Source organism: Podarcis cretensis, assembly GCF_951804945.1.
Source record: "Podarcis cretensis genome assembly, chromosome: 7".
NCBI classification, from domain to species: domain Eukaryota; kingdom Metazoa; phylum Chordata; class Lepidosauria; order Squamata; family Lacertidae; genus Podarcis; species Podarcis cretensis.
In genome coordinates this window covers 55,492,018-55,636,196 of record NC_137176.1, presented here as the reverse complement: position 1 = coordinate 55,636,196, position 144,179 = coordinate 55,492,018, and the positions used below count along the sequence as shown (strand labels likewise).

The 144,179-nt window shown below is 41.0% G+C and overlaps 6 protein-coding genes and 1 long non-coding RNA gene across 31 annotated transcripts; 5 read left to right on the top strand and 2 right to left on the bottom strand.

The window, feature by feature from the left end:
* Window positions 1-1,781: 1,781 nt before the first annotated feature.
* Window positions 1,782-13,195, top strand: PENK (proenkephalin). Its single transcript, XM_079982595.1, has 4 exons — window positions 1,782-1,938; window positions 2,049-2,177; window positions 3,241-3,381; window positions 9,080-13,195. The coding sequence occupies exons 3-4, from the start codon at window positions 3,244-3,246 to the stop codon at window positions 9,740-9,742; spliced, it is 801 nt and encodes a 266-aa protein (XP_079838721.1). The 5' UTR covers window positions 1,782-1,938; window positions 2,049-2,177; window positions 3,241-3,243; the 3' UTR covers window positions 9,743-13,195.
* A 5,577-nt stretch (window positions 13,196-18,772) lies between these two features.
* SDR16C5 (short chain dehydrogenase/reductase family 16C member 5) lies at window positions 18,773-56,203 on the top strand. Of its 3 annotated transcripts, none has more exons than XM_079984671.1 (7): window positions 18,773-18,856; window positions 41,856-42,204; window positions 44,020-44,151; window positions 48,265-48,364; window positions 49,831-49,975; window positions 51,743-51,868; window positions 55,712-56,203. In XM_079984671.1, exons 2-7 carry the CDS (start codon window positions 41,884-41,886, stop codon window positions 55,821-55,823), a joined length of 936 nt encoding a protein of 311 aa, XP_079840797.1. In that variant the 5' UTR covers window positions 18,773-18,856; window positions 41,856-41,883; the 3' UTR covers window positions 55,824-56,203. The 3 variants fall into 3 exon arrangements, with proteins under 3 accessions (XP_079840797.1, XP_079840796.1, XP_079840798.1); XM_079984670.1 differs by lacking the exon at window positions 18,773-18,856 and adding an exon at window positions 39,454-39,588; XM_079984672.1 differs by lacking the exon at window positions 18,773-18,856 and adding an exon at window positions 39,909-40,063.
* On the bottom strand, window positions 27,789-33,313 carry LOC307220687. The gene is made up of 3 exons (XR_013841046.1): window positions 32,702-33,313; window positions 32,072-32,143; window positions 27,789-27,971 (listed from the first exon to the last, which is right to left on the bottom strand). It is a non-coding gene; the product is annotated as an uncharacterized lncRNA (long non-coding RNA).
* An 18,657-nt stretch (window positions 56,204-74,860) lies between the features above and the next one.
* Window positions 74,861-99,511, bottom strand: CHCHD7 (coiled-coil-helix-coiled-coil-helix domain containing 7). Of its 2 annotated transcripts, XM_079984686.1 has the most exons (6): window positions 99,316-99,511; window positions 98,712-98,833; window positions 84,844-84,897; window positions 77,680-77,771; window positions 76,292-76,390; window positions 74,861-75,233 (listed from the first exon to the last, which is right to left on the bottom strand). In XM_079984686.1, exons 4-6 carry the CDS (start codon window positions 77,731-77,733, stop codon window positions 75,129-75,131), a joined length of 258 nt encoding a protein of 85 aa, XP_079840812.1. In that variant the 5' UTR covers window positions 77,734-77,771; window positions 84,844-84,897; window positions 98,712-98,833; window positions 99,316-99,511; the 3' UTR covers window positions 74,861-75,128. The 2 variants fall into 2 exon arrangements, with proteins under 2 accessions (XP_079840812.1, XP_079840811.1); XM_079984685.1 differs by lacking the exons at window positions 84,844-84,897; window positions 98,712-98,833; window positions 99,316-99,511 and adding an exon at window positions 82,774-82,927.
* On the top strand, window positions 83,115-117,822 carry PLAG1 (PLAG1 zinc finger). 22 transcript variants are annotated; one of them, XM_079984647.1, is made up of 10 exons: window positions 83,115-83,331; window positions 90,891-91,025; window positions 92,184-92,259; window positions 92,794-93,420; window positions 95,592-95,668; window positions 96,280-96,528; window positions 102,154-102,263; window positions 106,024-106,127; window positions 110,460-110,818; window positions 111,349-117,822. In XM_079984647.1, exons 9-10 carry the CDS (start codon window positions 110,577-110,579, stop codon window positions 112,610-112,612), a joined length of 1,506 nt encoding a protein of 501 aa, XP_079840773.1. In that variant the 5' UTR covers window positions 83,115-83,331; window positions 90,891-91,025; window positions 92,184-92,259; window positions 92,794-93,420; window positions 95,592-95,668; window positions 96,280-96,528; window positions 102,154-102,263; window positions 106,024-106,127; window positions 110,460-110,576; the 3' UTR covers window positions 112,613-117,822. The 22 variants fall into 22 exon arrangements, with proteins under 22 accessions (XP_079840773.1, XP_079840756.1, XP_079840770.1 ...); XM_079984630.1 differs by lacking the exon at window positions 92,794-93,420; XM_079984644.1 differs by lacking the exon at window positions 96,280-96,528 and having other exon boundaries at window positions 93,298-93,420.
* Window positions 117,823-125,260: 7,438 nt separating this feature from the next.
* Window positions 125,261-126,384, top strand: MOS (MOS proto-oncogene, serine/threonine kinase). The gene has a single exon (XM_079984666.1). It carries the CDS (start codon window positions 125,309-125,311, stop codon window positions 126,332-126,334), a length of 1,026 nt encoding a protein of 341 aa, XP_079840792.1. The 5' UTR covers window positions 125,261-125,308; the 3' UTR covers window positions 126,335-126,384.
* A 13,107-nt stretch (window positions 126,385-139,491) lies between these two features.
* Window positions 139,492-143,958, top strand: RPS20 (ribosomal protein S20). Its single transcript, XM_079984684.1, has 4 exons — window positions 139,492-139,650; window positions 141,058-141,157; window positions 142,341-142,414; window positions 143,734-143,958. The coding sequence occupies exons 1-4, from the start codon at window positions 139,648-139,650 to the stop codon at window positions 143,914-143,916; spliced, it is 360 nt and encodes a 119-aa protein (XP_079840810.1). The 5' UTR covers window positions 139,492-139,647; the 3' UTR covers window positions 143,917-143,958.
* Window positions 143,959-144,179: the final 221 nt, after the last annotated feature.

The following is a 144,179-nucleotide window of genomic DNA, read 5'->3' as shown; positions in this document are numbered from 1 at the left end:
AAGGCTGTGTAAAAACCATACCTTTTACAGCACGTTTAAAGCATGCACACCCCTCCCACAGAATCCTGGGTACTCTAGTTTGCCCCTCACAGAGCTACAATTCCCAGCACCCTTAACAAACTACAGTTCCCGTGTTTCTTGGAGGTGCAGTAAATGTATGGATGGGGCTCACATAGGGAACTGGGCATCCTCCTCACCCATACACACACCTAGTGCAGGCATATTGAGCATCATGCTATGCATACTTTCACAAAGAAGACTGTCTGCATGTCTTTGTTTACCTGAAAATGTAACAATTATACACACAGCTCTGGCATAAAATGGGTGCCTGGCATAAGCATTTATGCTAGAACTGAAGGGGATGCAAAGCTGTGGCTACAGGGAAGCAAACTAGATGGTTTTAGTGTCCATGCACCATTCAAGAAGCAGCTGTGAAATTGGGATGGTCCCCACCATGGCTCTTTTGACACCAGAGTGCTAAATCAGAAGCAGGGTAGGATAGTTCTCAAGTGTTTGCCTGTGACAGACAGCCTTTTGGACAAGTGCCTCTGCTGTCGTTTGGACTAACTTGGATCCACACAGGGGTTGTTCTAGTTCTCAAGTACATTGTGAGTGACAGGCATGTTCAAAAGCTCTGACTTTGGGAGGCAAAGCCCAAATCACTCTCCTTCCCATGCCAAGGGAAAGAGGGGTGGATATGTATGGGGAGGGCATGCCACATAGGTGGCAGCAGCTGGGAAACAATGCTGAAAGCCTTAGGCTACCCAGCCTCTTCTCCCACAGCACAGGTGGCAAGATGCAGGGTGGAGTCACTCACAGAACCTTGAGGACAGGTGGTGGAGCAGGAAATATATGTCGGATACAAGCTTTTTAGCGGGGTCTTTTTCAGAGTGGCACCTCAGCTATGTAGTGGTCTCCCCATACAGACTCAACTTGCACCCCAAATCCTATATCACCCAGGATTTAAAATTGTGTTTTAAATTCAGGCTGTATATTGTTTTATGCTTTTATGCAAATTGTTTTATGTTGTCTCTGTAGGTGGTTTTTTGGTGGATTGTGCTCCTGTCTTTTACTGTTCCTTGTTGGTTTCAATCCCTGTGTGTTGTATTTTTAATATTGCTTCCTCTGTAAGCTTCGTTTTGCTTTCTAAGCTTAACCCAGGGAATATTTATTCATAGCTATTGATGAGCAGCTGTATAACTAGGACATAACTGATGAACTAATTGATGGGCAGCTATATAACTTTAATGAACCTATAAATATGGCTTGGCAAACTGTTGAGCACCAGAGTGACGTTCCCAATGGCATCCCTTCACTATGATCTGAGGAACTGATTCACGTCCAACATCCTCCCTCGACGGTGGACGACTCAGGGTCAGAGCCTTCGAAAGCGGGAAGAGATGTATCCTGCCAACATCCACTCCTCACAGCTAGAGGGGAGAAAAATATGACCTCAACACGTGGGGAGGGTGCACCCGTCCCAAGTGGCAGACTGGAAGTACTCGTGTCGTGTCCCTTCCCTGCGCCATCCATTTTTACGGGGGGAAAGCTACCTCGGGGTGAAATGGATCCCGGAGTGGGGTGGGGAGATGGGGGGACTGCCGGTGAGTAGTGCATCTGCCCACCCACGCCGGGGAACAAGAGAGTCGTGCGTCGTCTGTTGGCCTCGGGCAGCGTGCGAGAGCCCCCTTCCTCCCCCTCCCCAGAGTGCCAGGAGCTCCTACTGGATGTCGTCGGTGCTGCGTCACATGGCGGCTGGAAGCGATTGGGGAAGGCTCGGCGTTTCTCTTTTTTGACTAATTATAAAGTCGCTCGCTCCACTTCCCCGGGTGCTGACTTTGCTGGAGAGCTCCCGAGCCCACGAAACAGACCAGCCTCGGGAAAGGGAAAGGAGGCAAACAAGGAGCGGCTCGTCCTCGAAGTTCGCTTCTCGACCATGTAAGCTCTGCTGGAGCCGGCCAGCCTCGAGGGAGCTGTCCGCCGCGCGGCGTTGAACTCTCGTCCACGCCTTGACTCGCTTGTGTTTTATTCTCTTTTTCTCTCCGCAGATCCTCGACAGCCGCACCTGCGCTCTTCTTTTAAAAGAAGAAGGAAAAACCACCGAGCGAGCTTCTCTAAACTTCAACGGAGCAGCTGCTCCCTTCGGAAGAACGGCCAGGAACCCTCGAGGAGAAGAGGTAAGGGGACGGAGGGAGATGGGCGTCGAGGGACGGGAGGGGATTCCTCCTCAGCCTCTTTCCAGCAGCCCAATGTTCACTCTCGTTTCTACTTAGTGCAGAGGTTCGAAGGTCTCAGGTTTCCACCCCCGGTGTCTCCAGGTAGGGCTGGAAAGGGCTCCTGCCTGAAATCCTGGCTAGCTTCTGCCAGCCAGGTTGGCAACACTGAGCTGGATGGAACAGTATGAGGCAGCTTCCTATGTAAATCCATGGGAATGGGTTGCATGCTTTTGCTGGTGCTGCAAGCTTTGCCATGAAGGTGGATCAAACGCTGTTCTGTCACCAGTGATGTGCTCCCTTTCTTTATGGGACTAACACCGCCATCTTCTTGCCTTCTCTTGACCTGGTGGCCAAGACCAATGCTAGTCAATATCTGTTCTTCCAAACTCCTAGACAAGGTGTCTCAATTTAGATACCTATTTAATAAACCCGTCTTACTTGTGCTCTTGTGATATAGCCATCAGTGTGATTAAAGAGTAGCAGAGAGGATCCACATTTCCCCTCCCGCCCAAAGTATGTCAAATGTCATTCTAAACAGCATTAGGAACCATGTATACAGAACCAATGAGTGGTAATTATTCCAGGTTAATTAATTTTTGGAGGAAGGCAGAAATCAAGGGATTTAACTCATAGTTCTTTTAAATGCTTCTTCATCTGTTGATAACTTTCAGGACCCTACATGCTCAAATGAAGCAGCACAATTATAAATCAGGAATGTGGTCTCTGGACTAAGGAATGAGAGATAGGCACTCTAACTTTCTGATGTGCAACATTAACACATTAGGTTTAAAAGAGCTTGGATAGATTTTAATGCTTTGGTCTTCAGTGTTCTTTCTTGGAAGCATCTGCTTGATTATGAGCAAATTTGTTCAAATCCATGGTCGTAGAGGGTGTCATTGGTGTATGATGGTTAGTGCTCTTTCACCAAACTTCCTTGTGCATATCAATTTGGAACACAATGTATGTGCCTTGAACAGGGAAGCAAGTGATTAAGTTCAATTATTATTATTTTTTCTTTTTGCAGACCATGACATTTCTTCTGAGATGTTATTTCTTGCTCTTCGCTCTTAGCACATGCCTCATCCTTACAGTTCAGGCAGAATGCAGCAAAGACTGTGCATCTTGCACCCACCGATTGGCATATCATGCAGACATCAACCCCCTGGTAAGCAGAATTTAGGCTTGTTTCTGAAGAACCCAATTAATTTATTAGCCATTTAAGAAGCCTATTATTACTCACATTCCATCTCTATCTATCGCAAGGTGGTATACAATAATGTACAATATATAATAAATAACAACAACTTTAAAATATTTTAAAACAACACAAAAAAACAGAATATGAATTTTGAAAAACCAATATAAAATAGAAATGATGAATTACCATGAAAAGCTCTGCTAGTGCAATCAGATTTCAAAACTCAAAATTGTGTGTATCTCTAACACAGATTAGCCACCCCCTAATGCACTTTAGCCATTCTTGAAGGGCTGTTAAATAATATTGCAATGTCGTTTTTTACATATGTTTGTGTGTAATGTGTTGCTTCCAATATGTATAAATGAACCTGAGTACAGCTTCAGAGAGAATGAGTTATTCTGGATTAACAATGCACAATACAAGCATGTAATTGTATATGCCCTCAGAGACATATACCTTTCCTCCAAGGAGCTTAAATATGCGCTTCTTCACCCACTAGCAGAAGATTGCCTGAAACCTGATCTTAGTGTAACTGAAGATCATATTGAATACTTAATATTTAGAGTTAAATTATCTATGCTTCTTTGATAAATTAATAATAAATAATCACAAAACCTGTCATATTGGTTTATGCTGCACTTCTGTACTTCACTACCAGCTAGTTCAGCTAGTTCAGCACCTTGGAGAACTCCCACATTTCTCACTGTTCAAATACTAGATCTAGCTTGGTTATGTAATCATGGAACTGATGAGCATAGAAAATGAGGCAGAAGGAATAGGATTATTTTTGCTTACGTAAATTATGTAAATTGGGCATTTGCATCCCTAAAATTATATGTGGAATCTATTGTTTTTAAGACCAGCATGAACACTGAAGACTTCAATTCCATTGTTCATTATTGTCTCCCTGTACAATACTTATCCTAGAGTTATGGTGGTGGCATAATTAATACCATTCTTGGGTTTTGTAGCCTCTTCCTGGAGCAGGTTATTTTTATCTGCTGTAAGTCCTTAGGCACCATCAATGAACTAATTTGCCAGGGTGCATATAAACATGATTAAGGAAAGGAAAGCAGGCACAGTTCAAAAATGGGTGGTTTCCTTTTTGAGCCCATTTCAACTTTGCCTTTGATTTTGCTGGAGAATGTATGCCTTCTCTATCAAATATTGCTTGCCTGAATATCCGAAGGTTTATGCGTTGTCTGCTTGAGATCCTCAGTGGTACAGATGTTTGGCGTAATCAGTCTGCATGGGTTCATGTGAACTATTATTGGCATTTGGCTTTTCCAACTCTAATGCTCAGATCCATAATAATGCACAACTAGTTCCATTTGCTCATGAGGCATTTGAATTTTGGTGGCTCAAACTGAAATCCATGCCAAATGGCAAGCCAGTTTTGACATGTATTATTTAATTAGGTATTAAATGTACACACCACCTTTTCTCCAAGGAGCCTAAGGTGGCATGCATGGCTTTTTCATCCCATCTCAATTTTACCCCACAACAGCCCTGGGGGTTGGGTTGGGTTAGGTTAGGTTAAGATAGGTTAGGTAGTACAGGGTCATTGAGTGAATTGCATGACTGATTGAAAATGTGAACCTGGTTTCCAAGCCTTGTGACAGCCCAAAATGAGATGAGCTTCAAAGAGAGCTTTTGATGTGGAATGTTTCACAGGTTCTGGTCTTCAAAAGTAATATTTTTAGAAGTCCCATGGGGTGCCCAAAAGTCCTTCAACTCCCCTAAGTGAACTCTTTGATTTCTAGCCAAATCTGCTAGATGGAAACCTGCGGGAGAGCCACAGAGGGAAACATGCTTCTGCCTCTGCACTCGGTCTTGCTGGCATTTGCAAGCCTGGGGCAAAAGAATAGCAGACATTTGTTTATAATACCCATATTCCACACCTGTCCAAAATTTCCTTCACCATCTTTTTGCTGAGGGTGCTAGAGACAGTGGAGATGCAGAACTGTTTTTGAATGTGGAAATTAGGCATCACCAGGGAACTGACGTTTAACAACCCCATGAGGGAAAAATATGAAGTACCATGTTGCTTCATCTCCATGTACATCAAAGGGAATGGAGGTAGTTCAAATTTTCAGTCAGACATGCAATTCAAGAGGTTCAAGAGGGTTCCTGTAATTTTCTTAGGCTTTTATTGTTGTGCTTTATTATTTTCTTCATAACTGCATATATTGCAGGATCGTAACAAGGATCCAGAAACATAGGAACTTGCAACTAAAAGCATTATTTAAGTTCAGGACTCTCGTTATTTTGACCATATAAAGTTGAAATCCTGTACCCCTGGGAATAAGTCCCATTGCATAGAGTGCGATTTACTTCTGACTGAGTAAATATGCATACTAGAACATTAAAGATCCATGTAAAAAAGGTATGGTCACATCAGATCACTTGTTTTAGTACTCACTGGCAACTCTTAACAATGTTTCAGAGCACATTATCTATAAACTGGTGGGCTGTACTGCAAATTAAATACGCCATGTTCTAAATTTGTTTCCATTTTAAGCTGTTAACAGATGACATATTTTGACAAAATGTTTGAGCTGGCATTAAATGAAGTACTTTGTACATGAATAGAATTGGTTTTAACATTTCTTTCTGCTATAGTGTTTGATACCATCACCCTTATTATATAATCCACTATAAATCACCTTCATTAAGACCAGACTAAGGAAATAGAAACATTAATATGGAATGGTATATTCCTTGTGTTTAATTTTCACGTTGAAATTAATGGGATGTGCTTGAATTTGGGAGGAAGTCAAGTGGCTATTTATTTTAGTTCTGTGTGTATTTGAACCTATGTTGTTTATAACCATTGTATAACTGTTCTGTCTTGCCTGAAAGAAAAAAAAGGGGGGGGACCCAAGGAAGTTAGACAGCGTAAGGTAAAAAGGTACCTAGAATTACAACATATAAAGATGTTGTAACTCTTTGAAAAGGAATGGATTTTGAAGTGGCTATATGTTTTCCAGATTGTTCATTTATACATGCAAATGACAGCTCTGTTGGGAACAATAGTAGATGAAGATCATGTTGATAATGATTAACATTTGTATACCATCCTTCATCCATAGATCTCAAGACAGTTCATCACATAAAAATTCCAGTTAAAAAACACAAAATACATAATCAAAACCAAAACAAACCACTAACCTACCCACCCCATCCTCCCACCCACTGAAAGAGATGTTTATGGTCACTGTTAGGACACCTACTTTATTCCAGATATTCCTATTCAAGCATAAACAGCTTCTATTTTGCAGATGGGGAGCAGGCGGCAGCTGAGTATTAACTACCCCTGTATCAGAACTGCGCCACAGGCAACCCTTACACAGTGCCTGCTATAATTTTTTTTGGAAGGGTGTAATAATAATAATAATAATAATAATAATAATAATAATAATAATAATTTATTATTTGTACCCCGCCCATCTGGCTGGGTTTCCCCAGCCACTCTGGGCGGCTTCCATAAAAACCAAAAATACACTAAAATATCACAGATTAAAAACTTCCCTGAATAGGACTGCCTTAAGATGACCTGTAAAACCTCAGTCTGGGGTCCTCCTTTCCTCTAGATTCCATTTTCAATCCAACCAACAATTTTAATCAGAACCCTCTGAGATATTCATTACCAGCACACACTATTCGAATTGTAATACTATAGACAATACATTGGATAATTTACACCACAAGCATATATTGACTAACATTTCAAACAACATTTTGCAAACCACTGCTGTCACTTCTCAAGCAATGAGCTAGGTGTTCAAACCGTCATGTTAGATATACTAAATGGGGATTCTGAAATTTGTTATCAGTATTAGACATTTTTGTTGCTGTTTAACTTTAATATGGATATGCTGCCATGATTTTTAAGAAGACTTTTTGGTGCATTGGGCTATTTATATTTGTGCTACAGAGATTTTATTTCTTTCTATGAAGTATCCCTGTTTTAAATTTTGGAAAGCCTTCTGTGAGGAAGTTATACTAAACAGTGTGGTCTAAATATGCAAAATAAAACAAAAAACAATCCTTTGTTTGAATGAATAATGTATGGTTCTGTTGAAAAGATGCTTGCTTCCAATACGGTTGTATTAACTGGCTGGTGTAGCAACCCTGTGATCCCCATCCTATGTGAGTACACAGCCAGAATTGCCCAGGGAGGGCCATGCATGCCGGCACGATGATGCGTGTATTTACAGCAACTTAAATTTCAGCAAATGAAGTGGTGTAGAGCCGCTGTGTGGAAGTGCTGCTTCAAAAGCCAATCCCTTCACATCAGTGCCTTGTGCCAGCCACATGCTCAGCAGCCCCCGCCCCCAAGGTCATGTGTTATCTGCTTTGTTGTTGGCAGATGTTGGCTGCCTGTGGACTGTCTCGCCAGAGTGGTGCATGCTCTAATTATCTGCTGCTTAGACTACTGCAATGCACTCTATGTGGGGCTACCTTTGAAGGTGACCCGGAAACTGCAATTAATCCAGAATGCAGCGGCTAGACTGGTGACTGGGAGTGGCCACCAGGACCATATAACACCGGGCCTGAGAGATCTGCATTGGCTCCCAGTATGTTTCCAAGCACAATTCAAAGTGTTGATGCTGACCTTTAAAGCCCTAAACCGCCTCAGTCCTGTATACCTGTAGGAGTGTCTCCACCCCCATCATTCAGCCCGGACACTGAGATCCAGCGCTGAGGGCCTTCTGGCAGTTCCCTCATTGCAGGAAGTGAGGTTACAGGGAACCAGACAGAGGGCCTTCTCAGCAGTGGCATCCGCCCTGTGGAACACCCTCCCATCAGATGTCAAGGAAATAAGCAACCATCTTATTTTTAAAAGACATCTGAAGGCAGCCCTGTTTAGGGAAGTTTTTAATATTGAATGCTGTCTTGTTTTTAATATTCGATTGGGAGCCGCCCAGAGTGGCTGGAGAAACTCAGCCAGATGGGCAGGGTATAAATTAATTATTATTATTAATTGTGTTAAATATTTTTTAAAAGATGCTCCTGGTCCTAATGTGACTTCTTCATCTAAAGAAATTCAGAGTTGGCCACACAATAAAAGGCATGGCACCCACCCCACCTCATGCTGCTTTGGTGGACAAATGTTTCACCTCTGCACTGAACATGCAAGTACACATTTGACCCTACATTAAGATGCAGATAGCCAGTCTCAATGTGTGCAGCCCACAGACAGCTGTAGTTCCATCAACAAATGTAAGAAAAGGGTTAAGGACTTAAACTGCATGTAGCCCACTCACATTTGCTATCTGCTCCCATTAGGTTTGCCGGGCTTCCCTTCTTGTAACAACATTACATATTGCCACGCAATCTCTGGCTCTGTGCCGTGTAATACATTTCATCTTTAATAAATAAATGCATTTTTGGGAAAATGTGATGATGCATCTCTTCTTGTCAATGTAAATCCCACCACAAATCTCAAAGCAATGCTAAGCCAACCCAGGTTAATGGTTCCCAGTGAGCTAAGTATTTCAGAGAAAGATAAAAATAGATAGTTGTGACATCCCCCCCCCCGCCCCATTATAAAGAACTTGGTTTTATATTCTAACATATGGATTTCTAGTATTGCTGCTTTTAACAAGGCAAAAAGAGGTCACAAATATGTTCTTACTTTGTAAATCAAACTATTTTTCAGGCATGTACACTAGAATGTGAAGGAAAGTTGCCCTCTGCCAAGGCCTGGGAAACCTGCAAAGACCTTCTGCAACTGAGTAAACTGGATCTTTCCCAGGAAGGCATTGGTGCCCTAGGGGACAACCCAAAAGAACAGGATGAGAGTCATTTGCTAGCCAAAAAATATGGTGGCTTCATGAAAAGATATGGTGGCTTCATGAAGAAGATGGATGAGCTCTATCATATAGAGCCAGAGGAGGAACCTAATGGAGGAGAAATCCTTGCTAAAAGGTATGGAGGCTTTATGAAGAAGGATGCTGAAGATGATGCCTTGGCTAATTCTTCTGATCTGCTGAAGGAGCTTCTTGGAACAGGGGAAAATGCTGAAACTGGGCATTATCGGGATCTGAATGATGGTGAAATCATCAAGAGGTATGGTGGCTTCATGAGGAGCATCAAGCGCAGTCCTGAATCGGAAGATGACGCCAAAGAGCTGCAAAAGAGATATGGTGGCTTCATGAGAAGAGTGGGGAGGCCAGAGTGGTGGCTGGACTACCAGAAACGATATGGTGGATTTCTTAAGCGTTTTGCCGATTCTCTCCTTCCTTCAGATGAAGATGGAGAAAGTTATTCCAAAGAGGTTCCAGAGATGGAAAAAAGATATGGCGGATTTATGAGATTTTAATTATCTTCCATTTGTCCTTTTTGTCCCAAATCAAAGACTGCCTCATTGATCATAATTTATTGTCATGTGTTGCTTGTACTGTACAGTTTTTTACTGTCCTAGTTTATAATGCAACCTGCTGTCTGTTATTTCAAGTTCTGTGCTCTTTTAAGTCAACAAATAACTTCTGTAATGACTTCTAATTTGTCTGTTGTACTTTTCATGCTAAATCTATTTTAATTACCACATCCATTTCTTTAAAACAGCGCAATTGCTTAGTTGTATATACAATAAATTGTTCATCCTAACTGCATACTATATCCTGAAGTATTTTTTCCCCAACAATCACTACAATTCATTTCTTTCTGCACATGTGAAATTGAATTTATTCCCCTCTTCTCTCTCTTTCATTTTAATTTTTCAAATTTATTTTAGGAAACTTGAAGTGAATAGTCACTACAACAGGCATAGGCAACCTTTGGCCCTCCAGATGTTTTGGACTACAATTCCCATCATCCCTGACCACTGGTCCTGTTAGCTAGGGATCATGGGAGTTGTAGGCCAAAACATCTGGAGGGTTGAAGGTTGTCTATGCCTGCACTACAACCATCTATGCCACACATACACATTTAAACTCTAGAGGATGGTCAGTATATAATAATTTGTACACCTTGTTTGCAAACTGAATTAACAGTACACATCCCCATTTTAAGAAAGAAATTACAGTCTCAGAATTTCTGACGACTTGCTATTTCTCAAATTTAACAACTTTTAACAGAATTCCAAATCTGTATAAATCAGTAGGGTTTGAATTAAGAAAAATGACACCAAACTGCATTAGTTTGGGATCTTCCCGTATTGTATGTGTACAGAAATGGCTTTGCTGGATCTTGAACTCAGGTTGCAGCTGATTACTATTACTATTTATTAAATTTGTATACTGCCCTTCATCCATAGATATCAGGGCAGTTCAAAGCATAAAAATACAAGATAAAAACACAAAACACATAATAAAAACAAGACCAGGAACAAAACTAACCAATACCCCCTCTCTCCCACCTGCTCTCACAAACATTTAAAAGGGTATAGGATGTTAATCAGCTTGAGACCTGGTTAAAGAGGAACATTATATCACCTTCTTGGAACTGAATTAGCCTTTTGTCAGAATTATAGGTACTCATAGGAAGCTCAATATCTCTCAAGAACAATCCCAAAATGGATCTGACCTTGTACTGATCTCTACACTTTGCATTGGCATTTCAAGATTTGCTATTCTTTGGTTTTCTAACTACTTTCTCCATACATGTTCACCTCATATATGAATATCTGTGAGTCTATCTCACAGGCTTATGTTGCTTCAAACAATGGACTAAATTCCATAAGGATGAAGGTCAAGCTAACCTGGTTACTGACTAAAGGACTGTCATTGTTGCCATCCTAATTTTGTTTCATACACCCGCATGGCAATCAAATAGCAGTAAAACATATTAGAATTTATTTCGGAAAGTAGTAGTTCAGGGTCTCTGTAGTGCACAGCAAATGGTGTAATTTACACTATGATTCCTTATGAGATTGGCCCAAGCACAAGGATTAATGTTAAATTTTTAAAAGACAAGACTGTGTAGCTACCCCTAATTTTATCCTCACAATCGGGTCAGGTAGACTTGACTGAGAGACTGTGATGAGTGGAGAATCACTGGGTGAGCCTCATTGATGAAAGAACTTGAACCTGGGTCTTCCCAGCCTAAGCCCAACCCTCAGATCATTCCACTACATAGGCTCCATTCACTTTCAGCAGGGATGAGGATCCTGTGACCCTGCAGGTGTTGTTGGGCTCCAACTCCCATCAGCCTCAGCTACCATCAGCCAAAAGCCATGGATGATGGGAGCTGCAACCTAGGAAAATCTGGATTCCTCTTGCCTGGCTTACAGCATCCCAAGCTCCCTCTTTTCCTACACAGTGAAGACTTCTCTTGCTTAGTTGTTTTCCTCCAGTTTCTTTTCAAGCTTTTCTCCAGATGCAGGGCATCTGCTGCATAAACTTTTCGTGCATCTCTCTTTTCCCTAACCAGCCCTTTTGAACTGTCAGATCTTATCTCATTTCCTCCTTTCACAAAGGGCAAAAATCACAGCTTTTTCCATATGTTTGACAATACGGTTTATAATGTTTTAAGGGGAACATCTTGTAATAGTGGATTACCAATGAATGTGTCAGACAAAAGGAGGCATCTCTGAGTGAATGTGGCAGCAGTTGTGGAAAGGTTGCATGTAGTCTATAGTCATTTGAAGACATTAGGAAAAATATTAAAAGTGTATAAATCATAGTTATTTTAGGGAAGCTTTTAATATTTGATGAATTATTGTATTTTAATATTTTGCTGGAAGCCACCCAGAGTGGCTGGGGAAACCCACCCAGATGGGTGGGGTATAAATATATTATTATTATTATTATTATTATTATTATTATTATTATTAGTTAGAAAATCAATCATTTTTTCCTCTCCTCATATTTTTAACTTTTTTTAAAAAAATGCATCTTTGTTTTAGAAGAAAACTCAAGGTAGCTAACATTACAGAATTAAACACAGCACAAAAGCATCAGTAGAACAATAATATCCACACTGAAACAGCAGTCAATAAAACCTCCACATCTGCTGGAACAAGGTCGCTGATTATGGATGGGTTGCTGATTATCAGAATATAATCAGCAACCCATCACTCAGCAAACCACATCTTTGCCAAATAGCATACAAATAAGATGATCGTGATCATGATGATAACATTGGCAGTTACGATTCTAATGAAGGGCTAGGGAACTTGTGGCCCTCTGGAATTGTTGGGCTTCAACTATCAACAGCTACAGCCAGCATGGCAAAGGCCAGTGGTGGTGAGAATCATTCCAGTCCAGCAACACCTGGAGGGCTGCATGTTCCCCACCCCCTTTTCTAAACTGAAGGTGTCCTTTCTCCCAAAGACCTCTGCTCTCAATCAGAATGCATGGGAGGGAATTATGAGACAACCTTGCTGTGAGTTCTGCAAGACTTGGTCCCGGTTCTGCTCATTTTCACCTGGCCTGAAAGGGAAGGATTCTGACTGCTCCTGCTGCTCACAGTGCCTAGAGAGCAATCAGGGTGGTGTCTTGTTTAAGGGTTATTCCTGGAAGCAACTTTTAGTTGTGGAGGAAATGTATTGTTTTTGCTCCTGTTTGGATTCTCTTCTTGTATTTCTATGGTTAGGCCTCCGTATGAATTACTAGTGAATTGTTTGATTGTAGCGTATATTTGTTAATATGAGGTGTGAGTAGCCTTTAAATAATTAGTATGAGAATTTCCGTTTTTGCTATGTCTTGTATTTGTTAGTGAATTATCTGGAAGCGTTGCTATTTAATGTAAACTTTTCTGATATTGTGAGCCGTTTGCAGCATGGCTTATCATGGAAAAACGGCATACAAATAAACAGATGATAATGATTTAATGAGCACTTCCTGTTGTTTCCTCCAAGGATAAAATGAAACCAAAATCACACTTAAATTTAAGCCAGTGCCCAGCATTCCATCCCATGCTAGCAGCACTACAATGGATTTGTATGTAGTTACTGGGACAGTAGTATAATATCCCCACTCTTGGTGGTATTCTTGAATGTTTCCCTTGCAGACAATTGGAGGAACATTCAGTTACCTGAGCAACTCCCATTCTATAAAGACAGGGCCAGCCTAACCATGAGGCAGACTGAGACAGCCGCCCTAGGCAGTGGAATCCAAGGGGCTGTGGTAGATTCCTGGTTCTACCGAGATCTCACAAGAGGGAGCCTGCAGAACCCCAGTAAGTGAGGCTTTAGCAAGAGGGCAAGGAGGTGGAAACCTTGCACACAGAGCAGCATCTTCCCACTTCACCTCAGAAGGCAAAACAGGATGGGCCATCCTTGTATAAAGGCTTTCTAAGCAAGAAAAAAAATATTAGAAAAATGCACAAATGTGTGGCAGCTCTGTGCTTTTGGGTTGTGAATTAGGATCACATACCACTGGAAAGTTCTAAATTTCCATTTTAAAAAGGCTGCATACAGATACAACTATAATGGCAAGCAGGCGGTTTAGTTATTGTAGTAACATGTTTCTGGTCACTACAACTGTAAAAAAGAAAAGAAAAAAAGCTGCTGTGTACCATTCTCGTCTATATAAACTGTGTTTTCCTATACTCATATACTCCTGAAAAGACTTCAGTCCATTTTACATTAGACGACTTGCAGTGACTATGAGGATGTCAAAGAAGAGTTTGAAGAGAGTAGTTGTGGAAAATCAGAGCATTCTCTTTAGGAAACTTAGATACAAAAAAGTCTACTTTGTTTGGAACAAATTTTAATATGGTTAGGCTGCAATCCTATGGGAGTAAGCCCAACAGACCCCGGTGGGACTTACTTTTGAATAGACATGTGTAGGATGACATTGTAAGGATTCTACATATGACACTCCAGACTGTGTACATATGACACTCCAGACTCACCATGACTAGACCAGTTGAAATGAATGAACCTAACTTTAATGGATCTACTCTGAGTAGGACTAGCGCCCAAGTGCGTTGGCAAATATACTAAGTCTTCTTTTTTGTGGTAGGTTTGTGGCTCCATTCCTTCCTGGAGGAGTATGTGATTTTTTCATAAGTCACTCTGAGTTACCTTTTCTTTAAAAACAAACCAACCCACAAATGACTAATGAATTCAATAAATAATAGTAATAAATGAAGGGGATACAATTTGTATGAAACATTAGTTTAGTCTTAATGGATATGTTTATTGAATTCTTTTACCAAACACCAGAAATCAACAGACATGGCCTGTTACTCAGCTCCAGAACAAAGAACAAAACAACTCACCTGAAGAGAGTTTGTGTCGTTGCTCTTCCAATCGAGCAGTTTGATGACTTCTCCATAGATGGGGGAAATTATATGTATAATAACTAGAAATAAGTAACTTTATAAAAGACATTTTCGTGCTGCGATTTTGGAATACAGCCCCCACAAGGTACACAATGTGAATTCTTCAAATCCCCAGAACAAAGAGAAATACAGCTCATCAAAAACTCGTGTGTAGGGAGTGCAGAATGGAGCGGAATCGTGTTTCTTTCCCTTTCTCTTTTTAACATTCTTTCTTGCCATCAGAGTGGGGCTCATCAGATCTTCCAGGAATTGGACACAAATAGCATTTTAAGAGGGACGCAGGTGGCGCTGTGGGTTAAAGCCTCAGCGCCTAGGGCTTGCCGATCGAAAGGTCGCGGTTCGAATCCCTGCGGCGGGGTGCGCTCCCGCTGCTCGGTCCCAGCGCCTGCCAACCTAGCAGTTCGAAAGCACCTCCGGGTGCAAGTAGATAAATAGGGACCGCTTACCAGCGGGAAGGTAAACGGCGTTTCCGTGTGCGGCTCTGGCTCTGGCTCTGGCTCTGGCCAGAGCAGCGATGTCACGCTGGCCACGTGACCCGGAAGTGTCTCCGGACAGCGCTGGCCCCTGGCCTCTTAAGTGAGATGGGCGCACAACCCCAGAGTCTGTCAAGACTGGCCCGTACGGGCAGGGGTACCTTTACCTTTACCTTAGCATTTTAAGCTCTTGGCACATCCTCAGCATTTTGTCATCCGCTGAAATCCTGGTGCAACAAAGTTTACAAAATCTGGGCGAGTTTCTAAACTCATTCAGTGGAAGGTGTTTAAAAGTTTCCTTCAGGCATTCTAAGCTCTCAATAGTAGGGTGTGCCTGTGTATTCCTCCTTCATTCCTGTGTAACCTTTAAGCCCCAACGCAGCTGGCATCTAGTCACACAATTAATTTAGTTTCACCTCCAATATTGCATCACCTTCCTTAGAGAATCATGAATTTCCCAAGGCTGCCAGACAGAAGTCAAACACACGAGCTCCTAGGCCTGCTCATGTATACAGGTTCTGGGCAATCGTGGCTTATGCTCAGCCTGGTGCCCTGCTCATCTACTGGATTCACGTCAGATGACTGCTGGCAAAGTGCAGTGGGACCCAATGCTAAGATGGACCTAAAAGCCTGAGTCTATTCCAAAATCATGACTTTAGTGAGGCACGAGTAGGGCTTCTCTATAGGAAGTGAAGTCCAGTACACAAGCATCCCCTTGTGAGCCATGGCTGCATGTGTTTCTGTCACCTTGGCCCTATTCACACCTTACTCACCTGTGAAGCATACCCACACATGCAAGGCAGAGCTTCACTTTTAGGCCACCCCCACTCATCTTTTTGCAATAGCAGAGAAATAGTAACAAGGACTGCCTCTTTCCATATGAACCTACCCAGACCTTGAAATCATCTTCTGATGCCCTCATTCATGTGCCCCCTCCTTGAGAGGTTTGGAGGGTGGCAACACGAGAACGGGCCTTCTCTGTAGTGGCTCCCTGTTTGTGGGGAGTTCACCTGGCGCCGTCATTATACACCTTTTTAACGTTCCTTTTTAACCAGGCCTTTGATGGATCCAATTTACATCCTATGCTCTTTTAAAATGGGGGGTGTTGAGGGGACTACTGGGTTGTTGTTTTTATTTTTATTAGGTATTTTATGGTTTTATATCTTGATTTTAGTCTGTGAACCACCCTGAGACCACTGGGTATAGTGCGGTATAATAATAATAATAATAATAATAATAATAATAATAATAATAATAATCTGCTCACATTTAGAGGCTCTGCACGATAAGAACAGCTGCTCAGCCAAATTCATAAATATATCCTGGAATAGAATCATAGACTCATATTCTCTTTTTCTTATACAAAGAAAAGTTCTACAATTCAATACTTCTGGAAATACGAAGTTTGTGCAATGCACCCAACAGAAGCTGAAATGGAATTCTGCCCCCCTCCTTTTTTCTATTTTTCTTTTCAAATTCTAATGACTTTCCACAGATCATTTCAACAGCTTAGTTTGAAGGTGGTCTATTAAATTTCATTTGTGAAATCCCCCCTTTTCTCAAAGTTACTCACCCCTATGAGGTAGACTAGACTGAGAGATGCTGACTTGGTTGAGGCCATCCAGTGAGTTTTTTTTGACTGCGTGGAGATCTGAATCCTAGTCTCCTAGGTCCTAATCCAGCACTCTGGCCACTGCACCACACTATAATAAGCAGTACTTGATCAAGCTTAAACAACCACTAAAGCAGCGCCAGTGTGATGGTCTGGGATTCGGGCTCGGACTCGGAACCGGAGGAGTCTCGGTCTGCACCGGATCCTCTGCCTCAGGCGGCATCTGAACTGAGTATGGGGCCTGATTCTGAAGAGCCCCAGTCTGCACAGGTTCCCCTGCAACAAGCACCAGCTGAGCCGAGTCAGAGGCCTGAGCCGGACCAGGCTCCAGATGTGGGGATTACCTCGTTGCCCTCTGCTGGGCAATCACAGGCAGCTGCTCCATTACCAGTTGGGTCAGGAGAGGCTGAGGCGGCCTCTGGGCCCAGCACAGCGAGATACATTTATAGTGTTTCAAGATAATTTATTTATTGCATGTTAACACAATTTGGGGACGCAGGTGGCGCTGTGGGTAAAAAGCCTCAGCGCCTAGGGCTTGCCGATCGAAAGGTCGGCGGTTCGAATCCCTGCGGCGGGGTGCGCTCCCGTTGCTCGGTCCAAGCGCCTGCCAACCTAGCAGTTCGAAAGCACCCCTGGGTGCAAGTAGATAAATAGGGACCGCTTACTGTCGGGAAGGTAAACGGCGTTTCCATGTGCTGCGCTGGCTCGCCAGATGCAGCTTTGTCACGCTGGCCACGCGACCCAGAAGTGTCTCCGGACAGCGCTGGCCCCCGGCCTCTTGAGTGAGATGGGCGCACAACCCCAGAGTCTGTCAAGACTGGCCCGTACGGGCAGGGGTACCTTTACCTTTACCTTTAACACAATTTACTGTTTCTACCTCTGCTTGAGTTAAACATCTGCTACGCCACACAACTGGCTTCTTGCCATTTTAAGGATCAGTTTAATTTCTGCTGATTATTCTTAACATGTCAGAGCTGGCAACCAAGTAAAGCCGCTTTATCTTATTACACATAACACCAAGTTAATATATATAACAGCAAATAATTGCCTACTCATCATAATTGTTAACATGTCAGAGCTGGCAACCAAGTAAATCCGCTTTATCTTATTATACATAACACCAAATTAATATATGTAACAGCAAATAATTACACACTCATAATGCATAGGGTCCCCATATAAACCAGAAAATTCTCTTGACGCCCGGGGGCGGTAGCTATCGTGGCCACCTGGGGGGATTTTCTAAATTATGTCTGGGATTCTTTTATGTTCCCTTACGGAAGCGGAAGCACTGTGGAGAGGTCGCTTTGTTGTTGCCTCCCAGAAGACCCGCCTGCCACCCTGCCGTCCACTGCTGCCGGTTGCCCACAAAAAGCTCAACAACTTTGGATCGCTCAACTTTGGAAAGCTCAATTCAGTGGTACCTTGGGTTATTTTTTTCTGCCTGTTGTAGCAGTTGTAATGTGCAATGCAAGATGTTGCATGATTTTAAACCACATTTTTTGTGTATTTTACAGTGGTACCTCGGGTTAAGTACTTAATTCGTTCCGGAGGTCTGTTCTTAACTTGAAACTGTTCTTAACCTGAAGCACCACTTTAGCTAATGGGGCCTCCTGTTGCCGCCGCGCCGCCAGAGCCCAATTTCTGTTCTTATCCTGAAGCAAAGTTCTTAACCTGAAGCACTATTTCTGGGTTAGCGGAGTGTGTAACCTGAAGCATATGTAACCTGAAGCGCATGTAACCCGAGGTACCACTGTAACTTTTTGGATGGTCGCCCCAAGAAAGCTCAGCAACTGTGTCTGGATTTTTACCTCTTGAAATATGGCAACTCTAAGTTAGGGAGACTATGGTACATGACTCCACTTAAGACTGTCAAATACCTAGAGAAATTGTAATGATCATTCCTGGAAGTGTGGAAAGAGAAGGCCGGGTCGCACGCCTTGCCAAGCCACACCCCCAGGCTACATTCCGAGGCTACATTCCACAATGGCGCTGCCCTGCCCTCTCTTTGTCTGCTGTGTCCTGGCTGGGATGAGTCCTTAATCACTGATTGTGCCTCTTGCTTTCTTAGAACCAGAGAGGTGTGTGTTTGAAAACTTCTTACTCTGACTGTCAAAAGGTAAGTGTCCCACCTGCTGCTCCATCCACTTTTGCTTCTGGGCCTGCCCAGCCCAGACATATGGCTCCCCATTAAGGTTGCCCATGAAGATATGCAACCCTAGAGCTGAAAACTCCTGCTTTAAATCCCAAAAGTTATTTATTAACTTATTTAAAAGATGCAGCATTGGGGGGGGGGAGAGAAATAATTATTTTGTTATATAGTGCCATTTTTGCTTTTTGATATATATATATATATATATATATAATATATATATATATATATATATATATATATATATATATATATATTGATATTTTATTAGGTTTTCACAATAAAACAATAAATAAAAAAACACAAGAAAAAATACAGTAAAACACAAAAATACAAAAATAAAGACAATTAACATAGAAAAAGGACAAAAGAGAAAAAAAAAGAAAAAAGAAAAACAAAAAATCCTTCTTTTTTAGTTTCTCTTCTTTAGTTAACTTATTTTCCTGACTTCCTCATGCCTCCCTTTTTTGTGTTCCACTTAAAAATTGGTTCAGCAAGTTCATCTATTAATTTATCCATAATTATTTTTCCTCACATATTTTAAGTTCAAATTTTTATCTAGTATCCATCCATTCTTGCCTAATCTTTAACCTTATTACTAGAACCCCTTCATTTTGTTTCAATGTCATCAACATTCAAAAATTTTACAATGTTTCTGTAAGTAGATTTTAAATTTCCTCCAATCTTCTTCCACCAACTCTTCTCCCTGGTCTCTTCTCCCTGGATTCTGCCAGTCATTTCCGCCATTTCCATGTATTCCATTACTTGCATCTGCCATTCTTCCAAGGTGGGTAGATCTTGTGTCTTCCAATGCTTTGCGATAAGTATTCTTGCTGCTGTTGTTGCATACATAAAGAAAGTTCTATCCTTCTTTGGCACCAATTGGCCGACCATGCCCAGGAGGAATGCTTTTTGATATATATAAATGGGAAAGAAAATAAACCCCTTGCTTTAAATAGTGGCTCATTAAATTATGGGAACTGGAAGTCCTAAGTGATGTACTATTGACTCAGTGGAAGGAAAGCAACAATGAGAGTAGGAATGGAAGCCATTAGGGAGTTATTGGAATACAAGGCAAGGAATGCTATGGTGCAACATCTCCCACTCCTTATTGGTGTCAAGCTTGGAGAGTCCTCCCCTTCCTTTGATAACTTCACAGATAAGAATTAACAAGCAGTCAGTGAATTTATAATCCTTTTATTACAGCTTCATGTTGCGATCATAAAATCCACAGCTCCTGGCAAGGAGGGCAGTTGCCTACTCTAACCCCTACTTCCAACTTCCACAGCAAGAAACGCACCAATAGGAAGTTCCTCCCCCCCCCCACCTCCTTTGCTCTCTGATACGTTCAGACCTCGGAGTCTGGGGAGAAGGGGAGGTCCCCCATACTCTCGATTGACATCTCTCCTAGCTGCCCCCTCCCTTCTGGTTCCCGTGTCATTACCTTGTAGCTTGGTAGCTCCTCTCTAATCTGTTCGGCTTCTGTGTCTGCCTGTCTCTCTGCTTCTGAAAATGCTGGAGGCTGGGGGGGCAGCGGCAAATACTTCCCCCACCCCTCTTCTGAGAGAAGCTAATCTGCCTGCAACTGCATTCCCCCATCTTCAGATCCAGACCATTCCCTGATATCTGGTTTATCTCAGGGCTTCTCGAACTGTGGTACGCAGATGAGCTTTAGTCATGTGGTCTGCAGTGTCTGTGGGTTCATGGTTGAAGACAGGAGACGGTACATCCCTCCCATTAAATATTCATACTGATTTCTAATTATATTTCATTTATTACCGTATATACTCATGTATAAGCTGACTTTTTCAGCACATTTTTTATGCTGAAAAAGCCCCCCTCAGCTTATACTCAAGTGAGGGTCCTCTTTGCCACTGTCGGTGATGGCAGAGGAGGAACGAGCAGCCCAAACACAGCCCTTTCGGGCTGCTTGTTCTTCCTCCACCACTGCCACCATCAGCCTCTGTCTCTTGGCAGCACCCTAGGTAGGCAGGGGGACGGGAAGGGCTGAGGGGGAGAGAGAAGCCCCCTTTGCCATGTGCGCATGCATGCACACACACACTCTGGCCCACCAGGAGGTTTATGGTGTGGTGAACCGGCTTATACTCGAGTATATACAGTATATTGTATTACAATTTCTATGCACAACAATATACAGTGGTACCTCGGGTAGTAGCTCAACCTTTTTTATTCGACCGTCAGTCAGAAAAAAAAAATACAAATACATTTGTCAATACACAGTTAAAACATCCAGAAAGCTTTTAGAGCTTAGCCAATACTAAAAAGGGCTAAACAGATAGCCCCATATCAATACAGTCAATTATGGTCTTGCGACGCTTAAAGGCTAAAAAAAGAAATTTGGCCACCAAGAAAGGTATAGCTCTAGTAACATTATTCAGCAAGTGTAAAACCTGGTTTTCTCTGGGTAGGAAGCTAAGTTGACATAGGAGTGGGTCTATAAAATTTTGTCTAAGCTCTGCATAAGAAGGGCAAGTCAAGAGAATGTGTTCGGTGGACTCAACCACACCGATAGCACAATGACAGGTTCTCTGGGCGTATGGTACTCCCCTGTACCTTCCCCACAATATCGCAGAGTCAAGGACATTTAATCTAGCCGCTGTAAGAAGTCTGCGGTATTCCACATAGTAGATTTCTGCAAGGTAGGGGGCTGGTATGGTCCGATAAATCTGGTTCCCTAGGAACATCCCTGGTTTTACCTGGGCTATGTCCTCTTGTCTGGCAATATCACTCAGTCTCCGGGAGATCACATCTCTAGCTTGATTGTACGTCATAGACTCAAAGTAAAGGTGAGACAATCCGCAGGATTGAACCTCGTTAATGACCTCCCTTTCCCATGATGATTGGAAATCATCCCTCAATATCAAGGGGGCAATACCCACTGGTTTAAAACAGAACTTGAGTCATAGCCAGAGCTTCGTCTTCAAGGCCACGTACCGTAGAGCTTGCCAGCCGACCTCTAAACTCATGACCGCACCCGCTACCGAGGGGTGAATCCTAAGGATGGCTCTAAGGAATCGCGTTTGAATAGAATCCAGTTTCAAAAAATCCCTACAGGAGCCTAAAGAGATGCCCACCAAAAGAAGGGGGAGGATTTTCATTTGGAACAGTCTCAAAGCTAACTTCACTGATTGAGCCTGATTCTTAGCATATAGAGATCTAATCTGGATGGCTGCTTTAGATGCATTAGTTGTTATATAGTCTCTATGGGCCAGAAAAGACCTATTTGACCGTATTACTTGTCCCAGATATTTAAAGCAGTTAACCTGCTCTAGGGGAATCCCGTTCATTGACCATCAATGGAGTCTCGGTCGGGCAGAGAAGACCATGATCTTGGTCTTAGCATAGTTGGGTTGGAGCTCATGCTGAACACAGTATTCCTGTAGAGCTTGCAACATTCTCCTCAGTCCAATAGGGGATCTGGCAAGAAGTGCGGCATCATCCGCGTACAGAAGAACATTCAGAGATCGGCCTGCTAATTTGGGGGGGTGGAATGCATCATTGGCCATGTGAGTCACCAGAGAGTTAATATAAAAACTAAACAATGCTGGGGCCAGTAGACAACCCTGTCTTACCCCTCTAGTGGTGGTAACAGGGTTGGAGACTAGGCCTTTGTTGTCTAGCCTGATTCTCAAAGAGGTGTTTGTATGGAGGCTGATAATCAGATGAAGGAGACGACGATCGATCTTTGTAGCAGCCAATTTTGTCCATAGCTGCTTTCTAGAGATTCGATCAAATGCCTGCTTAAGATCAATAAAAGCCACGTGAAGGACCTTTGGGGCTTTGCCAGCATACTTTTCCGCCAGGTGGTTCAAGGTTAATATTTGGTCTGTGGTAGATCTCCCAGGGCGAAAGCCCGCCTGTTCATCGGCAATGATATTGTCGTCCTCCATCCATTTCGATATTTTGTTTAACAGGTACCGCGAGTAAATCTTCCCAATGACATTTAGCAAGCTGATTGGCATAAAGTTGCTCGGCTCTGTACGTGGGCCTTTCTTATGTATTAATACAATCAACGCAGAGCTCCAGCTTGAGGGAAATTTTGCTGTTTTGTTTATATACGTATAAAGTGCTGCTAGAAGTGGGATCCACCAATCTTTATTTGCTTTGATGGCGTCAATGGATATAAGGTCATCACCGGGGGCCTTGCCTGCTTTGAATCAGTCTATGAGAGTTTCAACTTCAGGGCATGTAACTGGGTCCCAATCGGGCAGTGCTTCCGGCTCCACCATATCTCCGCAGGCAGCGTGGGCTGCATACAGATCGGCGAAGTATCTTTCCCAAGTGTCCGCTGAGATGTGGGGTTCTATTCTTGCAAGCGGCCTACCCAGGTATCTGGAAATTAACTGCCAAAAGGAGGCTGGATTTCTATTCTCTGCAGCTATCAAAATGTTGTTCCAATTATTTCTTTCTGCCTCGAGCTTCTTTTCCTTTAATAGGGCTTTATAACTTCTCTTGAGGGTGATAAGACAGTTATTTGGCATGGGGTCATTTGATGCTCTGTACCTCGGGTTACATACACTTCAGGTTACATACGCTTCAGGTTACAGACTCGGCTAACCCAGAAATAGTACCTCGGGTTAAGAACTTTGCTTCAGGATGAGAACAGAAATTGTGCTCCAGTGGTGTGCAGCAGCAAGAGGCCCCATTAGCTAAAGTGGTACCTCAGGTTAAGAACAGTTTCAGGTTAAGAACGGACCTCCGGAACGAATTAAGTACTTAACCCGAGGTACCACTGTAAAATACACAAGAAATGTGGTTTAAAATCACGCAACATCTTGCATAGCACATTACAACTGCTACAACAGGCAGGGAAAAAAATATTTAATTGGTCTGCCAATTTTCATATGGTCAGGGGGCAGGGAGTTGGAAAACCACTGATTTTTATATTGTTTTTTGTGTGTGTGTTTTTTCTATCATCCCTGGTTTGGAAAGGTATCATAGAGAAAGAGGAAGAGGGTATTGTTTAATTGGCAATGTTATTTTGATGTGTCTCGTTTTGAGGTCCCTTCCCTTTTTGTTGTTGCAATTGTCTTTTTCCTCTTCTTTTTCCTCCTCTTTAATGATTATCCAGCAGTGGAAAATGTAGAAGTCCTAAAAAAATTAAAAATTGTAATTCCTTTAGTGCATTAAAATGTTTATATAATGGGGGTGGGTGTTCACATGTAGCGTTTGGTAATTAGTACTTTGCAATATTTTATTCTTAATATCCTTAGTAATTACAATAAATATATTTCCTGGTTCTAAAAAAAAGAACATGGGCAACACAATAAATGTGCTGCTGCAACCTAATATATATATATATATATATATATATATATATATATATATATATATATAAACTTCTTTTTAACCTGCATTCCAAGCCAGCCTACTACATAATCAGAGGCATTGTTCACTCCCTGGGTAAGAAAACAAGTTCCCATTTATGTCTGCCAACATTTTATACCTGTTGTAAATTCTTGATTTCAAAATGCCCATAATTATTTCAATCCTGGTTGTGTATAATAAGCTTCTTATGACAGGTCACTACTTTCTTATAAATATGATTATTTCTAACATGCAAAAGCTAAACACATGCACAGCAGAAATGCCAACAGCTTACTAATGTATAAACTGGAGGTGGAGCTTCTCCAGTTATACTGCCTATCATTTATCTCATAGTAGCAGCTAATTATGGAAGGACAGATTGTGAAGCTGAGGCTCCAGTACTTTGGCCACCTCATGAGAAGAGAAGACTCCCTGGAGAAGACCCTGATGTTGGGAAAGATGGAGGGCACAAGGAGAAGGGGGCGACAGAGGACAAGATGGTTGGATAGTGTTCTCGAAGCTACCAGCATGAGTCTGACCAAGCTGCGGGGGGCAGTGGAGGACAGGAGTGCCTGGCGTTCTCTGGTCCATGGGGTCACGAAGAGTCAGACACGACTAAACGACTAAACAACAACAACAAGCAGCTAATTAATTGCTACTTATACACTATATATCTCAGTAAAACTGATTTCTTTACAAAAAGAATCAAGCCACAGAATTTCCATAGAATCCTTCGGGATTCCTTCAGGCTACCCAGTACCTCTTGGCTGACAGTATATAGTCTGCAGCCTTTGGTTAGTCAACCCTTATCCAACCCATGAGAGTGGATAGATAAATCTAGTTTATGTTAATTTCACATTTTCATTTATAAGTCCATTCTGTCCCATTTCTACATCAATCTGCTTTTTAAAAAAACTATGCAAAATTTCATATTGAAATAGGTTTTGTCACAAATACATATTTTATCACAATGCATACATGTATTTTTCTTTTTGTGTAGACGTTTTTAAAAATACACATTTTAATGCATTTTGGTACCTTTTTATTTTTTAAAAAAAACACACACCAAGCACTCTAGGAACACCAGGAAGTGATGTCAAAGTTTCTTTCTTATGTCAGTTTTCTGACATATTAACTGGGCTGAGGATTGGGCTGCCTGGCAGGAAACGGTCGTTGCCTATTGGCAACAGCAGTATTCACTTCTGGAAACACAGTTCCATCTTTACAAATGTATTCAGATACTCTTATGAATTATATTTATTTTACTTTCTGTAATTGGAATCATGCTGTTGCTAAATGCTTATCTCTTCAACCTATCACCTTGGTACCTACACATACTTTCAACCCTTATTGTGTGATCAATTCTCCTTTGGTCTGTAAATTGGTTTAAATTTATGTAAATTATAACTAAGTTGAGGAGAATGGACATATTGACTATACTATATTGTATTGTCTATACCAGCCTTTCTCAGCCTTGGGTCCCCAGTGGTCAGATGATGGGAAGTTGTAGCTCAACAACATCTGGGGAGCCACGGTTAAGAAAGGCTAGGCTATAATGATTGGTAGTGGCTTCTTCAGGGTTTCAGGAAAGTTGGTCTCCAGCCCTGCCTAGAGATTCTGGGGATTGAACCTGGGCTCTTCAGCATGAAGGCAGCTGCTCTGCCACTGAGCTACAGCCCATTTGTCGCTATATAGCACAGAGCACCTTTTTCTATACCATACTTGACAAGGAAGCATAGAAACCTATGACGGATTACTAAATTACAGGTCATTGTTTCTTCTAATCCAGGTGGAGCACATTTACAAAAATGAACATCTTCTCATTATCTTGTGAGTGCCTGGAGGGGGTTGGAGGATGGATGATGGCTAACAGATTGAGGTTGAATCCTGACAAGACAGAAGTACTGTTCTGGGGGGACAGGAGGCGGGCAGGTGTGGAGGACTCCCTGGTCCTGAATGGAGTAACTGTGCCCCTGAAGGACCAGGTGTGCGGCCTGGGAGTCATTTTGGACTCGCAGCTGTCCATGGAGGCGCAGGTCAATTCTGTGTCCAGGGCAGGTGTTTACTAGCTCCATCTGGTACGCAGGCTGGGAACCTATCTGCCCATGGACTGTCTCGCCAGAGTGGTGCATGCTCTAGTTATCTCTCACTTGGACTACTGCAATGCCCTCTATGTGGGGCTACCTTTGAAGGTGACCTGGAAACTACAACTAATCCAGAATGCAGCAACTAGACTGGTGACTGGGAGTGGCCGTCAAGTCCACATAACACTGGTCTTGAAAGACCTACTTTGGCTCCCAGTATGTTTCCGAGCACAATTCAAGGTGTTGGTGCTGACCTTGAAAGCCTAAAACAGCCTTGGTCCAGTATACCTGAAGGAGCGTCTCCACCCCCATCATTCTGCCCGGACACTGAGGTCCAGCGCCGAGGGCCTTCTGGCGGTTCTCTCGCTGTGAGAAGCCAAGTTACTGGAAACCAGGCAGAGGGCCTTCTCAGTAGTGGCACCCACCCTGTGGAATGCCCTCCTACCAGATGTCAAAGAGAAAAACAACTACCAGACTTTTAGAAGACCTCTGAAGGCAGCTCTGTTTATTGAAGCTTTTAATGTTTGACAGACTATTGTATTTTAATATTTTATTGGAAGCTGCCCAGTGTGACTGGGGAAACCCAGCAACTGGGCATGTTGCCAGGCAACTATGTGTTTATGTGCATATCAGAAAAAAAAATTCATCCCATGTACAAGGCTCATATTCTTGTTGGCTATCTGGAACTAATATCTGTAAAACACCTCTGTGGTATGAAGCATATTGGACAGGCTATAATGATACACTTTTAAACAGATTAAGCTTTTCAAACGAGGGCATAGTTGCATGCCTCTTTTTAATACTATACTGTATAATGCTGAAAGCAGTCCAGCTACAATCTTTGGACTCCTTATGGTGACCTGTTTATTACGCATTTATCCTGTTTAGCTTGTGCAAAGCTTATGCAGAAGTTGAATTAAATCTGGTCTTTATTAGGCTTTGTTTACAGGGCAGTTACACAACAAGCATTCCTCCTGATTTGGTCTACCCATTAATCAACTGATTATCCCACACTTCTCTGTGCATTTCATCATCACTTTCCTAACCACAAAAGACCCGCCTTACAAAATTACTTTACTCCAATTTAATTCCACATATAATTGCAACCTACATTTCCAGCATGCGACTGAATTACACCTGCAAAATACTGGCAGGCCAGAGGTGACTACAATCATGTCTATGTAGAAGTACATTCCTATTGAAATAAATGAAACCTGTCAAGTAATACACTCAGAAACAAGGGGAAAGTGCCACAGAGTTCAAAATGTAGTCGGTTCAAAACTCCAGAGACCCAGAATTTCACAGTGCATGAACTGTGATAAAAATTGGTTTGGACAAAACTGGCTTTCTGCTTCTGCTTCAGTCATTTATACTCTGGCTAGACATATGTGTAAACTAGTGAGTTCAAACTGCTTAACAACAACATTGTGAACAATGTGACTGAAGTTACAGTCAAAAGGCAAGATATTTTTGTCAGCAAACGTTGGTTATAATTATTATTCTTTATTATTTCCGTTCACTGCTGTTTTTAAAAATTCTCAAAGCAGTTCCCAAATTCCAGTTTGTCAAGGTAATATGACGGTCAGGGCAAGGAACGTTTGCAAGCAGAACATCAACTCATGGCTGTCTTTGGCCAACCACACTTCTTATCTTCTTGTCTTCTAATTTGACTAAGGCAGGGGTGAGAAACAGATGTTTGAATTCATCTCCCACAACTGCAGCCATCATAACTGTGAAAAGAAAGTCTTTGGAGATAGATGATAGATAGATAGAGTCAAACCTCAGTTCCCGAATGCCTCCATTATTGTACATTTTGGCTCCTGAATGCCAAAAACCTGAAAGTAAATGCTCCGGTTTTCAAACGTTTTTTGGAACCTGAACGTCCGACATGGCTTCCACTCCACGCCTCAGTTGTCGAACATTTCAGAAGTCAATCGGTCTTCCAGAACAGATTACGTTTGAGAACTGAGGTTTAACTGTAGAGATAGATAGATGAAGATGATAGGTAGATAGATGATAGATAGATGATAGATAGATGATAGATAGATAGATAGATAGATGATAGATAGATAGACACTGTCATATACTACTAAAGATTAACTTAAATATACCCCAGAACAGCAGCAATTATGTTAAAACTTTAAAAATGGCATGTTACATTGTTCCAACCTATTGAATCCTTAGCCTAAACATTTGAAATGGCTATTCAATTACACTCAGACTTGTAAAATGCTTATATGGTGCTTAGACCAAATAATAGTTTACTTTCTCAGGCAGTAGTTAGATTTTCCTCAACAAATAATCTGAAAAATCAAGCACTCATTCCTGAATAACCAGCAGAAACAAAAACTGATATGATAATCAGACAGCAGGGAAATGAAAGACTTCTGAAAAAGAAAGGCTTTCAAACAATGACAGAACACAAAGGGGACAAGCTGGTTTCCCAAGACAGGGAATTCCATATCTTGTGTGTCACTACCGAATGGCTACTAGCCATGGTAGTTCAACCTCCAGTGTCAAAGGCTGCATACAAGTTGCTAGTCATCACATGTATGGAGAGTGATGTTGCACTCAGACTCTGCTTAAAGGCTTCTCATGGGTCTCATCTGGTTGGCCATGGTGATAACAGGATGCTCAACTAGATGGGCCTTTGGCCTGATCCAGCAATGTCCTAGATTACTTCAAAAGTCAAATTAGAAGGGAGAAAACCTATGACTAACATACCATGTCCTACTAGATAATTATTTTAGGTTTACTGCATCAACAGCTTCTTCTTTTTCTTAATTCTTTTGGATCAAGTTTTCTATACCTTTCACTTAATATAGACAAATAATTAGTCATTTAGATATCCCTATTAAAGCAAGCAAATGTTCCTTTGGTCATATTTGTCTTCATTTGTCCAGAGTGCTTAGCATTATTTTTGTTTGTGTGATTATATAGGGGGGGGGTTGTCTGGTACAGGGTTGAAAGTTGTACTATGCCATTTCATAACAACACAATTGTAGGAAACTTTTAAAATTTACATATGTTAGCACCATATGTTAGCAAAATATTCAATATTATTAATTTCGCTTTTTTAATCTCCAGATTGTGATCTAATCCCTATCCCCCGGTAAACAGGAGAGCATCACTAAGCTAACAAAGGAAAGGCCTGGAATATCATTCAAATTCAAATCTTGACCTATGAGTTCTGCTGCCCTGTAAGCCACCTTCAAGAACACAGAATCCTTTAAAGGTCAAAGCTCTTCCAAAGGCATCTGCAAGAGTTGTCCATCTGGCTTCTTCTTTAGCCCAGCTCTCTTTGTTATACTTGGTTGAATTCTTACCTTTTTAGTAATAAAATTAACTTTTCTTCTGCCTTGCTTAACATTTCATTTTCCCCTGTCATGTAGATTTTGGCCAATGGCTTTAGCTATCTATTTCTTTTCAGTTGGGTTTTGTTTTTTCCAGTGTGGAAGTTGTGGCTTTCTTTTGGTTTTGTTACACACACACACACACACACCGAGAGAGAGAGAGAGAGAGAGAGAGAGATGGGCAGTGCTGTGGCCTAAACCATCAAGCCTCTTGAGTTTGTAATGCCAGCAGTTCAAATCCACACAACGAGGTGAGCTCCTGTCGCTTTGTCCCAGCTCCTGCCAACCTAGCAGTTCAAAAGCATACCAGCATGAGTAGATAAATAGGTACCACTGTGGTGGGAAGGTAAACAGCGTTTCCATGCGCTCTGACTTCCATCACGGTGTTCCGTTGTGCCAGAAGCAGTTTGGTCGTGCTGGCCTCATGACCCAGAAAGCTGTCTGTGGACAAACGTCAGCTCCCTCAGCCTGAAACCGGAGATAAGCACCACACCCCATAGTATAATTTGACTGGCCTTAACTGTCCAGGGGTCCTTTACCTTTACCTATATATTAGTACTGGGCTTTTTCACTTTCCTGCCTATAGAAGTTGCTGTTTCCTCTGGCTGAAAAAGTATACTGCAGCTAGCTCAAACGTTCTTAGTTGAGGATTTAGATTGAATAATAATGTTAACTATGTAGAGATTACAATGTTCTCCTTTCTCTTTTGCTCTTAATTATGTGCAGGTCTTTCTAACCAGTGGTCTAGTGGTTAGAACAGTGGTTTTCATCCAGTGTGCCATAGCATCCTGGGGACAACACTGGCCTCTGTGCCTATTCCTTCCCTCTGTCCTCTGATGCCCTCTTCATCTCTGCTTCCCAAAGGCTCTGCAGGCAAGGGGTGACATAACTGGGCTCCTGAGCCCCACAAGGGTGCTGTAGAAAGAATGTGCAGTGATTCATCAAGGGAGCCATGGACTCAAAAAGTTTGAAAACCTCTGGGTTAGAGTGTTGGAATAGGTCCTGGGAGACCAGGGTTCAAGTCCTGACGCAGCCATGAAGCTCACTGGGTGACCCTGGGCCAGTCGCTGTCTCTCAGGCTAACCTAACATGGTTTATTGCAACTATTAATATTGTTCAGTTTGATGTGGCTGGGTACATAAAAACTGAGTCCTTTTGGGATGAAGCATAGTCCAGACCCATTAGATATTATTCAAACTTTTACTTGCAGAACTCTCTTTAAAACATAACCAAAAAAAGTAAATGATACATCTAAACAGTTCCATATTTTGTCCGTATCCAGCACAGGCTCAGCACCTAAGCACCTGGAACCCCTGGAATCTCACACCACTCAGAGATTTGGGGGTGGGGTGGGCCATGCAACAACGTGTTTAGCATCCATCTGGTGTGAAGCTGCTATACTCATGTCCAGGAAAACTGACAATCTCAAGCTAAACTATACCTTTAAAACACATAATTCCCCTCAAATAATAATTTACCCTTCACAGATTTACCATTTCCAGCAACCCTTAACAAACTACAGTACCCAGAATTCTTTGAGGGAAAGAATGCACTTTGAATGTTCTTTAAAAGTAGTGTACATGTAGCCTCAGCCCCTATGTATAAACCCAGATATTTCAGAGCACATTTCAGTAGCTTTTCATCAGACTGGAGTAATTTGATCTCATTTGCCTGAATGCACCAGTTCCAAATGCTCGCTTCTTCACACAAATCTATTATATTAAAATTACCAATCATAGGCAATAGAATGTAACCATAGTGATGAGTGTTACCTGACCTGCCACTGTAGAAACCTCATCCCTATAGTTCATACTACATTTGAAGACACATCTACCCAGGACTTCCATTTTATTCAGCCAACTGAGGGCTTATCCAAACTTACATTTTCCTCTACATTTTCTAGGCATGGTCTGCATTCCATGTCCAAGTGCCTTCTTTCTTTCTTTCTTTCTTTCTTTCTTTCTTTCTTTCTGCTCCAGAGCTTTCCCCACAAAAATTTGCACTTTAAAGCTGAATCGGAGTAAATGGCAATCCACAGAAAACCCCAATTGCCATTTGTTGTGCTTCAGCTTTAAAGAGCAGGTTTTCGCAGGGAAAGCTCCAGACAAAAAAAGAGCGGCTACTCAGACACAGCACTTTAAAGCGGGGATCTGTTCCTGAAAAGAGTGGAGCAAAAGGTAAGTGTGGATAGGCCTGTAGTGCTTTCCTCGTTTCCCTCTTTATGAATGCCTAGGATGGAAACAAGGCAATATTATTGCAACCTACCTTCCCTCTCCGTTTACAGACCTTGTAATACGGGGGGGGGGGGCTATGGCCCTGCAGGTGTACTTAGCACAGTGTTATTTTTCTAGAAAAACTGGTGCCGGAACTCAGCACAAACTTCTCCCTTCTTGTCTTGGAATAGCAATGGCACCCACCTGAGAGAGCTCCTGCTGGGGGGGAAAGCCCTGACTCAGCAGCTATTAATGTCAGGTACTTAGCAGGCAAAACTGTTGAAATAAACATGTATTCATTACACAGTGAAAGACAGCCATAGAGTAAGCCACCCACATCTCACATAGCAAGGTGTCCCACCCTATTAGTTGCCATCAGCCGTGCCTCCACTCTAGATGGGATGCAGACAAAAGTTTCTCTTTCTGATCTTAGAGTTCAGGCAGGTTAGTACAGGAATAGGAGATCTCAGGAATTTCAAAGTTATCGCTAGTACTTTGTATTGTAACCCAAAGCATACAAGTGTAGACTGTTGTGCATGGTCTAAAAGGATGTGGGCAGAGAAATAAGAACTTGTGGACATCCAATGACAATGGATGTTCAAGTTTCAAAGGGACAAAAGAAATTACTAATTCACAAAGTGCATTAAATCACTCCCACAAGTGGCAGTGAAGGCCACTAACTTGGATGACTTTAAAAGAGTATTAGACAAATTCATGGTGGATCAATGGATACTGGCTAAATAATAATGATAATGATAATAGTTTCTATACCACCCTTCATCCAAGGATCACAAGGCAGTTTACAATATAAAGACACAAAAATACCTAACTTACAGGCAATGACCGTTTTGCATGGGGGTTGCATTCCTGATCCCCACACGCATCAGTGTGTGTAAGCCACCTCTGCCCCATTACACCTCTGCTCACACCTTTTCCAGCCAATTAAAATTTGTGGTGATGTGTGTGTGCATGATTGCTATGCTCTGCCTCCCTGATCAAAGGCAGCATGCTTCTGAATAATACCAGTTACTGGAAACCTCAGGAGTGTGTTCAAATCCTGCTTTCTGGCTTTCCATTGGCATAGCGCCCAAATGTATAGAGTGCCAACCACACTTGTAAAGGGATGGTATTTCAAGGAAGTGCCAAAGGCAATACTGTATGTGATAGGTGTAAGGTAGCAATTAGAGGATAGTGAGACAATAGGATCACTAATATGAATGCTGAAATAAACCAGGAATATCAGGTAAGAGCTAGTTGATAGGAGTTGACCGGATGGTATCAGGAAGTGGTGAATGCTTCCTTATGGAAAGGGAAGGTGCTGGTTACCTTGAAAGAGGTGGTGCTTTCTGCACCCAGGGTATAACATATTTTTCCGTGTATAAGACTATAATTTTTCCTAAATTTTTGAAGTTTAAAATAAGGGGTCGTCTTATACACGGATAGTGCATAGTGATTTTTTTTTTTTTTGAGTCCCAAAAAATAGGGATCGTCTTATACATGGGGGCATCTAATACACGGAAGAATATGGTAATTATAATTCCCTCCCAGCCATAAATATTCCTGGCGAAGGTGCATAAGAAGTTACTGTTTAGATTTTCTTGATTAGCCAGGCATTTTAATTATTTTGTATTGTTTTTATGCTTTGTTGTACTTGGTTGCCTTTATGTTTTCAAGGTAGGTGTTGTTGTTAAATGCCAATTAAATGCCTGAAGAGACTCTGTTTTAAATACATTCATCTGTAATGATGATAGAGTAAAACACTTCCTCTGTGTTATTCAGTTCCTGAGGAACACCACCAGGGTGGGTTTTCATTCTATTCAGAAAGCTTGTGAATTTTGCTGTTGCTAATGTTGAAGTAGCTATTTCAAACCAGTTTTGCTACGGCTGATGGTTTAGACTTGTCTTAAAGAATGTTTTCTGGTGGCTTTTCTTTCTTTCTAGCGTATTTCTTGTTTTTGCTGTATACAGTGGTACCTTGGGTTAAGTACTTAATTCGTTCCAGAGGTCTGTTCTTAACCTGAACCTGTTCTTAACCTGAAGCACCACTTTAGCTAATGGGGCCTCCCGCTGCTGCCGCGCCGCCAGAGCACGATTTCTGTTCTCATCCTGAAGCAAAGTTCTTAACCTGAAGCACTATTTCTGGGTTAATGGAGTCTGTAACCTGAAGCATATGTAACCTGAGGTAACTAGTTGTTTAATCATTTATAAGTTGCCTAGAGAGTTTATTATTTGATTATAGCAGGGTCCCTGAAAAATAAAATCTTCACTGCAGGTGAGTTAAAATATTATGGCATGCAACCCAATCTCCAAGTGGTGAAAGACACAAGGAGTGTCTTGTCTAGAGTTTAGTTTCTTTGGAATAAAGGGCAATGGAGAATGTGGCGTCTTTAGGATACTATAGGGTTTCCCCCCCCCCACAAACTTACAACCTGAGCATAGGAATGGCTCACAGCACTAACACCCCAGCAGATCTTGCTTCCCGTTACATTTCCAGGGATGCCACAGCAAAGATCTAGCACAGAGCAAGACATGTCTCTGTGTCTCCAGCTTCCAGCAGTGCTTAACTGGCCAACCAAGGCCATTGGCTTAACAAAGAAAATGGTTTGGCTGATTCAGAAGTCTCTCCTACTATTTTCTAAACAACCCTACAAGGGACCCATGATATAAATCAAGACTGACCGTCACTATCCCCCCCCCCAAAAAAAAAAAATTTCTATGACATTATAAATAAAATGTTTAGTGGTAGTAGTAAATTAAGATCTAGTGCAGTTATTCTGTTCCATGTAGAACAAATGAGAACTGTTTTTTCCAGATGTGTAGAAAAATCTGTACATCCCCTTCCAAAACAACTAAGGTCCAGGAGAGATCATTTACCTTCAGATTGATAAATGAAACCAAAAGAGAGCAGTATCTCCAACAATCAGTGAAATCATGTCTGACCTTACACTTTGAACTTCTTTGAGGTCTCATTTCAACACACACTGTTCTCAGATTTAAGATCTAAACTTAGAATGCAGAAGTACTCAAAGTTTTTTCTAAATTGTTATTCGTTGTTGTTTTACACATTGGAGGTTGTGGGGGTTTTTTTATACATGTATAGGAGTATTCATAGTTTCTGTGAGAAACCTTCTGTGAGAAAGAATTTTTCCAGAATTCCCTACAAACTGTGATACACAGAGACAGAGGAAATAACCAAGGAAGGGAACGAAACTTATTGAAGTGCTATCTCTGTATTAAAACAAAATGTTCTGTGCAGCATGTATCAAAACCCACCTATATTGTTAGTTCTAGAAAGCTCGCTTATAGATTTTTTTTGAAGGGAGGGGGTTGGCAATGCTTTTTTTTTTTTCCTGTAATTTTATTACACCAAGTTGCTGTGAAGATGGAAAAAGATTGTGGCTTATTTCAGCATATTGAAAACTGGGACATCATATACTTACAATAAAAGATTTGATCCTCTAGTGAGGCTTTCCAGTATGAATCTTTGTTAGCAGTTAAAATCATATTCAGAAACATTTAATTGTCCTGAAGATACGAATGATTAACAATTCCATGGTTTATAACCTAATATTATAACTGCAGAAATAGCTAAACAAAAGCATTTTCTATATAAACTGACTTCTAGCACCCTCCAATGGATTATGGCAGTATAATAATTTGTTGAGGCGAAGCATAATTTGTCAAAATGTGTGTGTGTGTTTAAGCATCCTGTTACTAAGGCAGCCTTCACCAACGTGGTGCCATGCAGCTGTTTTGAACTACAATTCCCATCAGCCCCAGCAATGTTGGAAAGCTGTACTAAGGGATTCTGAATCGGAAATGAGCTCTATTTAAATCCTAAACTTTAGAAGAGAATCATTCTTAATATTGGATAGAAAAAGAAATGCAGAATACATACTTCCAATATCTATATAGCCCTGTACCGCAAGACAGCTCCATGTAATCTACATGCACTTCCACACAAACTAATGCAGATACATCCCAAATTCCACCCTTGCAAGGGCTTTTCTGAGAATGACTGAACTGGCTGGATAATCTTTTGATGGGAATCATCCCCCAGTCCCCTGCTGTGATCCAAACAAAATTCATCTCCACACTGCTATTAGCCTTAGCGAAAGGCTCCCATGGCTTTTCTGCTATGGGAGCTTCCTTGCCTGTGGCTAAAAAGGATGTTTTTTTGTTGACATGGTGGCCAGGGGAACAAAATGTAAACCTTCCCATGCACTACAGTCTTGTCAAAAATGGCCCTGTGTCTTTTGGTATTACAGTGGTACATCGGGTTAAGAACTTAATTCGTTCTGGAGGTCTGTTCTTAACCTGAAACTGTTCTTAACCTGAAGCACCACTTTAGCTAATGGGGCCTCCTACTGCCGCTGCACAGGCGGTGCACAATTTCTGTTCTCATCTTGAAGCAAAGTTCTTAACCCGAGGTAATATTTCTGGGTTAGCCGAGTCTGTAACCTGAAGCGTCTGTAACCCGAGGTACCACTGTACTTTCTAAGACGCTGACACAGTTGCTAATGAAACATTATTTGCAACATCTAGGTTGACCCTTACTTAAGTACAGGCCACACACACCCATTTACGCGCATTCAATATGTGCACAACTGCATACATGTGCATCAAACCGAACCTGGCAAGGGCCCCAAAATGTCACAGAACCGTCATAAAAGGGGCAGGTGTGGCAGGGACGGAACAGGGTGTTTGCAGGATTTTCCAATGATATTTCAAATATATGCAATTTTATTGATGCATGTGGTACCTCGGAATATAATCCCAGCATAAATGGGGGATTGCCTGGATAGGAAGCCATTTTCAAACGAATATCCAATAGCAACTTTTCATATGTCATTTGAATGCTTTTTAAAAATTGTTCTGTGAGACCTCCAGGTATAGGCCAGTATATAAATTAAATCAAATCAATAGATAGATAGAAGGGGAAAGTGAGTTCCAATCTAACATCAGAGGACTTGTTTCCTTTTGCTATTTGTGCAAAGATTTTTAATGCAGCTCAATAGTCTTTCAATATTATTTCACAAGATATTTGATTGTAATAAAACCCCAAATCAGTTTGTCATAGGGATATCACATTTTTCAAACAGCCAAACTGCTTTTTCCCCCTAAAAAAATAAATAAATTCCATGTCACATAAGCATATCTATTTATCTATCACTGCCACTGACCTTTCTCTCTTCCACTTATGGTAGGCAATCTCAGGATTGTGTCCACAACTCAAGATCCAAAGGGATGGTCAGGGGTAAATCTACTGGGATTTCTTTTTTCTTTGAACCTGTTTTTGAAACTCTCCTTAATTTCAGAAATGATTCAACACATGGCATGAGAATGTTAAGGAATGTTAATGTTAGTATTAAGGAATGTGAATGGGTTAAGTCCATTGGTAAGGAAAGAGTTGGCTCCTTCTGAGTCATTTCTGAGATGCTCCTGCCGGAATCTCCTGACTTCCTTATCAGTGTTTCCATGTATATCTGTGTATAATTTGGCTCAGATTATGGTGGTGGATCATAGCAGAACTGGGGAGTTATCTGATGCAAAGAGCTTGTCTGAGAAGAAAACTTGCAGACAGGGTGGATTTGATTTAAATCACTAGTCAGTAAGACTTGATTTAAATTACTAGTCAGTAAGACTTGATTTAAATCACTAGTCAGTAAGACTTGATTTAAATCATTTTTTTTACAGAAAGACTCATTCTTGCTGGTATAATCTTAATATTTACAACCAGATGAAGGTTTCATTTTTGGAATGATAAATTTTCAGAGTAGTTTTTACAGTTATATCAAAAATTACTGATTTGATTATACTATTAGAAATACATAGACAGATAATTATGAAATTATTGTGAGGTTTAATAAGTTAACTGTTTATATTTGGACAACTTTTCTGCTATACTTTATTGGAAGGAGAAAAATAATCATTTCCTTAATAACAATTTAAACAATTTATTTAATTAAAACAATAACATTATAGCATATGTATCCATGTTTGTTAACTGATGTGGTTAAATGTTTTTTTAAAAAAAAAACTTAGACTGAGTTTTAGCACACATGAAAAACTTAAAACAAATCTTTATTTCCTGATGAATAGCCTTTGGACTCTAATGTAACTTAAATAGAAAGCTATCTTTAGAAAGATTTTTCCTCCAAAAGCATTTTATTTTAAAAATCCAATTTAAAATTTAAAAATCCAATTTTTAAATTATTATTTTTAAAAATCATTTATTTTTATCCACCTTGCTTGGAGAACTGACAGACTTCAGGACAAGAGAGCTCCAATCTGTTGCAGGGCTCTATGCAAACGGACTTGGAACTTGCATGTGGACTTTGTTCAACAAGGACTTTGGAGTACAGAAAGCCCCTGTGGGACCAAAGAGAGAAAAGCCTTCATGTAACCTGTATTATCATGTGTAAATACAGAGTGTGTGTTTTGTCCATGCCAAGTAAAATAACTCTGCTTAAAAACAATTGTTTCATGTTGGTGATCTTAATTACTTTGCTGACGCTTCTGTTGCGCACACAGATACATATCAGGGAACACATATCATCTTGAGCACATAAAAGCACATGAAACCAGTTGCATTGGCTCCTGGCTATTTTCTTTTCAAATTATGCCCAGCTTTTTCCAGCACTGCAGCTGTCACTGCCATTGTGGCACAGCAGCATCAGCCAATGCATTCTTTGGAGACTAGATCTGCTGCCCCTGTGAATCCTCACTTTGCCTCATGGGTGGGCCAGCCCTGTCCCACAGGCATCTGGGTGGCCACTGTGAGAACAGGATGCTGAACTAGATGGGCAACCAGTCGTGACCAACTCGGGGGTTGCGGCGCTCATCTTGCTTGATTGGCCGAGGGAGCCGACGTACAGCTTCCAGGTCATGTGGCCAGCATGACTAAGCCACTTCTGGAGAACCAGAGCAGCACTCGGAAACGCCATTTACCTTCCTGCTGGAGTGGTACCTATTTATCTACTTTCACGTGCTTTCGAACTGCTAGGTTGGCAGGAGCTGGGACTGAGCAACGGGAGCTCACCCTGTCGTGGGGATTCGAACCGGTGACCTTCTGATCCAAGTCCTAGGCTCTGTGGTTTAATCCACAGCGCCACCCGCGTCCCTTTGGATTCACTTACTTAGCTCAAAATGTAACTTCAAAACTTTGAATACCACCCCAGCAATTTAGCTCTATGAGCGCTGGGCTCAATGCATGCTGGCAAAGCCTCACTCCTGTCAGCAATTGTGCTGCAGCATTACGGCGTTCCAGACTAGCTGCAGCATCCAGACCAAGGGCAAGGGAAGCCCCGCATAGAGCGCATTGCTGCAACCCAGCCGACCCTCTGCTCCTAAGTTTGCATGTGTAGAGTCTGAGGTTTCTTCTTCACAAGTGACAAAATACGGGAGAAGTTGTAGCCAAGGTGTAGGGAGGCGGCACAGTAGCCGCGCCGGCTCACGCGGCCTCCTCGGAGGTAGCTGAGATTAGCCGGTAGCCGACTAAGGAGGGCGGAGGCGGAGGCTGCAACTGCTCACACAGCCCAGGAAATCGCTGCCTCTTTAACAACCGCGGCCCTTGGCCGGAGGGGAGGAGACGGGAGCGGCGGCGGGGGAGTGGGTGGGACCTTCCCGGGGCGCGTGCGCTGGCCAAGTGCTTTATAGCTCGGGACTGCAGCTTGTTGTGGGGCGAGGTCGTCTCCGCAGCCGGAGGAGCGTCGCCTGCGGTAAGGCGAGAGGCTTCAGGCAGGCGCGCGCGCGCGGCTCGGGCGACTGGCTGGCTGGGGGAGAGAGAGAGAACACGGGCAGAACTTGGCCCCTGACGCGTTTGGCCACTAGCGGCACAGGGAGGAGCGCCGCCTCGGGGGTCCTTCTGGCTGACCGGGGCCGCGGAGGGGTGGCTGGGGAAATGCGATGCTTGGACGAAGGTCCCCCTGCTGGGCTTCAGCGCGCGCTGTAGGCCGGGGACTTGGACGGCCCTCGGGCAGCTCTTGGAAGCGCCGGCTCTCTTGACGTCACCGCTTCCTCGTCGCCGAAGCGCAGCTGCGCTCGGCCGAAATGGTGGCAAAACGGGTCCTGGCGTTGCTGCGGTTCCGGAAAGGGTGGCAGCGGGGGAACTCCTCTCCGTAGGATGCAAACCGACTTGCATGACAGCTAGTCGCGAGCACCTCCGTGAGGCCGAATTCTAGAGCAGACGTCAAGGTGGACGTTTCGTAACGTCCCTATCATCTTCTTTCTTCTTCTTTGGCGATCACTCGTAGCTGAGTAAGATTGTCTGTGAGTAGCTGGAAGCTATATCATGTAGTGTCAGTTTCTCAGCTTTTGTCATATTGTAGACAGCAACAATGACCAAAACATTCTTCTAAGATCTCACACCCAAAAAACTGTGTGTACGATTGCACTTGCTCAAGTTTCTTGAGTTGATCAAAAGTGCATAATTTTGACTGGATTGAACCAAGTTGGTCCCTCCAGAAAGCATGAGTAGTAAACCAAATAACACCCATGATTTATACATGGTGGTAGATTGCAAAGATTCAAATGGATTTCTGTAAAACACACCCACGTCTTTGTCACTCTACTGTGTCTCTAAAAGTAGCAGAACTTGAAAAGCCGTTTTGCAGTCTGAGGAAAAGTGAGAAGGTTCTTGTAATAATTGAGACAGCAGGCAGTATATCAGTAAACATTTAGGCAGCTTGGAAGCACTTACTGCTGAAACCCAGGACATTTTAATTTGTGGTTAGTAGATGTATTCAGGGCTACATGAGCACACATTAAATTGAGGCCAAGATGCATGAGCCTCTGGCTGGCCATATCTTGCAAGCTAATCCAAATATAATTAAGTGAAAGAATGAAAGAATATACAGTAGACCCTCTGGATATGGATTTCATTCATTCTGGGGGTCCATGCGCACCCTGCAAAATCTGTAAGCAGAGGCACCGCTTCTGCACACGCGTGCAGCATGCAGAGCACTTCTGCCCATGAGAAAGCAGCAAAACCTGGAAAAAATACTTCCAGGTTTGCCGCTTTCGCAACCCGAAGATTACGTCTCCAGAGAGGTACGTAACCCAAGAGTCCACTGTAATGAAAGAAGACTGGATCAAAAACTAGAGCTGCTGAGTTGCTAATCTGTTCATGGTCAGTTATCAAAAGATATATTAATGGACATAATTCTGTTGACCTTTTGGAGATGCTTTGTGGTGGGAAGTTTAACTTGGATCCATGGGCATAGCCAGGATTTTTGTTGGGAAGGGCAGGGCTTTTGTTTCGGGGGGTGCAGAACAGAAGTGATTGGTAAGTTAGTTAAGTATTTCTATTGTTTTACTTGATCTAGGGGGGCAGCTGCGCCCCCTTGGCTACGCCCATGCTTGAATCCTTTTTGGGTTCTTTGATCTGTGTTGCTCAAATCCTTATGTGGCCCCCTTCAGTCATAAGGGCTAAAAATTTGCTGTTAAAAACTGAAGGCACAGGCTTTCTGCCACTTAGTTTATTAGATCTTGTGTTTGTGCAGTTTGCAATGCAGTTCTTATTAAGAACAGCAGATCACAATCCTCTGTGTTCCTGGAACCTAGGGCTACCACCTCTCTTTTCCCAAGCTTTTAAAAACTGCATGACAGTCAGAAAAACAGCAGCTTCAGCTTTTCTCTACTTTTCTGTGCTGGGAAAAGTATTGGTTGCTGACATTGCTACCTCTTCAAGCAGTATTGCTGTCCATCACACTCTCACTTATGTCCTGCCTTCTGCTGTTCCTGCCAACAACAACTTCTGCTCCTGTGGTTTTGTGTTAGCCTACCGCATTGCACAGTGTGCTGATTTCCTCAGTTTCCTCTCTTTTCCTTAGGTCCCTGTTTTCTTTAGGCACTCTTTTCCTACATTTGTATTCCTGATGATCATGAATGTTTCAATTTACTTCTTTTCCAGCTTTCCTAGACAGCACACACAAAAACTTGACATTTATTCAATTGAATCTAACTCATCTTTTTAATCATTGAACAGCTAGTTTGAAATATATATATTGTCCAAGATGAACTTCTTCCTGGAAACACTCAGAGTCATTGGACTGTCAGTATATTTTACACTGGAGAGTTTCGTCTTATTATTCATCCCTGTGCGGAAGAAGAATGTGACTGGTGAAATAGTGCTTATCACGGGAGCTGGAAGCGGAATCGGAAGGCTGATGGCTCTGAAGTTTGCTCGTCTTGGAGCTACATTGGTACTCTGGGATATCAGTGTAGAAGGCAACAAAGAGACAGCCAGACTGGCAAGGAAAAATGGAGCTGCGAGAGTGCACAACTACACTTGTGACTGTAGCAAAAGGCAGGAGGTCTATCAAGTAGCAGATCAGGTAACTTTGTTTTGCAAGTGGAGTTTTATTTTGCATAACGTTTTATCTAGTCCTCAGTTTCACATATGCTCTTGTGGCATGTTCATGTGTTACAAGATACAACCATAAACACAGCTTCACTGTGCTTAGCTGCATTTGTATGAAGCCACCATATCAACCTGATACTACCAGCTGTTTGGTTTATTCTTCATAGCTGCTCCAACTATTCACTACTTCAGTCCTTTGAAAGAGTTGGAACAGCTTAATAGTGACCCTGAAGGTAAACAGTAATGAGGCAAACCAGAACAAACGTACCTTCATTCAAAATTACATTTGGTTGTTGTTGGTTTTTTAAATATTTAATACATCATAATGCAACCAATGTTTTGATCTCTTGGGTGTAATAATCACCCGTGTGGTATAGGAGTTGCTGCTATTAGACACCTTCTCTCGCCACAGGCAACTCAAGGCTTCTGTTACATTTGTTGTGGATATTCTACATCCATAGGGTGAATTACTGTTTTTCCAATTCCATGACTGCTTCATATTTAGAACTATTAACCACACTGATTAGCATCATTCCATTGGGAGGTCCTTGCCCCATCTGGGGATTACATAGAAACACATAAACAAGCATTTACAGGTGAAGAGAGAGAGAGAGAGAGAGCTCTTCAAGGAATGTGTGGGAGAGATTGGCCTTGTTGCTTTTTCAAGAGTGCTAATGGGATTGTTTTTTATTTCACACACCCTGATGAATAATCAAAAGTGAGAAGTTGCCCACATCAATTTCTCTGCTTTGGATATGTATGCACAGGGCCAGAACGTCTCGTATCCTGGGGTTTAATCTGAGAGCAGCTTTTTAATCTCCAGTAGAAGTATGTTGCTTCATGAGCTACCTGAACCTCTCAGTGGAAGCATCAAGGATAGGCAATTTTACAGTGCAGTTCTATATACATAGGCACAAACTATATGGGGCCCTGTTCCATTTGCCAGTATTTAAAGGGGAGATAAAAATTGTGTTGACTGTTTAGAGTTGAACCTTGTACATGGCCTAGACAAAGGGATTGTGCCCAGGAAGGCAGTCTAGACATTGTGCAATAAATAAATGTGTGGGAACTTCTGCATGCAAAGCCCATGCCCTCCCTAAGGGATGTCTCTTGAAACTGCAGTCATAAAAATGGTTTGCTTTGCTTTGCTTATGTTAACTGTGAAAGAATCCTTATAGATGTAGAATCCATTGTCACTCTGAAAGTCCACCAAAGTGGTTTGAGGGTACAATTTAAAGTGGAGAAATGGTAGCTGCGAATGTGTTTTCAGTGGACCCTTCTTTCCTCTCTCAATCCCCTGCTTTCTCTTTCTTGGGATCTGTGAAGTCAAAGGATGCCCTGCTAGGGGAAAGAGGAAGGGGGTGGGGTTTCAACATCCAGCTCTAGTTCAAACCACTGTCCAATACCAGTTCTTACAGTGACCCAAAATCTAGCTTTATTTTGCAAAATATTTACTTGAAACATGGTAAGACAGTTTTATACCTTAACATAAAGGAGCTATAGTGCTTCTAATTCTGAAGGGGTAGGAGTTTTTAATTGTAAGAAGCATTTCTTTCTGGCTTCTTTTTTTAAACAATATGTTAACTGGCAAAAATGGTTTAGAAAAACCAGCCCGAGAACACTGAGGCTGTTAAAAACTGTTAAACCAAGAGAACAACATCTTGACAATATGAAGAATCATGCAAATCCCTTTATATGCAGAGTCATTTACAGACATTGGTCCTCTCTTTTTAACTATTAAAATTTGTCATAGTTTGAAACATCCTCTGATAAGATGTTGTTGTCCTAGGTAAAAAAAGAAGTCGGTGATGTTAGCATCCTGATTAACAATGCTGGCATTGTGACGGGAAAGAAATTCTTGGACTCTCCAGACGCAATGATACAGAAGTCTATGGAAGTGAACACAATGGCACACTTCTGGGTAATAGCATTTGTGATTTAAAATTTGTGATTTAACTATGAAAGTATATTTGCACTTGGATTGGGCTTTGATTAATAAAACGCAGGCTTGCAGCTGTGTTAACAGATGCTCCATCCAGGTTTATCAGAATGTAAACTGAGCGCTCTCCTACGTAATACAGGCCTGCTAGATCAGGCCAAGGGCCCCTCTAGTCCAGCATCCTTTTCTCAATGGCCAACCAGATGCCTGCAAGCCTGACATGAGCAGTAGGCCATCTAGTTTAACAAGTCACCTGGACTAGAAGTCATTTTCTCTGTAAATGAAATCTGTGAGTTCAGAGGGAGGAAAAGCACCCTGATTAAATCCCATCTCCTTACAAAGGATTGGAGAGTAGCCACATCGATGGGATCCAGGGGATTTGGGAAAGTGCACATCTGACAGCCTAACCTCTGTCCCAAGTAACTGGTAGTCAATATGATTAAAGTTAGTAATGTTTAAACACATCTTACATGAGGGTAAACATGGCCTTGGCAAAGGGAAGTGCTGCCTCACTTTTTTTTAAAAAAGTATAGTTGATTTAGACTTCAAAAAAAAACCAAATGACTAAGTCCCTTGACCAAGGCTCCGGAGTAGATTTAGTCACAGTTTTAATAGAAAGCCCAGTTATGTCAGTTAAATATTCTATTGTTCTTGTCTAGCACTCGTCATGCTCTCCTGGTCACTCAGCACCATAGATATAATCATTTTGGATTGAAAACTGAGTTTAAAGAACAGGTAGCTGAGAATAGGAATAAATGGACAGTTTCTTTTTCTCAGTGGAGGGAGCTAAGCAGTGAGGGCACCTCAAGATATAGAGCAGACCAGTACTATTTAGCTTATTGCTTAATAATCTAGGGGATGAGCAGTAAGGTGGTCAGGCTTACACATGAAACAGTTGTTCACGACAATAAAGAACTAGGTGGAAGGGAAATAAAACATGATCAGGTGTCAGTATAAACTGCAGTTATCCACAGAAGCACTTGAGAAGGATGCCATAGCAACAGCCCCTCTTTGCCCTGGCAAGCATCCACTTCTTCCTCAGACAAGTGGATGAACTGATAAGGCTTGCTTGCATAGGCTTTTAATTATTGGCACAGAGTCTAAAGGTCTGGAGATGCAGGTAGCCAAGCACACTTGGGAGTGTGCAAATCTTTACCAAGCAGGGACTCAGGATCAAAGTGCACGTTCTATAAAAGCATGCTTAATGCTGCCCTGTGTAATTTGAAAGAACTTTGAAGGAAAAGTAGCCAAGTGGACAAGTAGAAATTCCTTAGAAGAGCAGCCAAGGCTGCCTTTTACTTGCTCTCACCCTCTGGGTGGTCCCAGTGGGCTTATCACTATACTGGCCCAAGAAGGGGAAAGGGGACGGGTGGAGCCTTTCAGAGAAAGAAAGCAAGAGAGTGACCAGAGGCAGTGGCGATCATTCACTTCCCTATTCTTTGCAGCTGAGAGAGAAGCAAGGAGTCTCCTCCCCCATCTTCCCACATGCCCCCTTACTGGGCGGTGGAGTGGGGCCCTGTCTGCTATGCTCAGGTGAGCAAGTAAGAGGAGGGTGTGCCTGATCTTTCCAGCGCTGACTCCCTATGCCTTGACACTGAAAGAGGAAGGATTAGAGAGCAGGTGAAGGCAGCTTCTTGTTATTTTTCTCTGGGCAGCACCATGCCCCCCTTCTTCTTTGCATGGCTCCCTCCCTGGAAGTGGCAGAGCTCAGTGGAGATAGGGCTGATGAGGAGGTAGGGTGTTTCAGGGGACACCCCTCCTTCTCCAATTCTTCTGGGAAAAGGAAACAGTGATTTGCTGTTTACTCTTTCTTAGTGTGCCTTTTCCCTCAAAAGTGACAGTTAAATATTCTATTGTTCTTGTCTAGCACTCGTCATGCTCTCCTGGTCACTTTTAAACATTTATTTTGAAATACTGAATAAAGGTATAACCAATGGGGCTGTTGCATATCATTGAGACCTGGGAGCACCTGTAGACCTCAAGCCTGATCAGACAGGGTGACTTTTTAATGTCAGGATGAAGACAGACACACATTCAAAAGTATGGTGGAACTTGCATTCCCTGCACCGTGGGGCATTTGTTTTTCAGGACATAGCATAGCACTAAAGAGATTGTTCCATTTCTGCTTGCTCAACAGTATAATGCCCTCTCTCTGTGTGCTGTTCTGAGGGTTCTCCCAACCCTCTGGAGCAGATATGGGAAGGGATGTGGGGTACACACAAGGGGAGGAGAAGGCCTAGGTTGCTAGCAGAAATCCTTGCACTGGCTCCCTCTAGCACAGCAATTTAGAGAATGTTGTTTTGGTGTTTTATTTTTACTGTAACTTTTAACATCAGTTTTCAAACCATGTACACCATGCTTGGAATGTCTCCCCATTTTCACACTTTGCTTCTGTCTTAACTACAGAAGAAATCAGAAGCTGGAATTTGTTCTGGGGGTATGATGCTATTGATTTTTTACTAGAAACTGGAAGAAGTTCTGATTTCAGTGGTGCAAACAAGTGCTTAAAAGGCCCAGTAGAATTGGTGAGCAATGGAAAATGGATGTAAGATGCATGTAGAGGAGTGATGCACTTCAACATGATGTTGTCTGAAAAGTGTTTTGTGTTTGCAAGTAATAGTAGAAATTAAAAGAGTTCTGTATAAAATCTGTATTTATTTATCCACTTGCTCTAATTAGAAATGGGGCTAGACTGTGGTAAGTTTTTCAGCAGAACAGTCTGTTTGTAAAAAAAATAAAAATCAGGCATCTAGTACTACTAGCAAGTTTTTTTGTTTTGGTTAAATGGTAAGTCTGTAGTTTAGATGTGAAACTTTTGAAGAAGAAAAATTTCTTGCAGTGTGAAATCCATAGACTAAACTAGGTGGTATTTCTGAGCATGAAATAACAAATAAACTTGCAGTATTTAGCTTCTTAGATTAGAAAAAAAGAGAAATAGTTAATCTAATAAAGGTAATGAAACTGAACAGCAGCAAAGACTGTCACTGCCAAAAACTAATGAACTACTAAAACTCCACATTTTAAAGATTGGATTACAAAATGTATGGCATGTTGTTCAAATGTCTACAGGGTTGGCGATAAGGAAGGTAAGCTTCCAATTCTATGGTAGTCTTCTGTTGAGCATTAGAAGAAGAGTTACAGTGTTGAAATAAGATAGTGGGCTTGCCAAGGTTAAGTAAGGGTTATGTTCCAGGGGTGCAAAGCCAAAACCACATAATCAGCAATCTCTGGAACCACCGCCACCACCCCACAAGATGGAGGCCTGATATTGTTGTAGGAGATGTGAGGACTTTGGCAGCATCCTGGAGCCCTCACACCTCATTCTCCGTACACTGGTGCCTCACTTACCCGGCTTTGGGGATGAGGTGTCACACTGCCAGAGCCCTTGTGCTACCTTCTGAAAGCCCAGTAAGCAAGGAAAATCCACTGGGTGGGGGAAATAAATAAGTGGATAGTGGGGAATGGCAAGTTTCCCACGTTCTCCTTTTTTTATTATTATTCCCTACCCTTGCGAAGCTGTGGATATAGGAAAGTAGCATAAGTTTACTGTACGGTGCGGTGCGCAACCCAAAAACGCGCAACGTGAAGCGTCTGTAACCCGAGGTGTGACTGTACTATGAAATGTAAACCACTATGAGGATGAGGAGGATGATGATGATGAAAAGAGTAGAACATCTTGCCTTTTCCCACATAAATGCTATTTCTATAAACATTGACCCTGTACGGCCTACAGGAATAGCCTCTCCTCCAGCATGCAACATGCCTCTCGATAATTTTCAATAAGATGGCTGATAAAAACTCACTGCATGGATAATTTATTGCTTTTGCTACCTGTTTCGTTTGTAATTTGTTGTTAATGTTATCACCCTGGGACTCTTGAGTGAAAAGCTGATTGTAGATGCCTCAAGTAAATAAGACGTAGTACTAACTGATGCTAAAGTAGCAACAGCAGAAGTCCTGTGCCCAAGATCGCCCAGGAAGGTCCTGGCTGGGGTGAAATTGTTAGAGGGAGTTTGTTCACTACGCTAGCACATGGATCCTTGTATATTTATTTGTTATCGTATGATTGGTTATCTTTGTTTGTTTGTTCTCTAGACCGCCAAAGCATTTGTTCCAGCCATGGTAGCTTCTAATCATGGACATGTGGTAACTATTTCAAGTGCAGCTGGCTTAGTTGGCGTTACAGGACTGGCAGGTTAGTACACATCAGATGCACCGATGAACAAACAAAATACACAAACCACAGATCCTTTCATCTCTGTTAGACGTGTGGTCCAGCAGGTGGATAAACAGGGGCTTCTCTGATGTAGAAATAGAAGTCTCACACAGCTATATGGAAGCAATTGGGGATAGCCAAGAATGAGCTGCTCTTGTAGATGACACCAGTAATGATAGATTAGATTGTAGGTGCAGAGAAGTTGGTAGCAGAAGCAGTTTCATTAAACATTCCTGCTAAGGCTAGCATGCCAGGTTATAGGTGCAGATAGGCCTCTGAACACTGAGTCTTCAGATTAATTGTCGTATGTTAGCGTTAAGCTATGATGGGTAGCTTTGGCAGGAATAGAAGTTAACTGGGAGGTGGGAACCAACAAAGGAAATACTTTTCCAAAAAAGGACAAGGAAGAGTGTAACTCAGAGGATGGGGAACATGTTGCTCCCCTGATGTTAACTCCCATCTGCTCCACCCAGCATAGCTAATGGTCAAGAATGATGGGGAGCTGCAGTCCAGCAACGTCTGTCAGACCACAGGTTCCCCTATCCCCTAAATGCGTGCACTGACAAGGCTGCAGTAAATAACTGAGGAATGTGCTTGCAGTCTGAAGAAAGCTAGAAGCTTCTGAATGATGATTGTGGAGAAATGTTAGAACATTACAAATAATCATTGCCAGCACCTGTGCTGTTGCTTGTGCATTGGGCCATAGATGCTTGTGCGGGAAAGGATCTTGCATAGAGAAAATGGTGTACAGTCATACCTCAGGTTACAGGTGCTTCAGGTTGCCTTTTTTCAGGTTACAGACTGCCGAAACCTGGAAGTAGCGGAACAGGTTACTTCCGGGTTTCGGCGGTCACGCATGCGCAGAAGCACCGAATTGTGCTTTGCGCATGCGCAGAAGTGCCAAATTGCAACCCACATGTGCACAGACACGCAGCTGCAGGTTGCGAACGCCGCGGGTTGCGAACATGCATCCCGCACGGATCACGTTCGCAACCCGAGCGTCCACTGTACATGCAAGCGATGAGCCAATCAATGGCACAGGTGGCTTTCAATGTGTTCATAATTTTCAAATTCATTCCCAGTAATCTCTGTGTTTGTCCTAGTTCTGTAGAAAGTTCTGTAGAAAATCAGACTTAAACCAGGGAGCCCTGAGTTCATATCCTTACTTAGCCATGAATCATGTGTCATGTGTCACTGGGCTAGTCAATCTCTGTTGATGTAACCACCCTCATAGAGTTGTTCTGAGTTCATTCGACATTACTCTCTAATCCGTTGTTGTTTTTAAATACCACCTATAATTGCATGAGACTGTTGAAACCATTAAACCAGGATTGCCAACTATTTTGCATGTAGGCCATGTCACAAAAGATCCTGTCTTTAATACCTTGCTTTACTCAGATATTGTCCTGCTGCAATGTTTCTAGATCTTTCCTCTCGTTTCACAGATTACTGTGCAAGTAAATTTGCAGTAGTTGGCTTCGCTGAGTCTCTAGCTATAGAGATGTTGGCAATGGGAAAGACTGGTGTTAAATCCACAATTGTCTGTCCATTTTTCATAAACACGGGAATGTTTGATGGCTGTCAAACCAAGTGAGTTAACTGTTTATATATTTGTGTCCATAAAATGTTAAAATAATTGTATAAGAGAAATGGTGAAGATTGAGTGAAACATAACCTAAGGCCTTGGAGAACCGCTGTCATTTAGAGTAGACAACAAGGGGCCCCAAAAAATAATCTTTCCTATTATAAGGCTGCTTCCTGGGTTCCTGTATGCTCAAATCTGCATGATATACATAAATTAAACAGCAGGTTTGCCATAGTAGCATATATGCGCTGAGAGAAGTGGCACTTCTTGAATTTGTGCCTATTGTGTCACTCTGCATTTGACGGATAACTGTTGAGGATGGCATTTTATTTATTAAGTTTCTATCCAACCCTACCTTCCAGGGCAGTACACAGCAAAACAATAAAATAATATAAACAATATGCAATATAAAAGTATACTACAGTCGTACCTTGAAAGTTGAACGGAATCCATTCCGGAAGTCTGTTCGACTTCCAAAACATTCAGAAACCAAAGTGCGGCTTCTGATTGGCTGCAGGAAGCTCCTGCAGCCAATCGGAAGCCACGGTAGCCCCATCGGACATTCGGCTTCCAAAAATAGTTCGCAAACCAGAATAGGTTTGCAGCGTTAGGGAGCCAAAACGTTCAAGAACTAAACTGTTCAAAAACCAAGGTAGGACTGTATTTAAAACCATTTAAACTATTTAAACTATTAAACAACTTTTAAACATTTAAACAAGAGGGATAGCTCTGTTGATAGAGCATGAGACTCTTAATCTCAGGGTCATGAGTTTGAGCCCCACAGTGGGCAAAAAAAATCCTTCATTGCAGGGGGTTGAATTAGATGACGCTTGTGGTCCCTTCCAACTTTACACTCCTGTGGTTCTATATCTAAAAATGTGCAGCCTAGAAGATCCTCCTGTCTCCGGAGGTGGGCCAATCTAACTGTTCCCCCCTCCTCTACAGTGAGGATCAATCACAGGCAATCCAGACTTCACCACAGAATGATCTGTTCATGACGGCAGCGTGATTATCTCGATCTCTCCCCCCACCCCCCGTCTCTCACACAATCACTAGTTATTTCCCAGTATCCTCTGTAGCAAATACCAGATCTAGGGTATGACCTGCAATGTGTGTCAGCTGTTCAAAGTGTTGACCTGATGGTCATGGCAGCCATGAAGTCCTGAGTGGACCCCAGCATGGATATTGAAGAGACCCAAGACTCGTGTCCTGGGATTCTTTAACACCATACTGTCTCCACCAGCTCGGTCCTGAAGATGGTTGGGCAGTGGGGTGGATGGGAGCACCCACAAGATCCCTGTCCTGCCTCTGTAGCCCAACATCATGTACAAACCCAGATCCCAGATGAACTGGCCTCCTGGCCAAGTTGTGGGTTTTTTTGTGGGCTGACCCGATGTTTCAAAACAATACCATCAGATAGGACAGATCAACTTGGCTACTGGGGAGTGATTAAGAAGGGGCTATATTCATCGAGTCTCCCACTCTCTTCTATGCGGATATGGTTTTTCTCCACCTGTATACAGTCTCAACCCTCACTCCAAATGACAGAGGTCTTCAGATGACAGGTCTTCTCAAATATTTGCCCTGAAAAAAATGCCCTTTGAAAGTAATAAAGGGAAATCATATTGAAGAAAGAATAAATGATTTTCCCCCTGTTCGGAATGGTGCTGTACTAGGCAGCAGTCTTCATATCTGAAACTCATTGGCACAGGTGATAACTGTGGGGAACTCCTGACCATTAAGAAGTTCTCTTACCTGCTTTATCTCTTCAGGTGGCCACGGTTCCTGCCTGTTATGGAGCCAGACTATGCAGCTGAAAGAATTATCTCTGGTATTCTGCGAAATCAGGTGTATGTCTACATCCCGCGTAGCATAACCCTTTTGGTTGCAATGAAAGGGTAAGAATGTCATTTTCCTTTTGCATCTATTTTTCGTACATTTCTTTCTTGCTCTGAAGCCTGGCAGCAGGCAAGAGAACTGTTAGGGCATAAAAATATTTAAAATATTAGCAGATTGAAAAGGGTCTTCACAGTGATGTGGGGAAATCTAAGCACTGTGTTTAGAAGCAAATGAATGCCAGGATCTCCCAGTTCTTTCAGAGAGTTTTTGGTATATTCATTTCTCTATTGTTCCAAATCTCCAATCTCTGGTCACACCTGGGGCAGTAAGTTCTATTGTCTTGTTAAAGGTAAAGGTAAAGGTACCCCTGCCCGTACGGGCCAGTCTTGACAGACTCTGGGGTTGTGCGCCCATCTCACTCAAGAGGCCAGGGGCCAGCGCTGTCCGGAGACACTTCCGGGTCACGTGGCCAGCGTGACATCGCTGCTCTGGCCAGAGCCAGAGCCAGAGCCACACACGGAAACGCCGTTTACCTTCCCGCTGGTAAGCGGTCCCTATTTATCTACTTGCACCCGGAGGTGCTTTTGAACTGCTAGGTTGGCAGGCGCTGGGACCGAGCAGTGGGAGCGCACCCCGCTGCAGGGATTCGAACCACCGACCTTTCGATCGGCAAGCCCTAGGCGCTGAGGCTTTAACCCACAGCGCCACCTGCGTCCCATATTGTCTTGTTAACGACCCACAATGGCTTTCTTAGGTGTTATGTACTAAAGTTCTCACCGTGGGCCAGCAGGGGGATACTGTAGATAGTTCAGGTCCACATATGCAAATAAGGGATCGAAAGTGATGTTCAGTGATTGGATAGTTACAGAAAATGGTTACTGTTGCATTCTAGTGGAGCTCTATATAAGCAGGCTGGCTGAACCCTTCAGTTCAGTCCTGTTCTGGCCTGTGAATAAACAAGAGCTGTTTGAAGAATCGCTGTGTCGTCTGATATGTTCACCCACAACTTAACATTAAGGGCCCTAGTTTGGCCAGGCTACCAAGGAATTCCTTTCACAGTTTAGATTCTCCCCTTGTATTACAAATAACCCAAAATCCTAACGCTTATTAATTTCAGTGTTTAGGGGGAAACCCGCCCTCCCCCAGTTTTGTAACAGTATGATGCAGCTGCTTCGGACAGCAAGGTGACTTGGGACAGATATGGGTGGAAATGACTTACTTTCACAAGAATTTGGTTTCAAAACAGGAGTTTTGAACAAGTGTCAGTAGAAATCTAAAAGAAAGGCAGGTGTTAAAGCAAAAACTTGTCTGGCAATTTATACACTTAAAATCTTGGTGTGACAAACTACCTTCCCTGGCCTTGTCCACAGGCCCCAAAGAAGGCAGGAGGAGTGACTTCAGGACCAAGCTATATAAAAATGATTAGGACTCCAAACACTTTACTCAGTAGATGTGGAAGACGTCAGTTTGCTTGGGAAAGCTGCAGGGACAGTTAACGCAACCCGCATTCCCCATGCTTTGCTAGGTAAAGGGAACCATTAGGTCCAGTTGTGGCCGACTCTAGGGTTGCAGCGCTCATCTTGCTTTATTGGCCGAGGGAGCTGGCGTACAGCTTCCGGGTCATGTGGCCAGCATGACTAAGCCGCTTCTGGCGAACCAAAGCAGCGCAGGGAAATGCCGTTTACCTCCCCGCCGGAGTGGTACCTATTTATCTATTTGCACTTTGACGTGCTTTTGAACTGCTAGATGGGCAGGAGCAGGGACCGAGCAAGGGGAGTTCACCCCGTCACGGGGATTTGAACTGCCAACCTTCTGATCGGCAAGTCCTAGGCTCTGTGGTTTAACCCACAGCGCCACATCAGTCTCTAAATCCTCTGTCTTTCCTAACAATGCTGTGTGACCTTGAAGGGGGTGGGATGATGCATAGGTGTCTGAATCCTTTTTCCCCCTTGTGAGAATGTAAGCAACTTGAGTTGGGGAGGACCTTAAGTTCTAGAAAAGCAGGATGGGGAGAAGCATGCTAGATAGACCACATGGTCTGGCAGCTTCCTGCTGCAAGTGAATACCTCTGGATTGTGAAATGTTGCACTGAATTTATTATCTGGAAAAGATTCAAGTGCCTTTTGTGGGAGGGGAAGAAAATATGCAGGTACTGACATGAGATCAATGTAAGGAATAGAAAAGTATTATTATTATTATTATTATTATTATTATTATTATTATTATTATTGCTGCATTATTTTTACATATGTCTGAATGCCTGTTTCCTGTAGGATTCCTGTCTCTTCAAAATCACACAACTTTTAGAAATGAGCAGGAGAAGCAGCCTTTATTTCTTTTTATATATTTGTTTAGAAGCATTTCTAAACTACTCAGTATTTTAAAATGCCTGAGTGGTACACAAAAATACCAACATAAAAATGATAAGACTCCTAGAAACAGAGCTATGACATAAAAAACAGGATTTCATTAGTAAACAAATACATAAGCAGAGGAAATTATCTGTTGAATAAATATCCTGATACAATTACTTTGCCCTATTAAAATTAACTCACTCTGCAGACAGAATAAATATGCTTCTGTCCTTAATTTTTGACAGTTATGCTTCTCATAATAACTGCTTTATATCCCTGGAAGAGAGAAATAGATGTCTGTATTATTACTTTTCCCACAAGGTGTAACAGGACCTTTCGATCTATGGGCAGGAGCTAGATCAAGGGAGTTGTGTGGAGGTGATGAGCTAAATGCATGGCATTTGAGTAAAATATACTATTTCAGGAACTCTAATCTTCTATGCCACGTGTGTTTTGGTCCTGAGGTGCAAAAAAAGGGAGACATGATAAATAAGGGCTGTATAAAATGAACAGCAGAGGGAGAAGTTAGGTCAGGGGTTAGCAAATTTTTTCAGCAGAGGGCTGGTCCACTGTTCCTCAGACCTTGTGGGGCCAGAGTATATTTTGAAGGGAAAAAATGAATGAATTCCTATGCCCCACAAATAACCCAGAGATGCATTTTAAATAAAAGGACACATTCCACTCATCCTCGGGCCGGATTTAGAAGGCGTTTGGGCTGGATCTGGCCCCTGGGCCTTAGTTTGCCTACCCATAAGCTAGGTAGTTCTTATGGTTTGTGGAGGGTGTGGTTGTGGAAGAGAAATGTGTGACAGGTACAGCTTGCTTTCTTTTTCCTGCTTCTGGACGCCCAGGGCAGCTGTAGCCAAGAAAGCCTTTGGCTCACTCTGGTTGGTGATTTCTCTGCACCTTAGTCTGGGACGATCTTACTTAGCCCCAGTAACATGTGTCTTGGTTACATCAGGATCGGATTAACATGACAGTGATGCCTTTGAAGCATCTCCAGAAAGTGTTGAGAATGCAGCAGCCAGGGTTTTCAGAGCATATTGTTGCCCTTCCTGAACACCTGCACTGATTACTGTTAAGTTTCCAAGGAGCATTCGGATGTGCTGGTTATTAAGCCCTACATGACAGGGGTCCAGGATACTTAAGAGACTGCCATGCCACCCTGCCTGTGCTCTGTTGGGAAAGTTCTTCAGGCCCTGCACAGGCTGGTACACACATGAAAGGCTGAGGGCATGTCTTAGAAGGCCCTCTGCTCCCTCAACTTATTTTGGCTCATCTGGTTCCAGATGGTTTTGTGTTGTTATTATTAACCTGTCCAGGTTATGTATGGATGCTTGCCTTTTTAATCATCTACCTTTTGATTTTCCAGTTCTGTGGCATGTCTGTGTGTTTTTAGTTTGCTTTAATGAACTTTTTGTTGGACACCTTGAGCATTATGTGCAAGTGGAAAGGTGGGAAAGGAAATAAAACAATGGTGCCAAAGCAGAAGAGAATCTCAAAGTTTGACACTCATCATGCCTGTGTTCGTTCTTTCTTTTTCCCCAGTTTAATACCTACAAAACTTGGTATGCTTCTCGGAGACTATATGGGGTATTTCCATTTTATGGAGACATTCACAGGTCGTGCAAATAAGATTGAAGACAATAAATCTCAGTAAACAGCAACAAAAATTCCAACTTTGACTTGCCTCCTGAGTGTCAGACATGTGGAACTCCTATAATGCCAATACTTAATGTATGTGCCTGAAACATCAAAGATAGCATGACTTGTTAGTAAGAAATAAAATTATTTTTGAACTAAATTTCACTGATGGTGGAATATGAATGATTTTTAATTACAACTCTTTTTAGAACTGCTGCTATGTCGTTGTATGTAGCTTGTGAATTAAGTGATTTTTATTGCAATAAAATATTAAATCTTAGAACAAATTTGTATATATTAAGGCTTTTTGAGCTTTACTTTTTCATGTACAAATTAAACAGCAGCAATAATTTTAAAAACTGTTTTTCTTAATAAATGATTTCTCTAACTCCTGAACTCATATTTATCCTGTGTATTTTTGTGTGTCTGGCCTAACACTTTTAATATGGGTGAAATGGGAAGAACAGTAATTTTGGTAACAGAATAGTGTAATATTGATGTACCCATTTGTGTATCGAATTTTGTCTTCCAGCTTTGTGAGGTTCAGTTGGCAGGAGCCACTTAGTGAGCTTCGTGATGAAGAAGAACTTTATCTTGAGCCTTCTGTGAACCAACTCTCCTCTCTGCCCATTACATACAGGCAGAGACCATTTAGCACACGTCCAAGTGACATGTGACCACCAATGTGTGGGTCCTTTTGGACCTCAGAGAGGGCAGAACGGGGGGTGGGGCAAGCTTATGCACACTCCACCAACACGTGCAGGAAAGAGGGACAAAACACAATGACTTGCCTGTTTGACATCATCTGTTCCGCAGCTTAAGGAAAAAAATGATGCAGAATTGTTATTGCAGAGAGTTAAAAACAATGCTGTGAATAATAAGATCACGATCAATAGTAAGTCCTGGAATATAATATAATCCAGATAAAATTATACTTTGCAGAAACTTTAAAGCCTTAATTTTGTCTTTTGACATAAGCTGTGAATGACCACCATGTAGCTGCATAGAATGAGTGAGTTTTGGGGATATTGTGATAAGACCTCCTTAAACAAGGTGTCAAAGGGAAAAGAGTTTGTCCTCCATCCTGGGCAATGGTTAATAGTGTGGCATCAAGCAAATAAATTATATGAGGTTTACAAGTAAGATCATTCTAATTGGCGAAGATGGACAGCAAAGTTGAGGATATGGTTAGACTAGGATATCTACTATATCCTTGATTTCTGTAAAACTTGGTCAGCTAAAAGTATTTTAATACTGAATTGATTACTTCCAAGTAGCAACAGCAGAAATCTGTTAAAAATGTATTCCAAAGATCCTTATTCAGTATAATCATCTGTGGAAAAAGCAAAGTGAAACAGAATGCAGTTACTATACAAAGCATCCTGCCACTCCTCACAATCCAAATGGAAAGTGGTGCAATGTGGAGTACAGAAGATGGGACACACAATTCTTTCAAAGCCGTGCCTTGGTTGCCCTTATTGTAAAAACTGCCTCAATAGTAACTATAGCAAAACTGGGCAGGGAATCAAGAGATCCATCCTGAATGTGTGACACAATGGTACCATTTTTAACCGAGCATCTAAATGTCAGAGGCAGGGCCAGCTGTGCATCCTGTAACAAGATGCTGCTCCATACCCAACCCTGCACTTGGGCAAGGGAGCACTGGATAAGGCATAAGAAGAGCCAGCTGGATCAGGCCAATGACCCATCTAGTCCAGCATCCTGTTCTCACAGTGGCTGGCCAGATGCCTGCAGTGAACCCACAAGCAGGGAGCTCTAGGCCCAAGAGCAATCTCCCCTCCTGTGGTTTCCAGCAACTGGTATTTGTAAACATGACTGCCTCGATCAAAAGGTCAGGATTGTGGGGGTGAGGCCCTGGCAAGTCTCACACCGTTTATGAACTGCACTACGAACTGGAAAACCGTCTCTGAGCGGATGATGTGTTCACATCCCTCTCTGTGGAAAAACAGTACACAGCGCTGACGCTGCCTAGTTCATCTTTATATGAGTTCTTAATAGTAACTGATGGTAGTGTTTGCAAATTGATCTTGTAAACGGGCCAGAGTCTAAATAAAAGTTAGGCTAAACGGTTTATTAAAGGGAGTACATCTTCTATTCCTCCTCCTCCTTTTCTTTCTTTTTTCTTTTTTCTTTTTTTTCCATTCAAGCCCCACCTATGGTTGTGGCAGATGATAGAATCGGTGCAGAAACACCATTGTGCTCTACCTGTGTACAGGGGGTTGGTTTTTTTCTGCTGGGGAACCCATCAATACAAACTTTGATATGCTGCAGATGAGTCACTTTTAAAAGTAATGTATTTTTAAAGTCAGCTTTCTTAAAGAGCAGGTATTCCCAAACTGGTCCACAAGTTTTGTTGAGGTGATCCGTGGCATGTCTGTGACGAACACTTGCACAGAATTCCGATTGTCCTAAAATATAAGAAATGATGATTAAAAAATCATACAGCATCCAGCACAGTGTGTTACAATTGCTGTAACAGGAAGAAGAAAAATCCTAAATTCATGGGGGAGAAGGTTTGGGAAGCAATGTTTTTTGAGCGAAAATCTCAAAGCCCCTTTTTATAGGGTCTTAATATGAGGCGAGCACACAAAAGGTCAGGAGAGGCGAGGTAAACTTCATAGAGTGCTACTAAGGAAGGAATCACTTACAAGGTGCTGATGTATCAAAATCTCACACTGAATTGCCTCATGTGAATGGCAAATGTAGATGGTTAAATCCACACTGAATGTTTGAGTCAAAATCCCAAACCACTTAATCCAAAAACAGCAACTACTGTCAGGCAACTCTAGCAGATGAATGCGTATGTCTGTGTTTCCATATGGAAACCTCAAGCTTTTTTGAGTTACCTCCAATTAGTGTGCTAGGGTGATGATAGCTAGGATAAGAAAATTAAGTTAACTTCACTTGCCTGTAACCAATTTTTTGTGAGGTGTGAAGTATCATTTTACATCTCTCACCTGCATTGGCTATAAAAGGCTCACTAATTTTGCTTAAGCACAAGTAAGATGGTTTAGTAAATGGGCAGCAGCATGCCTGATATTGCCCTTTTCAGTTGGGCTTTCTGTGCTAGTTTAAAAATTTGACCAGTCTGGAGAATATTCTCTCTCTTGGCTTTCTGCAAGGATGGGGAACTAACTCCCATCAGCCTCATTGTGCATGCCCAGTGTCCAGAGATGAAGGGAGCTGTAATTCAAGCACAAGATATTCCCCTAAAAAGCTAAAACCATGAGCACACTTAAATTTAGGCACCGTTAAATTTAAGTGGGACTTGCTTCTAAGTAAGTAAGCATAGGATCTAGTTGCTAAAACGTTGGGCAATATTACATTGGGCTACATCCCATTCTAGTCCCACTTGGAGTAGAGCCATTGAACTCAATACCCATGGATTTTAATGTTTCTACTCTGAGTAGGATTTAGATGGATATGACCCATTATTTTTTCAGTAAAAAAGACAAAACGTGTCTTGTTTTCAAACACATATCATTATGTGATGGCTGTAGCTTGACAGGGAAGTTAGGAATTTTTCTCAGGCTGTTTCTTATGACTGTTGATGTGTTAAAGCAGAGAGAAAGATCCCTAGATCCATGTTGTGTGCCAATGCGCAAGTATGGCTTCCCACTGAGAAACAAGCACCACATGGCGCCCCGTATTATCATATGTGCTGTCTGATGTATACATTTGTTTTATATTTATCCAGAGACTGTGCGAACCTTTCAGCCTCCACCCTCCCGCCCCTGTTTGCCACATATTAGTTACAGAGATTTACTTCCAAAATAGGAGTTGCTTCTTTATTTTCATTGTGGGGAAGTCTGGTTTGTGTTTTATATAAAAGCTGGTCTCTTCATCTTGATATGGTAATATCTGAAGACAGGGCTAAATGTTTAGCAGACGGTGCTGTAGCAAAACCGTCTTTTGAACAGTGTTTTCTATTTTTATCTAAAACAGTTCACCGAAAGACACTACTCCAAGAAACAATGAAAATAGGAAAGTTATCTTTCCGATCAATCCCAGACAGTTAGCAAGGAGATACATTTGAGTTATTTCTTAGTATCGGGTGGCCCCAGATCTTGTTTGACGCTAGACTTGCACATGAACATTGCGTATTTACTTGTCTTGAACATGTGTGGCAAGTTGTGCTTTGTGATATGTTTGCTTCAGCTATGAATCATCTAGCAGAGCAATCCTGGCCCTCTTTGTGCACTCTGTGTGTTGTGTTTTTTTCCAATGTCTGCTGTCTGTCAAGCTATGTCCATCACTCCATTTCTGCGGTGGATTCCCCTTCCACCCACCAAATGTGCAGGGGTGGAAGTCCCATTGGCAGGAAGGTTCAGGATGGGGCTGAGCCAGCCTAGGACCCATTGAATCCCAACTTAGCCCTACTGCCATCGCTTGATGCCATGAGACTCAACTGCTGCACAAACTCCAGGCTGCTGTGTGTGGCAGGGCTGCAAATGGGGTGGTAGCCCTGCCAGGCTGTGTGGGAACTGAGGATTTGCTCCCTAACTTCATGAAAATTCAAGCTGGTTGGTATGCTGCCATGCTGGCCGGGGTGGTGGTGAGAATTGTAGCATCACCTACACTTTGGAAATCCTTGTCTTTCCATATTAGGCAGGCATCCATACTGCACTGCGGGGACCTTTTTGGCTCCATGGGCCAGGTTCTTAGTAGGATTGGCTTTGAAGGCCCAATTTGACAGGTGGGTAGGGGCGCCCTCCAGCCAATCACTTGATGTCACAATAGTGTCAGATATTTTGGTGCTTTGAAGTCTCAAAGTCAAGACTTCAAAGCACCTCACACACAGCAAGGCTCACCATCCATCAGAAAGGAGGCTTGGCTCTCCCACCATCAACCAAGGAGTGGGAGAACACAAGCCTGTTTTCTAACAGGGGGTTTTCTACAAGAGCGTGGAGCAGTTTTTACAGAAACAACCACTAAAACCGGCATTTCTTATTCCATGTTAATGGCAGTTTCAAGGAAAACCTCTACCTGGCAGAAGGCAGACAGTGTGGGCGTGCGTGGTTCTTAGAGGAGCAGTTGAAACACCTGCTAAAATAGAGGGAACACCTTCACTTTAGCAAGGGATTTAATGCAAACCCCCTTTCTGATCACAAAGGGTTTGCACTGAAACCCCAAGCACATCAGCTAGTGTACAGAGGGTTCACTCCTGCTTTCTGCAGGGATTGGCAGCTGCATCTCCCCTTGCTCCACACCTGATGCCACATATAATGCCAGGTAAAGGATGTGGGTGGTGCTATGGTCTAAACCACTGAGCCTCTTGGGCTTGCCGATCAGAAGGTCAGCGGTTCAAATCCCTGCAACGGGATGAGCTCCCATTGCTCAGTCCCAGCTCCTGCCAACCTAGCAGTTCGAAAGCACACCACTGCAAGTAGATAAATAGGTACCGCTCCAGCGTGAAGGTAAATGGTGTTTCCATGCATTGCTCTGGTTTCACCAGAAGCGGCTTAGTCATGCTGGCCACATGACCAGAAAAACTGTCTGCAGACAAACATCAGCTCCCTCGGCTAGTAAAGTGAGATGAGCACCGCAATCCCAGTCTCGATTGGACTTAACTGTCAGGGGTCCTTTACCTTTTTTTATAGGCAGTTATGTGGGGTTTGGGGGAAATGGCCTCATGGGGAAGCCCTGATGGGACAAATTTGTTCTATGAGCTGCAGATTCTCCAGTCCCACTGTTTTAGACTTCTGCTAAAAAAACCTTTTCCCCAGCAAGTGTATATATAAATTAGTCATGTATACTTGTTATGTATATCTTGCTGGTCTTAGCTATGCATTGCTGATCATTATTTTTGGTACACTGCTTATTCTTTTATGTAGTGGATTATAGGGTGTTTTGTCCCTAAATAAATAGTTCAAAAGACACCAGGTTGGCAAAGGCTGGTTGAATTCAATGAGAGGCTTATTTGGAATATAGGCTGCTTCACATTTTGTCAAGATTGAGGTGATGGTGCCAGTCTGGCTGGTAGACTTGTTCTCTTTGACATGCGATGCAGAACTTGTACAGCTCATCTTTCTCTGTGGAGAAGAGTTTTGTGGAGAAGAGCCTCTAGAGGGCACCAGTTTGCTTTCCTAAATAACTCGCTCCGTCCTTCTAAGCAAGCAACATGTCTGCCTGCCAAGCGGCCAGTTTCCTCGGAGCTGCGTCAGTGTCTGTTGCCAGAATCCGTACTTACCACTGGTGGTAAAACGGATGGATGCACAGTGGTGCTGTGTTATGATCGCTCAGGTAAGCCAGAGCCCTCTAGAGATTTCGCATGGAACATATACAAGATTTACAAGCTCCAAAAGGTGGAAAAAGCTTACACTTTAAACTTCAAGTTTCAAATCAGATATTACAAATACCCAAAAAAAGGCAAGTGTGCTTCCTGCATACTTGCATGTCCTGGATCCAAAGCCACTCTTTACTGGTGTGACCCATGAGCTTCCATTGCAGGAAGAGAAAATTTTGTTCGGTTTGCATTTCAAAGCATTCCTGAAACCAAAGCTACCCTTTGACATTTACACTTCTCTGAATTTTGCAATGCAGTTCTCCAGCCAAGTAATGTGTAAAGTGTAAAAAAATGCACATAAGTGTGCATATAAATGCATATATTAAAGAAAGTACAATACAAAAAAAATACAATATATTAGGGAGGAATGCTTTGCAACTATGTGTATATTTGGGTGAATTGCATAGAACAATGTGCATCTTAGGAAAACCTGTACAGTGGTACCTCGGGTTAAGAGCTTAATTTGTTCTGGAGGTCCATTCTTAACCTGAAACTGTTCTTAACCTGAGGTACCACTTTAGCTAATGGGGCTTCCCGCTGTGGCTGGGCCACCAGAGCACGATTTCTGTTCTCATCCTGAAGCAAATTTCTTAACCCGAGGTACTATTTCTGGGTTAGCAGAGTCTGTAACCTGAAGCATCTGTAACCTAAAGCGTCTGTAACCCAAGGTACCACTGTACACTGGTACCTTGGTTTAAGAACAGCCCTGTTTATAAACTATGCGGTATACGAACTCCACAAAACCGGAAGTAGTGTTAGCGAACTTTACCTCGGTCTACGAACAGAAGCCGAATGATGGAAGGGCACCGGTGGCGGGAGGCCTCATTAGGGAAAACACACCTCAGTTTAAGAACGGTTTCAGTTTAAGAGCAGACTTCCAGAACGGATTAAGTTCATAAACCGAGGTACCACTGTACTAAAATGCATCATGACTACTGTTTTCCATTGATTCATATATTCAAGAAATCTACTTATCCTATGCTCTTTGGCCCATGGTGACTATCCCATTCTGAAAGCAGTCATAATTGAAACCTTTCTATAAAAATATTTTATCACATTTTCAAATGCTTGGTTTTTCAGAGCTTTTATAGTTTAGAAATTACTTGAATAATTCTCAGGTTCTTAAATATTATGAACAAAAAATATTTAGTGCTCTGCCTCATTTATGTAGAGTATACAAACCAAATGCTTGCATGAACACAAAGCATGCATGTTAAATAACACACCCAAGATGCAGAGACTCTCATTTTTTATTTTTTCAATCATTTTATTTGGTTTTACAAATATAAAACCTGCCCAGGAGGACTCTCCTGTGTGAGTGTCTGAAGGCCCTGCTCCTTCCTGCCACTTACCACCTGGCCTGGGGTGGGACCTGAAGCCTCACAAGGACTGCTTGCTGCTTGCTGCCTGCTGCCCAGGAGGACTCCCCTGCGTGAGTGCCTAAGGGCCCTGCTCTTGCCACTTACCACCTGGCCCAGGGCGGGGCCTGAAGCCTCACAAGGACTGCTTGCTGCTTGCTGCCTGCTGCCCAGGAGGACTCCCCTGCGTGAGTGCCTAAGGGCCCTGCTCCTGCCACTTACCACCTGGCCCAGGGCGGGGCCTGAAGCCTCACAAGGACTGCTTGCTGCTTGCTGCCTGCTGCCCAGGAGGACTCCCCTGCGTGAGTGCCTAAGGGCCCTGCTCTTGCCACTTACCACCTGGCCCAGGGCGGGGCCTGAAGCCTCACAAGGACTGCTTGCTGCTTGCTGCCTGCTGCCCAGGAGGACTCCCCTGCGTGAGTGCCTAAGGGCCCTGCTCCTGCCACTTACCACCTGGCCCAGGGCGGGGCCTGAAGCCTCACAAGGATTGCTTGCTGCTTGCTGCCTGCTGCCCAGGAGGACTCCCCTGCGTGAGTGCCTAAGGGCCCTGCTCCTGCCACTTACCACCTGGCCCAGGGCAGGGCATGAAGCCTCACAAGGACTGCTTGCTGCCTGCTGCTCAGGAGGACTCCCCTGCATGAGTGCCTGAGGGCCCTGCTCTTGCCACTTACCACCTGGCCCAGGGCGGGGCCTGAAGCCTCACAAGGACTGCTTGCTGCTTACTGCCTGCTGCCCGGGAGGACTCCCCTGAGTGAGTGCCTGAGGGCCCTGCTCTTACCACTTACCACCTGGCCCAGGGCGGGGCCTGACAGGCCTCACTAGGACAGTTCCTGCTACTGCCGGAGGGGCACAGAGTGTTTTTAAAATGTTTTTAAAAATTTCTTTTGAATTTTTTATATGTGGGGGGTGGGGGTGGGATGGATGGTCCGCCCCCGCCACTTAATGGATCCAAATGGTTTCCAGAGAGTGGTAGGGGATGCTTTATCCCATGTTGATGGCCTTTCAGCTGATTCCCTGGTGGGCCGCTGGAATGTGGAGTTAACCAGGGCTATTGACTGTTTGGCTCCGAAGCGCCCTCTCCGATTGCATGGAGCCCGGACAGCCCCGTGGTTTTCCACGGATCTGAGGGCAATGAAACAATCGTTGAGACGGCTAGAGAACCAGTGGCGGATAACTCATTCCGAATCTGACCGGACACAGGTTAGAGCTCAACGTCGAGCCTACCAAGTGGCGATAGCGACGGCGAAGAATTTCTTCACCGCCTCTATTGCATCTGCAGAAAACAGTAGCAGGAGACTTTTTCAGGTGGTTCACAATTTAGCGGAACCACCTGCAACATCGGGGCCCAGTACGGGCCACATGTTCTCCTGCAATGATTTTGCAAAGTTTTTTGCAGATAAAATCGCTCAGATTCGGGAAGAAGTAGACTCCACCGTGAGAGCAGGGCCGGGGCAGGAGAGTGCTAGAGTTTTGTCTAGTCAAGTTGAGTGGGATCAATTCCAATCTGTTACCTCCGAGGATGTGGACAGGCTGCTTGGACGAGTGAAACCAACCACCTGTCTCCTGGATCCTTGCCCATCCTGGCTTATAAAAGCTAGCTGGGAAGGACTGAGCGATGGGCTTCCCAGGGTGGTGAATGCTTCCCTCCGTGAGGGAGCCTTCCCAGACCCGCTAAAAGAGGTGGTTATTAAACCGCTTCTTAAAAAACCATCTTTAGATGCGGCCACGATGGCCAACTATCGCCCAGTCTCAAATCTTCCATTCTTGGGCAAGGTGATAGAGCGAGCGGTTGCCGAACAACTCCAGGCACGCCTGGAAGAAGTGGACCATTTGGATCCCTTCCAGTCGGGATTCAGGCCTCATCATGGGACTGAAACTGCCTTGGTCGCACTGGTTGATGATCTCCGGTGGGCTAGGGACAAAGGTGAGAGCTGTTTCCTAGTTCTGCTGGATCTCTCAGCGGCGTTTGATACCATCGACCATAACATCCTTCTGGACCGTCTTGAGGGGCTAGGAGCTGGGGGCACTGTCATACAGTGGTTCCGCTCCTTCCTCCTGGGCCGTGTTCAGAAAGTGGTGGGGGGGGATGAGTGTTCAGACCCCTGGGCTCTCACTTGTGGGGTGCCTCAGGGTTCTGTCCTCTCCCCCATGCTTTTCAACATTTACATGCAGCTGCTGGGGGAGATCATCAGGAGGTTTGGGCTGGGCGTTCATCAGTATGCGGATGATACCCAGCTCTACCTCTTTTAAATCAGAACCAGTGAAGGCGGTGAAGGTCCTGTGTGAGTGGAGGCGGTTGGAGGATGGATGGCGGCTAACAGATTGAGGTTGAATCCTGAAAAGACAGAAGTACTGTTTTTGGGGGACAGGAGGCGGGCAGGTGTCGAGGACTCCCTGGTCCTGAATGGAGTAACTGCCCCTGAAGGACCAGGTGCGCAGCCTGGGAGTCATTTTGGACTCACAGCTGTCCATGGAGGCACAGGTCAATTCTGTGTCCAGGGAAGCTGTTTACCAGCTCCATCTGGTACGTAGGCTGAGACCCTATCTGCCTGCGGACTGTCTCGCCAGAGTGGTGCATGCTCTGGTTATCTCCCGCTTGGACTACTGCAATGCGCTCTACGTGGGGCTATCTTTGAAGGTGACTCAGAAACTACAACTAATCCAGAATGTGGCAGCTAGACTGGTGACTGGGGGCGGCCGCCGAGACCATTTAACACCGGTCTTGAAAGACCTACATTGGCTCCCAGTATGTTTCCAAGCACAATTCAAAGTGTTGGTGCTGACCTTTAAAGCCCTAAACGGCCTCGGTCCAGTATACCTGAAGGAACATCTCCACCCCCATCGTTCTGCCCAGACGCTGAGGTCCAGCGCCGAGGGCCTTCTGGCGGTTCCCTCATTGCGAGAAGCAAAGCTACAGGGAATCAGGCAGAGGGCCTTCTCAGTAGTGGCGCCCGCCCTGTGGAACGCCCTTCCAGCAGATGTCAAAGTGATAAACAACTACCTGACATTCAGAAGACATCTTAAGGCAGCCCTGTTCAGGGAAGTTTTTAACGTGTGATATTTTAGTGTATTTTTGGTTTCTATGGAAGCCGCCCAGAGTGGCTGGGGAGGCCCAGCCAGATGGGCGGGGTATAAATAATAATAATATATTATTATTATTATTATTATTATTATTATTATTATTATTAATATAAAATTGTAACAATCCAAATGCATATCCATATATAGAAATTACTCTGAATCATGAGACTTCCCCCCAATCCCCTCCATGGGTCCTTTTGTCAATATTTACAACTGCATATTATTCCATAGTCTATGTTTTATATCAATCCATATTGTCCATAATATTTGTTACAAGTGAGATTAAAATCCTGCTAATGTTTTCATCTGCTTGTAGTGGTCTCTTAAATAAATTATAATTTTTTCCCATTCTTTTTTAAAGTTTTTGTCCTCTTGGTTCCTGAGCTTTCCAGTCAACTTTGCCATTTCAGCATAGTCCATCATTCCTCTCTGATAGGGACTCTTTCTTCTTTCCATCTCTGGGCTAAAAATACGGAATGCTTCACAAATGCAGAGACTCACATATAGATAGGGAGGGGAGGATATTTGACCAAACGTCATAAAGCCCTCTCAGGTCATCTAATTGAGCATTGGAAATTCCACATGAAGAGTTTGGATTTGATATCCCGCTTTATCACTACCCGAAGGAGTCTCAAAGCGGCTAACATTCTCCTTTCCCTTCCTCCCCCACAACAAACACTCTGTGAGCTGAGTGAGGCTGAGAGACTTCAGAGAAATGTGACTGGCCCAAGGTCACCCAGCAGCTGCATGTGGAGGAGCGGGGAATTGAACCCGGTTCACCAGACTATGAGTCTACCACTCTTAACCACTACACCACACTGGCTCATGGTACACACACTTAGTTGCATACGTTCCAGTGTCCAATTTCTGTTTACCTTTCTAACTCCTGGTTATGTTTGGGGAGGGGACTCTGAATAGATGAAAGCAACATTGTGATTTTGACTCACACTTGTAGAAGCTGCAGACTAGCCTTATCTCAGTCTTGTCTGATTTATTACTGAAACCAAGCTTGGCTATATAGAGCAGTTTCAGTCTGTGTGATGCTTAGCATCTCCCATTACAATGCTTTTGTGTTTTTGCTGTAAAATAAAATGTTATTCTTTCAGAAAACTAAGAATCACTTTTCAGCCCAAGTTCCATATAGCCCAACATTCTGTGCCCAACTGTCATTGTCTAGATAAAACATCTGTTCCCATGATGCTATGTGAAAAGCTCCCAATATATCTCTCTCTTCACAAAACCTTTTCTTAAATTCTAATTACTGGATATTTATGCTCATGCAATTCTGCCATCCCTCATTCAGCCCTAAGAAACACAGATAAAAAATGTCCATGAACCTCAAGGTTTGCTTTTAAAAACAGAAAGGAATAACGAAAGTGCCAAGCCACATATGTTCACCCGGAAACCAATCTAAAAGCTGAAGGACACGAGCTAATGCTTACTTATCTTTGCAACAATCTATTCCCATCTGGTTCTAGGAGTAGAAGGTAGTTCTAGGTTTAAATAAAAATTAGAGTAGCGGCAACAGTTGCCACCTTACCCCTCCCAGGCTTACCTCTGTGATTTTAGTAGCCATTGGATATGTAAGTTTAGCAAATAAATCACTTTCCTGCACAGAAATCCATAGTGGGAATACTTTCATTGATGTGATAATTGTCTAAATTGGGTTAACTGGTAAAACTGTTGAATAAAACTGTTGAATAACTGTTGAATAAAAACAACAGTTTTGCTTCCACTTCAATTTAGAACGGTGTTCCATCAGCCTTTTATCTTTCAGATCTTTGCATATTTTGAAAAGAAAAGAAAGAAAACAATTCATCAACTCTAGACGTGCAATCATTCAACCTCTTGCTTTACAGAGGCAACATGTGAGGCAACAGTACAGAAACCATATGAATGATACAGACAAGTAGTGACACTTTATACAGTGTGGCATTTTATTAAGGTACAGTTCTTCCAAAAGTGGAAGACCGTAAACTGAACTTATTTCATTGCAGGAAAATTTGCTTGTTTTGCCTCCTCTCTGGAGGTTACCAACAGCACCTTAGACAGGAGGTAAAGTTTTCAAATACCTCCAATTTACTAAATGCATGCTTCTGCTTTTTGGAGAACAAAAATCAAAGCTCCCTCCTAATGAGAACCATGTGATTGGCAACAAAAGGATGCTTTGTTCCAGCTTCGGTAACCAGGAAATGATGGAAGAACCAGAAGAATGTATATATTTTCAGAAGTCCACTGTTGAACTTTGCATTCCACAGTATCCACTTCTCACTCTATAATACATATTTTATTTATGGTGCTTGCTAATTGTGAGGAGCTACCAACTTCAGTAAGATAGAAAAGTCATACCCAATCATTTGAGAGAACTATGATTTCACCACAGAAACTCAACTTTGGGGGGGCAGGTTTCAGAGATAAAATGTTGCTACAGGTATACTAAAATTTATTTATTTGAAAATTTATAACCTGCTTTTCATAAAACATATTAAGGCAGCTTACAACATATCAACAACAGTCTATAAGTAAATGTCATTAAAAACACCAGTAAGGCAGCAGGAAGATACATTATAAGTTTACTTAAGACACAATATGAATTCATCTGTTAGGTTTAGCAGGCAATTCTAGTATATGCACTTATGAAAAACTGGCTTAATCCTGAGTTCTCTTTGGAAATCTGGATTCAGAAAGTGACAATTATAAGCCATATTAAGGAAATATCTTTATTAAGACCAATTAAAATGTCATGAAATAGTGAACAAGCTTTTGAGTTTTGCAGAATTCCCCCATCAGGCAAGATGTTAAAGAAAATACCATTTTGTGAGATTTTTGTTTGTCTGATAAGTGAGTAGAGAGGCTGTTCTGAACAGCCTTGTACTCCTCTGCAAGAAAAAAGTCTGTGTCATGGGTATATTCCTGGAGCCAATGTTGGCCTTAGTGGCTTTGGAGTACCTGTTTCCAGCTTCAGACCCTATTACACAGAGATGGCTTGGCCACTGTATTCCATTCAACATCCGGATTGCCTTGCACTCTGTATGGGACTGCCCTTGAAGGCTACTGAAACTTAAACCATTCCAAAATGCATTGTTCAGGTTACTGGCCAGGGTTTCATTTAGGGCTCAAATAACCGGTTAACCTATCCAATCAAAGGTGCTCCTGTTGGTGTTTAAAGCCATAAACAGGCCACAAACAGCTGAAACCTACATGCCCTTTCAGCTGTTAAGATAAACAGAGAGAGGGCCTTTTGGTAGTTCCAGTATAATCAGAAGTACAGTGGTACCTCGGGTTACATACGCTTCAGGTTACAGACGCTTCAGGTTACAGACTCCGCTAACCCAGAAATAGTGCTTCAGGTTAAGAACTTTGCTTCAGCATGAGAACAGAAATTGTGCTCCAACAGCGCGGCAGCAGCAGATGGCCCTATTAGCTAAAGTGGTGCTTCAGGTTAAGAACAGTTTCAGGTTAAGTACCGACCTCCGGAACAATTTAAGTACTTAACCCGAGGTACCACTGTACAGGGAATGGTGGCCTGGGACATGTCTTTCTCTGTGGAATCCCGTCCCCAGAGAGGTGCATATAGCATGAGTACCCTATATCCCACACTATTCTTACAATTGTTATTTGTTTTAACTATTTTAATATTGTGATTTTATATTCTATATCACTCCTATATTTTATATAAATTCCCCACTCAGTATTTTTCCCCTTCATGGGCCTATACTTTCTCTCTCCCTCTCGTGTGTGTGTGTGTTGGAGAATACTAACTTTAATCATACAGGGGAGATCCTGAAACTAGAGGGAAATGGCAGACCACCATGTGCAGAAGCAATATTTGAGTGTTATATGCCTTCTATATGCCTTCCAGCCATCCGATAATGCTACAGAGTTTGACTCCTATTGAGGTTTTTTATTGTGTGTCGCCTAATCAACATGAAGACCACGACTTTGCTCTTTATTGTTTGCTCAGTGCCTCCCAGGCTTCCAGTTTTCTCAGTTTATACTTATATATGAACTTGTTTGTTTCTTGTGTGCTCATGGAAGCAGTTCTGGTTATGTTCCATTTCACCGCACAAAGCAGCTACTATTGTCCATACCAGTTTACCAAAGTCAAAATATTATTGCATACTTGGAGGAATTAGAAAAGTCAATAAATTTCTCCATAAATATTATTTAGTCTAAATTTCTGCCCAAATGGGAGACAGTGAGTAAAATATATTAGCAGCTTGGTGTGCCAATTGCAATGATACAGAATAGCAAGTTGGTTAGTTGTTACAAGCTAATCAGTTGTAACAATAACCAGGCTACTCAAACATATATTGCTGAATCTACCTATAGATTCACACTTAAGTTTGTTTGTACAATAGAGATAGAAATAGATGGAGAGCTCCTGGCTAACCATAGAAAAATTATTGCTAAGCGGCAAGGTTATACGGGAGGCAAGCAGATGGGATCTAGCCAAGGCTAAAGAGACTTACTCTTGCAGACATAAGCAAGGTCAAGCAGGCTTAAGAAAAACAGATCATGGACCAGACTACTGAATAATTAAGAAACAGAACCCCTGGATGCTCAGTTACAGGTAAAGGTTTTCTGATGGGTGGTGGCTTCTGGCACAAACAGTGGCTGTGTTAGGGATGAAGCTGGAGGAAGGCTAATTAAACACTATTAAAAAAATACAACCAGTCACAGCAGCCAGCAAACAGCCTACACGCTGCCAGAGCTGACTAGTCACACCATTGCACTAATGATTCCCAGCAAAGTTAGAAAATGCAGCAGTTCATCCCAAGAATGAAGGCAAAAAGCCTCAGTGGAAATGTACTACCCACAGTACATACGTTTTTCAGGTTCCTTATTTGAAGTTGATGACAAGGGAAAGGGTCTTTTCCATTTTGGCTCTCATGTGTGAAATGCTCTCCACCTGCTGCATTCACAAATTTCTTTTTGGCATCCGGTAAAAACTTACCTTTCCCCCCAAGCTTTGGATGGACTAAGATGTTTTTGCTGCTTTTGTGCTCCAAAGCTTCCTGAGGCTGTTAGGGAGGGTGCTATATATTTTTATGACTTGCACCTGTTTTTGTATGTGATATCTAAATATTCATATATTTGTATAACACACGTACAAACAATGTGCTTTTTAAAATATGTTGTAAGTTGCTTGAAGACCTCTGTGCAACAAATGACTAATAAGTCTCATAAATCTGATGATTCCTAATGTAATCCTTTGCTTTCTATATGTTCCACTGCTCACAAGCAACAAATTATTAACTCAGCTGATGTTTTCAGAGGAAATAGTTTATTTTTTCACAAAAGCATTGTATGAAATCTGTGCCCATTGCTGTAGACTACATCAATTAACAAGCATTCAAGAAATAAAAAGGTAAAGGTACCCCTGCCCGTACGGGCCAGTCTTGACAGACTCTGGGGTTGTGCGCCCATCTCACTCAAGAGGCCAGGGGCCAGCGCTGTCCGGAGACACTTCCGGGTCACGTGGCCAGCGTAACAAAGCCGCATCTGGCGAGCCAGAGCCGCACACGGAAACGCCGTTTACTTTCCCGCTGGTAAGCGGTCCCTATTTATCTACTTGCACCCGGAGGTGCTTTCGAACTGCTAGGTTGGCAGGCGCTGGGACCGAGCAGCGGGAGCGCACCCCGCCGCAGGGATTCGAACCGCCGACCTTTCAATCGGCAAGTCCTAGGCGCTGAGGCTTTAACCCACAGCGCCACCTGCGTCCCTAATCGTTCAAGAAATAAAGGCACTCAAATCAAATCATGCTTAGCTGCTAAAGGAACACTAGAAGGAAACCAGACTATTTATGAGTAAGTCACCTATGAAGGAATTTGGAACTCACAACATTCCCTGAAGGGAGGTTTACTACTCTGACATATTAGGTCTAACACACTGGATTCTTCCTTTCCTAATTCCCTTATACATCGGGGAATTCCCTTATGCATTCCTAATTACCCTTATACATTGGACCTCCAGGTTACGTTTCCCCATTGTTACAAGGCCTTTCCCCCCAGCATACAAAGGTGGGGCCCCAATTCACTTCAGCTATTTCAGCTACAAAAGCAGAAGCAGCTGAATAGGCCTTGCCTCTCTTTCAGTAGAGACCCAACCAGAGCTTCCACAGCCACCACCCACTACTGGCAGCATTTGCAGCATTATATGTTTTTATTTTATTACTAATTTAAATGTGATGTTTTAAATGTGCATTTTATATTTGACTTCCTTTAGTAATGTTCTTTTTGAAATGTTTAAGATATATTTTTTGTTCACTTTGCTGCATTAAATGCGCATTCTATAGTTGACCTCCTTTGTAATATTTTGAAATCGTTTAAGATAATATCTTAGTTTCCTGTTCATTATGTTGCTTGGAATGTATACTTGATTTTCGTTAGTGACGTTTTATTCTTGATTGTTTTATTTAATATTTTAATGTAGGTTGTAAACCACTTTTGAGATTCCACCCGCCCCCCCCCTAAAAATATAAAGCAATAGAGAAATGAAATGAAAAATAAAGCTAGCAGCTGAACAGAAACAGAAGTAGGATGCAACATGTACAGGCAGGCAAAAGTAGGCATATTAGGGATTGTAAAAGTGTAGAAGTAGCTAGGCCATGTTCTATCAGGTTTTCTTTGAACTTGTTGCAATGTTGCACTCCCAAGCTTTTGTGTCAGTTCAGTCTTTGGCAGCTGAAAACATCTCTGTTTTCTTACAATGTGTTGCAGTAACTTCATAACATTCTGGTTTCTGCACTGTTTAGAGTCCGAATGGTTAACCTCCAGCCCTCCAGATATTGTTGAACTACAACTATCATCAACCCTAGCCAATTGTCAGGGTCGATGAGAGTTGCAGTTCCATATTTACAGGGTCACAGTTTAGCCACTATTGTTCAGTTTTGCCAGCTGTGACTAGTACAGTAACTTTGGAATAATATTATGTAATGTCAAATGAAAATATGCCCTGGCTTTAAGCCTGAACTTAGTTGATTAAGCAACATGCTGTATCAGTGCTAAGGCTGCAGCTGTTGGTACTGTGTTTATCTTGTGAGGCGCTTCCACATGCCACTTTTTTACAACTAACTACTGACCGGTCAGCTTGACATAAATACCAGAAAAGGTCCTAGAACAGATCTGTGAGCACTTAGATAAGGATGCTGTGGTTTCTCGAAAACAAGCCATGTGAGATAAATCCTTTTTCTTTTTTTGATATGAGTTATAAGCTTGGTAGATCAGGGGAATGCTGTGGACGTAGTGTATCTTGATTTCAGTAAGGCTCCTGACAAAGTCCATGGTTCCTCCTGGAAAAAAAGTGACAAGTGGGGTGCTGCAGGGTTCTGTTATGGGCCAGCTGTTATTCAACATTTTTATAAACAACTAGGGTGAAGGAACTGAGGGGATGCTCATCAAATTTTCAGATGACAGCAAACTGGGAGGGGTGGCTAATGCTGCAGAAGACAGAATTGAGAATCAAAATGACCTTAACTGCTTAACAAACTGGAGAGCTGGGTCCAAACAAAATGAAATTTGAACATATGGCTTCAAATTACAAGAAATGAGATTCCAATTAGACATTAGGGGAAAACTTTCCGACCGCTAGAGCTGTTTGACAGTGGGCTCCCTCAGAAGAACTCTCTCCTTTGGAGATTTTTAAGCAGAGGTTGGATGGCCACCTATCATGAATGCTTCAGTTGAGATTCCTGCACTGAAGAAATTGGGGTTCCTTCCAACTCTACAATTCTATGATTCTATGATTCTATGAACTCAATAGGAAACATGCTAAAGATGCATCACAATTTGCAAACTCATGACAGTTTGAGATATGCTGAATCGTACCTCAACTTCTACACAATTCCAGAATTGTGATGTAATAATTGGTGGGAAATAGTGTTGGTTTATAGGAAGTTCTGTGATAGTTTATCAGAAGACTCAGTTGCTATACTACTGAATTATTTAAATCAATCTTTGGTGAAAGGAGATACTGAAGTTGTAACTAGATCTGTTACTGTGGTGAGAATATAGCATTGAAATGAAGAATAGCATAACACCAATTAAGTGTTTCATTTTTCAGGATGTGCAATATTGACAGAATTGCAAAACTGATTTACTATAGACAAATTAGAGAATCCCCCAATTATGTAACGCAAATCTAACTAAAAGTGGTTCTCCTTCTTTCAGAACAATATTCACTCTTTCTCCTAATATGGTATAACCTAGGCTTTTTCTTTCAAATTAAATTCTTATTTGCCGCTGTTTGTAATCTTATGAGATTCAACTTTTTGCTTTTTAATAGCATAAAAAATAAAAACCATAGTTTCATCATTAAAAAGGCTGATTTATTACTAAATGTTTCTCTTACATGCCATGTAAGTTACTTTCTGATAGTCATCAAGGCTTCAGGTTTCTGCATTCGTTTCAATAAAAACCAGCTTATAGAGGCAATAGCCTAAATTATTATTCAGAAGGGTATTGTACAAAGGTGTTTAAGAAGGTGGCAACAATAGCCACCTAGTCTAAAGGTGTTTTTCAACATTCTTTCCAGAATGCCTTGCTTGCAACAACACCACTGTAACACTGCACAATCAGTACGGTATTCTTCCAATTGATGCCAGGATCTTCTCTCTCTCTTCTGCTGTAGGCATATCTGGTTTGATTCCATCTTTTCTTCTCTGCATCACGATCCCATTCTAGAAATACGGAGAATCAGAGTGGCAGTGAATTAAATTATCTTCATTATTAGCAAAATAAGTATTTTAAATATTTAGATAACTGGAAGTCTAGCTGTCTTCAAAGTTGATATATTGGCAACTTTCCCCTACTTGTTTCACTGGGTTACAAGAATTATGCTGCAATACAAAGGTACAAGGGGACAACCTACCAAAACCAGTTTGCACATAAAATGCAATGTATTTGCTAATTTAAAAGCAGCATTTTCTCTGCTAAAAATATTCCGCTTAATTAGAGTCTATAGTTGGAGAAGTCATGTTAACTCAAAATAGTCATGAACTTCCTGCATAGCTAAGCCCATTAAGATGGCAAAGACTGATTCAAAGCGAAGCAGGTTAAAGGAGAATGGTATCAGATATCTAAAGTGAAATTCAATCAAGTGAACTGTTAATGATCCACACTAGCAACGATCGAGCAGTTTGGAAATGGAACGTGGTCCTGAAATGATTTCTTGCACAAATCTGAACTGGACTGTTTGCACTTCCTAGAACTGCCTGGAGAGCACTGTGCCTTAACTTTCCCTCTTTAGCCATACATGGGCATTTAGTTTACTACCAAGGAAGAGCTAGAGATGTGCTAGCAGCTTTAGCAAGGATGTCAGCTTGAGGAGCTACTACCTGGGCAAAGATGGAAATAGTGTTTTTGCTGTAATGAATAACAGCATCCGGCTAGCTCTACTTTGTGAGTCCACTGTCTCACATGAAGTCAATGCTATCTAGTTTTGATCTATTTCTCAAGTTGGCTGCAAAAGCATATGCTCCTGCAGGCCTAGGGTAAGGCAACTCTTGTACTCTTATTGGGACTGGGGTCTGCATCTAAATTCTAGAAATTGGATTATGTGAGTATCACCATCATAATTGTGTTTAAAATATCTTGCCTCGTTAAAATTGCCAGCTTTTCCAGGATCAATGGCTAATTAAAGTGCTAAACCCATTTCCATGATCTTGCAAGTTCAGATATAAAAAAATACCACGGATAACCACAAACATTCTGATTACAGTGTGATTAGCCTACTTACCCAAAACTTTTTGCAGCTCTTGTATTTTAAAAAGTACAGGGTGCATGCATCTCTATTGTAGTTATTCTTATCCATACATTTGCTAGAGGCATCTGCTTCCTTGAATATGAAACAAGATACACTTAAAAAGTCAATAGGGGACAAATATTAACTTCCCACATGTTTTAAATGCCACACATACTAGTTGAAATGCTGCTGAACAACAAAGCTGAAATTCTGTATGTACGAACTAAGTGGTACTCATTTTGCTTCCTCAGAAGATTGGTTCAAAACTGCAATCCTAAGCATATTTAGAAGAAAGCAAGTCATGCTACACTGAGTACCTAAGAGAGAAATGCCCATTAGGATTACCCTGAAATTGAGAAGCTTATGAAGAAAGGACTCCCAACTGCTTTGCAGTTTTAAGTTCAAATAGATTGGTGCTCAGCCATCTAGATGAAGGTCATTAACAGCAGTCAGGATGCCTCTAAGTTACTTCCCAAATGGAAAAAACCCCAACAATCTGTGCCAAGAAATACATTTCAACTAATGTGCAAATGCAAGAGTGATGGTTGTTTAAAAAAAAACAAAAAAACCACCAAAACTTATTAACCCAGGGGATCATCCAATCTGCCTACCAGGCACACAAGAAATGAAATCATTCTGTATTTCAGACCATATAATACTAAGAATGCCTTAAACTAACTGATTATATAATTTAATGGGATCCTACCCCTCACATTAAAGTTTGTAGAAAACAACTGTAAAAAACAAAGAAAAAAGTTAGTACAGAATGTGGGGTAGGAGAAAAATGGCTCTGTTTCACTCATTTGCAATGAATGATGAAGGATCACTATGTTCCTTCCTAGAGTTAATAGGTGTTTGGGGTGTGGTTTTTTAAGGACCACAGATGTGATTATCTTTCTTTCTCCCTTTGACTTGTCTCAAAAATGTACAATTAGGACATATGTACTTGTTAAATACAATAAATCCTATTCTCTGGTGAACTATTTAATGATTCAGTGTTGTCAAATGAAATCAGTACCTCAAACTACAAGACAGAAAAATATCAAGACTGTGTGGCTTGAACAAAAAAAAAATCTTGATACTTTACGTATGTATCCTTTGTTCTCCAGCTGGCTGGTATTTTTGATAATTTTAAATACCTTATTAATGAAAAGGAAAATATTTATAGTGACAAACAATTCTGTACTAGTCTGTACTTAAGAAGGCATTTTTGACAGATGGCAACAAATTGGTTCTATTTATGGAACTTTACAAGAATACAAAAACTATTCCAATGTTTTAAAATGCCTAATAGTGTATAGCCAACTGAAATAACTTGCAAGCTTCAAACTACATAATAATACTAACAAAAAGAATCTGTTTACTACAATTCACATTCTTACCACAAGGCAGGGATTTACGTCATGATCTCGAAGACGTTGCAATTTTCTAGGCATAAAGATATTGGTTTGTGGTGGTACTTTAAAGATAACACCTAGAAGAAAGGAGGAGGTTTTAAAAAGCAAAACTGGCTTTCTCTTAATTAGGATTTAAGGCATTTTCCAAGGAGCAGTGCATATTATCAGCAGTACTTTTTTGCAGGTGGGGGGAAGCACATAGGTTCTCACCCCAAAATTTAACATTTGAATATTATCTTCATATACCACCACCAAAACTATAGATTTAATCCAGAGATCAAATTTCCAAAAGCCATCCTATGTGTTAATGCAGACCAATGCTAGCAGCTAAATGGGTTGCTAAGGTGAGCAGGAAAATACAAGTTCCAGCCAAGTCACCTCTATGTAGAGTCATGAGGGTACTCTCAAACTGGGGCGAAATCCCATTTTTCCATGGTTTGAAACTGAAAAATTAGAAAGCACAACTGAATAGCCCATTATTAATTATTTTGTCTTTCAGTAAGTTGAATTAATGTTTTAAATCAATGTTTTAAATTACTGTTTCACAGCCAATTCATACTTCTGCAAATCTCTTATAATTTAACAATAGTAAGGCTAGAGATTAAAGTGCTGCTCCTGGCTCAATGCAGATGTTATCACAGGTTTTGTGCTAACCATGGCTTGCACTTACAAATGTACAATAGGAAATCCACTATTTTTACTTTATTGTTAGAATTTATAGGATTAAGATTCATAGCCATAGTTTAAAGCTGTCAGTCTGCTTTCATTTTCCATCTGCTTAGCATTCATAAATTCATTCCAATCTTCAAGGTCTAACAGCTTTCTGAGATGGAGCAACAACTGTAACTGTGCTAGAACTGTGGTTTGTTAAGTTAACCAGCTTAAAGCCATGGTCTGAACGATATCCTTACTTGGTGGCCCCTTGCAGCTGGTATGTGACCCAACACAAGTTTTTACAAACCATGTCTTTATGAAAATTATGACTGTGATGCTGTACTGAATGAGCAATACTTTTAGGACTTATGTAAGTAAAGTGCTTTCAAATTCTTAAAAAATGTAATCAGGGAGAGTGCAAACCATATCCCTCCCGCAATATGGTGGCAAGATTTTGATATAACAGAAGATTCATTCCTCTTACTTCTCATAGATTTCACATTTCTCTTTACTGCATTCAGTGGAAAACCAGTGAAATTTGAAAATGTAGTGCAGCAACATCAGGTGGGTCATAGGCTCCTCACCCCTGCCCCAAACATATTACTAACGTAAGTCCGAACTATTATTTGAAGAGAATGTAGATATTTGTAATTAGAAACATATAGGCTTCAGTTTGGCTAGAAATGATTCCTCAAAGTAGAGCTGGAAGAATACTTCAAATAAGAAAAATGTTGGTCTCTCAGGGCGAGAGGCTGGGAGGAGAAAGCAAAGATCCTACAGCTGGGAGGAGCTTCTGTGAGTGGTAAGAGCTAAGAATTACTTTGAAGAGAGGACTCTATTTTATTTGTGCTATTTGTATCTTTTGTAGCTGCTATTTTTTTGTATTATGGAAAATATTTAATAGAAATCATGTTTTAGAAAAAAGGAAGAATACTTCAGATTCTAGGTGCCAGCAGCATATTTTACAATACATCATCACTTCAGATTTCCCCATCATTATCACAGCATCATCTAAAAATCCATGACTCAGTATGCTTTATGAGAGAACTAAATACACTTTCATAAAACACTCTGAACAGCACTTTTAAAAACCTGCTTACTTTTATAATCTTACCAGAAATAATATTGGCAAGATACTACTAACATCTGCAAGGCAAGAAACAAGAAACAGTACGGTCGCAGAGAGAATTTAGATTTATTTTTTTGGCCAGTATGACTAGACCAAGTCACACATCCAAGGAGGCTTGTATTCTAATGAGTACAATTCCAAACTTTTGGTTAAAATACATACATTGTTCACCAGCTAATCTGAATATTTGTTAAATTTGTAAACCACTTTCTCATCAATGGTGCTCTCTAACCCTGGTTCACCTTCTAAGCTTTGGTTTCATTTTTTAAAAGCATGCAAGTCTAGATATATGGGAACAAATCTACCTTCTTACAATTCCTTAAGCATTTTAATTTAAATTCTTAACACAGCCATTCATACTAATGTGCTGACAACATATATTTGTTCTTACATTTGTTCTACACCTCAGGTCTTTTTTGTTTTGAAACACCTAAATATTTTTTGCTTCTCTCAGGTGGCAGTCATTAATTATAATTATTAGTAGAGTATTATCAGTAAAGATGAAAGCTTTGGAACCCACAAGGCTTTTTTTTCGTGCAGTCATCACAAAAGATTAAACAGCTTCCTCAACTGGATAACCTTGTCTATGGAGGCTAAACACTACATATAGTCCTATCCCTCTTGGCACACTTTAGGAATGAGGAGTGGATCCTCTACTATACCAGCTCCCTAAAGTAGTCATTCAGCAAGTTCCTCTTTTCAGCTAAAACATCTGCCAACCACACCTCTAAATTGAAAACTGCATCCCTCAAAAGGCAGCTCTTAAACTAGCACTTGAAATCCAGTTTCAAATCCCAGTAAATTGCAGTTTTCCCACAGAAGGGGCAAGGTACATGACCCTGCCCTTATTTGGATGAAAGGCCTAAACCATAGTTCAGTGCTATGGAAACAGACCTTGATGAGCCTCAGACTTGTATCTCACGCAGTTCAGAAGAATTTGCTTTCATTTTCAATTGTTGTGCATTGTTATATCCATACAAAGAACTGAAGCTAGTTTTAACTGTTCTATCCAAATCCAAACAAGCCAGGATTGTAAAGCCTCAATTTGAAGTTAAAATGAATCCCAGTGTATCCCAGTGCACACTGACAAATCTTGGTTACGGTAGTTTATGACAGGAAGCAAATGCTTTTGATCTCTTCCTGGTGGCTGCAATGGAGAAGAGAACAGATGGGAGTGTGCTTAAGTCCAAAGCTGGCAAAGGCTCATTCCTGGAGTGTGAAACTCTAGTTTATCATTGCATCGAAATGATGCTATCTGTCTAATTCTCTCTCACAAGCAACTTTTTCAACTGTTGGATAACAGTCCCAAGTTTTTCTAGATTACAATGAAGGTGTCTGTCTCATAAGGATGGGGGAAAGCCTAAAAATAATGTGCTAAGTACAAAACCATGTCAATTAAAAAAAACAACTCAATGTGGTTTTGACAGGTTTGCTTATATAGAAGGTTGGAGAAAAGAACTTGCCACACTTTAACACCAATAGATTGTTTCCTGAAAGTGAAAGGCCACACACAACCCAAGGTACCGATAGCTTAAGTAGCCTAGATGTTCATCTAGAACAGTGGTTCCCAATTTTTTTGGGACACCACCCTCTTGATTCTTAACCTCATTCACAGTGCCCTCTACCCTACAAAAAAATTGTTCAGAATAGAACTTTTCACAACCCACTAAGAATAAGAATTAACACAATAAAATCCAAGACACTAACAATTAAAACATTTATTCATAATTTGGGTTGCTGTTGTTGCACTATAATAACCCCTCTGGACAACAATAATACAGTAGCATTGGAGAAACATCACAGAATAAAGCTATCACTAATGCACTATTACCGGGACGCGGGTGGAGCTGTGGGTTAAACCACAGAGCCTAGGGCTTGCCTATCAGTAGGTCCCAGCTCCTGTCAACCTAGCAGTTTGAAAGCACATCAAAGTGCAAGTATATAAATAGGTACCGCTCCGGTGGGAAGGTACACGGCGTTTGCATGAGCTGCTCTGGTTTCACCAGAAGCGGCTTAGTCATGCTGGCCACGACCCGGAAGCTGTACGTCGGCTCCCTTGGCCAACAAAGCGAGGTCCGCAACTGGACCTAATGGTCAGGGGTCCCTTTAAAAGGTAAAGGTACCCCTGCCCGTACGGGCCAGTCTTGACAGACTCTGGGGTTGTGCGCCCATCTCACTTAAGAGGCCAGGGGCCAGCGCTGTCCGGAGACACTTCCGGTCCACGTGGCCAGCGTGACATCGCTGCTCTGGCGAGTCAGAGCCGCACACGGAAACGCCGTTTACCTTCCCGCTGGTAAGCGGTCCCTATTTATCTACTTGCACCCGGAGGTGCTTTCGAACTGCTAGGTTGGCAGGCGCTGGGACCGAGCAGCGGGAGCGCACCCCGCCGCAGAGATTCGAACCGCCGACCTTTCGATCGGCAAGTCCTAGGCACTGAGGCTTTAACCCACAGCGCCACCTGCGTCCCCAAGGGGTCCCTTTACCTTTACCTTAATGCACAGAAGACTGCCAATCTGGAGGATCCCCCCCTCCAGTCTAACATACTGTCCCTTTCCAACCAAGTGATTTCAGGGAGGCCCAGCTAAGCTGCTTTCTCTACCATTTACTGAAACAGTAGAACTCAAGGCAGTCTCTACAGATGCCAGCGTTGGAATACGTAGAAAAGAGTCGATGCAACATAAGAATGGTGCAAAAAGAAAAATGAATGAATGAATGAAGGGGCGGGGGAGCCAAACCGCCCCCCACCCTTATCTCTTTAGTTCCTGTCTCACCCGGCGGATGGGCTGGAGGGTGTGGATGCTGCAGCGCCCAACCCACCCCGAGCCCTGGAGCAGCAGCTAGCTATAAGGGATGGGAGCTACAACATGCCGCGTGTCTCTTACACACCCATACCCCGCGCACCCACTTCAGCTGCCATGTCGGGAGCCACCGAGGGCAAAAAGGAGAAGGAAGCGCTTCCTGGCCCAGCCACAGAAAGGGCAGCGATGGGCGGAGCAGCCTCAGGAGGCGCACCTGGGCGCACCCACGGGCGCCTTGCACGGGCCTGCAGCCGCCGCCGCCCTCCACGAGCCTCTAGCCTAGCGACAGCTCTCGGGGGCTGCTCCGCGTGGAGCCGCGGGGCCTGACGCCGCCGCGCTCCGTTCCCAACTCGCACGCCCGGCAACGAAGCCAGGCGCCGGAGGGAGCGGACGGGAGTTTGGCGCTGCCCTTTGGAGCGGGCGGGAGGTTGGCGCTGCCACGGCGAGGCCGGACCGGGCGCCCGGCGACCAGGCGGCTCCTCGGGAGGAGACACTCACCTCACCCGCCGTGAGGGAAACCGACTCGCGGGCTCGGGACTCGCTTCCAATTCGAAAGACGTCAGCGGCTTGGGCAGCCACCTTATAAGCGGCGCAGCCTACCCCGTTACTGCCCCGCAGCCCTGCCGAAACTGACAGGCCCAGCACCCAATCGCTCTCGCTGAGGCGCTCTGAAAGACAGCTCCGAGCCCGCCGCCGCCGGGCCAATCCGCGCGCGGTTCCTCCTCTCCCTTCCCGGAGCGGCGTCCCGCCCAACCAACGGGGCGAGCCGCGAGCCCCGAAGTGGCCGCCTCCAGGGTGCGGCCAAAGGGCTGAGTGACAGGGGGAGGTGTCCAACCCGCGGCGCGTGTGGGCGGCTGGCGGTGTGGGCGCGGCGTGTGCGGCAGGCTGAGCTGCACCGCAGCGCATACACTACAATGGCTGCTGGAAAGAGGGGAAAGCAAACAATTTCCAGGCCCGCCGCGTCCAGCCCGAAATATGGGGAAAAAATTACAGAAAAATCGGAGAACCCTGTAAAAGGCGGGAAGAGGGCGCTGAGGGGATGCTGAGGCTCCCGCGGTGAGTCTGCTGCGGGTTTGGGGGTCAGGAGCCGGGGTTCAGCAGGGAAATATTAGGGTTATTTAAATTCTGAAGGGGGAGGAGGAGGAGAAGGGGGGGAGAGCGGAGCGGCAGCGATGAGGGAAAGTTTGTGCGGCTCCATCTCCTTCCCCTGCACTCCTGGGCTGCGTCGCGCTTCTCGCGGGGTCCCCGGGAGCAGCCCCTCGAAAGAAAGCCTCGCTTTCCTCAGCTTTCGGACTTAGAGTTTCTCCTCTCCTCCGCCCCCCCCCAACTCCTTCAGTGAGGTTTTCACTGAGAGGATCGCACCCCCCCTCCTTCTTCCCCCTCGTTTCTTGTTATACAAACGGGGAGGCGGTTTTGCAGAAACTTTTTTGAGAAGCCCCCAGCCCCCCCCCACCACCCCGCTTTCCTCGCTCAGAGTCTCTCTCTTCTCTATCTCTCTTCCCCCCCCCCCCCCCGCCGAGCTCCGGAGCTTGTGCTTTGAATATAGTGACAGCAGCAGTAGCAGCAGCAGCAGCAGCGAGGAGGGAGCGGAAGACATTAAGAGCCCGCGGTGCCCAAAAAATGAGAGAAAATTAATATAAATTCAGCCGTAGCACCAAAGCGGCCACATTTTGCGCAGAAATGTCGCGGGCGGGTTGCACTCTCGGGACGGGGCGGCGGGGACCCCGCGACCAAAGCTTTAGGGGGCTCCCGAGTCGCTTTGGGGCGTGCAGCGCCCTTCTCCTCCCGCTTTTTATTGGACAAAAGTTTTTTTCTCTCCTTTCCCCCCCACCCCACCCCATCAAGAGACTAGATTGCCTCCCGCTTGACTTGGACCGGCGGCGGAGGCTTTTCTTTCCCTTCTTGCGTGGGTACGAGAGAGGAGTTTGGGGAAGGCGTTTGGAGGGTGGGTTGTATTGGGGAGGTGGGGGGGGGGTTCCTCTAACTGGAAGCAGGAGAGATCTGGAGAGAGAGCAGGGACAGCTTGTTGTCAGTATCATAAACAACCAAAATGGAGGGAGAACCGAGGCATATAACAAAATAAAAAATAGCCCCAAAAAATCCTAAAAAATGCCCCAAATCGTCTCCGTCCCCCGATTTCTCCCCTAAGAGTTCAGGTTGAACCCCGCGTCCCCTCACGTCGGGGTTTCAGCTCTCAGAGAGCAAGGAATTAAAACTGATGCCTATTTTTGTTGTTGATGACTGCTTTGGAAAGGCAAAAGCTCTTTTACAGCTCGTTCCCGACAATGCGAAAACGTGAAAATCCCCTTTCTCCCTTGAATGGTGGTGGGAGGTGGGAATGCACGAGCTGCACAACTTTGGGGCAACGAGGAGCGATTGCACAGGAGATAAATGCTGCATTTGCCAACTTTGTACCTTCGTTTTCGTGCCCTTTGTTTGTTTGGGGGGCACATGTGGGGGGAAAGGGGGGGAGGTGGCGCGAAATGTAATACCTATGCATTGCTTTTCTCCCGACCCAATTATGATATGTAATGCAAAAAGAGCAAATATTTTCGATTTATGGAGTACCTTTTCGTTGCCTAAGGATCCCGGTGTTTGTGTCCACTCTCTGTGAAGTGCTTTCTGTTAGAGTAGTATGGATTGGAAGCAACGTGCCGTAGAAAAAAAATGAAAAATACACATAGTGAGACCACACTTTTGGAGGAGAACCGGGGCTTACTTTAGCATGCTTTTGCACCTATTTTGTATTCCGGGGAAGAATGTATTCTGCAATTTTCTCATGTTTATTAAAAAATGATGCCTCAACTTGCATCACATAGAACTAAACGCGAAAGTGCTGCTGATGTTGGTTTCCACGTGGGATCAGGGACAGAGCATGGTATCTTAAAGAGACAGCTCCTCTTTTCTTCTAGCTATGCTCACCTATGCAGAAGTTCTGACTAAAGTTGGCTTGGATTTGTTAAAGTGTAAAGTCATAAATCAAACTCTGAAGGCAAGCCAGTGGCTACTTATCCTGGTGGATTGCATTAAATCCAAGGGGGCTGTTGAGGTGTAAACAGTGATTGGCTTACCCCTTTTGTAGGAGAAATTGGTGGATATTGTTTGGACCTAGCATTTATTATCTGTGATGCAACTCAAGATTTTGGTATGGTGGCTGAATTTTAATTCCATTGTTGTGTTTTGGATTTAGAATGGTGTGTGTAGAGATAGCTTAAATTATAATAATGTTCTGCTAGTTTTCAAGTCGTTGGAAGAACACAAGACATATAGTGGACTTTATGGTATAATTTTAAAGCCATTTTGCAGACATTGACAACTTGTTTGGATATCTTCTGTTTCATTCCATTGATTTAAAATACAAACCTGTTCATATTTCAAACCTGCAAGTAGTGTTCAAAGGATCTGAATTTCAAACCTGCAATGTTCAAGGGGTTAGAATACATGCAGTGTTCTAAATTGCGCTATTACAGATTTGTGTAATGTCTCTAGATTTGGTTTTATTGAAATACATTCTAATTTTAGGTTAAATCTTACATAGTTGTGCTTTTATTATTTGTTGGACAGTAAATTTTTGTTAATTGAAACAGATTCCAAGAAAGCATCTATGATAGATGTTGCTGTATCTTTGACTTATAAATGTGTGACTTCCATGATAAGAAATGTTATCTATAAAGACTTGGCTTAAATGTTTAAAATGCTGCTGGGTAGTAGAATGGTATTTCGGAAATCTATTGTCTCAGATCTTGTGTTTCTTATGCACAATTACATTTTCATTTCAAATGATTTGCTCTTTTACTGTCTTGATTTAAATCTAAATTAAACTCTTGCTAGCACGTATTCTGCTCAAAGAGATGGACCAAATCTTGAGAGAAACTCCATCAGTTATACTTTCTTTTGTTCTTTATATACCAAATCAATTTTCTGCTCAATGTGCAACCTGTTTCTATTCACTCTTATATAAGTCTCACTGTGTTGAGGGGCTTGATTCTCCAGTGTACATAAGATTTCATCATTTGTTATCATAGATGTCTTGTACCTTTATTGCATTATGTAGTGGACTATTGTCCTGGATAATCCTGTGGCTTCAGGTGAAAGCACCCTGTTTTCCAGTGACACAGTCCCCAAAATTAAACGGCGTCATTTATTCTTAGAGAATGGATTTATACAAATTGTATAGTAATAATTATTGGTTTGTTTTTATTGTATTTTGTGTTCTCATTTTGTATTTTTATGTTGTGAATCACCTGTGATCTTTGGGTGAAGGGCAGTATACAGGTTTAATAAATAATAATAATAATCAGATCATAAGGGGAACATTGATCTGTTAACATGGAGTTGTATACACATTTATTTTTTATTGAAAACAACTCTATTTTTGGCATAAACGTTATCATTTAAATCAAAATAGAAAATATCTGAAAGCAAACTTGGCAAATGGCTGATGCATGCCATATGGTTTAAGAATGTCACATGAATTACTAGTGTTTGTAGATCATTTTCATCTACCAGTTAAGATACTAGGTTCATAAGTGCACCTAGCATAATAAGCAGAAATTTAGCTTGTAGTCAGTTCTTATCCTAAATACATTTGATACAGCATGCACGTTTTATCACAGCATTAACCATAACAATAAGTTTGTGGCATGAATTGTTAAGCTCAGAAGTCAGAACACATGAAGTCTGGTGGCTTTTCCTAATCTAAATTTTAAAGCTATTTTGTAGATATACAGAAGTACAAAACTTGCATTTGGATCTTTAGATGTATATACAGATCTGCTGTACAATTATTAAGTATCATGGTAAAAGCATTGTGGAAGAAATACATTTTTTCTGAAAGCACAAATTACAATTTTGATTTCTTCCTCTGTCATGAAAGTTCTCCATTATATGCAAATTTAATGCCTTTAAGTTTGAATACTCATTCCAGTAATACATTTAACAGTAAGGAGACTGAGAAAAGTAACTGTTAGTAGAAAAATAGCCTGAAACATTGAATTTATGGATGCTGATAAAGCTGTATTTATCTTTGAGAACTATTTTGTTAAAACTATGGAGCACTTGCATATAATTTTAGTTGATTGGTTAAAACAATGTTCTATGAAATTAGTTGAATTCCTTATAATTCATATAATGTAGATCCATTATTGTATACTATAGATTCTGCAGACAGATTCCAAGGTGTCTTGAGTGAATCTTATTGGCCAAACTACTTTGTGACACTACTTGCCTTAAGCAAAACCTTTGAAGTCTAAAGTAGTTTTTGAGCTTTTCATTGTAAGTTTTAAATGTTGGTGTATATAAATATAATTGTAATTAATTGTCATCTTCTTATTAAGCATTTTTTTTGGTCAAAATGGTGACTCACCACCACAATTTTACTCTGTTAATACATATATTTGAAGTTGCTCACTTCATTGCATTCAGCTGATTTATTCATGTTGAGAGTTTGCTATGGAGTTGGAGTACTCTTAGAAAAGCACCTTGTAGTGGTAAAATCCTCTGCCACTAATAGTGACAATTTTATGCACTTAATGATATACCATAAAAGCATACTGAAACATTACTTTGATTATAAGAAACTTATATTTTGGGGTATAGTCTTCAAACCCCTTTTGTGGTTCACTATACTGTAGTGCTAAAAGGAAAATCTGAATATATGTTGATGGTATGCTTCTGAAAGCAAATATCTGCATAAACCATTCATTTGTTTTAGTAGAAAGATTTAATAGCTGTCCAAATGAGCTGTTGACCATCTTTAACCAATTTCTAACTATTTAGAAAGCCTTTCAGAACAATGTAAAATAATTCAAATATGTGAACAACGTAATATTTTGTACTGATCTGACATACAATATGTGTTTGAAATCTAACACATGATGGATGGTTGCTGCATTAAACAAGTAAAACATTTCAGTAATAGATAATATATTAGGAAGAAAACATATATATAATTGTAGTTCAGTTCTTGATTTGGAAATGTCATGTATTTGTGAATAGAATCAATAGACTGAATATGTTGCTTCTTTATTGGAAATTTTAGTATTTTTCTTTGCTATTGCAAAGATTTTATTTGCTATTGCATAAGTAGCAATTAGAATATTCTGTGCACTGTCTTACCCTGCACTAAGTCAGCCTTTAAAATATTAATGTTTGTTTTTATACATAATTGTTTGATTGGTATCTTATATACTAGCTACCTATCCTTTGCATATATATTTTTCAGTATGTTTTAGGACTTGGCAAAAATAACTTTTGGAATCTCATACCTAAGAATTTAGTTTCCAAAAAGTGTTTATATCAGTTGAAAGTGCCATGTTCTTTAATCAGAACAATTGTTAGAATTCATATAATCTATGGATTGTGCTTTAATTTGCTTCAAAATTGTTATCAAAGTTAATGTGAGTGCTGGGATTTTTTATTTGTAAGCTGAATTCAACAAGTAGGAAAGATGATGCAGTCATATTAACATTAGTTAGTTTATAAAAACAGGTTTTTTTACCTATCTCAGTATGTTTAAATATATATTCTCTAAACTTGCTGTATTAAAGAATGTACATAGTAGCAGAATGTTTCATATGTATGCATATCTCTTGCCAGATCTATATCCCATTAAATGTTAAAATGTGTGAGTATAGTAATAACTGGTATAATTTCCAAGAAGAAAATGAAGCAGGTTATTTGCAAGACAGCATAATTTCTTAATTCAGCTCTTTTTAAATTGAATGTGTTCTAAGACTAAGCTATAATATTCAAAATGGAATTCATACATCTTGCATTAAATAAATGAAGTATTAAGAACTTAACAAGAAAACAGAAAGAGAATTAAGAAAAATATACTTTTAAAGAAAAATTAGGAAATTCAGCATGGGGAGAAAGTGTCTGGCCATAAGCTGTTATAATCTTATTTGCACTTGTTGAGCCAAAAGTGTCGCTTTGTGGAGAATATCCCTAGAAATCAGATTAGAAAGTGTTTAATAGGAATTAGTTATCAGCTTTTTTATGGACAAATACTACTTTTATAAAAGCTAAGATCTGATTCATATGTTGACAAGGTGAACTGGATTCATTAATTTTTAACATATCTTTAATCTTGAATACCGTGATAATGTCCCTCCCACAATAACATCAAACTCAAAATTACTATGGTTACATTGAATTTCTGCCATTTAAGCAGATTTTAAGCATGGATCTCTGATTTTAATTACAAAAGCAATTACTTATTTGTAGCTACTATGTTAATTTTGCAAAGTGCTGGTCAAGTAACTAATAAAGTACTGTGTTACAAAATGTATTTTTCCATTTGACAAGTGCAATAGGGATAGTCCAAGCTTATTTAAATATGTTCTTGAATAGTTGTTTCTTTCTTCAATGTGTTTCCTTAATGAGAGATGGCTGCAATGTTCTGCAATTACATTTTGAGAAGTGAAAGAAACTTGTTTTGTTATGTTAGTGTATGAGATATATATTATATGTTATAAAGTTATATGTATTGTATGATAGCATATAACGTATCCTGAATGCTACTGTTATCAGAAGGCTCTTAAAGATATTTTAGTTACGTACTGGTGATCAAGATTTGTTCAGCCAAGAGAACCTCATTCATATGTGTTTGTGTGTGTAGATAAATAGAAAATCATACAAAACATTTTTATTCTAAAAGAGTAGGAATATTTTTATACTTAATATTAAATGTCAGTTGTTAACTTTACAACTGGTAAATTATGTTCTAAATATTATTTGGAGTGTAAATAATTGTTTAAAATATGCTTTGGGTATTAAATAGTTGTATATATTTTGATACTAGAAGTTTTCTTTAAAATGCTGACATTTTTGATTGAGGTTACACAGCAAATCATTTAGTATTCTTAACTAGCACAAAACTATTATTTGCATGTTCAGAATAGATTAGTCATAGTAATAGTAACATTACTAAGTACAAACAATTTAAAAAACTTTCTGGAACTAAACTTTTCTGTCAAGTCAAACAGATATTGTTAAAGCTGATTGTGCTTGTTGGAAGAGAGTGTAGTTGATGCAGGTTTAATCGCTTTCCTCTAGGGGACTTTTAAGAAACTATGAACCATGCATCTAAAGAGCAGATACAGCATTGCATGCTTATTGAAAATGCCAGTGCAGTTGGATCGTGTATTTTTTTCAGTGTCAACATTAGAAATATGTATAGACTGAAGTATAAGAACTTTCCCATAAACAGATAGAAAATGCATTTCAATCCATTGAGAAAGGATACTGTTGTTGTTTGAGCAAGCAAGCAAACAAGCAACTTTAATAGTAATTAGATACATATAGCTTGATAGTTGCCTTTTAATGTTATCATTAATAAAAACTGTGATTTTATAGCATGCTCTGATCCTGAGACTTGGAGTGGAGAAGAAATATTTTTAATTCTCAAACCTACAGAAGGCTAAATGATTTCCCACAGTTACTCAAGGAGTCTGTGGCTGGGCTGATTGCTACTAAAGTCCAGATCCATTACCAAGTAAAGATTAGTTTGAAACAAGAAAATAAATTACTTTAATAAAAAGGTCAACTGTATCCAATATGCTTACTGATTTGTTTCAGTAACCTAATTTTGTTTAAACACCTAACCACCCTAGCTCCTGATAACCGTCATTGCTTTCTTGATTGAGACCATCTGCCAAATAGCAACGCTTGCCAGAGAACTACCAAGCAGAGGTGGCAGTGGTGAATATTGGACCCATGGAGATATAAAGCGGCACTTCCATAAAACAGTGAGTTGCAGTGGTGGGGTACTGCAGCAGAGGCAACCCTAAAGGGTATGACACCAAAGCAAGGGTTCTGCTTTAGGAAGGTGCAAGGGCACTATTCTTTCGGTTTTAGTGGCTGCATGTGCCCATTTGAAGGATTCCTGAGTTGGAATACAAATCTTCTGAGTGTTGGGATAGGACCTACACCTATGACCAGGTGAAAGCTTGATAATGGAATCCTTCAGCTAGGGTGGAGGATTCAACTGGGATCTGTTTACAGTATGAGTGCTGGGTGGCTTGAGAGTATGTGTGGCAGTTGTGGAAATAGAATGGGATAAGAATAGGTTTGATGCATTGACTGCTAGGTGGTGGTAGTAAGTGATTAATGAAAAATTGGCTTGTATAGATATTCTTGGGGATTATGGGCTGGTAGTGGTTGGATGAGATTGTGTTGAGTGTTTTTCTGTTGGTACGGTAATCCTGTATGTTTTTAACTGGATATTGAGAATTAATATTGTAAGGGTGGATGGAGCAGAGTCATGATAGTTTTCTGGGATGTTCCTGGGGAGGTCAGTAGGCTTTCCTTGATTCCATTGGTTACAGGCAGAAGAAGTTATGACACTGGAGAGCAGACATACCATTTGCAGAAAAAGGGACACAGCCATGTACAGACTGTGTCCCTTTCTGATCTTTCCCTTATCTCTTGTCTGCTAGTAGCTTGGTTGTTGGGCCTTCTGCTCCGACAATGAAGCTGTTTAACACCAGTTCAGTTCGCAATAACACCATACTCACGAGGGAGCCATTCTGGGATGCGTTTCTGAGACATATGTGGGCTAGATATCAAGAAAGTGTGTTCACCTATGTACTTTCTACAGCACCAGCTGAATCGGATAAACACACATGTGTGAGTTGGAGTTGTTATAGTCCATATAATTCATTTATCTGGCTAATAAACCTCCCTGATCTGGAATGGGCTTTGAGAGCCTACTATTTGGCCATCAAGACAGACTGGGAGTGTTGCTTGTGTACAACTAACCCTTCTGGACTGAGTTTGCTAAGGTGGTGTTGAAGAACTGTTATTCTGAGGACTAAACATCCATGCTGGCTTTATAACCTCCATGACTGTCTGTTTGTCATTGGCAAACAGAGATGATCACACCCTCAATCTTGTGTTTGATTCAGGGCAGGTGGGAGTGAGAGTCTGGAAATGGAGAAAGGTGTCCTGATAACCCCATTGTTATGGTCAGACCATTTCTTGGTAAGCTTTGATCTTATATTACCAGTTCCCCCTTCAACGATGGGACCCCCATTAAGATCCATGGTGCAACTAGAGGTACCTCAGCCCAATGAGTCCCCAAATGCATGGTTTTTATCCACCATGAACTGTGCATTCAGTATTGTAAAGCCAATTTTGTAGAACTCCCTTCTAGTTGAGATCGAACAGGTGCCCTATTCTTTTTCACAATTATATTGATTGGATGGTCTATAAATATTTGTTACAATCCAGCGAATTCAGTCCCAAATTCCATTGGAATTGGTTTATTTTGGTGCACAATAACTCCGTTTTGCAATATGATCACTTACATTTTATAGGTCATAAAAACCAATTAAATCATTGTGCAGGTGAAATGGTTTCCACAAGTGCAACAGTATTTCTCACTCTCCTCCCCCACAACACCCTCTAATCTGCTCCAGAGGGCTGAGGGAACCCCACAGAGCAGATCTGGGAGGTATTTGGATGAAAGGGAAGGGAACTGTCATTGCACTAACAGAAGTTGTTTCATTTTTGCAGTGATTTAGTTGGGTTGAAGCCATGAATTGGAATCCAGTTGGTGCCCCTCCCTTTCACTTGATGATGAAAGAGTCCCTGTTTTGCCTGAAAGATTGTCTACAATAGTACACAGTCTTAGGGCAAATAATTTTGATGTGTTCATTATGATCAAAGAAATGTGTATAATTTTGACTGGTATTGTGTAATAAATGAATAAAGTGAGTTTTCCAAGGCTTGAAGTCCTGCAGTCATGAAGCTTGTTTAAGTTAACTTAGGCAAGTTTTTCCTCTCAACTTGTGTCAAATGTTTCTGTGAGGATAAATGAATTTGGGGCCCAGCATCCTGAAATTAAGTGACAAATCTGAATTGGGTTGACATTCCCACTTATCAAGAAGCTCATTACAGAGCATTTTTATTGTTAGATTATTCAGCTATGCCACACTATTCCAAGTGCTTTCTAATCAAGGACAGTGATAACATCATGTATGCATACAAAAACCTGAAATCCTAGATGTCTTTCAGCAGGAATGGGACTTGCGTTTAAGAAAATAGTTCAACATTCACCACCAGATTCACTAAATAAACTGAAACCTGCTACTTCAACAGAAACAAATGTTTTTATCCAAGTTTCATCAAACACATGCCTCAGTAAGAATTTAAAGGAATCTGGTACTTATAGCCCTTCTAAAAGTATACATGTGTCTATGCATTTGTAGAAATACACTGTAATTTCGTACCATTCTAAGTGTTAGATAAGAGAGTAATCAAATATCCATGCAACCTTTTCCATGTGGTTACCTGCTCAGATGTTTCCATCTTCAATTACTAGATTTTAATGCCAGAACTAATGGTAGTTGAATAGTGAGCCTATTCACAGAAAAGGTATACATGCTAATTCTGACTAGTGTGAGATATTATTTTTAATGTTTTTATTTTATTAGTATACAGCCCTTCATCTGAAGAACACATGGTGGTTTATAACATAAAAATACAAAATGACAACAATACATAATTTTTAAAACCCAATAACTCTGCCTTCCACAAACACATTTAATCAGCCAGAGGACTGGTTACAGAGAAACATTTTTGCCCAGTGTCCAAAGAAATGTATTGAAGGTGCCAGATTCTCTGGGAAGAGCATTCCACAAATGGGGAGCCATCACAGAAAAGGCCTGTTCTCATGTTGCCACTCTCCATACCTTGCGTGGAGGAGGCTCATGAAGAAGGGCATCAGAGGATGATCTCAGGGTCCATGCCAGTTCATATGGGGAGAGGGTGGTCTTTGAGGTATTGCAGTCCTGATCCATTTAAGGCTTTACAGTGGTACCTCTGGATGCAAATGGGATCCGTTCCAGAGCCCCGTTCACATCCAGAAGTGGACGCAACCCGCGGGTCGCGATTTGCCGCTTCTGTTCATGCACGTGATATCATTTTGACCATCTGCACGAGCGGCAAAACCCAGAAGTACTGTTACTTCCGGGTCGCCACAGCACGCAGCCTGAAAATACTTAGCCCAAAGCTACTTCAGCCCGAGGTAAGACTGTATAGGTAAAAACCAGCACTTTGAAATGGGCTGGGAAACTAACTGGCAGCCAGTGCAGTTGGGCCAGGATTGTTGTAACATGCTCAAACCTTCTTACCCTGGTGAACAACCTAACCACCAAATTCTGTCCCAGCTGAAATCTCCAATTCACCTACAAAGGCAGCCCATTGTAATCTAACCTAGAGTTTACCAGAGCATAGACAACAGAAGTTTGGCCATTCCTGTCCAAATAGAGGTGCACTGGGCCACTAGCTGAAACTGATGGAAGGCACTCCATGCCACTAAGACCACCTGAGCCTCAAGTGACAGCGGTGTGTCCACTGCTTCCATCTGGTCTAGGGAACCACCCACTAACATTGCCTTGGTCTTATCTAGATTGAGCTTCAGTGAATTGGCTCTCACCCAGTCCCTTATCAAGGCAGTCCAGCACATCCACAGTCGCACCTACAGATGTAAAGGAGAAGTAAAGCTGTGTGTCATCAGCAAATTGCTGACAATGTACTCCAAACTTCTGGATAATCCCACTCAGTGGTTTTCAGTAGCTTAAAGGTGGGGATTGAATCCTGAGGAACTCCACATTGAAAGTTTCATGGGGCCGAAGAGCACTCCATAAGCATCATCCAGAGTGCAAATGGTTGCACTGACTGTTCCAAGCCCCTTGTCCACATTCTCGAGCCTTACAGATGAACTCTCCTGAATTACAGACTTGGTTATAAACTTACAGAATATTTCATAGCTCTGTCTCTGAATTTGCCAAGCACTGTGAATTTGCCAAGTGCTATTGAGACTATATGGTTCAAATAAGATAGTTGATTGGAGTTTTGCAGAGCAGCTGAAGTCCAGCTTAAGTTTCACCATTTGATCACCATCCTGTCTTACACATACAAAATATACAGGAATTTAATTTGTGCTTCATAGTTTGTTGATGGACCAATTCAAGTCAGATAATGTTTGCCACTGACCTCTCAATAATGGAATAAAGTAGCTCACAGAATGTTCAAATGGTTCTATTAGTTTGCAATCTGATAATATTTAAACATTTTGTGGGCTAGTATCTGACTGGGGTTGGTACTTGATTACAAAAGTCTGTGATTAACACAACCTGCAAAATAGTGTCTGCCAACTAAGCATATGCTCAGGCTTCTAAAACAGCTGCCAGGACAGTTGCCTATTTTGTTGTTGGATAAGCTTGTACCATTTAAGCAAAATGCACACTTGGAACTTGCTGGTATGAATAGCAAGTGCTAAAAGCACCTCCATGCCCTGTCTTTTACAGATGTGAGTGCTGCAAGGGCATGAGGCTGCACCTTCTCCACAGTGATGCCCACGTAGTGGAACACTTTGCCAGCTAAGGTATACCTGTCCTCATCTCTGTTAGATTTCTCTTGGTGGGCTAAATTTTTATTGAGAGTGTTTACTGATGTCTGAAAACTGCTATGTATCCTTGATTTTGTATGGAATCTTGCCTAGTTCTGTTTATTTTAAAATCTGTCTGTTTTTTTTTTAGATGGCTTTATTTTTATTTATGACTGGGTACCACTTTGCTGTTTTTTTAAAGGCTACAACAAATGTGGGCATGTACCACTTACTTTGAAAAGTAACAACAATGGGATGGGGTGGGGAGTGGTGAAATGTAGATTTACTCTTTGACTTATAAATCTCTAGGTGGGTGATGGAAAGATAGTGTGATAGTAGTTTGGGGTATCAAAGGCAGACCAGATACCTTGTTTGGCATGTAGGCACCATAACATCTTACAGAAGTATCTACTGTAGATACTGTAGTTAGCTCAATAAACAAATTACAGTCAACTTATTTATGGCAATACTTTGTGCATTACTTCCCATAATTCCTTCATTGAGGGTGGTGTTGTCAACATCTGATGCTTGCCATGCTTTGTGCCTGGATAGCTGCTGGTTGTCATCCTCTCTAGTGTTGTTCTCTAATATTTATTTCTTATTTAAAGCATCTTTAAAACCAGATATTCAGCCAAAAGAGCTTACAGATCAATAAAAAAAATCAGGCTTACAGTCTTAAAAATGTAGCACAGAAGGGGGATGAGAAAGAGGGTAAAAAAGCAAACCGAAAGACGCCTTCATCTTAAGAGTTCCCCCTCCCCACAAAAAAACTTAAAACCCAACCTGGCTGGGATGGAAGCAGTTCCAGAAAAGGAGGAGCTGAAATGATCTGAGGTCTCAGGATTGCTTATGGAATGGTAAGTGGTGTTGCTTCTCATGTGTATTTGTAAGTTTTGAGAAAAAGGGAATATAAGAATAAGTCATACTTAAAATAGACCTGTTGAAATCAATGGATTTAAGTTCATCATAACTAAAGTCAGTTGTTTTCAATAGCTCTACTCCGACTGTGACTTAGTCTGATAATACCAATAGTGATTAAATAGAAGAATGTAAGAGACCTGAGGCATATCAGATCCAACATCCTGTTCTTGTAGTGGTCAATGAGATGCCAAGGGAAGCCTGCAAGCATGACCTGAGTGCAGTAGGACTCACTACTTAAGCTCCCTACCAACAGGTATTCAGGGCATGTTTCCTCTGCCTCTGGAGGCAGTATATAGCCATCAGGGCTAGTAGCTGTTGATACTCCATGAATTTGCTTAATATTTAAAAGACATCACTGCATCTTGTGCGCTGTGTGAAGAAGTGCATGCATTGTTTCATCTGTCCTGAATCTTCTAACATTCACCTTCATTGGATGGCCTTAGATACTATGAAAGAGAGGGTATTTCTCCCTGTCCGCTTTCTCCACATCATACATAAATCTGTATACTTCTATTATATCCCCATTTACTCACCTTTATACCTTTTGTTTGTAGTTGTAGATCCTTGATCATTTTGGTTGCTCCTATCTGTAACCTTTCCAACTCTACAATATCTTTTTTGAGGTGAACTGTATATAGTATTCCAAGTGTAGTTGTACCATAGACTGTGATATTAGCAGTCCCTTTCCTAATTATCTCCAAGGTGGAATTCACCCTTTTTCATAACTACTGAACACTGGTTTGGCAACTTCATTCCAAAGTCTCATTCCTGATCAGTTGCCACCAATTCAGATGTCATTAGCATATATAAGTTAGGAATTTTGTATCACCTTACACTTAAACTGAATTGCACTTGCCATTTTAATTCCCATTCTTCCAGATTGGAGAGAACATTTTGGAGCTCCTAGCAGTTTCTTGCTTTAATTAAACTATTAAATGATGTCTCTGCTGAGACACTAGCTGCATTCCACCCAATGTTTTTAAAAGTAGGAACTGTTAGTTAAGTTCAGTCCTAAGTTTGGATGTTATTGGCATGAATTTGTAAACTTTTAAGACTTCTTTGCCACTTCCTTAGCAATAGTATAACTTGTGAGGATTATCTAATTAAAATTACAAGTTGAATGAAATACCACTTTTGACAATTCTCCTGGCACTGTTATTGAGTCTTCTGAAAGAAAAGCACTGCAGTTTTCTGTATTATCTGTGGTACTCCTTTTTAGATTATTAGCACACATGTACATTTTAGGAGTTCTTAAAATCAAACTCCCACAAGCTTCTTTCAATAAACTTATACCACATTATTTTAATGTGGTATTGTGCTTGTGTGAAAAAGTGAGAGCCCAGGGTATATAGGATAGCAGCTGCCATAATTTTAGTTGATTTTCAGCCTCTGGATTAGTTCATTGGGTTACTTTGACCTGAAGATCTAGTCTGCTCACAGATCAAGTGAAAATGTGGATGCATAAATACTGAGCTGTATGTAAGCACAATATGAGACTGTAGGAAAGTGTAGCACTTACGTAGTATGGAATTAAGGTAAAGGACCCCTGAATGGTTAAGTCCAGTCAAAAGCAACTATGGGGTATGGCGCTCATCAGGTGTCATATCTATTTCCACGCTTGAGTGAATGTATAAGCACCATGGCTCTTTCCTGAAACTGAAGGCTATACCATCCTAGCATAACTGATTCTGAACTATGGATGCAAATATTAAGTAAGCATCAGTATCTTTTTAAAATGTATTTGAACTTGCATTCTGCAGGGCATGTATAAAACATCGGGGGTAAAATAAAATCACATACCTTTCTGCTAATTGCAAATTATTTACAGATAGGTAGCCGTGTTGGTCTGCCATAGTCAAAACAAAATAAAAAAATTCCTTCCAGTAGCACCTTAAAGACCAACTAAGTTAGTTCTTGGTATGAGCTTTCGTGTGCATGCACACTTCTTCAGATACCAAATTATTTGACAGTTGTGACGACACATCCATAGAAAATATGGGCTTGATACCATATTCACTTTTATACGCACCAGTTTTTAAAATAGAGCTGTACAATTCCCCTGCAAATTAAACGCATTGTGGATTTTTTGAGAGGAAGCCTATTGAATGGAACAGCTTACCTGCCAAAACTCATCCATCAAAAGGAATTTCACACTAAACCACTATATTTGTCATTTGGTTGGCCATCTAAAAGCACAGCTGGAGATCGCATTATATTGTCCAGTTACTTTATGCTGAAGCTCTGTGGGGACAGTAAGCAGTCAGAAAGATTATTTGGGATCATGAAGATGTAATAGTATCTAATGGTATAAAACTTTTAAGTGTGGTGCTGGTTCAGTCATTTGACTTTATATTCCATCTCATGTAAAAGGATCTTGGTTTTCTGTATAGGAATTGGTCTGAAGTATTGACCCAGGGTATGCCTGATCTGAGTTAGTAATCACAGAGACTGGTGGCAGTGACAAGTGGAGATTTATGCCCTGTGCTAAAACAAAGAGACAAGAGTTTGCATTCTAAATCAGAGGAAATTATTTCACACACAGTGGTAAAGCCGGGGAAATTAAGATAGCTATGCCATGAGGCTGAGTGCTCCCTATGACATTTTACACCTTTCCCCATTATTGATTCATAACTAGCCTCTGATGCTATTGACCACCGTTCTCTTTTTTCACCCACCCACCTGAGTACTATTTATTTCTGTACTTCTTTTCTGTTATCACTTACCCTTCTGCTTTCCGTTGCAGTCATCCAGGGTTCTGTTTTCAGCAATTTGCCTTCTTTAGGGTCAGTTTTTCAATTCTTTTAAGTGGGTTTCCCTCTTCTGATCCAACGATCAGCTTCATGTAGACCGGTGGTAGCTGTGTCCTCTGAGAGTCTCATGAGGTTTGCATGTGCAGAGTAGGGCAAAGTGAGCATGTGAGCCCTGGAAGAAAGAAGCAGGGAACATGCAAATACCTGAGATGGCCCAAAGCATGGAGGAGTGTGACACTTTGCAAAGAATATGACTTTGCAAGTAGCAGATGCCCTGCTCTGAAGTCTGCATGAAGAGTTCTCCCATGGAAATTGAATGAACTGTACCACCTCTGCCCATGAACTCCACTCACATTATGACTCAGCATCCTGAGTACTTAAGTGCACTGTACCTACCTTGCCCCAAAAGTGTAACCTGTGGATATGTGCTTACTTGCTGCACACACTCTTCATCAGATCCCCTTCTATAAGGTCTCCTTGCTGGACCCTGACATGCAAATAACAATGCTGCTTCCTCTATGATTCTCATAACTGGCCCCCTTCTAGCTGCGCTCTTTTAGCCATACAGCAACTTGGGGGAGCATCTGGGTGCACAAATTGTTATGTTCACTGCAAAAAGGGCAGGACTCCCTCCACCCACCAGTGGGCAAGCATGTTGCCACTACGTACCAGTTGCAGACCCCAAAGAACCTCAGTGTCACAGTAGACCTGCCCAAATTCCTAGCCCCAAGGAAATTTGCCTGCTTCTTCAGTAACCAAACCCATCTAAAACGTAGACACTCCCCCTTTACTCCCAGCACCTTAGGAAAGGAGGTGGCATGGGCATAGCAAGAAGTCCAGAACTGGCACGACCAAATACTTATTTAGAATGAGGTATATATAGCGTGCTCATTGTTTCAATGTACTAGTTGATGTTAAAATTCTTTTAACCTATGGAATATTATCCCAGCATTACAGGCACTGACTGTATTCAGAATTTGTTTTTCTACAGAGATTGACATTTAAAAGTGGTTAATATTTAGCCCATAGGGACACTGTTCTGCACACAGATGTCCCACATGTACCAGACCTTCCAGTGCATTTCAGTTTTCCTACAGTTCCTAAGCAGGTTTCTCACATGTTAACTTCCTATATTTCCTAACAATAGATTGTTAAGGTAATTTTTATCTGTGATCAGCTATGCTGAAACTTTATAGTTGACAAGCTAACTAAATAGGCTTTGAAGCACCTCACAATCATTCTTATCGATCAATCAGTTATATTTCTCAAACCAGTTTATTACTTTTGCTTATAAATCTTAATTTACAACATTGCATTCCTTTAAGTTCAATTACATTTTAAATACAGGCAGTGACCTGTGCAGGGGTTATGTTCCAAGGTACTGCACGCTTACATGAAATTGTGTATAGTCAGAACACCCATTGAAAAAGCCTGCAAACTCCCCATTCTACCCCTTTTTGTGACTTTTGGGTCACTTTGAGTTTGGTGTGATGTGTACATGTGCAGTCACACACATATTGGACATGCCTAAAATGGTCACTGCCTGTATAGTCAGAACACATCACATTCAATGACAGGCGGCATTGCCAGAGTCTTTTCTGGATATCCACCCCCTTGGTATTTATTCTTTAATTTTTCTTGCCAAGTATGGAAAGCTTGGCAAAAAATTTTTTCCAAGTATGGAAAGTTAAGTGTGTAAGTTGTGAGCTTTAGCGTACATGTTGTTGCATTTTTGTGGTCAATTACCAGGTCTCCATTAGGTACAAAAAAGATAAAGTGGCAGTGCTATTTGCAAAAGAAAGCAGGGGGCTTTTCAGTGGAAATGTAAAAATTAAAATAAAATAGAAGCTGTCTGCTGAATCTTTATTGGCAGAGCATTCTAGAACTGTGTCAGTGCAATTTCTTATTGCTGTCAGGTGAGCTTTACCAACTTTGGGAGATGACTAACAATGCTCTTGCAGATGAACTCAGTGATTGAGCTGAAATATAAGGTACCCTGGATCTCTCAAGTTGTCCAGGGCTTTGCGAATCAATGAACATGACGTAGTAATAAATGGGCAGCTAGTGAAAATGTTTTAATGGTGGTATCACGGTGTCGGCCATGCACCCCTATCTGTATGGGCTTCCAAATCAGGAGCTTCCAAAGCAGCCCTAAGGGCAGCCCCGTATAGAATGCATTACAGTAATCCAGCCTTTAGGTTACCAACACATATAATGGCAGTGGCTGCCGAGACCACATAACATCGGTCCTGAAAGACCTAAATTGGCTCCCAGTACGTTTCTGATCACAATTCAAAGTGGTGGTGCTGACTTTTAAAGCCCTGAATGGCCTCAGCCCAGTATACCTGAAGGAGCATCTCCACCCCCATCATTCAGCCCGGACACTAAGGTCCAGCACCGAGGGCCTTCTGGGTGTTCCCTCACTGCGAAGTTATAGGGAACCAGGCAGAGGGCCTTCTCAGTAGTAGCACTCGCCCTGTGGAACGCCCTCCCACTAGATGTCAAGGAAATAAACAACTATCTGACTTTTAGAAGACATCTGAAGGCAACCCAATTTAGGGAAGTTTTTAATGTCTGATGTTTTATTGCATTTTTAATATTTTGTTGGAAGCTGCCCAGAGTAGCTGGGGAAACCCAGCCAGCTGGGAGGGGTATAAGTAATAAATTATTATTATTAAGTTATCACTGTGCAAGAAAAGCTGTAGCTGGTGAACCAGACAGAACTGGTAAAAGGCATTTTTGGGTTCTGATACCTGGAAAGTGTAAAGTTTCCTCAGCCCTCTGCGATGGAATTTTATTTTATTTTTAAAGGGCTAGACACGAGATGTGGATGTACTGCAAATCAAGAGTTCTGAGTTCCCACTTGCCTGTGAGCTGCTACATATCTAGGCAAGTGGTTATTTACATGTCTGGCTTGAAAGGTGGGTGAAGGTTTTTTTTATTTTTATTTTTTATGTTTTTGCTTTAACAAACTTTTATTACATATGTACTCCGGTATTCCTCAAGATGATTCCTTTTATGCTTACAAAAATCTGGTCAGGTGTGTTTGACCGAAAAATGGGCACAATATTTCATTCTTTAAATGGACTACAGAACTGATTTAGGATTCTGGTCTCCTTCGTCCAAGCATGACACGTCATATCATGATTCCTTTTAAGGTCTCATCCACACCTCTATTTGTCCCGCTGCTTTTCCCCAGAGAAACCCCCAGTTTACCACTGAATCAGACCAAATTGCAATTGGGTTTTCTGTGGATTGTTGTTTTTTTTCCGATTCTGCAGTCAAGAGTGTGTTTCCTAGGCGAAAGCTGGGGGGCAAACACATAGCCATTCAGACCCAGGCCTAGAAAGCACGGGACAAGCAGAATACCACTCAGACCGGCCCCATTTTTTTTAGACACAGAACAAGTGGACGAGCTCTTAGTTAGTTTGTACATTGACTTTTATTCACATTTATAATTATAGGTGCATTCCCACGTTTACAAGCAGGGATGGCTAATGCCTCCCAGAAGTGGGAATGCTATAAACCCTACCAGTCCTGTCAAACTACCCCTAACCACACCTTTACATGGATCTTTTTTAGTATTCTACCACAGCTCTGTGAATTGAAGGTACCTCTTATCAACCATAATAACTAAACCCACGTTCAGAGACAGTATAACTCTCCATACTGGATGCTAGGGACACTTGCAGGTGGGAAATAGAATCATATTCATGTCTTGATTGTGAACAGAAGCATCTGGCTAGTCACCATTGAAAACAAAGCTGCACTAGACTTCATCTGATCTAACAAGTCTGTTAATACTCTTATATACCCAGTGTTGTGGGTTGTTTTGTAATATTTTGAACAGGAAAACTTTCTGGTTTTATAAACTTACTGGCATTTGATCCAGTCTGTTAAAAGCAAAACAAAAAAACCCTGCAGAAATATGCCTTAATAAATATGTCCAAAAAAAATTTAAACTGAAATATATGATTAAGAAGCAACTTCAGTAATATACAGATGTCTCTCAACTTGCACACAATCAGCATGTGTGCTCCTGCGGACACATGTGCCAAAAATGGCGATAAAAAAGGGCAGGGCAGAATGGGTGAATCCCCACTTGTGTGTGTCCCGGAACAGAACCCCTGTGTAAAGTGGGGATTCCCCTGTAGTTTAAAAGTTATATCCAGACAAAGTGCAAGTGTCATTGGGGTGAGGGAAATGATTATTTAGATATAAAATCACAACTTGATATTATACACTTCATTTTACAATGTTATCATTTTGAGAGAGAGAAAAGGGCACTGTGTTTTTATCTTGATAACCAAATGTGGGAGGAACCTCACAAAACAGAGTTTTTCTCCTTTTTTTGGTCAAAAGATTCCTGCATTGCAAGGAGTTAGACTAAATGACCTTCACAGTCCCTTCTAACTCTATAATTCTATGATTCTCTGAAAAGCCTGTCCAGAGGACTGGGATGTCTCCTGAATAGTAGCTTCAGTGAGATTGCTTTTTGCAGGCTGTGCTGGTGCCAGATAGTAGTACTACACCTGCAAAAATCTAAAAAAAACCAAGACTTTTATCACAGACACGTGTGTGTTGATGACCTTTCGCCATTATCTCATTGTTGGCTTTGATGCATTGTGGGGAAACCCAACCAGATGGGCGGGGTATAAATATTAAAATTGTTATTATTATTACCATCATCATTACTAAGTACACTAAATATGTGCAATGTATTAACAATAATACATTGCTAACTTGAACATATAAATTGTATTTGATGTGTGAAACTTTTTTGTAAATAATTAATAAAAATGTACTGGAATAAGTATTACATTTTGGTCTACATGTGTTCACCCTAATTAAACAATTTTGATATGAAACCAACTAGAATAGGAACATCTGTCTGAATGGAAGTGTTCGCTTTGATAAGTGCTGTTTTCATTCTATTTTATGTTGTGGGAAGAGAGAATACTCTCTAATATTGTGCATAACTTATTCTTGAGTCAATCATACACAATATCAATGCATAAATGTTGAAAAGTATCTCTTTTGTATAAAGTAAACAACAATAGTGAATTCAACAGTAACTATATTTTTGATTTGTTTTCTTGATTGTATTCTAAAATTTCCTAGCCCATCCCCAGTAGAAATAAATAAGTTGTTTCTTTTAGTACTTCTAACATTTCCCAGACATTGTTCTGTTTTTTCTTGCTTCCTATTAAAACTGTTTAGATTGCATGTTATAGTTTTATATTTTATGATTGTATCTATGGTGGGATGACCATTTTTGGTGAGTGTCTGAGGTGGGGTTGTCAAACAAACCATGGTTAGGTGAGGCTGCAGGATTTAGACATAATGACAAACCATAGTTAAAAACAAATCATGATTCATATGCCAACAACAAACCATGACTTTGTTAGTCTAACCATAGTTAGTCTGCTGGGCATGCTTCAGATGGCTGAACAAATCACACTTTGCCTATATAACCCATGGCTTAGTGTTATATGTGAATAGGCCTTTGAAACTAATACAGTAATCTTTTCATTTTAAAGCTAATCTTTGTCCAACACATCAAAAGTAACATTGTTTGTCTTGTCAATTTGTTCTCTCTAATGTAAATGGATTGAGAAATTGTTTTGTTTGTATTATTATTGCTACAGTTTATTAGCAGCCCTTCACCCAAAGTCCCAGGGCAGGTTACAACAATTAAAACACAGTATTAAAACAGTTTAACAGTACTTAAAATTAAAGAAATAAGGTGGATCCTTAATTTTTTAAAAAAGAATTTGAATTTGATCCATATTGCAATTCATACTTGCAGACGAGGGAGCAAGTTATGTGTAAGTGCGTGTAATGGCTGCCCATCATCCCTTTTCATAACTAGAAGCCCCACTTCAGGGACATGTATGATTGGTGAAGCGACAGGATGGGGGAAGCTAACTGATACTTCTTCATTCAAATCATATGCATACATGCACCCAACCCTCAAAGTGGAACTCAAACACTTGTATCTCATCTTTGGAGTTATTTGGCTTATGGTATTGCTGTTGCTTATGGAATTACTACCTTTTGTAACTACACCATTATCAGTTACGTGCATTAAATTAAAAAGTAATGGTAAGCTGGTATGCATTGACCATTGTAAAGCATGTTGATTCCGTGTGCAAAGGACTGGAAACAAGTGAGTGAATCAAGGGGAAGGAGCAGAACAGGGAATGAGGACGCAAACAAGAAGAGTAGTGAAGATTGATTACATCTGACTTATCATCCCTCTTGGTTCTCATGTAATGGCAGTGTCTCACAGAACATTCTTCCTCTGGGCACATTCAGTTACTTGGATCCTATGTGCAGAACTGCTCCTGGTGCTGTTAGTCTGCTGAAGACTAGAAGATTGCATGCAGCCAGAAAGAGGAGTGTACTGTTGGGCAACACTGTTGTTTTAGCATCAAGGGTGGGAGAAGACTATATTAGCTTTCTAGCTTATCTCCTCTTCTGACTTGCTGTCTTCTAGTCCTGTCTAGAGACAAAATATGTTGTTCTATGCATGCAGAATATCTAGATCATGATTACTGTTAATTATTGTTATATACCATAAAAAGTATGAGCGCAGGCTATTTTTCTTTCCCATTGACATCTAGTTTTCTGAAGTCAACCTCTTCACTAATGTCTAGCCCCTTCTGCTTTGTTTTTCAGATCAGCAAAAATGGGAAGCACTGGATTCTGGTTTGCTCCTAGACATGTCAGTGGAACTGGTTAAGACCAAAATCTGAAGGTTTTTCTTCGTTATCCATCACCAGGTGTGCACTGAACAGAGGCTACCATAAATCTGTTTTGAGTATGAACACCTTTTAAAATGGTACAAAATATATAAAAGTATTGTTTTTTAATGTAGATTTTAAATGGTTTCTAATAACTGTATCATCCATCCTATAGTTGTGAAAGAACAAATATGAATAAGTAATAATATACTGAAGCTGAAAATAGGCATTGTGACTCAAAAATTTTTCAGCTGGTCTTTGAGAAGTGTAATATTTGAACATTAATGTTAAAATCCTGTCTGCATTGCTCAGCCTGTACATCCACAATTGAATTAGCTTATCTAGATAGCTAGAAATAATAAGCCAGTGAGTGGTTTAATCAGAAATTTATTCCAGGACTAGCATAACCAAATTTAAATGGCTGGGCTCCAGAGGACCATATGCAATGTTCTACGTGTGCACTAGGGCTTTACTGATCCTCCCTTTCTACTGAAGCTCCTTGCGTGCATCCCTCTCCTTTCCCTCTCTCTCCTCCCAGCTGCTTCTAACGGTTAGGGCACACTCTGGAGAGAATTCAGTGAGCACAAGGTGGTGCAGTTGTAAGGGAAGATCAACTTCCCCACCCCGGTACTCTTGGAAGTGCTTTACATGCATGCACACGCCTCTTTGGATCCTGCCTGCTGAAACTGTTTTTATATGAGGACATAGCTGCACTTAATTTATTAGCATTTGCATCATCGTAATGAATTCAGTGGTTAGATTCCAGAGCAATAAAGATCTTTCTTATTCAGCACATAGTTTCAACTCCTTAAATTAAATGTTCTTGAGGCCTTAGCTAGATGTAGTAGCAGTAGACTTTAGCATTCAAACAAAATTCTGCAGTGCAACTCTAAAGCACAGTATATTTAAAGTGAAAGAGAGGTGGTGAAAGAGGATTGCTGAACTCATTGTCCCTAGCTTTTGAGCCCCACAATCCATTACATGTAGCTGAACTCATAGACCAAAATGAAACGTGGCTAGGGGGACTGGTTTTGGTTGCCAAAAATAAGAACAAAAACCTGTTGCTGGGGCAAGGGCTCAGCATTTCTCGTACTGGTTTTTCTCTTTCAGTCATACCCTTCCTGCTGTACAGCTGGACACACCACTACCTGTGGTCCACGGTGCAGGTGATTGTGCTATATGTAGGGTCTTGAGATAGTCTCACTCTTTTTTTTTTAAGTATAGCAATTACACACACATGCACAAACATATATGGTTAAGCCTACTCACAACTTCCTGACAGCAAAAGGCAGTAGCTCTAGTTCTTTTCCAAGGTACTTCTAAGGCCTTACAATTTGTTCAATGTCATCACTGTATTGAGACAAATCCTTGAAAATCTTACCACTAAATCTATGTGGGTAGATAAAATTGCAGTTCACTATAGGTGTAGCTTCCTTTATAGGGCTTGAAGATGCCATAAGGCTACGGAATTATGATGAAGCAGTAATCACCATGAGATGTTATGCTTTCTTTCTGAATTCATTAAGTATTTCCATAAACACTTCTTGTAGTTTATTATTTTTTTGTGCTCACTTAGGTTTTGCAGTTCATTCACTTAATACTTTTATAGGGACCCACAAATGAATTTTGGGAATGCATGTTCTGCTTCCCAGTTCCTACTTAATCATATTTTCTTAATTAAACATTATTGGTACCAATAAGGAAAGGTTAGAAAGATGGCAGGCAAATAATTAAATGTACTTTATTTTTCATTTGTAGTTTGACTTGCACTTGTTTGCTTTTGTTGCTAATTAAGGGACACAACAATTGGTCACTGGAACAGCTTCAGTTCCTTTTCACTTAGGACGTCCTCAGAGTATCAGTATCTGGCACAACAAATAGGGGTATGTTATTCAATTTGTTGTGGAAGATACATTAAAATGTACCATTTTATCAAAAAATGTAGTCCCCCACCCCCAGATAATGTGTCAGGTGTGTGTTTCATAGTTGCCCTTTCCTCTCTGCTGTTAAAAAGCTCTTAGAACTATTTTGGGCTTTCCCAGTGGCCTAACCATGAATATATGAGAGATCAGCAGTTCCCCGAGAACTTGAACCCTGAGGTTTGAGCCTTCTCAGGTGGGTCTGGCTCCCACTATCAGTTTTGGGCTAACTGTTATTGGTATTGCAACTGCACCAACATATTCAATAGCCACTTTTAAAAAAATGGTCTTAACTATGGTTATAAACTGTGGTTGATGCTAAGTGTGGTTAATGAAATTGCTGATGCAGGCATAAAATCAATCTTAGCAAGCCCTAAATATCAGAGGCTAGGGATGCTCACTCGGGAGGACTAGGGCACGCAAATTTGCATTCTGGTCCTGACTATACAGCCATGATGAGGCTGCTGTACAATAGGGGCATTCAGATGAACACCACCACTTCCATGACTTCCAGAAAGGCTTTTCATGAAGGGCAGGTGGCTGCAAGGGGGTGGAAGGAACAGGAAACTTGCTGTCTGCGAACTTCCTTATGTTAAAGTGTAGTGGTAGCCAAGCCTAAAAATCTAGAATTTAATGTCTGTAGAGGGTTGCTCCCCAAATAACCAGCTGAATCTGCTACTACCAGGTTTTAGCATGTGGATAAAACATCCTGGAGATAATTATTACCACTTTTCCCAAAGGGAGGTATTTTTTTCTTATATCATTTATCTAGTTCATTTAGAAAGAAATTGGCACAAATTATGAATAGCAAAATCATTTTCTTTTTACAATGTGAAGTGCAGAAATCAATAAAACAATAAAAAACATGCTAATCTATACATTTTGCCATTCCCAGTCTCCCAAGAAGTAGGTTTATTTTTTTATCCAAGGATAGATGTTTTTAAAACAATAACAGGTTTTTCAAAAGTTTATATACTGATTAAATATTTGGGTGGTAAATAGGTGTTCATTAGAATACATGGTTTGTTTGAAAGCACCAAAGATTTTACGGACAATCATTCAGTTAGGAGGAACTGGCCTAGTTTGCATATCACTGTAAGCCAAGCTGTGGCTTATTGCAACTGCATGAACATGTTGGCTCCAGAAGAGAGCCTGGCTCCTCCCCCAACCTTTTAGCACACAGTGGTGCAACAGCTGAGTCAAGGTTCAGCTTAGTGTGTCTTCTGAACCTGGGATTTGTCCTTTGGTTACAGATCGTGGTTGAGGAGACATCATGATCTTGGGTTGGGATGCCATTCCATACTGCTAAAAGGCCTGGGGAGGAGCAAAGCAGGTGTGAGCTTCTTTCCAGGAGCCATCACATTCAGTAAACCATAGTTTGCTTTACCATGACATGCAAACTACACCACTGAGTAAATCTTATTACGGTACCTTCTATGCTTATGCTTGTCTTTCCTCATAAACCTTTAGTATCTGTCAGTTGCATATCTAGCCTCCAATCTGTTTCCTTAATAGCTTCTTTGGCCTTGCTATCTATGATCTCAGCTTAGTTTTAATATTTGAAAAACAGTACTGTTAGGAATAGAGGATTGCAGAGTGCTCATGGTTACTAAAAGCAAGGATTAGATAACTCTTGTAGATGTTGACATACTTGTGCCCATATAATTCCTGAGCACTAAATCACCACAGCTTGGCTGTCAGTCAGATCCTTATGTAGCTAATATTAGGGTCTTCTACACATGATGAACAATTGCATGGTACAATTGCATGGAATGCAATTTGAGGATTTGCATGATTGAATACATTTATTATCATCATCATCGTATTTTGAAGTCTCTGTGCATAAATAACTATAAGGTCAGAAGACAGAGTTAGATTAGACATTATAGTTATCTGTTCACAGGGACTTTTCCTTGGCATTTTGTATTCTGCAGGCAATAAAAAATTTTATGTAAGGCTATTCATACTTGCATTTCCCCCAAAGTTCTGTAGTAGTATAGGCATGAGAGTGCTGTATCATGCACCATTATTTTTAGTCCAGTTTACAGTGCTGCTTCAGACTAGATTCCTTTTGAATTGTGCTTTTTTTTCTTCAGTAGATGGCACTCACTTAGCAATATCACTTTGATTTGATACAAGATAAGAAACTGTTTTCTACAGAAATATAGGAACAGTTACTTTTATTTAAGGCTTAGATAAATTCTTGCAGTACTACTACATTGCCTCAAGAACCTCAAAAGAATGGCAAGATGTAGTTTCAGCACATATGTGGTTCTGTCCATCCTGAGCAGTGAATTATGAGCTGTGATAAATAGCTTAAATGAGCCTACATATATTACATTAGACCAGCTGAACCTAATTTTATATAAGCTTTATTCAAAAACATCACATAGCAAGTAAACTTCAAAATTAAGTGTAGTTACAAATAGTTGTTTCTTATTTTTTTTTCCAGTCCCCTTTTGCTTTCTTTAACGACCACATGAAACTTGAGAAGCCATCTAAAGCTAAATCATTTAGTGGAGTTGGGCAATTCCCAAGTGTCCAACAAGAAGGCCTGGTTTAGGCTGCGATGGCCACTGTCATTCCTGGTGATTTGTCAGAAGTAAGAGATACCCAGAAAGTCCCTTCAGGGAAACGTAAGCGTGGTGAATCCAAACCAAGAAAAAACTTTCCTTGCCAACTGTGTGACAAGGCCTTTAACAGTGTTGAGAAATTAAAGGTTCACTCATACTCTCACACAGGAGAGAGGCCCTACAAGTGCACACAACAAGACTGCACCAAGGCCTTTGTTTCTAAGTACAAATTACTAAGGTATTAAACTCTATTTATTTTTCAGATTATATTATCATTTGTTGGCCATTTTAAGCTTTGTAAACGTATATATCTGTGTACACTTCAGCTGATTTGCAGGGAGGAAATGTTAGTTAATTTAGACATCAGATTGTAGAAGTATAAACTATAGTGCATAGTTTTACGAGCTAATATCTTTCAGTCTTTGTGTGTGTTTTCAAAGAGAGGTTTAAAGCTTTTTTCAGTTGTATAAACATGTTGCAAAGAAGTGTATGAATTGAGCGCTTTTGCTATGAGCTTAATTGAAATATTCATATATAATGAAATATATTATTAAAATAACTTAAACATCAAACTAAAATGTCAATTGAAATGAAATTGCTTGTAATGTGTGATTTGGTATATTTAAGTATGACATTTAATGTCTATAGTGACATGTCTTCTGCAAAATATTTGTTTGAAAAAAATAGTTTAGTATTTAGCTGCCATTAAATGAACACGTGTACTTTTTGATCAAAATAATTACTTACAGAATATATCTGTGTTTCAAGGCATATGGCTACTCATTCTCCTGAGAAAACCCACAAGTGTAATTATTGCGAGAAAATGTTTCATCGAAAAGATCACCTAAAGAATCACCTACATACACATAATCCCAATAAAGAGGCCTTTAAGTGTGAAGAATGTGGAAAGAACTACAACACGAAGCTTGGGTTTAAGCGTCACCTGGCTTTGCATGCTGCAACAAGTGGTGACCTCACCTGTAAAGTATGTTTGCAGACATTTGAAAGCACAGGGGTGTTGCTGGAGCACCTAAAAACTCATGCAGGCAAATCATCAGGTGGAGTGAAGGAGAAAAAGCACCAGTGTGAACATTGTGATCGTCGGTTTTACACCCGAAAGGATGTCCGAAGACACATGGTAGTGCACACTGGAAGAAAGGACTTCCTCTGTCAGTATTGCGCACAGAGATTTGGCCGGAAGGATCACCTAACACGGCATATGAAGAAAAGTCACAACCAAGAACTTCTGAAGGTCAAAACAGAGCCAATGGATCTACTAGACCCATTTCCTTGCAATGTTTCTGTGCCTATAAAGGACGAGTTACTTCCAGTGATGTCTTTATCTTCCAGTGAACTGACATCAAAGCCATTTACAAACACTTTGCAATTAAATCTCTACAATACTCAGATTCAGTCCATGCAGAGCTCAACATCTGCACACCAAATGGTTGCCACATCATTACCTTTAGGAATGCCTTGTCCAATAGATATGGAATCTGTCCATCCTTCTCACCAGCTCTCTCTAAAATATCCACTCAGTTCTACCTCATATACAGTTTCTATGACTGATAAAGAGCAGCCATTGAAAGGGGAAATTGAAAGTTACTTAATGGAACTGCAAAGTGGTATGCCTTCTTCATCCCAAGATTCTCAAGCATCTTCATCTAAATTAGGGTTGGATCCTCAAGTAGGGCCACTAGATGATGGATCTGGGGATGTTTCCCTTTCGAAAAGTTCAGTTTCTATTAGTGAACCTCTAAGCACCCCATCACTGGACTTCTCTCAGTTATTCAATTTTATACCTGTAAATGGACCTCCTTTTAATCCTTCTGTTTCTGTAGGAAATCTTGGAATGAGTTACACGCAAGAGGAAGCACATTCATCTATGACGCAGCTTCCTCCACAGGCACAAGATCCACATGACCCTGGTAATGGTATAGGTCTTGGGTCTTTGCATTCATTATCAGCAGCTTTCACGAGCAGTTTAAACACAACCACAACCTTACCACGTTTTCATCAAGCTTTCCAATAGGGTGAAAAATTGCCTTGTGACAGGTTTATTTGTAGAAATGCCTTAGATTACTTTTATTAATGTAGTGCCTACTATGTCATTTGTAAATCTACTTTTGTACAGTACCAATCTCATTAAGCCAGTATGAAATTCAAATTAACTTTTAAAATATTTTGAATGTGTTCATTCACAGTTGTTTACTCTGTGTTTTTTTTAAGTCTCTGTATTCTCACTGCCAATAGACCCACACTTAAAAAAGGAAAAGGAAACCATTCCCACTAAAAGTTATGTATCCCTTGTTTAAAATTTCATTAAGATCTGATAATTCACTTTGTCAATGGAATTGTGGCTATTTTGATACTTTCAAGACTAGGAACAAAACATTACTGTTAATACAGATGTCTGTGAAAAATTCAGAATATTTTTGCCTTGTTCATGAACTAAAAATCATGATTTATAAATAAGGAAATGTGTTACTCTTGTATGAGAAAGTTTTTATGTGTAGTCTTCTTCAAACGTCTGAAGGACCTACCACTTACGCTTAAATAACTTCACAGTAATAGAGAGGAAGAAACCTCTCACTTAAGTGCAATTACAAAGTATTATAATTTGGTAAGAAAAGTATGCCTGATTGGGTAGTTTTAAAAGAGACAAAATGTCAGAGCTGACCTTCAAATAAAAATACTGGATCGTATTCAACTAAGTTTTTACTCAGAGTAGACTCTTTGAAATTATAGAACATGATTAAGTTAGGTCTATTAATTTCAGTAGGACTATTCTGAGTCAAACATGGTTGAATACTGCTCACTGGGTATCCAATGAGTATCCTAAGTATCCAATGCTTTCTGCTCACTCACTGATGAAAGAAATCCATCAGCTGAATGGAGGAGGGAAGCATCTGTGGCAGTTTCCCTTCTCTCCCCTTCAGTTTCCCTGAACTCCCCTGCACCCCCCACCATCTGTGCCAGACCCTCCGGACCAGATTTACAGCAAGCATTGTGGGGCAGGGAAGCTGCACTGGAACGAGGAATTGCTAACGAGTGCCTTCTTCCAGTTCTGCTGACTAATTCCTTCAGTAAGTAAGCAGAAAGCATCAAATAAAATCCATTTTAACGTTACCTTTTCCATATTCTTTTTTACCAGTCTCATCAGAAAGATGGGGTGAAGTCGAGACAGAAAGTTTTTTATATGATGTCAATTTGATGTTTAGTTTGCAGTCAAAAAATGAATGTAAACTGGCAAATACATTTTTCCATATTATCATTGGAGCAGATCTCTTGAGTTATATTTCATGGTGTGTAATGTCACCCTAAGTAACAACGCAGATGGTAATCACACTTACCACGCTTGGGTATTTGGCTAGTGATTTTTCTCACTGCCAATAATTAATAACAGGACTCTTAGGAGTGAAGTAAAAGCATATTGCTTATGCCACTTTTACCTAATATAAAAGGGTGTTTGGGAAAACTAACAACAAAATGGCTACTCATGCTGTATGTCAAAGTGCTGTTGCTTTTCAAAATGCCCTCTTATATTCCCTACCCCAATAACCAAATAGGGAAAAACTGTGATATATAAATGCAAAATGTAGTTTTGCTGTAACTTGGTAACATTCTATTCCTTGGCATAATTATCTCCAATCATTTGTGTAAATGAATACAAGGTTTTAAGTGGTTGACCTTAATATACTTCACAGAAACAAAAGTTGCTCCCATTAAGGAGCTTTGGCTCCCAATATTTGTATCATTAGTTCCTACTTTTTTATCGTAGGAACAATATGCAGGTGTGATTTTACTATTTTATACTGATGTATTTAAATTTTATTACTGAATGGTAACTTTTTATAAATGTTTATGTTCCAAAGGCATTAAAAAGGGGTATATTAATAAGGAAAATACAGTTTCAAAATTCTGCAAGCTGCTCCAATATGCTGGGAGAAGACTTTCTCAAAGTAGACGTTAGCTCTGCTGCATGATTGCTTCCTTTAGTTTCTATGAAACAGGTTGCTTAAATACAGCTTTAGTGGAATGACTTGTTCAATATTGCTTTCCAGCCTTTTAGCACCATCATTTTAAGGGAGGGGAGAGGAACACATCAGAAGGAAATTGGAAATATTACAAACTTACTTTATGTCCAAATGACAAAGCAAATAGAAAATTGTTTAATTGTGATTATGATTAGTAGTAGTAGTAGAAAAGATGGAAATACTATCTCTTGAAAGGAGTCATGTCCTATGAGAAAAGTATACCTCCTTCCATGCTGTTTTGGTAGATGTTGAAGGAATTCAACACCTTTCAGAATCGGTACCTGAGGGACTGGCCTTCTCTGTCCCATTTTTTCCACACACTCAGTAGTTTTGTGTGTTACTGGGGAAACACCAGCAGGTGACTATTTGAAAAAGCTGTTCACCCATTTCAGAAGTGAGTTGAACTAGTTTTAACCTTTTATTTTCTAATAGAGGCTTACCACTACATTGCTTATGGTGTTTGACAGGGATGGTATGTACAAAGCGTGTCACGACAATATTATCTGTTTTCAGTGTTAGTTGCTGGTTAACTTGGTTTTTTTTTAAAAAAATAAAAATAAAAAACTAGTTTTTCCAGTACTCCTTAATACATATGAAGGCTCCATGTTGTTACGGCAGTTCCCTCAGGTTGTAAGATGGTTTTAATTAGAGACACAGGTGCACTTCAAATTATAGTAGTAGGGACCTCTGACAAGATATTGAACCTCATTCAGTTAGTACTTCAGCAGATGGCTACACCTTGTGTTTCTGTCACTGAAGTAAGGTGTGGGAGTGTATGGAAGCAGAATGACAGCGTAGGCAATATTTACGCATTAGTGCTTTATGACTATCATTTAGGCAAAGTCATTATTGGCAATTTAAAACTGTCAATGTTAAAGCCTATTTTGTAGTTACCAGGTTAAATCTTAAGAGTGGAGTGTGGTGTGTGCTGGCTGATCATTCACCACACTTTGTGCAACTTCTAAACTTCTGCTATGGATTTTAAAAAAATATTATATATATAATTTGCTTGTGTTTATTAGTAGTGAATTGTGGAATAGAGTGATTTATTCATTTGGCAGTAGAGGTTTTCAAAAACCATATACTGACTAAAAACATGAGCCAGACCTGATTGCTTTATTAAGCTAATAATGAATGTTAAGAGTACATATTTTCAGATTTTTGCCTAGTGAGCTCTATGTATTGTAGGCTGTTTTTGTTGTTGTTTTTTAACTAAAGCTCGATCAACTTCTGTGTTACACATAATACAAGATATAGCACTTTCAAAAAGAAAACCTAAATCTTATAAAAGAGAATTTCTTACAGGTTATGCTTTCTATTATTAAAAAAAACTTTTATTATAATTTTTCAAGTGCCATTAGATGACATACGTGGGCCTTTTGGTATAATGCTTTGGGTACAGAATGGTAAACATTGTAACTTTTAACAGGTACATCTTAAAAATGTTTTTGTATCAATTTGCTATATTGCACAAAACCAGTGTGTCTTTTTAAAGGGTTTTACAGTGGATTCCTAGGTTTACATGTTTCTACTGCAGTCTTCTACTGCCATTTCATACCAGTCCAAAAATTGAATAGTCAACAATAGTTAAGTGTATACTCTGAAATCTTAGAGGTTGCAGTCATGTGCCCACTAATGCTAAGTAAGTCCCATACATTTCAGTGGGAATTACATGTGTGAAATTAGGCACAGGAGCACAGCCTTATAGCTCAATCCTATGTGTATTTTACTCGGAAGACCCACTGAATTCAATGGAATTTACTTCCAAGTAAGTGCGTGTAGGATTGTAACCTTCAGAACATTTAAGATGCAGTATTGGAAAGATATGTCCTACCATAGCTATGCTGCTGCTGGAATTCAACATAGGGTTGATCCTGTGCCTTTTAGTATAAAGAGAAGACTTAAGCTCTTAATTATTTGTCTCATACACTGGTTTAGCAGCTTAAAATAACGTGCCTCTTAGTAATAAAGTCTATACATTGTTTGCTATGAAGTATGCCATGTAGGTTCAGCTGCCTATCTGCATTCTGTCATATTACAATGAAAACAGCCACTTATTTGATACTATAGAGGAAGACAATTTAAAGTGATGTCACAGTAATAAAAAAAAAGAGTGTTTATAGTCCCCTAACTCTTAAAGGGGTGGTCATGTGCTGGAAGGCCATGGTTTTTTTTGTAAGTATTTAACCCTAAAATTGACACAGAACTATTGCTAACTGCATGCAAACACTTTTCAGTCTAAGCTTCAGTGGTACAGTTGAACCAGAATGAATGTTTATTTTCTCAGAAACACTCATGCAAATATATTATAGTGGATCATGCTGCTAATATAACTTGGGATACAACTCCTCTCATGGTGCTACAGACCTCCCTGTCTCATTCAGACTGATGTATTTTTATCCATAGAGAAAGGCCTATACTAGATTTATAGATGTATGATATATTTTTATACTGTGACTTAATTTGTCATTAATGAATTTTGTACACCACCATGTATTCATATGCACTTGCAAAAGGAAAAACTTGGACATGTAAATTTGTACCCAAATGAACCTATTCTCAAAACTAGAAGATGATAGATGAAATGGGGGGCTTTTGATATGGTGTGAAGTGAAGAACATACTTGCTTTTAAGAGCCCTTTGAATATTAACAAACTGGGGGGGAATATAAAAAGAATGACACCTGAACCTGACTTGGATTGCTGAAACTTATATTTTTAGATAGTGAGAAATGTTTGGACTTGTGTGCTAAAATGTTTAATGATACAGATTTTGAGTCAAAATAGAAAAATGCATTCCAGACTGAATTTGTGTATTTCATTTAAAATTACTATCCTGTGATATGGGAAATTGAGTTGCTTATCATGTATATGTACTTTAAAATGTATTCACAAACTACTGTTGTATTTGTATAAAATATAGACAAAAGATTGCATATATATTTTTGTGTATAAGCTCTGTAAAATAGCTATCACATTATGAAGCTGCAGCAGAAATTCATTTTAGACATTCATATCCAAAGAAACAGACTATTTATTGTCCACATACCCTGATAAAAATATAACTTGCTGCTATTAAACAATAGTGCTGCAGCTTCTTGTGGCCTACAGTGTTATGTTTGCTGTACAAAAATATGTGAACTCCACAAAATATCAATAAAACAGAATGGTTTTAGTTATGTACAAAATATGCCTGGAATTAAGTATGATGGTGTGTGTGTGTGTGTGTGTGTGTGATTATGCAAAAGGCTGTGAACAACATATTCCAACAACCTTTCTTATTTGCAGATAGTAAATTGACAGCTAATGAAAGATTATGGGTACCCTCAGTTCAAAATTTGGTTATATTACAAGTCTCAAAAATATCTCTGGCAAAGTAGTGACATCATTCCAAATTTAGGCAGTATCAAGATTTTGTGTCTGGAGCTGACAGGTTTATCTGAACCATTTTCACCATTTTTTAATTCATCATATCATTGGTTAAAATTACTGTTGCTTTAAGTAATTCTTTATAGTATGTGTAACTAAACTGTGGCTCTCTCAGATGTTGTTATACTACAACTTCCATAATCCCTGACCATTGGCCTTGATGACTGAGGCTGATGAGAATTGAGTCCAAAAAATCTGGAGGGTTGCAAATTAGTCACCCATACTTTACAGCATTAGAATTATGCTACAAAACATTACCCTTTTAAATATAGATTATGAATCATTTTATAGCAATGGAACTATGCTGTGCATAGTAATCTTCAAAGCCATAACAGTGGTGTAGCTCATAGGTTTCCTTGGGTGACAAAGTCACAGCTGCCTTCCTCTCTTTCCTGAGTGCATTGCCAGAAATGCTTCCTAAACACAGGTTTTCTATATAGTGCTTACAGGTACCTACTCTTGCAGTTAGTAAGCATGGGACAACAGTTAACATTTAGGCCTGTCTGCCTTCTTTTTGCTAATAGCAACATCCATCTGCAATGGGCTCTACGTGGGGCTACCTTTGAAGGTGACTCGGAAACTACAACTAATCCAGAATGTGGCAGCTAGACTGGTGACGGGGGGCAGCCGGCGAGACCACATAACACCGGTCTTGAAAGACCTACATTGGCTCCCAGTATGTTTCCGAGCACAATTCAAAGTGTTGGTGCTGACCTTTAAAGCCCTAAATGGCCTCGGCCCAGTATACCTGAAAGAGCGTCTCCACCCCCATCATTCTGCCCGGACGCTGAGGTCCAGTGCCGAGGGCCTTCTGGTGGTTCCCTCATTGCGAGAAGCAAAGCTACAGGGAACCAGGCAGAGGACCTTCTCGGTAGTGGCGCCTGCCCTGTGGAACGCCCTCCCATCAGATGTCAAAGCGATAAATAACTACCTGATTTCAGAAGACATCTTAAGGCATCCCTGTTCAGGGAAGTTTTTAATGTGTGATATTTTAGTGTATTTTTGGTTTCTATGGAAGCCGCCCAGAGTGGCTGGGGAAGCCCAGCCAGATGGGCGGGGTACAAATAATAAATTATTATTATCCATCTGGTATGCTGAATGAGGAAACCCAGCAAAGTTCATTACAAAGTTCCTTGTAATGCTTGGTACCATTTCTCAACTTACTTTCCTTGTCACTGGAATAAATATGCCACTGCCTCCTAGCAGAAACACCAGTAGCCACCATTTGCGGTACTGCATTTCTCCAACTATCGCAGATACTGTTCATGTTGGCCTGTAGCATTTTAACTCCCTATAGAAAGCATGGACTTTTTGAATTGAAATCATATTGACTTTGCAAAGATTATGGCAGAACACCCACTCTGTACATGATGTGGTACTAAGTCAGGTCTGCTGAGGATTGCTGTGTTATTTACTTTCTACATCCATATAGCCATACATTATACAGGAAGAGAAGTAGTGGTAGACTAGCTGCCCTTCAGCTACTGATCATCTCATTTTAAGAAACAGTTCCCTAGGACACAGCCTGAAAACCATTTGCTCAAATCTGTTAATGTCTGCAAAAACTACATGCTGAAGATACGGAGAAGATCAGAGCTTAGTAGTACAACACATACTCTGTATGCAGAAGGTCCCATATTCAGTCCTGGTATCTTCGGAGGGAGTGAAAGAGAGCCAGTGAGTATAGAAAATACTGAGCCAGATGGACCAATGACCTGACATGGTATATGGCAATTTATGTTGACAAATGGATATAACAATCAAAGATCAGTTTCGCAGGTCAGACTGGAAAGGTGAGTGTGGCTGCCCACCTGTTAATCACATTACACCAGATGATTGGTAGGTGGGTACCGCTGCTCACCAATCAAAATCCCTTGCAAGGAGTTTTGAAGTGCTCAGCAAGCTGCTAGTGGTCAGATGTTTGGGAACCTGCAACAGTTTCAAAGCCCTTTTGCTATTTGCAAATGACTTGAAGACATGTTTTAATAGATAGAGTAAACTATATTGTATTTCACCATAGCAAGTGTTTAATATAGTACTTATAAACTTTGTTCTCTTTTGCTTTTGTTTTGGTGGTTCTCACATCACCTGTTCTACAGAGCAGTCCATTTAAAATATTTCTGAATAAAACCTCAGAACTATCCAATGCTTGGATGTAACCATATTGAGATGGGGTGGGGTTGTATTCTATCATTCCTACAATACAAATTTATACATGATTTTTTCATGTCTGATGAAAAGAGTACTAAAATACTGAGGAATTGTACAGTTTTAAATTGTTGATTTCATCAGTCGGTTTCATCAAAAATTCAAGCCAGACAAAATACAAGGTTGCCCCCTTGTGTAGATACATTGTATCAGTCTTTTTTGTTAACATTACTAAGCACGCAATAAGAAGTCTTACATTGACTTGCTCAATACCATTTTTTAACTAACAATGCTTTCAGCATGCTACATATTATCTGTATAGGCCACATTTTTTTCAGTAACTTAAGCTTATTATAATAAGTCCAAATTAGTTAATGTCACTTTTTGTATAAAGTGTTACTTCCTAACAATTTTATCCATTCCCATAACTGAAGTCCCAATTCTTTATTAGCCATATTTGACATCTGAACTCATAGCTACTTTCTAACACATTTTCTGCCACTAATAAGTGAAATTAAATGTAACTATATAATTTCTCCTAGCTAACTTTTGACTATGACAGCAAGATCTCAGAAGACTCAGGAAGCAAATATCCAGTCTCATTATATACATTTATATATTATGAACAACATTTTAATACTACCCATTAAATAAGTTCTCTGGTGCACAGAAAAAGCATATATAAGTATAAAAGCACCAGAAACAAAGAGCACATGCTTGTTTTAACTGGAAAGCCTGGAAAATAAAACCTGGCACTGAAAGGGTCTGGTGAGTCTTTCTGGGGAGAACATTCCCCAACTGAGGTATCCCTTCAAAAGTATCTGCTGCTTACTAGCCACTCATTTTGCCTTATATGGGGGGGGGGAGTACACAGAGGAGGGCCTCAGCCTCAGAAAATAATCTCAGGGTCAGGGCAGATACATATGTGAGGAGATTGGCTTTTCGGAACCTGACCACAAGCCATTTAAAGGTTAACACCAGCACTGTGTGTATATTTATATTTCTCCTTTTATCCATAAAAGTGCCTCTGGCTATAATATATATTTACAAATACATCAAAAATAGCATTTTTTTTAAAAGCTATCAATATACATTGGAAGAATTTTTTTTCAGCCTGCCTAAAAAACCACAAGAGACCAACCAAACCTCTTCAGAAAGGGAGTTCTGCAACCTCCATGACTTAATGATAAAGACCCTCTGCTGCAACCCACCCAGCCAAACTTCTGATGCTAACAGGATGTGTTGCAAGGCCTCAGATTATGAACGTACTGGACAGGCATGTTCACATGGTAAGAGGCAATCATCAAATACAGTGCTCAAAAAAAGCATTCAGAGTTTTTAAAGTAATATTGAAAACTTAAGGTGAAGACACACATATTTTTAAAGCAGATTGTCCCCCATCTTATATTTGTGTCATAAATTCTTGATGCTTTAAATGCAGGGCTTTTCTTTCTGTTGAATTTCATCTTGCTGGTTTTGGCACAATGTTCCTACCTGTCAATGTATTATTAAATCTTGATTCTGGCTTTTATGGTGTTGGCCACCCCTCCCAGCTTTGTGTTGTCTACAAATTTTAAAAGCATCTCCTCAACACCTTTAAAGTCTTTTATATGTCTTTATAAAAAATACTGAATAGCACAGAGCCTAAGAAAGCCCTGTGGAACTCCAGACTGCCACAGAATATTAAATAAATTTAAGGGGCGGTCAGTTTTTCAACCAGCTGCAGATCCACCCAACAGTAGTTGTGTCCAGTCCATATTTTACCAGCTTGTCAATGAGGAAATCATAACTTTATCAACTACTGGCAAATGTTTTTGGAATTTTAGTCCAAGAAAGTCTGGAGGGCAACAAATTGGCTAATTCTGGTTTATGGCATTGCCATGATCTGGGCAACTAGTAACTCTCAAAAAATAAAAAGAGGTGAGGTTGGCTTGAGAACTTCTTGATAAACTCAACCATACATGGTATTGCCATATCTAGTCAATCGTTGTACCTAGACATAAACTTTGGAACCTTCACTGCCTTCTTGACATTAGCTGGAAAGGGGAGAGGTGGGTTTCAGCAGCATAGTGGCACCCAAACCCCAGTACTTTCAGTATTAAGCCCATTAGCCTTAATTTCATATGCCCATAGAGAAAGATTGGCAGAGAAAGAGAGAAAGATGGGGCAACGCACAGCAAAAGGACCTGATCAGGTATGTGGTGTCATTCCCAGGTAAGGCAGCCTCCTTTATACAATTCAACAAGGCAGGTTTTGAAGCAGCAAAATACTAATTTATGTGTACATTTCTAATATTGCATGCATTTTGCTTACCATATGTATATATGGTGGGTGAAGAGATTCAAGTGCATTATCCCACAGCCGGGTTGGATTTTAGTTTACTCTGCTTATTTCAAAGGAACTCACAAGTAAGTGCGCACAGGACTGCAGCATCCTTACAAGAACCCTGTAAGATAGGTCAGCCCTGTTATCCTACAATGACAGGTGTAAGGGAAGAAGGGTGACACTGAGGAAATGTGACTCACCCAGGACCACATATTGCAGAAGTGAGAATGACCTAAAGACTTCACAGCACACAGCTCACACGCTTAGCTACTACACAGATCAGCTCTGGTAACAGAACAACTGAATGCTGTGCAACACTCTGGGAGATCTACTGAAATTGCATATTGTCTTTAAAATGCTGCAATTTTTTGACTAATTTTTGCCACACATTTCTCTAGCTCTAATTCTGCTTTGGCCTTAGAGAAGCCTCGTGTGATTAAGAAAAAATAAAGCAAAACAAATTGTTACTTAGCAAAGCTGAAAGCAATTTGAAAAGTACTGTACAAACAATCTCTTGTCATTTCAAAACTAACATCAGAAACTGAAACATATTCATCTATAGAGACCAGGCATTTACTTATGCCTGTGTCATATCACACACGTTTAACTTGTGCTCATGCTCATCTGAAAGTCCCAAGTAAGCATTTTGAATATACACAGCTTTGTAGCAGCTGATCTAGAAAATCACAAAATGACACCTAAATTGTGTCATCATCCCACAATTATATTTGTTGCTCATGGTGTGGTGAAATCTGCATGGAACATCACTTTGTGAAAGAGCCCAATATGAATGCACTTCCTTGGCTGCAGTGTGATAGCAAGGTAAAATTTCTGATTGATAATGAATTCTATGTGGCATTCTCTCATTCTGATATAATTGCAAGCAATTGCTGAAAAGCAGGGAAATACTTTCAGTGAAGCAGCTTAAGGAAAAGAATTTTTTTAAGACGGGGGGAGTTGAAAAATCATAGTAATACTATGGCAAGTTTAAAAAGCTAATTTAAGAAACCTCTTTCTAGGGCAAATGACTTAATCTAATCCTAAATACACTTACAAACATAATATCAACCCTACTGGATCATGCCAAAGTCCCATCTTCATGCTAAAGACCCTAAGCTGACTGAATGCTTATTAAGTCACAGAAGGCTACCTGTCAAGCAGCAGTGAAGGTGACAAAAGAGAATTACTTTGCCACTTCTGTTGCATCCTCAAAGAGCTGTCTGGCAGAGTTGTTTTGGATAGTCCAAAGGCTGCTCATTACCAGAAGTGGTAGACGGACTTCTGGAGCCCTCAGCAGCATGCTGTGATCAGTTTTCACAGCACTTTGAGGATAAAGTAACTCAGCTCCATAGTGCCTTGGGTGTCACCGTCATTGCAGTTCCACCTGAGGTGTCATATATCATGCCTTCCCATGCTCTGCGGGATCAGATTCAATTTGCATGGCCCAATGATTTGGATGTGCTTCTTGCTCTCATGAACCATGTGCACAACCAGGCTGTGGTGAGTACATCTTTATGTGATGGAATGATGCCTGCTTCTCTTAAACAAGTGGCACTGTGTTCACTCCTGAAGAAGCCCATTCCGGTTTCTATAATTTATAATTATAGAACCACCCAGTTGCAATTACAGTTGTACCTCAGGTTACAGATGCTTCAGGTTACATACGCTTCAGGTTACAGACTCTGCTAACCCAGAAATAGTACCTCGGATTAAGAACTTTGCTTCAGGTTGAGAACAGAAATCGTGCTACGGCGGCGCGGCAGCAGCGGGAGGCCCCATTAGCTAAAGTGGTGCTTCAGGTTAAGAACAGTTTCAGGTTAAGAACGGACCTCCGGAACGAATTAAGTTCGTAACCAGAGGGACCACTGTACCCCTTTTGGGGACAAGGTGGTGAAGAAAGTAATGGCTGAGCAGTTGCAGAAGTTCCTGGGGGGTACAGATTATTTAGATCCACCTCAATCTGGTTTCAGGCACAATTCTGGGACTGAATCAACCTTGATTGCTACTGGATACCAGTTGCTGGAAACCACAGGTAAGCAGAGTGCTGTTGCAATCATTTTGACTTGCAGGCATCTGGCTGGCCACTGCGAGAACAGGATGCTAGATTAGATGGGCCATTAGCTGATTCAGCAGGCTCTTAGGTTTTTATGCTCAGAGCCATATAGCTTCGCAAGGTTGCAACCTTTCTCTGAGAAAGCCCTTCTGTCTTTAATGTGCTGAACAACGGGCAGAAATTTAAGTTATGACTCTTCCTAGCATCAAGAGTACACTGCCTATTGAATTTCTACCTATCATTCAGTTGTTAAACTCCACTAGAAGTCGCTCTATTTAGCTACAGCCTTCAAATGCAATACACAGGACCAGAACAGCATAAGAACCTAACATAAGATCCAAATTAAATATTTCTAGCAAGTGTACTTAGGAATAAGCCTTTCATGATTTCCATGAATGGAAGTCTTGTCACTAAAATCACTTAGTAGGAATAATTTGTACTGAACTCAGTGAGACTTACTGCTAAGTAAACGTGTTTAGGATGTTTAGCATTGTGCTGTAAGTATGTTTAGGATTAGGACTGCAATATCAATTCCCTTTACAGGCTAAAGTTACTAGAGTAATTATTAAAATTGGAATCATCTGAAGCTGATTGGAGTTTGTCATGTGAGATTAAATGCAGCTATTTATGAGAAGGAAACATGAACTTGGAGGCAAAAGGAGAACAAAGTCAAGAAAACCTACTTAATACTGTGTCTTGGAAGAAACTGTGTTGCCTAACCTTCTTTGGAAATAATTATGCCATCCCCTCTTCCACATAGTCGTCTTCTCCATCTGGAATTTTCTCCATCTGTGGAAACACGACCCTGTAGTAGTCCCTTGGTGTTTCCTGCCAAACGTGAAAAACTCTTGTTGGGGGAAGGTCCATTGCCTAGGGCTCGTCGGCTACCCTCTCGTGTAGCTTGGTGTTCTATAGACTGGGATCAGTTGTGCCTGCTGCACCCTCTAGGTTCTGGTGGCTTTGGTTCTGTCTACAAGGCTACGTACCATGGAGCTACAGTGGCTGTAAAGCAGGTAAAAAAATGCAGTAAGAACCGTTTGGCATCACGGCAGAGCTTCTGGGCAGAACTAAATGCAGCACGCCTTGATCACAAAAATGTGGTGCGTATAGTGGCTGCTAGCACATGTGCCCCTGGCAATGAGGATAGTTTGGGCACCATAATAATGGAGTATGTAGGAAATCGGACTCTGGACCATGTTATCTATGGGACTGGCTGTATGACAGCTAAAAAGAAAGATGATCAGCTGAGTATAGCTCAGTGTCTGGGCTACTCCTGTGACATTATGGCAGGCTTAGTGTTTCTCCATTCACATTTGATTGTGCATCTGGATTTGAAACCTGCCAACATATTCATCACTGAACACAATGTTTGCAAGATTGGAGACTTTGGATGTTCCCAAAAGCTACAGAATGCTGCATCCGACCCACAACTTTGTCAACAAGGGGGAACATACACCCACCGTGCTCCTGAACTCCTTAAAGGTGAGCGAGTCAACCCCAAGGCAGACATCTACTCTTTTGCCATCACCCTCTGGCAAATGGTTACACAGCAAGAGCCTTATTCGGGTGAGCGCCAGTATGTACTCTACTCTGTTGTAGCTTATAACCTGCGCCCTTCTCTGACTGCAGCTGTGTTTAGAGAATCAACCATTGGCCAAAGGCTTGAAAATATAATTGGAAGCTGTTGGAGAGCTGATGTAGCAGAGCGTCCTAGTGCAGAACTTCTCCTTCACAATCTTCAGTCCCTGTCTCTAATAGTATAAAAGACCTTGTCTTGTCCCCCTTCATTTTTATTGTTGATCATCTCTTGCTAAGTTTGTGTATCTTATTGCTCTGATTCTTCTCTGCATGCAAAAGAAGTTTAAAAATATATATGTTGCTGGTGGTCAATTTTCTATAAATAAAGTTCATTACAGGAAATTAGTAGTAGGTTTGATGGTGTTCAGAGAATGCTATTAGCTGTATTTGATGGTTCTCAGAGACTGCTATTAACTGTATTCAGTTTATTATTTTGTCCTAAGCATCTGCATAGGTTAAATATGCTCAAGATCTGAGACTTGGTTGCTATCCTAGGCACACTTTGGTGGGAATTGGGTCCATTGAAGATAATGGAGCTTCCTAATGGGAATGCATACCAAGAAAAATGTAACAACTGTCATACTCCCAGTGTCATATATCAAACTAGTATTGAACAGGGGGGGGGGGGGTAACAGTGTGATTGTTATTTTATTCTCTTTGAAAATGGTGATATATCTGTGTGGATTGAGCTACAAATAAGTTCTATAATTTCTTTCCTTGTTTTAAATATTTGCTAAGCCACAGTGACATAATTTCAATGGTCAAAATAGGCTCACAAACAAGGTATCAGTATGTGTAACATATCCATGCATTTTTGGGGGAACTGATCAGAATGATGAATAATAGATTGGCTCGCTATTTTGTCTCCAGTTCAGATAAACCATCTAGCTGTTCATTACCAGGTGGTACAGTTTATGAAAATACTTTCTTAACTATACCTAGATAACAAAAGGGTTGACAAAACAGAGACTGATCCTTGATGGGCAAATACAACTGCAGTTCACAAGCAGTCATTTAAAGGTCATAAATGTAAGAGTATGTTAAGTTTAACTATCTAGTGATTGCTTTTAAAGTGTGTCCAGACACAATAGAGAACAGGACCCTGCACCTTTAATAGTAATGTATAAGTCGGAATTTCAGCAGGTGTAGCTTGTCCTGAATCTAGCCACCCTACAATGAATACAAGCATTATTCTCCCAGATTAGTATTGTATGGAAAGGAAAAAGAATGATCTTAAATTGTTTCCGTGCTTTGTGCCCCTACGTGAATTACAAGCATTCTGAAAATGATAAAACCTTACTTCCGGTCTTGGGGAAACCAAGAACAACACAAAATAGTTAACTTCTAACAATGGTACTGCAAAAAGATTTGGATATATATTCATAGCAATGTACTTTTAATAAGTAGTGTGTGAGTTATGCTGCAAACCATCATCTGATCTTTGCGTAAAGCATGGTATATTAATTAACAACAACAACAACAACAACAATAGTAATTTATTATTTATACCCTGCCCATCTGGCTAGGCTTCCCCAGCCACTCTGGGCGGCTTCCAACAAAATATTAAATTCCAGTAACGCATCAAACATTAAAAGCTTCCCTAAACAGGGCTGCTTTCAGATGCCCCATTGATAATGAAGCAGGAGACTGGAGGACTGCGATAGTTTTCTAACTAAATCTAAAGATATGGTGAAATCCTTGCTATTTTATTGCAACACCCTCTCAGATGACCTTTGAATTATGGATAATGATTTGTTTAATTTTACTTCCATGCAAATGTCACTGTTCCCATTTTGGTTGTTGCAAGTCTTCTGCTACCTTGTTCTTAAATGTTTGTGTTTAACATTTAAGCCTTGCTCTCATATCCACATTTTCTTTATAACACACACACACACAACTTCAATTTTCTTTTATGTTAAGAAGTGCAAGTTGAAGTTTATTATAAAATAATAATAATCAAAGCTACTTCTGAAAACAGTTTCCCTACCATCCCAATACTCTGGTCACAGTTCAGAGAGCTCTTTTAGGTCACATATTTACTATGGACTTTGGCTTATGATGATGGTGGGGACGTCCTCTTCTCCTCCCCTCAAGTATTTCAAACTGCTTCAAACAGTCATTCAAACTTCCAAGAGACTTACCCTGTGCTACAATATGCTGCTGTTTGTGGGGGGTAAATCATATTGATTTCTGTATTATGACTATGGCGGTATTTGTTGATATGAATAGACTGTGGCTTAAGTTACATAAGCTTATAGGATAGGTTGTTTTAGGAACACAGCTGGGAGCAAATGCAATTCCCATTCTCACAATAAGAAAATCTTGTTTCCAGCAGAATCAAGTTTTGCCAAGTTAGTCTGTTTTGATTAAGATATAAGGAAGTTTAAAATAGCACTCTCAATTGTATCTATTTAAACAATAATCCAAAATAAGCAGAGTATTTTTAAAAACGCAGAACAGCTGCTGATGCTTCCTGACTTCATGCCTAGAACTCTCTAGCTTTCTTGTTTGGCTGACAGAACGACACTCAGTTGCGACATCTAAAACTTTATATATATATGGCAAAGTCTGAGGCATCTATAACTTGACAACTGGATATGCGTCATACACTACAAATATACAGAGGTGGTGTTTTTAATATAGTATAACTAAATGCTCACCACTGTGTTCACCACTGTGAAAGTGAACATTATTGGGATCAAACCTGCTTGTATTTGTGCGGAAATGTGGTCCAGAAATACTCTTTTACTTGGATATGGCTACAGTTGCAGAAGTAAGAAGTTCTATCTCCCACATTAACATGTTTCCTTCAGGTTCACTCATTACAACCTATGTATGTGCACAAAAACATGGGCCTGAGAATTTCTCTATGCAGTTGTGTTGCCACTGTGAAACTAGTTTCCAAAATTGTAAAACACGGTATCTAGCTACTAGACCCCAGAAACAGCTTTTCCAGAATAGTGTCTATCAACTATAATAAAACAAAAATTCCAGAAGGTATCAAAACACAAGGATTCATAGCTGATATTAGATGAAATTTCCCTCTCATATGCAGATTGCTGCCTTGAGACTTTAAATGAGCGCTAATTAGGAGATCGAGCTACCTGTCCACACTAACCCACTTTTAAGAACTAAGACTGCAATAGGGATGCGTGAGAAATTTTATTCTCTCCACATTTTGGGATGAGCCAAATTATTTTACCATGTCCCCTGCAACAATGTGCAAATCAGGACATAGGTATGTGGATTAGTCTCCACAATTTGTGAACCAATATGTGCATCAATACAATACTAATTATTAGTTCATTTATGAACTGCTTTCTGTTAAGTATTTCAAAGCAATTTTACAATACATAACCATTTAGAAGGCTTGTTGAAAGAGGAAATGGTTTTTTGCTGAAAAGACGAGATATGGCACCTGTCTAACGGGCAGGTACTGGCACACTAGAGGGCCCATTGTAGTATCATGCAGACAGACTTCCTGGCAATATGGTACCTACAAAATGCCTTATGCGGCATACTCTAATTGTTGGTTAGGCATATAAGGAGTGATATTATATTTTAGGTATCCTTGTTCTAGCTGAAGCTGGTAAAAACTAGCTGGCTTAGAGCAGCTAATAACTCCACTGTAGTCATGCAAGTAAAAAAAAAAAAAAGTTTAATGCAGCTAGGGAACAAAGCATGTGGTCCCTTCATGGGGAATTGTCCAGAGAAAAAGATAGCTGCTTCCATAAGCAGTCCTCAAACCACTTTATAAATACATTACTTTTATTTTAGTAGAACCCCATGGATTTTTAAGAATGTATTCAAATGCATGGAACAGAAATAGGCTGGGGAGTCCACACATAACATACTTTAATGTATTATTTACAAAGAAGTAGCTTGTGTGTCAACATAAATGGGTTGCTATCTATCATATTTTTTTAACAATAATAACTAACCTTCACATTAGATGCTCGCATTAATATAAATGTATATATCAAAATCTGTTGTATATTTGCCTTTTGTCAACTCTCCTTCTATTGCATCTTAGACCCCTGGATTTAGTCCTAAACATCTGTGTTGGTGTGCAGTGTCCTATTACAGTTGGAGATGAGCTGATGTAACAGTTGGATGTATCTTATCTTACAGACTTAGTTTTATGTTTCAGTTTTGTTTTGTTTTAAGAATGTAACCAAACTTTGATCTGAATTGAAGTTCACATGTTCAGTTAGTATACTTTATAAGAGATGCTAGAGGAGGGCTATACCTGGTTCCTAACAGAATCAATGTCAATAAAAAGTTATTCCTTTTTGCCATAATGTGAACTCCTTAGCATCTCTCTAGATGGGAAAAGATAGAAAATTCTTATCTACAATGGAGAAGAAGCGAATAGGTATATATGATAACCCCCCCTTCTGTTGAGAAAGAAAGGATAAAAAATGAGTGCTGCAGAACTCTAAACACCAAGAAAATTACTGTGACAAGTCTTCCGGAGGCGGCGCGAAACAGCAATGGCGGTCCTCTTCGTGCTCTGAAGAGGGGCTCCGCAGAAAAGGGTCGTTCGCTGCGGCATAGCGGCGACCCATCAAGAAAAACCACGGGCAGAGTGAGCTCGTGGCCGTGGGACTCGGCGGGCGCCAGAAGCCCCCCCAGAAACGGAGAAGGAACCCCGTAAGGGGCTCCGGAACGTGAAAGGGGGAGCGGCGCTGTGAGTTCATCGCTCTTTCTGCGGGAAGCAAAGCCACGCGGCTGCTGCTGATGAGCGCCGACCTTTCTTCTTGGAACATCAGATTTGCAACTACAACCCGTGAGTAAGGGGACTTAAAAATTATTGGGACTAAAGTATTTAATTTGGCTGAAAACGGGAAACGTAACCAGGAAGTCCGTTTCCCGACCGTGCTAAAGAGATCAAAGCAAAGTTTGACAAGCGGGAAGCGCTTTGAAAGAACTATAAAAAAGATTGGATTATCGTGCAGACTATTGAACTTTTGGCAGGGATTAAAAGAGACAATTTCGGAGTATCTATGCTGATTTTCTGACTGGATCTTCCTTCTTCCTTTGGGATTTATAAATAATTGAAGAAACCAAATCTGTGGGCTGCCAGGGTAAAGAAGAACTGTCAAACTGCTGATATTGTTTTTAAGGTTGAAAGTGTTGCATGTAAACGTTACACCATAGAAGAAATAGGGAAACTGTTTCTTGCACCCTCTCTGAGACTTTGTATTAAATTGGGAAAAGCTTAATGCTAAAAAGAAACTAAAAGACCTTTTAGAACTTCAGTTGTTTCTTCTTTGGATTATTGGGACTGTAAAGAAGGAAAAACCTCTTTCTTTCGGTTGAACTTTATTACTCCCCCCTAGAGGACTTTGGATTTATAATTCTCTGGGAACTATATTTTGTTTTGATTCTCTGCTGCCTCTGTTTATACTTTGGAACTGTCTCTCTCATGGGAACACATACAGTCTGACCTTGATACACAGACGGGATTGGAATGAGTGACGCAGGGAAAACAAGGCTGGCTAAAATAAAGGCAAAACAATTGGTACAAACAACTTTGACTTCCCAACCACGTAGATCATCTGTCCCAGCTGTTCTAGAAATACAAAAAGGGGCTGTTGAGCAGACATCTACAGGGGATATGGCTTCAGGAGGATCTGAAAAAGTTTTAAATCAGATCCTAGAACAACTGGCAATTCTAAATAAAAAGGCGAACATTCGACTAAAATTGATCAAGCCACATCCTCAATAAATAAATTGACTGACCAGGTGGCTCAACACACACAAGCAATTGGGAATCTTCAAGAAGCAACAGCAGAGAATCACAAACTGGCTGAGGAAGCCAAACAAAAAGCAGAGGAAGCCAACTTGAAAGTTGAGGCATTAAAGGTGGAGGTGAAGCCGTTGCATAAACAGATTAGTGAACAGCAGGCCTACTGGTCGATGACTGAACTGAGAAATCGGGAAAGCAATCTTAGACTTAGAGCTATTCCAGAACTTGAACAGGAAGATCTGATTGGTTATCTGACATTAGAATTTTCAAAGTTCTGGGGTATTGAAGAGGATAAGGATTTTAAAATTGTGACTGCTTTCAGATTGGGAAGAGTGACGAGGAGGGATAAATCCAGAGACTGTTTGATCATTTTAAGATCTAAGCAAGAGAGAGATAAAATATTAGGCCTTCATTTTGGAAAATCACTTGACATTCACGGCAACAGAGCTGAAATTTACAGAGACATACCAAAACAGCTTTTGGATCTTAGAGCGACGTATATAGAACTTGCAAAATTACTGAGAGGCAACTCAATTCCTTATAGGTGGGAGTTTCCTCAAGGACTATCTTTTAATTTCAAAGGAAAGAAAGTTAAAATTAGAACAGCAGAAGACCAACAAAAGTTCTTGAACGACCACGAAGAGGATCTACAGAAAGGGACAACAGGAGCCTGGCCACCGCCACCGCTTACACCTATACTGGCACCTACACCCTCGGGACCAGAGGACCAAAAGAAAGGGACGTCACCACAGGACCAATAGATTGACCCAGGATGTCTCTGCAGCTTCTTAGTTGGAATATAAATGGCGGAAATTCCCCAGAGAAAAGAAGAATTTTTCATATATTGAAAAAAGAACAATTGGACATCATCTGCTTGCAGGAAACACACGTGACCAGGCTCCATAGAAAAGTTTTGATTAATAAAAGATTAGGCCAAGAATTCATCTCATCGGATAAAGTAAAGAAAAGAGGAGTGGTGATTTATGCAAAGGAGAGCCTGTCACCAAAATTTTTATTCAAAGATGAGCAAGGAAGAGTTTTGGCTATTGAAATACAGGCCCAAGGAGAAAAATTTTTGCTATTAGGAATTTATGCACCGAACGAGGGGAAATCAGAATTTTATAGGAAACTGCATGAGACAATCCTGGACTATTTGGACTACACCAACATCATTATGATGGGAGATATGAACGGACTGGTCTCTACAAATATGGATAAGTCACAAGACCTAAGTCTAACAAAAGATGGCAGACTACCCAAAACTTTTTTTGAACTGACAATATGGACTTAATCGATATTTGGAGGACTAAGAATCCCTTAGGTAGAGAAGGAACTTTCTTTTCTGAGGCTCATCTGTCATGGACAAGAATAGACCAAATATGGACAACTAGAAGGCTGGCACCTATGATTAGAAAAGTGGAAATCTGCCCAAAAACTTGCTCCGACCATAACGCTATGAAAATGGAATTAAGACTTACTCCAATCGGCTCCTTTAGATGGAAAATGAATGACACCCTATTAAGAGATCAGGAGATTGTGAAGAAGGCCCAAAAAACCTTGAAAGATTATTTTGAAATAAATTTGAATACTACGGTGGAAAGGAGAACAATCTGGGATGCAAGCAAAGCAGTTATGAGAGGGTTTCTGATACAACAGAACACGATAAAGAAAAGAATCTGGAATGGGAAAAAAGATAAGATTTTAGAGAAGATAAGAGATGGAGAGAAAAAGTTGAGATCTAAGCCAAAATCGAAGGAGATCTTGAGAGAAATTAAATTTTACCAAGCACAGTACGCGAAATTGATAAATCAAGAAGTTGAGTGGAAAATTAAACAAATGAAACAAAGATCATTTGAATCAGCTAACAAGTGTGGGAAACTATTAGCATGGCAATTGAAAAAGAGACAAAAATTGAATACAGTCACCAATCTAGAGATTGAAGGGAAAGATATCCAGAAACCTGAAGAAATTAGGAAGTGTTTCCAGAGATATTTCAAAAAGCTCTATACTCAAGGGCCACAAGAGGAGAAGGAGATAGACCAATTTTTGAAAACAAATGGTTTACCAAAACTTGCCCAGGAAAAGAGAACAATCCTGAATCATAAAATAACACAACAAGAAATAGAGGGTGCCATCCAGAATATGCAACTAGGCAAATCTCCAGGTCCGGATGGGCTTACCTCCAAGTATTATAAGATATTGAAAGATTATTTGATACAACCATTAATGGAGGTATGCAATCAGATTTTGGAGGGGAAGAAGGCACCGGAATCGTGGAAAGAAGCCTTCATCACATTGATCCCTAAAGTGGAAACTGAAAAGACTCAACTTAAGAACTACCGTCCCATCTCACTCCTAAATGTGGATTACAAAATTTTTGCAGATATTTTGGCAAGTAGATTTAAAAAAGTATTAAATGAAGTAATTCACAAGGACCAGGCAGGCTTTCTCCCAGGAAGACATTTGTCTGATAATACTAGGAATATTATTGATATTTTGGAACTTTTGCAAACCAACATTAATACAAAATCAGTGTTAATTTTTGTTGATGCTGAGAAGGCCTTTGATAACATTTCTTGGAGGTTTATGAAGAAAAATTTGGAAGGGATGGGAGTGGGACGGGGGTTTGAAAATGGAATAGAGGCAATTTATTCAGAGCAGAAAGCTAAACTGATAGTAAACAATGTGGTGACAGAAGAATTTAAAATTGAAAAAGGAACACGACAAGGTTGCCCCCTATCCCCTCTGTTATTTATTTCTGTTCTGGAGGTGCTTTTGAACATGATTAGGGAAGACCGGTTGGTACAAGGAATACAGGTCGGAGTGAAACAATTTAAATTGAAAGCTTTTGCAGATGATTTGGTTTTAACACAACAGGAGCCAGAATCTAGTACGAAGAGAGTGTTAGAATTAATTTATGAATTTGGTCGGGTAGCGGGGTTCAAACTGAACAAGCAAAAAACCAAGGTTTTGGAGAAAAATCTGACACCTTTGGAAATAGATGGGTTTCAGAAAGAGACAGAGTTAAATGTTGTTAAAAAGGTAAAATACCTAGGGGTAAACTTGTCTGCCAAAAATTTGAATCTATTTAAAGATAATTATGAAAAATGCTGGTCAGAAATTAAGAAAGATTTAGAGATCTGGTCAAGATTGAAACTTTCCTTGTTGGGTCGAATTGCAGCTATAAAGATGAATGTATTGCCGAAGATGTTATTTTTGTTTCAGACCCTACAGATCGTGGACAGAGTGGAGTGTTTTGGGAAGTGGCAGAAAGATATTTCTAGGTTTGTCTGGCAGGGCAAAAAGCCCCGAATAAAATTTAAAATATTAACGGATGCAAAAGAGAGAGGGGGGTTTGCCCTGCCAGATTTAAGGTTATATTATGAAGCTGCGGCTTTCTGCTGGATGAAAGATTGGTTACTCCTTGAGAACACTGACGTCCTAGATCTGGAAGGCTATAATAATGTTTTTGGATGGCATGCATATTTGTGGTACGATAAGGTAAAGGTTCATAAAATGTTTAAAAACCATATTGTCAGGAAAGCTATATTTATGGTCTGGACAAAATACAAAGACTTATTGGAAGGTAAGACCCCGAGGTGGTTATCACCAGCGGAGGCCAAGGTTCGAAAAAACCCCAATATGGAGGCCGGATGGCCGAAATACTGGGAAATAATAGAAAAAATTGGAGATAATTGGAGGCTGCAGAGCTTTGAAAAATTAAAGAATAGGGTGCAAGACTGGTTTCATTATGCTCAAATTCAAGAGGTTTTTAAGTCAGACAAAAAAATAGGATTCCAGGTGGAAAAATCGAAATTAGAGACAGAACTGTTAGAACCTAAGACCAAGGCGCTTTCGAGAATGTATAACTTGCTGCTTAAATGGAACACCCAGGATGAGATAGTCAAATCAGCCATGATAAAATGGGCTCAGGATATTGGGTACAACATTATGTTAGAAGACTGGGAAAGGTTATGGACCACTGGAATGAAATTCACGGCATGTAATGCCCTGAAGGAAAATATTATGAAAATGATATATAGGTGGTACATGACCCCAGTCAAACTTGCAAAAATATATCATCGGTCTGATAATAAATGTTGGAAATGTAAGGAGGCTGAAGGGACATTCTTTCATCTTTGGTGGACTTGTCCAAAAGTGAAGGCCTTCTGGGAAATGATCTATAATGAGTTAAAAAAGGTGTTTAGGTACACCTTCCCTAAGAAACCAGAGGCCTTCCTCCTGGGCATTGTGGACCAAAAGGTGTTAAAGAAGGATAGAACATTTTTTATGTATGCAACCACAGCAGCAAGAATACTCATTGCAAAATATTGGAAGATACAAGACCTTCCCACGCTGGAAGAGTGGCAGACGCAGTTGATGGACTATATGGAACTGGCTGAAATGACTGGCAGAATCCGAGATCTGGGAGAAGAGACAATGGAAGAGGACTGGAAGAAATTTAAGGACTATTTACAAAAACATTATAAGTTGTATGAATGTTAAGAATCTGCATGACTTGGAAATTTTAGCTCCTGCAATTAGATTAGGAAAATAGAAAGTTAAGTTATAAGTAAGAAAAAGTTGAAATTTAAAGTTATTTTATGTATTATCTTAAGGTATAAATATTTGACAAAAGGTACTTTAAATTTAGAAGTAAAACACTCTGAAAGATATAAATAAGATACGAAACAAGGTAATAATTTGCTGATATGTTTATTGTAAAGAACGCAGGGTGAGGGAGATATGGGGAAGTCCAGTTAGTAACCTAAAAATGTATTTTGAAAGTTGGATTGTTTTTCTTTCTTTCTTTTTTCTGGTTTGTCCTTCTTTTTCTTTTCTGTAAACTGAAAATGTAATAAAAATTTTAATAAAAAAAAAATTACTGTGACAAAAGGTTTCACGCATCGAGTGTTATTCTCAGTAAACAGATGTATGGTTACAGTGTTGGAAATGTGGGGGGGGGGGGCAAAAAGTTGTAGAATGTAAGAGATATAAAACATTTCCATACAATAGAAACACAATGATTATTTACAACAGCAGGAATCAATGTTATCATGTTAGCTTTGCTGAGTTGCTTTTTACACCTGTAGTGAGACAGAATGCCTTTTTCTTATTTAAGACCTAAATCATGTTTGGGGAAATATTCCACCAACAGACTTTTATTTCACTTTTTTTGCCACATTACAAAGTTGTATGGGACTCCCATCTCAAATCTGCTTCAAAGTGTTACATCACTGAACTAGAATTTAACTCCAGCAATTTTGATTCTATTTATTTAGATTTTAAATTTAGGTCAAGGATTTATCTCCCACTGCCAGCATTGTTTTCCTAGCTTTGCTAGCTAATGTATATTGCCAATGACAACTGTTGACACTGCTGTGCATAAATAATTTGTTATAATTATTATACTAAGATCCTACTAAAAAGGAATTGTTTTCTCAAGCTCAATATGGATGGCATCTTTTCTTCCCCCCTATCCTCCATGTCTTATTGCAAAACCACCACCAATGATATTTAATCTCCTTTGTCATCCAGCAACTCTGTTTTGTATTCATATTAGCTTCAGCCACTTACCCAACCTTCTTAACAAAAATGTGAGTGTGGAAATGAAATAGGCTTATCCATTTCAATTTATCTACAACCTTCGTCTTTTAAAATAAGTCAAAACCTTTTATATAAGAGATAAAAACAAATACCTGATAAAAATGGTTCCATTGCTGTTTTATCCTACTAGATGGGTAAGAGTAGTAACATGATTACTGAAGCCCTGCTAATGGAAGCAAGGAATTAAATCCTATATTGCTGAGATGTAAGATATGCCTATTTTGCATTTGTATTCCTGAAGGCATTCTGACTTTTGTTCAAAATAATGACCAAATTGTTCCAGGGTGAGTTGTCACCTCCCCACACCCCAACAATCTCATTCCTCGGAGTAAAGAGTTAGGATTGCACTGTTGGTTGGATATATCATTGTACAAAGCAGAAGAGAGGGTTTTTGCTGTCCAACAGGTACAAAATTGTGGTAAAATGGTCATCTGAATGGTTCTGTTGGAGAACAACATGATTAGACAGTAGGTATAGTCACCTACTACTTTTATTTTTTCTTGCTTTATTTGTTGTTAGAACATGTGTTCACACTAGGATTTTATAGTACCTTATTAAAGGCATTTGGTTCATTATTATGTAAAATGTTCCATTAAGCCTGTTGCTTAAAAACAGGCTCACCATAAATGAACTTGGGTGAGGACTAAGGGGTTAATACGTGTAAGGGTGAAGTTGTTCCAAAGAAAGTATAACCTAATTCCAAAATGTGTCTGATTGTGAGGAAGAATAAAGTTAAAAGTTGGCAGATCTTTAACACAAGGAATACTGCAAAGATAAATTATTCTGCCCTAGCTGCATATGTTCAGAACACTCGTGTTCTTGGTTGTGTCCTGCCTTTGAACCATCCTATTTAAAATGTAAATTCTCATATACTACTGCACCAGTCAATTATAAGACTGAAAAGTGATTCATTCTTTCCAGTACTTCATAATAGGTCTCCCTAAGGACTAAACAGGACAAAACGTTGAATACATCACTATCTATCCCATGTTTGTCTTTGTCTGGAACTAGAAGTCACAGTTTGCAGCAAGTGGGGAGTGATCCTATTCCCCCCCCCTCCCAGCACCATTTTGCCACTGCAGATTGCCTCCCCATCCTTTGCACCCAAATGTGCAGAGTTGCTCAGAAATAAGTACCCTTGAGTTCAATGCAGATTACATCTCAGTAAGTGGAAGTCTTAAGACTGCAAGTCTAAGAATGCTGTGGGTTCCATCACTCTAAAACAGATTGGTTGATCCAGAGTATCTTTGAAGCAAAGCTTTAGTCTCTTGAGCATTTGTGGGAGTAAAACCAGCGCTCAATGGAGTAATCCCACGCGTGCTTGTTTGGGCGTTAAGCCTCATCGGCTTCATTGGGGCTTCCTTTCCCCTAACTCCAGCAACGTGGTTGACACAGGTACCTTCCATCTGTACAATTATATTGATTCTATGGGCGAGGGGCTGATCGGAGTCAATCACTGCTGAAATGGAAGGCAGCCTGGAGCTAGAGATATAGTTTAAAAAGGGGCGAGGGAGGTTCCGGGGCCAAATTCTAACTTGACAGACGAGGTTTGGCATCCTGGATAAACCGCCTCAGAGCAGCAGAAGACGCCTTTTGAGTACACTATATGTTTACCCTTCGATGGAGGGGGGCGGGAGTGTCTTATTCTGGATCAATCGGAAATTCCCCATTTCGGAAGGAAGGTTTTAGAGTTTCCTTTCCTCCCTGCCGGAATAAAGAGGGAAATGACAGAAGGGAGATTTCAGGGAGATCCTACGCTTTTCCTCGGGGACAAAGGAAAAGGACTCGGCTACCGGCATAAGCCTAAAGCACATCGCACAGCCATGGCGGCTACCCTCCCTCCCTCGATCCGCTGCCTTCAGGAACAACTTCCGCCCCTGCCCCGCTTCGCAGGCCCAGCCCTCGCCGTCGCCGCTTCTCCTCCCCATCCACCCACCCGAATCGGTTCCGGGGCGAAGTGGGGGGAGAAAGGGGCGGGGCGTGTGTGGCTCGGCGAGCCTATAAAGCCCGCGCCGCCTCGCCAACCGCCCTCTTTGCGTCCGTGTCTCGGCGAGGCGTTCGTCTCCTGGCTCACCGCTGTTCCCGGGCCTCGCGCGCTTAGGCCAGGAATAAGTCGGTCAGGAAGGCTCCGCGGCGGCCATGGTGAGGGAGACTGGGCCTCAGGGGTCGCGCGGGAAAGAGCCCTCGCGCCGACGGGTTGCCATGGATGTGGGAGACGTTCGAATTTAACGGTTGCGCCTAAGGCCCCCACCCCACCTTCTCGCGCGTGCGCTCTCACGAGCTGCTCCGAGATCGTGCCTCCTCGGTTCTTCTTTCCTTTATGCCTCATTAAAAGCCCACCATGGGCGGAGGCGTGCCCTCCTTCGGGGAGGGGGTTATTGTTTTTATTACGTGTTTTTCTGTTTCCGTTTTGTAGTTTTTATGTTGTGAATCGCCCTGCGATCTTACGAAAGAGGGCGGTATACAACTTGAATAAATAGTGGTAATAGGCGGGGAGGATACGTTTCCATTCCCGGGCCTCAAGAAAGATGGGGCTGCTGCTGCTAAGAGGCACGCGTAAGATCCCATTTTGATGTTCCTCGGTATCATCACCAGATCAAGCTTTAATGCCGTTTTAGCTGCAGCTCTCGGGAAGTAAACCCAGCGGAACAAAGTCGGATTTACGAATAAATACTTATGCATAGATAGGATCGGGCTGTGCAAAATACCGATTTGCGGCTGCTTGGTTATACCGAGGTTTATACCCAAGTAGGACGGCTGTGCCCACGTGCTGCAGAGAAAAGGCCTCTTCGCTGTTAACTCGCGTGGTGGAGAGGTGTTTTCGTAGGCTTTTAAGAACTACAAAGATTCTTAACTTTGAACACTTTCGATTTCATTGTCCATTAAGGCTCTTGTTATATATGTTTTTGCTGCTGTTTTACTTTTATTGTTTCTTACTACATGGAACATTTTGTTAAGAGCAAGATATGCATTATGAAAATAAATACCTCTTCATCTCAGTCACCAAACTTGCAGTTTTGTAGTCAGTGGATAAGGTTTGCTAGATCCCAATTTAAAATGCAAAGGACACATGGTGTATATTGCATGGGTCTTTTAACAGCCCAAGTGGTCAGTAAAAGCTTTTTGTGCAGTCCTAGATTGAGAAGTCAGTCATGGGACATCTTTCATGACAAATACCTGTGCGCCTACAAAGTTACTCGTTATTGAGTATCCTGGGGGTTTTGTTCTTTGGCATTGAAAGTGTAAATAATTATACTTATTCCTATTCACAAAAGGCTAAGATATATCAATTAATGCTTGAGTTTGAGCAAGTTGTTGCTGTTGTAAAGGTGGTGCAGAAATTGCTTTCCCGTGTGTGTTTGCTGTTTTATGATGTGCAGAGTGCTAAATGCTTCATTTCTGCTTGATACTGTAATGGTGAAGGGAAAGAGTAATATGTGTGGTAGATCTTACTTATGATTTTAAAGATTGATTTGAATTAGTTTTTGAGGTTGCAAAACTAGCATCAAACAAATGCCAGAACTTATCATTACAACCCATTTCTTTCAGGCATTTAAAGATACTGGGAAAGCACCTGTAGAACAGGAGGTAGCAATTCATCGAATCAGAATCACCTTGACAAGTCGCAATGTGAAGTCGCTTGAAAAAGGTAAGTAGCAAAATAGCTGATAGGATCTATCCCTGATAGATTAGTCCAGTGACCCATCTGGTTCAGCTTCCTGGTCTCACATGGGAAACCCACAGGCAGGACCTGGGTGCATATTCAGAGGCATCTAAATGGGTGGCCATCACTACCTCCTGTGGGAGCTAATTCTATAGTTTAACTATGTGCTGTATGAAGATAAACTTTCTTCTGCCTGTCCTGAATCTTCCACCATTCAGTTTCATTGAATGCCTGTGGATTCTAGTTTTATCAGAGCATGAAGAAAAGCTTTTCTATGCCATGCATAATTCTAAACACTTCTGTCATGTCGCCTCATACTCTCCTTTTTTTGTAAACTAAGAAGCTATAGTTGCTGTAACCTTGCTGTGGGGAAATTTCTCCTCTCCTTGATCATATTGGTTGCCCTTTTCTGCACCTTTTCCTACTCTCCCAAATCGTTTTTAAGGTGAAGCAACCAAATCTGTCTTCACTATTCCAAATGTGGTCACAGCATAGATTTGTATTTAAATTCTAAATGGCTGGCAGAAGTCTGTGCACTTTCCCACCCAATTTTCTGTTTTGGCAGTTTCATCCTGTACAGTTTAGTGCTTCTAAGCCCATTGATTTCATTGGGTATTATGACATTGTATTGAGCTGTTAATGTAGTTAATGTTTAAAAATGGTGAGGACATGCTTTATTAAATGACGTTTTCAGTTGAAATTGGGGGATTAAGGATTCTTTTATAGACTCATTAGTTGTGGTCTGTTGAAGTTTGCTGTCTTTGTTACTGAGGTAGAGTTGCATGTTTGTACCATCCGGTTTGCTTCCATATTTTAAGTGCAGGGGTGGGGATAAAGTCTATGTTGATTGAGGTAATTTTTATGTTGCATAAGTTAAAATGTTTGCAGTGGGCACGTTTATGAAATTTGAGAATGTCCCCCCTTAAGATATATAGAAAAGAGAGCAATGAAATTTGTTATCCTAAATTGTCGTCACTTCTAGTCAGTTGTTGCATTGGCAATTTCACAGGAGGAAACTTTTATCTACATTTGTTGGCAATGAGGACAAAAGTGCACTGAACTACTTTGATTAATTTATACGCTATTCTGAGCCAACACTTTTTTATAGTGCTTTTTTTTTTACTGATGAACACACAACTTTTTACAAACACATTTTTCATTTTTATAGTCTGTGCAGATCTGATAAGAGGTGCTAAGGAAAAGAACCTAAAAGTGAAAGGACCTGTCCGCATGCCCACCAAGGTATGTAACTGCATGCACGTTATTATCCTGAATGTTTTTAAGTTTAAATTCTTTCTTGACATCACTTCTTCCTTTGCTTCATAGCTTTTACAGATGAAAGATCCTCTTAATAAGGCCTATCATTGCATCATATTTTACTTGTTTTGTAGTGAATACATTGGTTAGGGATGGAGGAGGAGATAAAACTAGTATAGTAATGTGTAGTATAGTATTGAATAGATGTTTTTTAAAAGAAAGATTTATAAACGTTAGAAGGTACATACAACTCCTTGCCCCCCCCCCCCAATGTTTTAAAGGTTTAAAAGGCACCAAACAGGCTGCAACATAGTTCCTGAACTGGGAACTATCTAGTAAGCACCTATGGTACCTATCTTTAACCAAAGATGCTATGGTAGTGTGGTATAAATGAGTCTGTAGTTACTGGTAAGTCAACATAGCAATAAGATGCTTGTAAACGCTTCAGTCCTTCATAATGGGGCTATTTGCTGAGGTAATGTCGATCAACTGCTCTGTTATCTCCTTGATTTCCCCAGGGATGCAAGTTGAGTTCAAGGAATATTTTGGTGTGACAGCAACTACCGTATTTTTCGCCCTATAGGACGCACTTTTTCCCCTCCAAAAATGAAGGGGAAATGTGTGTGCGTCCTATGGGGCGAATGCAGGCTTTCGCTGAAGCCTGGAGAGCGAGAGCGGTCGGTGCGCACCGACCCCTCTCGCGCTCCAGGCTTCAGGAGAGCCGCAGCGCCAGTCCCACAAGGTCGGGGGACAGCGGTGAGGCGGAACACCGCCATCCCTCTGTCCCCGGACCTGATCTGCAGGCGGGCGGCGGGGAGACGCGTGCTTCTCCCCGCCGCCAGCCCCGCAAGCTCCGGGGACAGCTGGGAGGCGCAGCGCGTCCTCCCTCTGTCCCCGGACCTGATCTGCAGGCGGGCGGCGGGGAGAAGAGCGCTTCTCCCCGCCGCCGGCCCCACAAGCGCCTGGGGGGGAAATAATTTTTTTTTCTTTATTCCCCCCCCCCCAAAAAAAAAAAAAACTTGGTGCGTCCTATGGGCCGGTGCATCCTATGGGGCGAAAAATACGGTAATCTCCGAAATGCATTGTCTATTGATATTAGGGAAGGTACTTGGTTGTATTGTTTTTTATGCTTGCAACCCCACCCTACCCCATTTTTTTCAAAGGCAGGCCTTTAATATGTATATTTGTTTTTATAACTTGGTTTTATGTATATTTTGATAATTTTATTACACCTAATGTTTTAATGTCTGTTTATCTCTATTTTGAATGAATATTTTAAAATAAACATTTTACTCGCATTTTAGACTCTGCGAATCACCACAAGGAAAACACCATGTGGTGAAGGTTCCAAGACCTGGGATCGTTTCCAGATGCGCATTCACAAGCGTCTCATTGACTTGCACAGTCCTTCGGAGATTGTCAAGCAGATAACTTCTATCAGTATTGAGCCTGGAGTAGAAGTTGAGGTTACCATTGCTGATGCCTAAATGATTGTCATCTGCTTCAATAAAAGTTAATATCAACTTTTACTTTTTGTTGTGTGCTTTATGGCAGTGTTCCTGCTTTAATTATGAATAGTATCAAAAGCCTCTACTTGTCCCCAATTAAAAAGCCTACAGATTATGTAATTATCAGGTAGGTAATAGATCTCTGATTAAACTGATTTTTAGAACTCATCAGCAAATGAAGCATACCAGTGTGAGTAGACTAGGTGGGGTTAAGGGGAGGGGGTTATTGGTTTGTTCTTGTT

Bases quoted from the DNA above. Each gene is read 5' to 3' on its own strand.
- PLAG1 (XM_079984635.1), top strand. From the start codon at position 110,577: ATGGCCACTGTCATTCCTGGTGATTTGTCAGAAGTAAGAGATACCCAG. The intron at 110,819-111,348 runs GTATTAAACTCT...CTGTGTTTCAAG, and splicing joins TCTAAGTACAAATTACTAAG to GCATATGGCTACTCATTCTC.
- SDR16C5 (XM_079984671.1), top strand. From the start codon at position 41,884: ATGAACTTCTTCCTGGAAACACTCAGAGTCATTGGACTGTCAGTATAT. The intron at 42,205-44,019 runs GTAACTTTGTTT...TTGTTGTCCTAG, and splicing joins TCTATCAAGTAGCAGATCAG to GTAAAAAAAGAAGTCGGTGA. The intron at 51,869-55,711 runs GTAAGAATGTCA...CTTTTTCCCCAG, and splicing joins CTTTTGGTTGCAATGAAAGG to TTTAATACCTACAAAACTTG.
- CHCHD7 (XM_079984686.1), bottom strand. From the start codon at position 77,733: ATGCCTAGAAAATTGCAACGTCTTCGAGATCATGACGTAAATCCCTGC. The intron at 76,391-77,679 runs GTAAGAATGTGA...TTCATATTCAAG, and splicing joins ACGTAAATCCCTGCCTTGTG to GAAGCAGATGCCTCTAGCAA. The intron at 75,234-76,291 runs GTAAGTAGGCTA...CCGTATTTCTAG, and splicing joins AGAGCTGCAAAAAGTTTTGG to AATGGGATCGTGATGCAGAG.
- PENK (XM_079982595.1), top strand. From the start codon at position 3,244: ATGACATTTCTTCTGAGATGTTATTTCTTGCTCTTCGCTCTTAGCACA. The intron at 3,382-9,079 runs GTAAGCAGAATT...ACTATTTTTCAG, and splicing joins ATGCAGACATCAACCCCCTG to GCATGTACACTAGAATGTGA.
- RPS20 (XM_079984684.1), top strand. The intron at 141,158-142,340 runs GTAAGTAGCAAA...TCATTTTTATAG, and splicing joins TGTGAAGTCGCTTGAAAAAG to TCTGTGCAGATCTGATAAGA. The intron at 142,415-143,733 runs GTATGTAACTGC...CTCGCATTTTAG, and splicing joins CTGTCCGCATGCCCACCAAG to ACTCTGCGAATCACCACAAG.
- MOS (XM_079984666.1), top strand. From the start codon at position 125,309: ATGCCATCCCCTCTTCCACATAGTCGTCTTCTCCATCTGGAATTTTCT.